This window comes from Sylvia atricapilla, chromosome 1 (assembly GCF_009819655.1).
Source record: "Sylvia atricapilla isolate bSylAtr1 chromosome 1, bSylAtr1.pri, whole genome shotgun sequence".
NCBI lineage: Eukaryota > Metazoa > Chordata > Aves > Passeriformes > Sylviidae > Sylvia > Sylvia atricapilla.
In genome coordinates, this window is record NC_089140.1 from 98,014,639 (window position 1) to 98,158,817 (window position 144,179).

Here is a 144,179-nt window from a genome sequence, read left to right on the forward strand (position 1 = left end):
TCTTTTTACATGGAAGTGCTGGACAGATGCAGATGTTGAAAGGATAAAGTATTTTATAATATTTTCTACTTCATACATACATTCACACACAACTACCATCAATTTCTAAAATGATTTTTGGGGTTAAAAAAAATATCAGAACTTTGATAGCTGGGAAGATTTCCATAGGTTCACATGAATTTTAAGAGCCCTCATAGTGGTCCCTTGGTGAGAAAGGTGTCAAAGGGTAAGTGAGAAGCAATGGGCCATGAGAAGCATAAGGCAGGAGTTTCCAAGAAACCCTTATTTGGCATTAGAGCAGTGGAGCAGCACCTGAGTACCCTGGGTTCTCTGAAGGTAGATGAATAAGGGGGAAAAAGGACCTGTGAGCTTTTAAACCCAGAGAAAAGGTGAAAATACTGGAGCCAGACTGCACAGAATAATACCATGATTACTCTCAAGCCATCATATCTATGTTCAGGGCAGAATTATCTATGATAAATCTTGGCTGCTCCTTAGTTTATCAGGATATTTAAAGTGGCTCTAAGTGCAGGACTCACATGCAATATGTTACATAAAATGAAAGACTCTGATAATTCCTCATATACAAAGTAATAAACAAGATGAGATTGAAAAAAGGAGTGAAAAGCTTATAAATGGCACAAGAATACAAATATTCAGGCTTCACTGTGCCTTTAAGCATAGCATGCTCCCTGCAGAAACAGTTCCCATTTAATGTTTCAGTTGGGAAGCAGCGTATTACAATTCCTATTTTTCTGTTTTCTTGTTTGTTAGTTTTCTTCAGTCTAGAATAAAAGTAAATCAGTCTGAATAAAAAAGAGATTTTCTCCATATTTACAGCAACAAAACCATGACAAGAGAGATAGATGTGTCTATTAAAGAGGTAAGTGAGGGAAATCATATCTTAGTTTTGCTAAGGCTGTGCTTGCTGTTCTTTTTCTAAATGCTTTGGAGTACAATGTTGTGTTTAAAAAAATAACTCATTCATCCAGCAAAATCAGGCAAATAATAATTTAGCTTCCAGGATAATATTTAAAATAGTAAAGTTTTCATGTCAACACCCAGATTCCCAACAGACTATAGGTTCAATGATCAGAAACTTTCCCTGTGATTACCTGACAGCTTCTTTGAGACACAGCAGACAAAAATAGGCTTGTGGGGTTTGTTTGTTTTGGGTTGTATTCTCTCCTTTTTTTTTTTTTCTTCAGTGAAGAAGACTAGGATTGCCACACAGAAAGCTGCAGCATCTGACATATAAACAACTGGAAAATTCTAGGTATCAAAAATTTTAAAAGCAACTGTTAACTACATTAGGAAACATCATGGTGTGGTTTACTTAGCTACAGATACTCCTCTTTTTGTCACCGTTTCAGTTTGCAACAGCCACTTGTTTATTATCAATCCAAATTAAGTCAGAGAAGTTTTTTGACTGTACAAAAATTGGTGTCTTATGAAGCAGTGTTAGGTCCACATAGGATTAATGGAAGCTGATGAATGCAATAAAGCTTAGAAATAATACAGACAGGTGAAAACCTATAATATTTTTACAGTTTTCATTTTTACAGTGTTTCATTCTACATTTTAATTGCAATACTGGCCACCAAAATCCATTCCTGTGCAGTGGGTTTGGAATGTTGTGAATGAGAATAAATTCTTAATGTCTATGATGATGATGATGTGATTGTAAGCATTTTATTTAAGTATTTCCTCCTATCCCTGCATAAACACCTATGTGCCTATTATTTATCTCATCTCATATAAATGATAATCACAGGGCTTCCCACTGCCCTTAGTAATAAACCTCTTGAGAGTGCCTGAAATAAATCAAATTTCAAATGAACCTGAAACCTTAACTAACCTGCCAAGACTTAAGACAAAGCACCTAGGTCGGAAGTGGAGGACATGGAACTTCACTGGGTTGCAGAACTTGGTATTACTTCTCAGTTGTGCCCTGGAAACACCTCAGGGCAAGACTAAAAGCACTGCTGGCTTGTTCTTTCATCCTTGTGCATGGAAAGAAAAAAAGAGGACAATCCAGATCTAGCTGCAAACCAGCACATGACAGATGACTGATGTACCTATGTCTCAGCAAATACACAGAGATACAGTGCAAGAATGATAAATAGCCTGTAGTTAAGCAGAAAAATCAGTTCTCCTTGACAACCTCCATTTCTGTGATTGCAGAATAGCTACTGAAGTCCAAGGCAATAACAAAATCAACTAATAAGAATGAATTTGTAACAAGTGTTTGACAGGGTCATAAAAGTGGAAACATAATTTAAGGAAAAAGGACTAATATCCTTGAACTTGAAAGCATTATTAGTATTGTCTTCTCACTGACTTTCAAACTTTCAAACTAACAGAAAGAGTAAAGCCCCGGTTTTGGACAGATAATTCTGCAGTGAAAGTGTCTGAGCAACTGTGCAGCCAACCAGTATGTCAGGACCCTGTCATCTCATCTATGAAGCTAATAATAAGCTTCAGAGTGTAAATGAGAAATGGCAAATTGCTCAAAAAACATATCAAAGTATAAACCCCTAAATTAGATGCTCCAACATGATTTTTGTGATACCATCCTACCATGATTTTTGTTATAATACTTAGTCTTATTATCTAAATCATTCATGTAAGCATGTATATTTGAGGAGTCATGGGATCCCACCACTGGGTGTTGATCTCTGTCCTCCACAACTGAAAGAGGTAAACACAATACCCCCGTGACCCTGTGGGCCAAAATGTAGATTTATAATTTCCCATCTGTAGAATTCCTCCAGAAACTCCCCATGTCAAAGTTAGAATGGAAATCGACAAATTATTCCACCTTCTTAAATTTGGATCCATGTGACTTCTAAATAGGGAACACAGAGATCCTGAGACAGTCTCCTTCTTACAGATCTCAGCTGTTTTTCTGCTAACGCAGCAGCCACAGCTTGCTTGGCCACCATGTTGAGAGATGAGTCAGTCTTCTCTAGGCATCAGAAAGTTTCCTCGTGCCCAACTCTTCTGAACGCTGGACTGAATGATGCAGATTGGGTAGTTTGTACCAGAGGAGCTATCATATAGTGACGCAAAATTCTGCAGATAGTTTTGAAGGAAGATATTGTTTCTACCAAAGTGTAGTGTGTATGGAATTGCTGTCAAGCATGAGAGAGTCTCCAGGGTCTGAGATCTCAATCCAGAATCTTAAATCAGAAATGCCTGACTCATTTTATTGACTAAAAAACATAAGACAATAATGATAACACCTTCTGACAATTAAGAAACTAGGCTCCCAATTTAGACACTCAAAAATATTTTAAACCCTGTGTTACTCACAGTTTAAAATATCATTCATGCAAAACTTGTATAGAGCATGTTTGCTGTCTGCCTAATATTTATTCAAAACCCTTTCCCACTGCAGCTGGGAATGCTGCTTCTAACCACTGAAGACAAGTGTAGAACACTGGGGATGTAGAACAATTGGCATTGTTAAAGGAAACAGGGACAGCTTTCATCCCAAACATACTACGCATCTCACAGATGCTGGTTATCTCCCAGAGCTGGTACTGATAAATGATGTACAACACGATTGAATGCTGAGACACAGTCAAGCAGAGAAAAGGGTATCTAGGAGGAATTCCTTCACAGAAAGAGGCAACCCATTAAATGAAGACAGCAGGTACAGAATTTATTTTCCTTTGCACATCTTTCTTCTGTCTTAACTTGGGACTTGTTTGTTTGTGAGCTCTGTTTCAAGACAGAATCTTTGTTATGACAGCAGCAAACCTATATCTCTTTGTGCATAGAATGGATTTATATAGGTGTAGATGTGATCAAGAGCACCTAAAGGAGGTCTTGAAAAGGTGGTTGGCTCTTCTGAGAAAGCAGTGTGCACATTTAAAGGGGGTTTGTGGTTCAATATACGTTACTCTTACTCCCTCATAATGGATAGCAGGTTCCTAGTTTTCCTCCTTTCAAATTTGTCATTTTTTTCCCAGTTTTAAAATGTTTGAGTTTTCCTAAAGAGCATGTTTAAAAGGTTGTACAGTTTTTTCTAGATTTCCTGGATTTGGCTGAAATAGAGTTAATTTTCTTCACGGTGGCTGGTATGGGTCTGTGTTTTGGATTTGTGTTGAACACGAGGTTGATAATATTGAGATTTTTTTTTGTTATTGCTGAGCAGAGATTGCACAGAGTGAGAGTCCTTTCTGCTTTTTGCACTGGTGAGGAAGTTGGAGGTGTGTGGTAGGCTGGGAGGAGACACAGGTGACCCCAGGGATCCCTGACCAAAGGGATATTCCAGATGATATGCCATCATGTTCAATAAAGTATGGGAATAATGAGGAAGGAGGTGAGGTTTGGAATGATGGAATTTGTTTTCCCAGGACACCATTACATGTGATGTGGCCCTGTTCTGCTGGAGATGATTAAACACCTGCCTGACTATGGGAGTCACTGAATTAATTCCTTGTTTTACTCTACTTGTGTGCTTGGCTTTTGCTTTCCCTATTAAATTGTCTTAATCTCAACCCACAAGTTTTCCAGCTTTCACCTCTCTGATTTTCTTCCTGATCCCACTGGTGGCGGGGAGTGGGTTGAGTAGCTGTGGGGCTTCATTCCAAGCTGGGGTTAAACCATGACACCAGCCTAACCTGTCTCATATATTAAGCTGTGTAAAGAACATTTGCAACTAATTGAAAACACGCATACACTTCACAGATGAATGCCTCCGTCATTATCTTTCAATTATGAATCTTAGCTCTGTCTTCAATATCTGATTTTGAAATCACCTTCCAATCCTGACCTATAAGCTCAGTAGCTTGTGAAAGATCTGGAAGATAAAGAACACTTTGAGTTTTGGCTCTGCATTATGTCAGATCCTATTTATGGGGAAATATAAAAATTATAGTCCATGGTGACTACGGTGTGGCACATATTTAATAGAATAGGCATAATTTTCTCAGAAACACTGGTATTTGAAAGCAGAAATCAAAGAATTTGTTTATATTATACCAGGCTCTGATCTACTTCCAGAAATAATAGGACAGTTTTTAAAAGAAATCGTAGACTTTTATCCACTCAGCTCTTAGGTTCAGAACCAAAGTGTGCTGAGTATTAAAGTGTGACTCACTGACACTGATTCAAAAGTCACTGAGGACATTTTAAACTCACCCCAGTGTAGGTGATTGTAGATCCACTTGAAGTGTTAGGGTCCAGCAATCATGAGAATATATAGATTTCAAAACCTTCAAAAATTGCTTGTTTTAATTTGGTGTTGATGCTACAATGTTTTCTTTAGGAATTGTTTCTCTTTAGGCAATTGCTGACATGGGGGAATATCCTAATAAAATTTTAATTAAACAAAAAGTCAAAAGCGATATGAATAAGTGAAGACATGTAAGTATTCACAAATGGCTTTCTCTTGCACAGGAAGGGAAAAAAGACTTTTGGTTTATTAAATATTAAAGAATTATGCTTTAACATTTTAAAGTTTGAGTTGCTTGTAAAATTTTTAGTTATTTGATTGAAATAACCTTCCATTTTGGAATTTATTCCATTTTAGAAAAAAACATAAAAAAATAAAAATTAATTTGTAATTTATGAGATAAAAAATGCTGGAGATCACCAAGTTATTTTCTTCTATGCTTCTTTTTGATTTTCATTGAATTCAGAAATCTTAAGGGCTGAAGAGACAATATATATATATATGTATATATAGGTGTACAGCTAGGAATAAAAAAGGTAATAAATTAAACAAAATTTTTCCCATTTATTCTGATGGATTTTATTTATCAGTTCTACTTCATAATACAAACACAAAATTTTACAAGTCGTGTCATGCCTCCCTTGATCATTATCACTATATTCCGTTCAAAACAAGATTAAATAAGTACAAACTGGTCAGAAAGTAATTTGGCTGGTCACTGGAAGAACAATATTAATCATCAGAAGATAATGTATTCTTTTAGCCCTATTCATTCTCTCAAAATTAGTTCTAGAGCTTAAAATTATTCCACGGCCAAAGTAGTCTGGATTTAAGCAACAAAATCAATTAACCTGAATAATCACAGATCCATCTGATCAGTGGAAGGCGTGATATAACAGCAGACTATGGTACTGAATGATTAATGAATTTTCTTTCAGTCCTGAGAAGCCATAAATAGGAGTATGATTCTTCTGTTCCATTTCTCTCAACAATTATAGACCTCTATGCAAAATGTTACAGTAGTTTTATAATAATTTTTGCTCCTCTAATGCATGCTAAGATCAAGAAGAGACTGAGGTATTTACCCATTCTTTCCCTTTACTATTAATAAGGCTGACTAAACAAAGGGACTGTGCGTTTTGGGTTTGGGTCATGACATGGTAGATGGCTGGGTCCAATTATCTCTCCTAACCTGGCCTGCAGCAAGAAGGGTCAAGTTTTAAAATGTAAAAGAAAGAGTAAAATATCCTCTTTTCCCCAGAAAAAGAGCATGGAGGAAGCTGGGAAGAGTAATCAGTATCCACGTCCAGTCTTTCTCTTCCTTAGAGTGGAATCACATTGTTATCCTTGCATTCCACAGAGCTAGAGGTTTGCAGAATTTTTAAAGTCTGGGATACATTTAACTATTTTCTTCAACAATGGTTGTACAAAGTCCACATTACCACAGTAATTGTTTATGACATTCTAAAGAAAATCAAATAAGTGAAAGTTTTATGTCAGGTATGAAGGAAGAAAACTTTGAATGGAGACAGCATGAGGTGGGAACTGTTGTTTGGATATTTTCCTACGGTCTGTGCCATGAAATTGCAAATCTAGCAGAATAATCAATGAAACTTATGTTTCACAGTCTAATAGTTGTCTTCCGTACTCTGAACCTGGAAACAAACTGAGTTTGAAAAAGTGCTTTCCTTCACACTCCCTGTCCAGCTGTGCTTAGTCTTCCATTGCATGACTTGACTTATTTGTTTATGAGACACATACTAGCCACAAATATTCATTTGTTGTGTCTCTTCAGGAATGTAAAGAAATACCCACATTCCCCTTCATCAATTTGTTAAAGAACAAGATGCCTTATTTGCCGGATTGTAAAGTTCATTTGCCTACAAACTTTAGCATATTACACTACACAAAAACTTTGTACAACTGCTTCTACAAGTGCTTTTATGAACTACTCACCCAGCAACAGGGCCCATAATTAATGGGAATTCCAGTCTTCTCTGAGAAAATAAACCTAAACATTAGCAGAAGAGTTCAATCTGATGGCAGTGCACATCAATTTGAATGTTTTGTCTATTTTCCTTACAATAGACTGATGTAAGTCACCAAAAGAAATAGAAACCATTGCCTTTTCAGTCTGTCAGGTCAATAATCCATGAATAAAGAAGCCTTCATGACAGAAATTAGAATAGATTGGTGATCTGTTACTTTCGTCTTCCGTGGACTTGAAAACTTAAGCCCATCATGTAGGTTTGTGTTGTGTTTACTCTTTTTCTGATTATAAATCCATTTTTTCAAGACTTTCTTATAAGCAAACCCAGAATTAATAAACTAGTGCAGCTCTAAAGGAGATATTGAAGTGTGCCAAATATACACAATAATTTAAATTTTTACCAACTTTATAGGTAAAGTTTTAGTTATTTCAGTGATTTATTACAAATCAGACCTTACACTTCCACAACATATTTATTTGAGTATAACTGAGGATAACTTAAGTGAGATGAGAGAAGAGGAAAACTGTCAGGTAAGATGAGAATATGTTTCATTAAGTTTGGCTGTGGCTGTTATTCTGCTGTGCAGTAACCTGTCCAGGACACTGGGTAGATCAGTTCCTGACAGTATAAGTCAGTTAAGTGAAGTCTGGTATTTCATTACTACAATTGGTTCCATTTACAAAAATTTCTGAGAACATCCATATCAGAGGAGGATAAAAAGGAGCCCAGAGAAATTCTTGGGGGTTTTGATTCAGACATTAATAAATACTCTCTTAAGTAAAGCTATGTTTAAAAAAGGGAAACACTCAAACAGAAAACCAAAGCAAAACAGACCTATTCATGTCTTTTCTTCAAATACACAAAAAACATTTCCAGTGCAATATTACTCTTCTTCCATTCTTCCACAAATTCTTCCCTGCTTCTGTGCTGCAACTGAGAAACAAAAAGCTGTTTAAACAAACAGACTATAGGCCTTGTGTGATGATATCTTTCCACATTTAAACAAAATAACAAATGCTGATTTACTTTTTAGACAATGACAAAAAACCTTAACTGACACAGTTTGAAGTATTCAACTCTGTTAACTTTCAGTCATCAATTGAAGATTACTGTAAAATCACATTTCTGTATTAGAAGTGGTTTCCTTCTTAGGAAAAAAAAAAAAAAAAAAAAAAAAAAAAAAAAAAACACCAAAAAAACAACAAAAAAAAAACCACTTTGCATATTCTCTTTCCTGGTATATAATTTATTTAGATTTTACTAGTTCATTCTGAGTTCACAAACCCATGGAAGGAATGTGGGACATCCAAACAAAAAAATAACTCTCAGAAGATTTTGTTGTAATAGAACAAAGCATCTTTTCCCAGGTAACTAGTAGGCCAAATTACTTGAAATATCTCCTTTATTGAAATACGTACAACATTTCTGTTGTGTTCTATGAAATAATGCTTAGGGAACATAGTTTTCATTTGTTTTTCTAAACACTGAGTCTATATATGTGTCTATGTAGAGAGTATGTGCTCATTATTTTTTAGTTTTATCAGCCCTCTCACACACAGAAACAGTGTTTAGACTTGAAATATTGTAGGGGAAAGAAAGGTACATCTAACTCTCCCAGCTTGTTTAATTATTTCAAATTTTAATTTTTGAGCTAACTGTTATCTAAGAACATCTCATTAGGCTGCAAGCAAAATAGATATAATCAAGATAGGATCTGAGGGTTTTTTTAAATAAAATTCATGAAGTTTGTCAGAAAACACAAAAGTAAAATCCTTAGGTTAAACAAAAGAAGTGAGAGGTCAAGGTTTGGAGTATCCAGGACAGATAGGGATATATGATGACATATACTCATGAACAAAGCAGACTCTGGCTGGGACATTTTTTAGATTCTGGATTTCAGAGGAACTCTTGGTTTGCATGGTTTCTGTTACATCGATGGACAATTTATCTCACCATTATTTAATTTGTCACATGCCAATTACCTACCAAATCCAAGGAAAAGAATACTTCTAAGGATACTTATATTTGATTGTTTCAGTAAGGAAAAGATGTTCTTTATATATTCAATGTCATCTCCTTTTAATTTGCAAATATGAAATGAATAATCGAAAGTGGTGACAGATGGAGTCCAAACACTCATGATAAATAAAGTTGTTTAAAATCCAGCTATAATTTCCTGTGAGTATAAACATTAACTTTTTTTTTCTCTTTGAGCTCAAGACTTTGAAAATGTTACTACTTTATAAAAAATTTGTAATACCAAGGGACCATACGATATTCAGCTGAGGGCAAAGAGTATTACAGAAGAAGAAAAGGTGAAGCAAAGGTTTGATACATGTAAGATTTATGGTCAACAAAGCTTTATGTGTGTGAAACACAATAATCTTTATGGCAAAAACATCAAGCTGCAGTAAAACAAGGTTGATGACTTGCCTTGGCTGTTGTGGGACATTTATTATCTCATTCCAATGAATGTTGTGGCAGACTCACTGCGATTTTAAATTTAATTACTCCTATGTCAAATGAAATTGAGTGAAAAAAGGGGCAGGAAATAATAAAAATATGTTTGAAGACCACAAATTAAATAGACAATTGTGAGGCTGGCATTAATCTTTATATTGTACAATGTATTTTAAGTTAATTTTATTTAAAAGATTTTATCATGCTTTGACTTTTTCAGAATGTTTCTGGGTGACTTTTCATACTAAAGATAAATATTATTTCATATGTGTGTATAAACATACTTATACAAAAAATAAAATGTGTTTCATTAATTTAGACTGTTGACCATAAGTAGAAGTTAATAAACTGCACAGACAACTGTAAATGGAAGATATGTCAGATCAAAGGTACAAATACAGTGCTTAAGACAGTATACAACTTCTAAAATTATGGATTAATTCCACAACATGAAAAATATTTTTCATATACCTTTTTTGGAGATCAAAATAATGCATCAGTCTATCCACCTTCTAGTATTAATTATTTGATTTTTATAACTGTATGAAAAAAGGAGTTTAAACATCAGAACCGAGATGTAAAAAAGTCAAAGTCAATGTAGTTCTACTTTAAATTTTATTTGGATTACCTATATTCACTATTTATTCCTCTCATTGGTGTTATCTTAATTCTTGGAGAAAATCCCAAACTGTGGTGGACTTAAAAATCAGATCTTCACTTAGTCCCTAAATGGTTCAAAAAATTCCAATTTGAAATTTCTATCTCCATGATAGATTCATACATTTTTGTGTAGTTGATAATGTGATGTCTCTAAGAATCTCTCTGTTGGCAGACACTGGTTACATAAAAATATCCTTATTTTCACTGATATGAAGAGACCACTGCATCACTGAGCCACAAACAAATGGTAAATGTTTTCATAAAATGTGATGCTGCTGATGTGTGTGTGCTTAGTATCCCGGGGAAAAAAAAAAAAAAAAAAAAGAAAAAAAAATATCTATCACACTCATGCTTTAAATATAATGGATCAAGTACTCTTGATTTCTCTCAAGGAATGTAAAATATAATTTTTATTGCAGACTATAGAACTTCAGTCTTTATCTACAGTTTAAAGGAAGACATGCAATACCTCAGGAACATAATCTTATGGAAAGATCATTATGTCTTCTGGCACATACAAATCTGTCTAAAATCAAAAGAACAGACAACCTGGAAGGTGGGATCACTGTTAACATTGATAGCTACTTTCAATTCTCACTCTTGCAGAAAGACTGTAATTAACATTTTGTCAATATAACTCCCTCAAAACAATCAAATATCACTTTACAGTTAACTTAGTACGATATTGAGAAAGAAGTGAAATAGTTGGAAAACTAGTGGGCACCATTTTCACATTACCTATCAAGATTATTGCTGTGATGTTGCCAAATTAATATGCAAGCAAGGACTGGATTGAAGTTTCAACCATTTGGTTTTGGAAAAGCTCCTGTGTGTGTCTGAGGAAATCTAGGAGCCTACATCCGTCTTTGAAGGTGACAATTTTGTGAGAGCATATGTTGCAACCAAGATGAGAGAGCAAGTCATGTCAATATTATTCATCTCTTTTCACTGGATACCTTGAACATTGGATAAAGAAGCTAAAACAGCAAATTGGCTACGTAGACCTCCGAAGAAAAACAAGTAATTGTTTCCCAGAAATCTCAGTGGTGTTTAAACTAGACTGCTACCAAGATACAGTTTAATTTTTGATGAATCTGTGTGACCCATATCACAGTATTTGATACAAATAACCTTGAGCTGCTGTGGTTATTCTGCCAGTACCATACTGATCATTTCATAGCTTGCATGATGCGAGCTTTTCTTAATGGTAAAAAGAAACAGAGCAACTATGACTGGTACTTGAAAATCGAGAATAGAAATATTTGCTTCATTGAAAACTTGCTGCAAAATCTGAATTAATACATAGTTCATAGTTTATGCAGAAAGTGAAACAAAATAACCATGTTGCAGTTTTCATGTAATGTAATTTTACTTATTTGCTCTGCATTTTTTCTTTATTTTTTAGAATGCAAAATCTTGTATTAAAGAGTATGGATGTGTACACCTATATCATGCAAATGAAAGAAACTAAACCGTTTCCAAGCTAATGTTCATAAGTTTCCCATAGCAAATTTCAGTTACATAAAAGGAAGATTTTGTTTACTAAGTTTTCTTTGACATTTGAGTTCAGTTACTGCCATGGCAGAAGACAAGTTGATTAGGTCATTTGCATCATCTAAATGGAATTCTGAGTAATGTCATCATTCAGTGGGTCATGAGAACAGAAAAGTGATTGTATCCCATCAAACCAGGCTTTATAATCAAGAGAATAATACTTGGAATGTATCATTAGTCTGTACAGATAACAAGTCTGATTGGCTGATATTCAGATAAGGAATATGGACTTTGAATTGCAAAAGGGGGCTTAATACTGGAAAAAAAAGAAAACATAAAGAACGAGAGAAGAAAAATGCCAGTGAAGTGTATCCATGTTTGCATCCAAACTTGTTCAAATCAGTTGGATTTGAAACCACCTTTAAATATGCTGAGATGCAGCCAATAAAAAATTACTTTCTGTAACAATATAATTTTATTTATATGCATGATTTATGCATGATGGAAACAGTACTTCTATATTGGATTGTATATTTATTATGTACAAATATTGAAGATAGCAGCACATTTCAACAGAAGAGTAGGTCTTACTATCTATTCAAACCAGCTTTAAACAAACTTATATAGAAGCATTTAACTTCAGCTGCCTGAAGCATTTGACATTCAATCAGCCCCAAATGGCTCAAGTTAGTCCAAACTGTAGAAAGCACTTTGTTAAAACACATACCACCACCTGAGAGGTGTTTAATCTGTTGTGTATTAAGTTAGCCTTTGTCAGCAGAACATTGCAGGGATTTAAACTTGTGTTAACAAATTACCTTCATTCAGAACACCAACTTGACCTGAATCTCCTGAGCTATAAAATTCAACATGATCAAAAAGGAGAAAGGAAAGTGACAGTCTAGGTTAGACTCTCTTGGAATTGTAATGTTTTCACTTACAGTACAACTGGCAAGAGTTTTAAGAAACTGGAGAATATCTTCTATTGAATGGAATATTAAAGAATCTGAGAATAATACTGTGTTTAACTTCTATACTATGAGGAATGTATATTCACAGGTGTCTGTATATCTTGCCTTAGGCCAGTGTCAAAGAAAAGAGAGTGTCCAATCCTGTAAGGTACTGAGTACTCTGGCTGTGATCCAGCAAAGCACTCAACTATGTGTTTAAATTTAAGTACATGGATCATGCCACTAACTTCAATGGGATTATGCTTAAAGATAAACTAACCTTAAATGCTTTGCTGGATCACAGCCACAGTGCTCAGTACGGGGTGAATACAAATCCACTTGAGAGGAGCGTTTCCTTCTCTGTTTCAAGTGAGAGCTCAAGCTCAAAAATACCTAAAAATGTTCTTTTCAGGAAAGGAAGTTCATATGATAACCAGACTGAATAGATTCAGAATGGTGGGATGATTAATAAATCTTGGGGTCCTTGTGTTCAAACATTAGGCAAAGCAACAAACAAAAACCAAGCTTTGACTTTCCCAGGCTCAGATATTCATTTTTTTCATGTAACATAATGACTGAACATGGAGTGGGATATGGATAAAGCAGCAGAAATCAAGTGAAAGAGCAGAGATAGAGGCAAACAATGTTCCCTTTTATCCTTTGCCAAATTTCTCTCCTGATTTAAGCTGTGGCCTCTCTTAATTCTGTAATTGAATAGAACAAGAAGACTCTAAGTTTAAGCATGTGTGAATACCCTCACAGAATACACGTCAATTTAATCAGACAATACAGTCTATATAATTAGAGGCAAGTGACATTCTTATGGGTCTGATGCTGTTCCAGATGAAAACTACACGAAAGTAAGCTTAGGAAACAAAGATATTTCAAAAATCAAAAGAAAACCTGTGCTTTTCAGCGTTAAAGACTACTAAATTTGTCATTTGGTACACATGTTTTGAGTTCCCCTTGGCTCCTGTCAGTGTAAAGAGGACCTGATTAAAGCACTGCAGCCTACTGAAAGAAGTCAGATGAGCCATACTTGTCTTTCAAAAAGTGATGCAAGTGAGAAGAGAGGAACCTATCAAGTGGTGGAAGTGTTTCCACCCCTCACCTGTTCTTGATGGCCAGCAAGAAAGGATTATCACCAATTTTTATTTTTTATTATCAGTCCATGTTGCCAATCTTTGGGCAAACCTGCAAGTTTGTTTTCAAACAGTAACTGTCACAAACAGTCAGAGGGTGAAAATGGACTGTGCAACACTATGTACCAGGGTGATGATAGGACTTGAACAAACATGTAACAATTGCAAAATCCTGTGCAGCCTGACTGATAAAATGACAACCAATCACACTTACTTCCTGTAAAAGAGAAAAAGAGAACACATTCCCTAAAATAGCATACAAAATCCCAGGACTGCCTCAGAAAACTTGGCCACATGTGGCTTTCTCAAAGGCTTGAATCTTATTTAAAAAAAAAATACACATACATACAATAGGGCTTCATATTTCAAGAGAAATAATTAAAGACAGCATTGTGCTTTCTAGCTAACAGCTCTTGCTGAAGCAATGGGCAGCTCTGGCAAAAGTCTGCCACAGTGCACCCTGAAGTACAATCAAATCAAACTGATAAAGAATTCTATCAGAGGTTAGTGAACATGAAACACTTTTGAACTACAAAGCGCCCAAGCAACTCAGCATGTGTATTTTTCCCCCTAGGTTTATCTTATTCCCACAATTCAACTTCTCACCTTTTCATCATATCCATCAATTTCTTCCTTGTTGAGAAACAATTATACCCTAGGAATCTCTTGAACTCATTTATACTCTATTCTTGAACCTTGAACTTTGTTCTATGGCTTTATTTTTTTTTTATAGAAGCCCTTCTCTAATTCTCTGTTTACTCCTAGATCCTTAATGCTACAAAATATGCTTCAGATTCAGAATTTGTCACCAACAGCTATTGCTTTCTTTCACAAACTGAAAAGCGTTTGATTTAACTCTTGAAATTTGAAGAATGTTCTCTCATTTTATGTTTTTTTAACAATATGCATAATGTTTTAGCGGAGGACATATTTTCTTAGCTAAATTCCTATAGAATACACAAGAGTTTACTAGTTGTATGCAGTATAAAAACTCATTTCCAAGTCTTTTGAAATGCTTTTGCAATTTTTTAAAAAAACTTAATTTGTTTGACTGAAAATTCTGCTTGGCTCCAATATGGGAAAGTATTTTATATGTAGATCATTGATCCTTATTTAACTAAAATCAAGAGATAGTTACCCTTTCAAAACTCAGTAACTCTTCCATAGCATCTGTACAATCACTACAATACCTATATCAGCTCTTTCCCTGAGAGGCAAGTGTCCATCAGCAAATGCACCATCAGAACTAGAATTCTTTTGGAACTTCATCAAAGAGACTGAGTTAAAGGCATTTGAGAATATTATTTTCTTCCAGGGTTAGACTTAATTCTTTACTAAGGCAATTGCAATGCCCTGCTGAGGCCCTATAGAGTTTAGGGTGATCCCAAGGTCAGTTCTTTATCCAAGCTCTGTTTTGTTTCCACACTGATGCTAATTCAGGTTTTCAACACTTAGGTGAACTCCTTCATAAAGTCACTCCTCATAACAACTGAGCTCTTGATTTTGAGCCCAGAATAGCACACTGGCAGACTAGCTCAAACTAAAGGTGCTTATTAGCTCTAGGAAGAAGTCTCCTGCTTTGAATAGGAATGAAGTTAAGATCTAAATGAAAGCTAAAGCTTGAGTTTACATTTTAGCAGGAAAAGAGGAACTCGGAGTTTTTTACTCTTTATGTTTTTAGATTCCCAAGGGAAATGAACAAAACAAATCTTACATAGAGAATGGAAGCATGTTTAAGCAGACAAAGTAGAATATTACTTTTATTTTATTAGTGTATGAATATGTTTGATACAAACTTCTCATTGTGTCAGTCTTGTTGGGTTAGGAATTTTTGCTGCAGTGTAATTCCTCTAACCCCAGCAGCACAAATAAAATAAAGCTCCATTTTCAAGAAAATCAGCAAATGCCATCCGTTCCAGGAGACAATGGAATTATTTATATTTAGCTTCTAGTTTGAATTAGTGACTAAGCCTAAACACTATTCAGACTCCCTTCTTTTGGAAGATAAGAGCCTTGAAAATTGGGAAATGGGAACTTACATGGTAATTATGATGTGTTACTTATGTGTTAAAAAAAAAATTACCACACATTTAAAACTGAAAGTGGGAGAAAACACATATGACATAAAATAAGATTTAATCCCTTCTTTGAATGTAGCTCAAGGAGACAACATAGCTGCTTCAAGGGGTTGTGGTATCTCTCTCTTCTTCGTGATCCAATAACTCCTCTGTCTTGTCCAGCTCCTTCTTTTCTACTTCATATTTGCATTCATCTCTGTGCAATAATCTCATTCTCTTATGTCCACTCTGATACATCTGGTCTTGAAGGCAAATGCACATAGGAGACTGTGAAAGCAACGGGTTGATAAAACTTTTCTACTTGATATAACATCATAACAATACAAAAGTCTTTTTTTTTTTTTTTTTTTTTTTTTTTTTTTTTTTTTTTTTTTTTTTTTTTTTTTCCTGAGAGGAGCTGTGTTTTGTGGTTTGTTGCTTGGGATTTTTTCAGCCAGATTTAGTTTATCAAATTGATTTACTGCACAGACAATGTTTTGGTGGTTCAGGGTTGGGAAGGGTTGTACAGTGAGAAATGTTGCAGCAGCAGAGGTAGAGGAGTGGAATGTTACTCTTTCCCATTTGAAGGTAGAAAGCTTTCAAGTAATCTCAGGTTTCTAGATAACTGCATCACTAGGATATGAAAGTTTGGAAGGGGTAACAGGTAAATTTGATGTAGTATTGTCACATAAAAACCTAACTTATGGTCAGATTTTATAAACCTACCTTAAAATTTAATTTTTTCATCAAATGTGTTAACAATATTTTAAGAATGATTTGACATTCATCAAAGAATCTGAACCTGATGACTTCTGAATCAGATGCCCAAAGTTAAATGGGATTAACACATGAATATTCATCGTAGCACAGCCCTGATCAACCAATGCAGAAACAGGGATCTTGAAGTTTCTCCCAGAGCCCATGTTTTATAGTCTGTGAAGAACCTGAAGAGATTATTTTTTACCTTCTAGAGCAAACAGCTGCAGAGGTAGGAGTCTCTTACAGAGAATATTATGACAGCCACCAACAGGTTTTTGCTGAGAGATGAACTCTTTTGCCACAAACAAAATGTGATGCAGCTGGCTGGCTGGCTGTACTCTGTGGTAGCACAGGATTTAACGGAGCTTTGCAGACACAGAAGTTAGATAATGTAGTACAAATGAGTCCTATCCTGAAACTGTGTCAGCTCTTACCGACACAGTTTCTCATATTATTCCCTACCCTCTCATAATTAAATAAAAAATTGTTAGCTTTTCTGAGCACTTATTTGCATTGAAAGACAAAGTTCAACATGCTGCCTGTGTTGACACATAGATCTTATTTCTCTTAGATTGAAACAAATTCTAATTTATTAATTGGTATGGATTTGCTGTCCTCCCTATTAGGTTCATTATAATGCTCTAGATTACAATGAATATAATTTTCTGTCTAGTGTCTTCATTTTGTTTTCACACTGTCCCTCTGCTTTTCATTAACATGAGCATGGACTAAGCTCATGACAGCTCCTTTGACTTCTATTCACTCTCCTCCTAATTGATTTTCATCTCTGCTTTGATTGTATAGTTCCACAAACATATTTCTCTCTTCTTTTGTCTGTAGTCAAAAGAGCTCCTCTTTTTGAGCTACCCTCAGCTTGTTGGTGTAATTGCTGGGTAGAGCTACTTGAGTTGCCTCTCAGTAAAGCCCTTTGAATTTTGTTTTGTGCACATTTGATTTTCCTTTGTTAGGAGGAAATAAAGGAAACATTGTGCATTATGTATCAGAGCATAGTTTTTACATTCTTACACCATCCTTGCACTTGCTATCTAAGGCCCAGTAACACTGGTATCAAGAATGTTACACTTTGCAATTTTATCTAAAAGGCAACTCATTCTCACTTATGTTTTGATACTGCCCAATCTGGGGAACAATTGTAATAGTTCTAGTTTGGAAATGACTGGTATTCAGAACACCTCTTAAGAAAAAAAATGCTTCTATGTCTGTGTAAGTAAAAGCTAAAATATTTATGGTTTGAAGGTACAAAGGAGTTGACCTCTAGCTTAATCTAAAACCTACTGAATCAATGAAAACACTTCCATGGCAGCAGCTAATTTTGTAGCAGGTCCCTTGTGCAGTATCTGTCCTCCACTATTGGCCTGTGCCTTGTTCTGTTACTCTCTCAGCAACGGAAAGGGAACAGCTTCTTACTTAACAGCTGATATAGCATGCATCCCTGCTAATCAGACTCAAAAAATAGTACTTCAGTAGAAGATGTAAATGCATTTTTAAAAGCAAGACTAAGATTACAGACCTTTGCAACTAATTTATCACTGTTCACAGTTTCCAGTCCATGGCAAAAGAGATAACAATAAATATTCACCAACGGAAAGTGGATTTGCATTTAGGGTATTTTAATAAATGTTTAAAAGAAAATCAGCATAGATCGCTTGGCTTTGGCAACCAATTTTATCTTCTATCTGTCTGTCTTTGATGGATGTTGTTCATGCTCTTTAGTTTACAGTAACAAGCAGGTTTTTAATTTTTCTATCTTCCTTCTCTCCAGTGGCAGGCTATGATGGATGATGTGACAAAAATATTCATCAGTAAATTCTAAACCCTGAATACAAATTAAATTAGTAATATATGTATTCTCCTTTGACATTGTTGTAACTGCATCTGCTACTCTCTTGTTTTTTCCCTTTTACTTGTATATCTCATCAATAATACTAAATTGGCTTCGGAATATCTTGTATTTTTTTTTAATGTGTGTACAATATTGTTCTATTATTCTTTTGGTCATTATTTGAGCTGAGGTATTTGGATTTTGAATTGAAGAATCAAGAGCTGAATTATAGACAGCTATCAAGGATTGGATTTCCAACCAAACATATTCTTCTCTCTAAACAGCATGGGTAAAAAGTTTCACTCAGTTTAAAAGCTGGCTGTCTGGCCAGAGAGTGATGGTGAACAGAGTTACATTCAGCTGGTGGCTGATCATCAGTGGGTTTTCCCTGGCCTCAGTGTTGAAGCTGGTCCAGTGTAACATCTTGTACCTATAATCTGGATGAAGGGACTGAGTGTGTCCTCAGTCAATTTGCAGATTACACCAAACTGGGTGGGAGTGCTGACCTCCCTGATGGAGCTGAGATGGAGCACAGGAAGGCTCTGCAAAGGGATTTGAGCAGACTGGGTTGATGTGCTAAGGCAAATCCCTATAGGCATTTAAAATATATGTAGAAGTGGCAGTTGGCAACATGGTTTAATGACGGCAGTGCTAAGGTTAATGTTTGAACTCAGTGGCCTTAAAGTCTTCTCTAAGCAAACAGATCTAGGATTCTGTGACTCTATTCTATTTTCTAAGTGTTTCATTTTACTCTCTTGAAGGGCACTGTTCACTTTAACAATTGCTTTCCTCAAGTTTAGGGGGTTTTAGTCCCTAAAGAACTGCTGCATCTAAGTGGTTGCTTGGAAACTTGCTGAGGTCCTCTATCCTCCATGTAGAGCAAAAACAATACCTCATAGACAAAAAGAACAATGGTACAAGAATGAAGGAAAAAAAATGATCTTCCTTTTTAAATTTTTTTTTCTTTTTTTATACACAATTTTTAGTTCAGAAAGGAATTTCATTTTAAATCTGTTTTGCATGAATCCTCTGTTATGTACAAATGAACACAAACAATTTGATGTTGATGTTTTCCTGAGAGAAGAACTATCTGTCCAGGAACCTAAAAACGGATACTTAGGGAATTCAGGAAGACTAAATAAATGTATAAAACTCAAAACATTATTTGCTAAAAATCAAGAGAGAGAAGAAAGCTGTATGAATTGAAAATGTTCCTTCTTATAGATACCATATTTTTATAATTTTAGCATTGCTATGATTCACTCTTTCTGAAAAGCTACTCTAAGGTCCATCTCAACAGAAGCTCAGCTTGACTCCAAATAAAATTTTTTTTATGGTGTGGAGTGCGTCTTCTGCAATCTCTTTTACAGTTCTCTGCAAAGGTAGGACTGACCAGGTTGAAAAGAGATGTCAAGGCATCTTTATCCTTCAATCAGTTCCCAGCCACAGGGTTAGACTATTTGGTCACCTAAATTTAACCTTTTTAGGTGATAGATTTTATCCCATAATTCTTGTATCTATCTCAAGGCTTTACAGTTTTACATAGTATTTCAGTATATGGGCATAGAAAACATCTGGTGGAGCTATAAAATTTATTTTAGGATGGTTCTTAGTCTAATGTTGAAGACTTGCAGAGGCAGAGCTCAACAACATTTTGATGAAAAGATTTCACTGTTTAGTTATTGTGAGTGTGAAAACTAAGACTGACTTCTAGCATGATCTTTCCTCCTCTGGCTGGTGGATTTTGTGATAAGCATGAATAAATTGAAACTTCTTTGAAAACAAACACACAGAAAAAATTTAGCTGCATTGTTTTTGCTTTGGATGGCTAGAAATGAGCTAGAAATATGTCCCTTCTGCTACATTTTCAGACATTGAATTCCATGCAATGCAAACATCTAAGACATAAAGCAGTCAACAACCAAACTTCAGATCACCCTCAGCTCCCCCTGCAAAGCAATAAAACCAATATGCCAGCACAGTTTATTAGATCAGATACAGACTGTGAAGTTCCATTCATTTATGCTTTTTCTGTTGTATCACTGAATGTTTCAGAACGTGTGGAAGTTCCTGTTGGCAAGGAGAAGCTGAAACAAATCTTTCTGGGACTAGAACAAAGAGATCACCATGCCTGTTCTCATCATGCAGCAGTGATGCCCTTGGGAGTCAGTGTGCTCTCAAAGGGATTATTACACTATCTGTCTCAGAGGGAATAAAACTTGTGTGAGACTAGAACTTGAGCAGTGAAAATTTGTAGGACACAGAATGGTAGAAACACATAATGGGGAAATGAGACAAAATCGGTCAAATCTGCAAATTCACAGAAAACGCTTTGGAAACAAAAGAAAATTATTGATTCTTTGCTTTTGGAAAATCATCCTTTTAAGGCAGGGAAGAGGTAGAATGATTATCTGGCTTAATTATAAGACCAAAGAGAAAAAAAGGGTAAAGAGGTGATTGAGAGCAGCTCTGAAGAGAAAGATTTTAGTGTGAAACTTTGATGTATTTGATGAAAATTCATCATGAGCTGGCAGAATGCCCCACAGCCCAGAAAGCCGATGGAATCCTGGGCTGCATCCAAAGAGCATGGCCAGCAGGTTGAAGGAGGTGATTCTTTCCCTCTACTCTGCACTTCTGAGACCCCACCTGGAGTGCTGTGACAAGTTCTGGTGTCCCCAACATAAGAAGCAGATGGAACTGCTGGAGAAAGCCAATAGGAGGGTCCCAAAGCTGATGAGAGAACTGGAACATGTCCCCTGCAATCATGGGTTGAGAAAGCTGGGGTTGTTCAACCTGGAGAAGAGAAGGTTCTGTGGAGACCTCACAGATACTTTTCAGTGTCTGAAAGAGACTACCAATAAAGATTGAAGGTGCTTTTTATCAGGAACTGTAGTGATAGGACAAGGAGTAATGGGTAAAAATTAAAAAAGGAAAATTTAGGTTAGATATTAGAAAGAAATCTTTCACTGTGAGGGTGTTTAGACTCTAGAACAGGGAAGCTGTGGATGACCCAACCCTGTCAGTGGTTCAAAACCAGGCTGGAGGGAAGGCCTGAAGCTGGTCTAGTGGGAGATGTTCCTGCCCACAGCAAGGGGTTAAGACTACATGATCTTTAAGGTTCATATCAACCCCTTAACATTGTGTGAATGTATGATTCTATGAAGTACAGAAGACATTTTATTTTAGAGAATCCACAAAATACCAGAGGATGTATAAGAGAATGTTCTCAAAAGTATCCCAGAACACTTCAAAGCAATGAGACCTTTAAGACGGCGAAGAGCATTTTGCTATTTATTGATTTTGTCTGGTTCTTTTAAGGAATTTACTTTCAGGAATGAGTGAAATGCTCATTACATGTAATACTCACACCTGTCACAAATTCTTAAAAACATTTATTGTAAATGAAGAATTTCATCTTCAGCCAGAGCTGCTGGAGGTGTCCAGGGAAGGTAAACCTTATTTCCAACCTAGTCATTCTGGACACTCAAGTGTCAAAGGATTATCAGAGAGCTAGGGGAAGCTCATATCCTATGAACCTCAGGCAGAGGCAGAGGATGTCCATAAACAGAACCAGAAAACTCATGACCTGTGGGATCCAAAGTCCACAAAACCTCTCGCAGCAATTCTGCAGTGTTCAAGGAAGGGTGCTCAATTATATCCATGACATATTTTGTTTTCTTTGTGTTGAGTTTGTACGATTCATACCTGAGAATTTAGTCTAACTTGAACAAAACTTACAAAAAATATGCATTCTAATTAAATTTCTATTCTGATTTTAAATGCAATTAAAATATATTAATTCTTCTTTTTTCACCATAGTATAATATGGTCAAACACCTAATATAACTCTCCTTTTTCACTTTCCTTGGAATCTTCTCCCCAATAAGATATACCACAAGTGTGATTGATTCTACAATTTTAGAAAGTGTTTCTCAGTCCAGAAAGCAAATTACAGAGTTTCTGCCTTCTACTTTATGTCTCCATCATGATGCTTCTTGATGGTGTGCAATGTGAGTGAAGGAAACTGGGACATCCTATCTGAAAGCACATTTAGATGTTCCAGTTTGAATGGAAATTAGACATCATTTCAAGTAATGCTCCGAAAAAGACCCCAAACATAAGAACATTTTGTTTCACAGGAAACTCCAAAGACTTAGCAACAACAATGACATAAATAGCAGCAGCTACCGGAAATACTGTGTTGTGTATTACAAATGTGTTTGAATTACTGTGCCAGTGCTCCATAAAAGGCCATATGAATATGCAAAAAACACTCTGGATAATTAAAACCAGAGGAAAACTAGTGGGATGCAAAGCAAACTGTAAACACCGATTCACCCATTTCTGCCCTTAAAGTTAAGAGCTTCTCATGGAGATAAAATTAAATAAATAATAAAAATTAGAAGAGAGAAAACCAAAAAGCATGCTAAAATGAAAACTTACAAAGGAAGAGTCAATGTGCTATTGAAGTGTACATTTATTATTTCTAAATGAAATATAGAGGAAAAAGAAGGGAAGTGTACAAAAATCTTCAGCTAAGCACCACTACAAACCTAAGGAGATAAAACATACCCACTTTTTAAGACTAATGTCAAGTCTGTGTTAGAAACACACTTAAGACATCTAATATTGGTTTCAGTCTTTGTCACCAAACCAGGTAGGAAACATCTAACTGTCAAACACTGGGACATAGTTCTTAGCTAAACACCTCTTTTTTATATAGACTTAAAGAAATTGGAAAGAAAATACTGTCTATGAAATATTATAAAAGTTATACCCTTCTGTGCTAAACCCAGAACTATTTTGGGAGGCTGAGGCTGTTCCTTAAAAGAAAAGCTGTCATACTTTTGAGTTATCCAGCACTCTTGGGATAAACAGATTTAAAATAAAAGCAAACTAAACCCACCCAAAGAACGGAAACAATCTCACAATAACTAAAAACTTTGATGAAAAGCTTAATTAGGTTTCCATTGGATCTGATAGCCAATCTCAAAAAGGTTTGCATTGCCCTCTTTTTAGGCATTTCAGATTTTCCCTTCACCCCTGACAGTATAAAAAATATATCACACACTACTTCCCCAGTTCTGACACATGAAATTAAAACAGAAAAATGAATTTGCAAGGGGCTGTGATGGAAAAGGATTCTTATTTTTCTTTAGATATGTGAACTTGCCGCATATAATGAGTGGGTCTCTGGATCCCAAAGATATCCATGATAAGCTCCCCCAGCCCAGGACTCCAACCAGGCAGTACACAGCTCCTAGATGTAGGAGCAGTGGAGAACACTTCTGAGACGCATAAAAGAGGCAATTTCTAGCATGTGTTCCATTAGAAGAATGAGTGCCTGAGTGCCTGAGTCCTTGGCTAGTGCTTTAACAGCTGGAAAATCCTACTTTTCATTTTCCTTTCCTTGAAGTGAAGCAAGACAGTCTCTTTCAGTAACAACTCCCAGTCATCAGAGAAGTGGGACTGTGGGACTCAGCATTGCATCCATGTACAGGTGCTGTCAGGTGAGAACTGAAGTTATAGGAGGGTTCTTCATGGCAATCTACAGCTGCAATCTACAGCTGCAATCTAAAGGCTAAATATCCCTTAAAAGTAGTATTTTGTACAGAGAAAATAATTTTGAAGAAGCAATCAATTTTTTATTCTAGAGTACAAATTCATGGTATGTTTTGTTTGAATTCCAATTTTTTATACTAAGGTTTCAGCAAAGTATTTAAAGACACTGAAAATCTGCCAGTTTCAGGCAAGAAAAAACTTTATATAAATATCAAATTTAGTCTAGATGGTTTGTGTTCTGGATGTCAATGAAGGGCACGAGGAGAGAAGGACAGAGTGGAAGAGAGTGGTTGCTTGAATGACTTTAAGCCTCTGGTGAGCTCAGGGCAGACCCTGCCTATGAAATCATTTTCTATTGTTAGCCTGTACAAAATGTGACTGTAAGCCCAGAGGAAAACTAGGCTGATTTTGTGCCAGACTGCTGTTATCAGGACAGTGTAAGACGGCTGCACTGCACATACAGAACAAAGATTACAGATTCACTTTTCTCTTCTCTCTCTGAGAGTCAGCTTAATGACCATTGTTGTGATTTTCTACAACAAATCAGTAAAAACCCTTGTGTCCTGGCATCTGTTTCTCACACATTAGAGAAGGGAAACCTTGACTCTCTGTGTACTGCGGGTGAAAGGAGAGTTATTTCTACCATTGGAAAGGTGACCTGCCCCAGAATATCTCAGCTGAGATTTGCTGCTCTGTCTTTATACAGGCCTTTACCTTTGCACCACAATTATCCTGGTTATCCACCATGCTGAATAAAAAAATTCTTTCTGCATGTAAAGGCATAAAGCTTGGGTTTTTTTGAAAGAATCAATGCACACAGAGTACATAATGAGGGAAAAAGAGAAAAAAAATTGGAAAACACTTTTAGCAGTATTTCTAGTAATAAGCAATGACATAATTATATACCTGAAAACATCTTATGATCCCATACCTCAGGAAGCTCTGTAGTTCAGTGTTCTAGTAAGCATGAGTAAGAGATTCATGTAGAACTTAATTTAAATACTTTTATTTTAATACATTATATGCATCTCTTCCAACCCCTGAATTTTGCATTATTATCTGAGAGTGATTCATCTGTTGAGTTGCATTTCTGCTTTACTGGTTGTAATAACTACTCTGGTTGGGAATCTTAGTTTTGGATGCTGATGGACAGGCCATTTCATTTAGATCCAGGTTATACTTTCTGCTCACTGTCTTCAGGTAAGGAGGTGCAAGGCTATAAAAATAGAAAGTACTTTTCACAGGTCATTTGATTCAGCTTTGGAGAATAGACCATCATTATATCTATCATGTCAGGGTCTCTTCCTCTGCTTTAACTAGACCAGCTTAACAGTAATTACAGAGCATTTAAAAGTCATCTGTTTAAAGGAGAATAACTGTGAGGAAGGCTAGAAGAACTTTATTAAGTCCCATTTTGGTAGGCATGTATTTTGAACAGTAAAGTGTGTTATCAATTTTGAATGTGAAACAAATACGTATCATGAAACTTAATTTCTCTAAGGAAGTTGTCACTGTCAAAACTTATGAAGTGATTTAGTGTCAAGGAGACTCTAGATAATTTTGCTTCTTTCCTTAGGGCTCACTGATATTAATTATTTGCAAGAATATGTATATTCCTATGAAACAATAAAGACAAGGAATTGACTCAGAAATAAATAGTTTCATTAAGTAAATGCCTCTAGGTAAAAATGTGCTCTGTGAAATGCACTTCTCACAAAGTCCTGCATACACTTGTGCTGCCACAGATCCTAAACTGTGTTTTCCTTAATACTTCCAAAGAGGTAAAGTTTAAACCAGTAGATAAGCAATACAGCATGTCTACTGTGCTAAGATGGTTTTTAGGTAGATTTAGCTGAGCATAGGACGTGCCATTTTCCTTGATGTGTCACTTGAGACTGAAACTTTTGATTGCTGTAAGCAAGTTATGCTACAGCTTATACTAAATCAGTGCAAACTTCTCAACTTAATGATGTTTTACTCAGCTCAAGTCCCTTTTAGTGGGACAATAGCCTTTTAAAATCCATTAGTTGCTTGCCAGATTCTGAAAAATGAATAGTCATAGACTCTTCTTGATAATTTGGGTGTCTCATCAGGGTAATCTCATGTGTTGGCAGGGACCAAACACAGATATATTGGCTTGTAAATTAATCTCAGTAACTTGGTAACATAGTACACATATTTTGCATAGGATGAATGGATAAACTGATCACATCTGGGTAAATTCAGGTTTTGTATTTCCAAGTGTATGGTCAGGTTATTCCAAGTTTTATGCCAGACTTATTCTGGCAGTGAATATTAAAAGTTACCTAATGGCAAAACTACTGGTTTATGTCTTTTGCTACGATTTTTGTGAGTAACAAAGTGCTGCACTTCTTGTTAACTAGGTCTCAAATATCAGTTCTGGTAGGTTGTGGGTTTTTGTTGTTGTTTTTAGTGGGGTTTTTGGTGGTGGGTTTTTTTGTTTTGGTTTCAGTTGGGTTTTTGTTTGTTTGTTTTCTTTAAATAGATTAACATATAATATAGTAGATTTTATAGTAAAATTCCACCAGAAAAGGCTTGAATTGTCTTTCTAGAAGTTCCATGTCCAGCTCTATTAGAAATAAACAAACGAAACAAAAGCTGGTTATGCAATTCATCTTGCAAGTTATGCAAAGTATAACCTTTTCCTGGAATTACAGAGTTTCTCAGGTTGGAAAGGACCCATAAGGAATTTTGAATCCAACTCTCTGCTCCTCAGAAGAATGACTACTTCTTATAGAGAAATAACCCTTATTTTATCCCATGCTAATTTCACATTTAGGGGTCCTACTGTGCACGAGACACTCTATAAACAAGACATATATCTACCCTCCTCTGATGGTAGATAACTATGAACCATCTCTTTGTAAAGGAGTCTTCATCTTAAAGGGGTGTTTGAAGTTTTCTGGATAATCAGTAATGAAAGATTTGTTGAGGGTTTTTTATATTTTCCTATCAAACTAGAGTATAGGGAAGCATTTACCAGTTTCCAAACAGTTTTTCAAAACTATTTTGATCTGTTGGTGACTGATGTTCTTCAGTATCAAGGGTTCTGTTTAGAAAACAGCATGTCTTCTTGAAGATGATGTAATGGGAAAACACTGGCAGATAAGAAGTAATACACAGCAGGGTGAAAACTTTTCACCATGGCCCCATGAACTACAACAATAACACATTATTTTCATGAGATCACAATTCTGGAAATTTGTATGTGAGGTATAAAAGGCAGGGAAAAAAGGTTTCCTATTATTGGTAGAGTTAGAAGATTTGCTCCATGATTAATTTTAGTGTCACTGGAACTCAACTTTTTGGTCCTTCAATCCTACTCAATCTGCACTGAGTGCAGTTCTTCCTAATAGCAAAGCATGAACAGATGGGTCCTCTCTACTTAGAGGATGTCTGTGATGTTCTAAAAGATGTCCTTTCAGTTGCTTATTTTTTGTATTGTATATCTATTCAGGAACCCTCTTTAAGTATAGTAGCTGGTCAAAAAATCTACAGTTTGAGAGAAACAGTACATCAAAGAGGAGGGGCTCTGAAGATGATCAGAGTGTTGGAATACCTCTTCCATGATGGTAGGTGAAAGAGTTGAGTTAGTTCAGCCTGGAGAAGGGAAGCCACCAGGCCAACCTGATTGTGGCCTTCCAGTACCTAAAGAAGTCTTAAGGAAAAAAACCAAAACAAGTAGTGAAGGCTTTTTACCAGAGTATGAAGTGATAGAACAAGGGACAGAATGGCTCTTAAATGGTAGAGGGTAGCTTTGGATTAGATATTAGGAAGAAGTTTTTCATTCCTGTGTTGTTAAGACATTGGAATAGGTTGCCCAGAGAAGTTGCACCATCCCTGGAACTGTTCAAGGCCAGCTGAATGAGGATTCTGGTCTGTTGGAAGCTGTCTCTGCTCATAGCAGGGTGTTGGAACAAGATTAACTTTAAGGTCCTTTCAAAACCAAACCATTCTGTGTGTCTATAGTCTGAGTCCCCAGGTCGCCTCAGCACCACACGTAAAAGGCATTATCTGCTGGCCATCAGCCCAATATCAAGACATCAGAGACATGTCAGAACTGGCTCTCAGCCTGAAGGTGAGATTGGGACCTGAAGTGAACGTTTTTAAGAATGCTGAGTTAACAGAGGACAGCATATAACTTTGATATTCAGATATTTCCTATTAGAGCAGGGACCTTGGTATAGCACATACAATTCTTTCAACCTCATACAAGATGTATTTTTTTCTCCTTGAATCACAGCAAGGTATGTTTTGTAAAAAAAAAAAAAAAAAAAGCTTATACCATCAGAATGAAAATTGAATTCTAACAGGGGAAAGGTTCTAACAATAAAAGCTGTGAAAGTCTCCTGAAAGTGAGATTCAGTCCAATCTGACACAATAAATTGTTTTACTGTTGAACAGAGTCCACTAACAAGTATAGATTACGTGTGTAAGACCCAGTTTTGCCTGCAGCTAATGTACCTAGAAGATGTATTAACTGTGCAAGTCTCCTATTTACAGGCACTAGAAAAAACTTGTTTCTATTTAGTATAGGGTAAAATGGAAAAGAATATGAGCACTAAAGCTTAAAGTCAGCCAAATATTCAAATATCTAACACCAATAACTGATTAAATGCTCTAAATAATAATCTAGGGAGTTACATCTGCATCTACAACAAAATATGCATTATTATTTACTGGAATATGGAATTTTAAAAAAACCCATTAGTCACTGATATTAAAATGCCAGACGGGAAGAGGAGGTGTGTTCTGTATTCTGCTGCATGCCTCCTAGGAACTATTAGTACTTCATGCTGTAACAGGCTGAAAATGAAGTGCAAACTCATCAGTGTAATTATTTCTTCTCTTCCTTTGTGGAGGCTGTGCTGAAGGGTGGACATCTTTAGCTTAATCTCTGATTACATTTGTTGCCATATGAATTTGTAAAACAAGTATAGCAATCTATTGCTATGCTGAGTTGTTGGGAGCCCCAGTTCCTGCTCTCAATTTCATAGTTCTGCTGTATGAAAAACAAAAAACCCACTTTTTCCTACTGGTGGTTTGAATTGTCTAATTTGTTCTGGTAATGGCTCCAGATGTCACAGTATAAAAGGAAGCCCGGCCCCCACAAAAAGATTGCCATTCTGACCTTCTATTGAATTCTAGAGCTCTTGCCCTTTTTGTCTCCTGAAAAACCCAGCACTCACAACACGCTGTACAGAGTGGAAAAAGCAGCTTGAGTCTTGTGAAAGAAGTTACAAGCAGAGCTGAGATGGCCGCTTGCACTTTCCCTGTCAGGGTGACATCTGTCACAGTTTTCTGAACTGCCTTTTTTCGGCGAAAATGAACCTTCACCTCAGCAGGGCTGATCCTCTCCCCCACCCCTGTACGTTTGCTGTTTCTTTTTTTTCAGAAATATTTGTCGTTTTCCTTCTGTTTCTGGGGTCCATCTTTTAGGAGAGATAAAAACTCCACCTTATGGAGTTTTTACTTCTTCAGCAAGATCCTGATACTATTTCTCATCTCATACAATAAAAATTAATTTTTGTCTTGGCGAAAAACAGTTATCGGAGTAATTCCAAATGAATACACGCAGACATCTGCTCACATTGATGACAGTCCACTTACAGTCCATCATTCCCACATCTTTGCCTTTAATTCATGTATTTGGTTAACTGATCTTTGCCATGTTCAAAAACAAATGTGTGAAATTCTATTCCGTGTTTACAGGAGGAAGTGACAATCTTAACAACACTGATTTTGAATGCATATGTGTTTGCACGTGGGTGTGCTTTGTGTGTGTCTATATATTTCTAAGGTCTTGTCGTTTACTTTATTTCCATAAATGTTTTTTAAATAAGCTTAAACATCTCTACCACCAAACTGGATACAGAGCACAGTATAGTTGCAGCTTTCATAGGCAGAGAAAGGGTCATTAAAGAAAATAAGAACATATTCAAAACCCTCCTCTGCTTCATGAGGGTGTAAGTACCTTGGCAAACCAAAAAAAGAGCATAGATTTGATCTGTGCTCCTAACTGCCTCAGATGTACTATTCAGCATCCTCCAGGGCAGAGACATGCTGCTTGGCAGAGGGCATAATCTCCCAGTGCTACATGAGGCTGTGTCTTTTTAATGAGGTAGAAAAAAAAGGAATAAACCAAAAGACAAGACCAAGTGACAGTTAAAGATACAGTGTGCAAATCTCCCATAAGAACATTTTAGAAGAAGACTGTAGCACTTGCTCATGCAAATTCATATTTTCTGAATTAGAGAAACCCAACGAGCAGTACAGTACTTCGTGATTTTGTTCAGGAAGCAGAATTATGTGGATACATATTTTGTTGAATATTAAGAATTCAGGTGGGAAACCTTTGTTACACTGAAAAAAATTGTTTTTGAGCCTCATGTTCAAGAAAGCAGAAAGCAAGGAGAGGAATTAGAGACTAATGTTAAAGCAGGCTAAAAATAGAAAATATTTTGAATATTAACATTGGAACCAGTCTTGGACATTAAAATATGTTAAGGATCTTCCTCATGATATTTCTCATAGAATACATACGGGAGAAGAAAACTGTCCTCTACAGAGAAGTAATGTGTCTATTTATCTTTATAATTTACATCTATCTTTATTCTTCATGTCTTTTATCATATCTTTGTCAATAACTTTTTATAATTTTATCCGCACAGTATGTTCATTGGGCTAGACCTCCTTTCGGGTGCTTTCAATTTACACACGAGAAAGCAATTAAATATTCAAACACTGAATTGTTCCTTGGTTTCTGTTCTTGTTTTAAAATGGAATTCATGCAAAAAATATGTTAATTATGAGGATTATTCTTCAAGTGTACAATGGAAAGATTAGACAATGTAGAAAATGGGACAAGTTTATTACTACTATATGTAGACAATGTTAGAATTCAAAAAGACTCAGTCTACTGACAACCAGAATAAGGTTTTGCATTTCATCTTGTATGATATGATCTTACTCAATTTGCAAAGTAAGTTTCCTTTTCTTTGCAGGAGTATTGTGGTGCATTGCTAAGCTATTCCTTTGTTTGACTTTTGTGTTACAGACATGTAAGTCTTGAATTCAATTGTTTTTTCATCAGAATAATTCTTATTTTTACATTCATAAAGCATAGAGGCTGTAATAAATGTGAAAGATTTATCAGAAAAAATCAAGGCCTCATTACTTTAAGAACAATAGGAAGAAAGAAAGAAAAGAAAGAAAGGAAGAAAGAAAGAAAAGGAAAAAATAGGGAAAGAAAGGAGAGAAAGGAGAGAAAGGAAGGAAAAGGGGAACGGAGAAAAAAACAAGGAAGGAAAGAGGAAAGAAAAGAGGAGGAAAAGAAAAGGAAAGAAAGAGAAGGAGAAAGAAGGAGAGGAAAGGAGGAAACACAAAGGAAAAGGAAGGAAGGAAGAGAGAGGAGGAAGGAAGGAAGGAAAAGGAAGAGGAAGGAGGAAGGAGGAAGAGGAAGAAGAAAGGAAGGGGAAGGAAGGAAGGCTAAGGAAGGAAAGGAAAAGAAAAAAATAAGAAAGAAAGAAAGAAAAGAAGAAAAAAAAGAAAAAAGAAAAGAAAAAAAGAAAAAGAGAAAGAAAGAAAGAAAAGAGAAAGAGGGAAGAAAGAAAAAGGAAAGAGAAAAAAGAAAAAAGAAGACAAAAAAGAAAGAAAGAAAGAAAAGAAAAAAGAGAAAAGAAAGAAAGAAAAAAAGAAAAAGAAAGAAGAAAGAAAGAGGAAAAGAAAAGAAAAAGAAAGAAAGAAAGAAAGAAAAGAAAGAAGAAAGAAAGAAAGAAAGAAAGAAAGAAGAAGAAAGAAGAAAAAGAAAAGAAAAGAAGGAAAGAAAGAAAGAAAAGAAAGGAAGAAAGAAAGAAAGAAAAGAAAGAAAAGGAAAGAAAGGAAAGAAGAAAAGAGAAAGAGAAAGAAAAAAAGAAAGAAAGAAAGAAAGAAGAAAAGAAAGAAAGAAAGAAGAAGAAGAAAGAAAGAAAAAGAAAGAAAAAGAAAGAAGAAAAGAAAGAAGAAAGAGAAAGAAGAAGAAAGAAGAAAGAAAGAAGAAAGAAAGAAAGAGAAAGAAAGAAGAAAGAAAGAAAGAAAGAAAGAAAGAAAAAAGAAAGAAAGAAAAGAAAGAAAGAAAGAAAGAAAGGAAAGAAAAGAAAGAAAGAAAGAAAGAAAGAAAAGAAAGAAAGAAAGAAGAAAAAGAAAGAAAAGAAAAGAAAGAAGGAAGAAGGAAAGAAAGAAAGATGACACGGGGCTGACCATCCTCCTTCAAGGATTCATGCTGTCTGGAGATTTCTATCCAACTGTTTTCTTTTTTTCTCCCTCCATTCTCTGTTATTTATCATCAGTCCACTCTTTTTTTGTTTTTTGCAGTAGTACCTGACTCCCACCAGCACTAGCAAGTTGAGGTCACTGAAGGCAAGTGCCTGTGTCCTGCTAGAATTGTTCATTGATCTGGAGTATGACACACATATGACAGAGCAAGGTCACTTGACTTCTTTCTCCCCATTTTCTTTTCTATTCAGGTAGCTATCACTTCAAGGTTCTTCCCCCAGCCTGTCATGTTGTTTCTTATTATTCTACCACATGAAGAAAAAGAGTACTTCAATCTTTATGAGATATTATTTCCTAAGTACTGCTCTGCTAACAGCTCAGAAACAGTCTTCACTAAAAACCATATCGCTGAGGTACACTGTTTTAAAAGTACAGTTTTTTTCTAGTAACAAATTTGACTATGGGGAAAAATCTGCAAAGGAAGAAGGAAGCCAACTCATTAGAAAACCTATTAAATCTTAATGAAAATATGTTGTAGAGGAGTCATATATCCACAGGGATGACATAAATAATAATTCAATGTGAAGTAAAAATTCACTCAAATACCTATGATAGTAACTTTTGTTGATGTAAAGCACTTTAGGATATTCCATAAGTGCCATTAGGCTATTTATCTTCGAGCAAAAAAAGCATTTGGGAGTAGTGAAAGGTCTTTCGTTTAAAATGGATAAACTTACTTGCATATTAAAAATCAGCCTCTGACATCACTACTCCACTCTCAAATACTTAGTGGTGCAAAAATAGATGTATTTTGTAAGTATGTGAAGCAAATTCCAACCTTTTTCTTTTGTTTGGTTGCCTTGGCATAGTTACATTTTTCTGTGTAGGAGTGAATGGCACTTGCTTTGACAGAATTCTAAAACTGTAATTTCTATTTGATGGCCAGTGTCTGAAGCTTCAGAAATGTTTTTAAATTAATCTTAATCCAGAACAAAATTAAATTCTCTGAAGGAAGAAAAATTATTGACTGTTCTATTTCACTGATTTTCAGAAACAAAGATTGGATGTAGAATAAAACTTGAGGTTTTGCTAGACTGTCTTCATTATCTAGAAAGAATTTAAAGTATTATGTTTTTGCAGATTTTATAATCAAGTCAGAATGGGAACAGAGTTTCATATGAGGTCCAGTCACTGTAGTCACTAGTACAAATCAAAATCACTGTCTTTATTATACCAGTTCTGGTTCCGGGTTATTTGATGTTGATGAGAGCTTACAATGACACAAGAAGAAGGGAAAAAAAATTCACAGTCTAAGGCCAATGACATAAGAAATTTAACAGATTTCAGAGAAGTATAGTGAAATAAATTTTGAAAGAAAAGGTCCTTCCACATTTTATTCAATGGGTTAAAAAAACTACTGAAGATTAAATATGTTTCACCCACGAAGTATCAATAAAACTCTATCTCTTGGATAATTGGCAGAGAATTTGGCTACGGGCAACTATCACATCATTTAGAACTGACTTTTGGGCAAAATGGTTATGGCAACCTTTTGATATTTAAAGACATGATGTTAAGATAACCTCATATCCTAGGCGCCTGGTATCATAGAAATAAAGCTGGCATGGTCCTTAAGGCATCATAGGTCTTTCCTTTATCAAAAGGTAGAAGCATCACTGACAGATGTTTCAATAGCTTGGCCTAAAAGCCAAATATTATCACATATCTCTCCTACGTCTAGAGCTCCAGCATCCTCAAATTTTTTGCTATCAGATTGTAAACTCTTGCATAAATCATCCCTAATTCAATCCCTACCAGTTTATAATCAGGAAATAACACTTACCTATTCTTGGTGCTAGATTTCTTCCCCTCATATCTATCCTCATGCTGTCTCATATAGAATGATGTTCATTATTTTTTTTTGTCCTGCCTATGAAATCACAGTGCAAGATCACAGATCATTTTATCCTATTCCTTCATATACTGTTTCTCTTTTCTCCTATGTTCTTAGCAGATTTCAGTATTAAAAAAAAAATCATATAGACTGTAATAGACTGCCCTTTCATGATTAGGCTCTTCTTCATTAAAAACCAAAATAAGTGTGTAGGCTTTTCAAAATGCTCTGCATGCTGAGATTTTTCTCAGTTTTGTGGACCTATAGCCTTATTCATAGCATGATCTTATTGCCTGGGTGGTTCAAAAGTATTCAGGTGTAATGGTCTATATGCATCTCTGTCAATTTGCTTGAAATGTTGCCCTCATTTTGATCTTTAAATTTCTTTAAAAAAACTTCCATTTTCCCTTCATTCAACAGTCTGATTCAAATATTTTCTCTTAATCACATTTTGCCACTCAGACAATCTATATCTTAATCATTGCATTGTCTATCCCTGGGATTGTGTAAATGGCTGAAATTAATATTGATGTTAGTTAGTCTGATGAAGCTCCCAAAACAAAGAGAAAAACTTATGCTTTATATGTGAAGTTATTAGTGTAATCAAAAGAAAATGATGCAACTAAACTGGCTATGATAAACTACATAAAAAGGTTCAGGTCTGTGTGTGTGTGCAGTTATAAGAAAGCAAATATACATACGTAACCTCATCTATCCTCTGAATAAGGATATCTATAGCCCACAGAAACAGGAGGTATGGATGGAGACCTCCATATGACCATGTTTTAATAGACATGAGTGCTTAATTTTTGGCAGTTCTGTCTCCAGATGATAATATATCCAAGCATATCATCACATACTTATAATTTGTCATGCTTGCCATGTCTCTCTAAATTCATAAACTTTCTCCAGAATCACTACAAAAACCAGCCCTCCGTCCCTCCCTCCCCCAGCATTCCTTGAGTTACTTGCCAAAGATACTATGACTTTAAGACACCAGCAATGCCCACTGCAAACTGAATGGCTTACAAGATGGCTAGAAATAATGTGAATATTTTGGCTCGATAAATTTTAGTGAAAAGATGAGTTTGTCAAGTCTGAAATTCTTTGAAGACAGATATCAATGTATATTGTCACTGGAAGTTACTGAAGGCCATGGCCCACCTTCTCCAAAACAGCTTCTTCTATCTTTTGCCAAGTTTCAGACTAAGGACCTTCTGGTTCAAAAATGGTACTCTGAAAGTTGGGTATATTTTGTCTGGTTTACTCCTATTGATAAATTATTCTTTTCTGCTTCCCATCTTTTAAATATCCTAAAGATGACCAATTAAAACAGTGTGTGAAAAAGAGATGAAAAAGAATAATGGGTGACACAGAGAACCTAGAAAATACGTGACAGCATTCTAGCAACCTTAGAGAGTGTTGTAGTAAATTACATATAAATTAATAATCAGAAAGTTCCATGTGTATGATAAGTATCAAGAAGAAAAAGAAAAGAAAGCCCCCTCCAGAACTGTAGTTATGGGAGACACCAGAGAAATCAAGTAAAAATACACAAAACTTCATTGGAGTCTAGGGTACTGCTAAGAGTGGTAGAACATGCTTGGCTAGATTGTCTTACAAGTAATTAAAATAACTGTAAGAGAAAAAGTCTTCATACAAGTAGATCAAAGAACAGAAATCATCTTAATATTTTGCATTATTCATGTTTGTCTAATAAAATAAAATAAAAAATAATTGCTGTTCATTGAGGAGCTAAATGATAGCTCACTAAACAAAGATGACATGATAACTATCACACATACCTTTTGTAAAGCAGAACTATACATTGGTTTTGAATGTCATATTTAAAGTCACCATGCCCAGCAGTAATATAAATAATCACAACCTCATCAGTTTTTCCTCTATGAGCATGAAACAAAACTGCTGAAGCCTGAAATGAATAATTTATCTCAAAAGATGGTAATAGCAGTAACATCAACAGTTACAGGAAAGGAAGGAAAAAACTTCTGTTGTCTTAATCATTTTATGGCAAAGCACACAGTGCTGTGCCCTGCCGCCTTGTTCCCGTCCTCCCTGGAAGGAAAAGTGACACAGCAGTGCCAGTGAAGGAGGCAAGGAGGTGCTCCTTGCCCGCCTCTCTCCGCCTTTCCCCGCTCCCCAGGGCTGCCCGCGGTGCCACTGCTCTGCCATCCATCCGTCTGCAGGCCAGCTCCTCTCAGGAGACAGGCGGGCCCTGCTTGGAGCGCAGACCAGAAGCCACTCCCTCACCCTGAGGATTCATACCTTGCTGATAAAAGCCTCTGCTCTACTTCAGAAGCCTGGTGTGAACACTTGGGGCTTGGAAGGACTTACCCTTTTTTTTTTTTTTTTTTTTTTTTTTTTTTAATCTGCAGTCCTGCTTTACCTCTGTGTTGGCAGTGTAAGAGAATTTCAATTATCCTCATCACAGTGATCACTCATGCAGCTTCAATAAGTAAAATAACTGGGTCTAAGCATGTTTCTTTTTCTGATGGATGTTGTGGTTAAGAGGACATGACAGTGAGCTGCAAGAATCATTATCTATTAATTTTGCTGGTTTATTTTAGTAAGCAATTTATAGCTTTTCCAGAATGTCTTTTACATTTTCCGCTCATTAATTGAGTCCCATTTATACTATTTCTTTTGCATTAAAAGATGTATTGCACTATTTAAAGTCTTAATTTAGCCCATATGTCAAAACTATATCTAAATGAGCCACTTAGAGCACTTTTGTATGAATTGCATTATGTATGTCTTTCCCTCTCCGTCTTTTTTATCCTTGCAGTTTCAGTTTCCTTATTAGATGGTAGGAAAGGAGCAAATAAAATATAAGTATAATAAGCAGCAACATTAAAACACAACTTGGGACTACCAAGTCAAGTTCAAGCTGTAGAAGATATTTTTAGTGCCTGAAAATCTCTAGCTTTTCATTTATCTGTTTTCCTTCTCTGTGTACTGAGGTTATTGCTGCCATCCTTAAAAAAAAGGAGGTGTATACTTTCTCAAGACAATCTCTTCTTTGTAAACCCATGATAGGAAGACAAAGCAGCAAAAAACAGAAGGAAGTATCAAGGTGGACCATTACCAGAATGCCTTTCTCAAAGCTCATCTACTCTTTCATCTTTTGACAGTCCTTTTACTCCAGGAAAAGAAGACCAAAACAAAATGAAAGCAACCCTCTCTATCCTACGATCTACCTGTATTACTGAGGCTAAAAGACATTCTGTGTTTAAAAAGGTTTGGCTTGTTTCTAGAAACTCTTCTGGAAGTTTTGCATCCATATTTGATTTCTGTCAAGTAATTTCTTCCTGTTTCATGTATTAGATGCCTAAGCTGTGAGCTAGATAGTTCACTGATTTATATTTTTGTATTTTTCCTTTAAGGTCTCCATTGAATGTCCCATGGATTCCAAAACAGTGTAACAGGGTACAAGAAATGCCATTCTTTTCAATAGTTGGAAGCAGGCAGTGACATCTCCCACTAGGAGTGGTACATTTGCACTGTTCAAATGTGCATGTAACTTAGGTGATGATATGGATGTTCACAGTAATGATGTTTGTCATCTGCTCCATTGCAGATGTGAGAAGTTCTTTTCCACTTATCACTGCATGAGGTGTCACTCTTACTGTTCTTTATGCTTCTTTCTTTATTCAGAGAGTTTGGTGAACTCTTTTTTCTATTTCATCTTTTAGATTACTTAAGGCATGCACTATATTTTTAAGATCTCAATTAGTACTAACCAAGACAGGTTTTTGCCCATAAAACTGTATTTTTAACAGAGGTTTACTCTCCTTCTATGCTATTTTGTGCTAGTGTGTTGCATATTATAAGATATAATATTGCCAGTGGTTATAATAATGATCTTTAACATCTGTTCTTTGCAAATACCAACTGTTTCCTAATTTAGTGCAACATTCAAAAATGATTACCAGCTTTCATCCTTCCAATTTAATGTCAAGTCATATTTCATTTCAGTGTATTTTACTATATATCTGATTATGTTTCCTTTGTTTTATAGTTGAGTTTTAGCTTATAATAGGTTGCTATATCTCTCACCTTGGACATATTTGATGATGTGAATAGCACTTTTCATTTTCTTGTTCCATTGGCTGCTTTCTTTCAAGCCTGATAAAAAGCCCCCAAAATAATCACAGCAATTTTATCAATTTCTCCATTTTATCATGAGCAAGAATTCGAATGTACTACAATCTGGAGATTTCTGTTTTGATATATAAGACTTAGCATGTGTTGTTTCTTTCCAGTAACTACTTGTCACATGGATCTGAGTATTTATGCTGTACCTTGTAAACCTTTGTGGTTTGGGCTAAACACCTTTAACGACATTCATATGGGAAATTGTTCCAACTCTTGTACTGCTAATGCAGCATCTCCAAAAACAAGAAATAGAACAATTCTGAACCCAAATCTTCAATATTATGGGTGAGATAGTAAATTTTTAGTTATTTATGTTTATATATCAGAACTTTATTTGGGTTATTTGCTCAGGTCTTAACTTGCTCTTTATTTTTTCAAGAAATGCACCCTAACTAGTCTTTCCACCTTGTCCAGAGCCCTTTTCCCACGTCATGGAGGCAATTATGATACGTATTTTCAATTTATGCACTCTGTGGACAGGCTGCAGTTATTTGGGCTGTTGTGAAGTATTATCATCTTTTCAAAAACCTGTTCTCTCCTCTAGATCTACTCTGGTCTGTTGGAAATTATTTTTTTTCACCTTTTTTGGCTTCAAGATAATGTTGGAGAAACCTGAAACTCAGGATTTGATCAGAATATTGATAAGGATAGTTCAGAGAAAGAAGAGAGACTCATGTTAGCCCGTAACGCTACCTCATTTTGATAACTCTGGATCAGTAAACATTATAAGCTGCTGAAAACTGGCTCCTATTCTAGCTAGACCTCAGTCTCATCCAACATGGTTATTCCAATGTTCCTGCAATTACTTATGTCCTGGTACTGCATCTATTCCAAGTTTCTGCTAAACATGTTTTAAGTAGCCTTGAAATTCATGGTCATAAATATTCTCAGAAGAATGCATGGTCTGAAAAAATATTTTTAAAGATAGTTGCAAATAGTATCCCTGATATGTTTATTATAGTATAGATAAAGAAGGATGGATATTGCATTAAGTGAATATGAAGAATATTCCTTGTAAATATTGATGCAATATGTTGGTGAAATTTCTGGTACACAATTGATTTAAGTGACCAGTATAATTACACACAGCCAAAATTCATTTTATGATTACAAAACATTGGGAATACATTTTTTTTCTCTCTAAGACAAGAAAGTAATTTGAATTAATCAAGAATTCCATACAAAGCAAGCAAAGATGCAGAAATTTTTACTTTTAAAAATATCTGCAAATATATGGTTTTAAATTTTACTTGTAGCTATGCTTCTGAATGACAATACACAGAAGCTGAAGTCTCAGAACATTTTCTACCTGTTCCTGATCTGCTACAGGTCACTGAACAGAATATCCAAATTCTTATGCAATCATAAGCTCTTAGACAATCTTCAGCTTTTCGGACTCACAGACACTGGTAAATTCAAAGATGATAATTTCTCTGTACTGGAATGATTCTCTGTACTGGATGTAGAGTGGTATGAACATGCAAAATTTTTTTTTTTTTTCTGATGAAAAAAAAATTCCTTTTCTGATGTTTTCCTGATTATACTTAAAACAAACGTATCAAATGCAGATGATGATTTTTTTTAATTTATGAATATCAGACATAACCTTTAAAAAGAGCACCAAAATCTCTGATTTTTAATTAAATATTTCAGGTATATGTTTTTGGATGAAGGAACTTTATTCTCTGTATGTACAGTACCTAATACAATGAAAATACTATTTTTTAGACTCTCCTAGACATTATAGTTCATAATATGAAAAACTAGTAATATTATTACCCTTCTGGGGTAACACTTCAGAATAAATTTATTTCATGAGCAGTACCCTTTTTTTTTTTTACAGAATTACATTTCTAGTAGTTTGAAAGTTTTATGAAATAAAATCAAATTATAAAGATGTAACATGAAAGAGTGAATTAGTTTATGACAAGGTATTTGCATTTGAGGCAAAAAGGGCAGAAAGTCAAATACAACTAAAAATGAAATGTCCTATCATTGACATCTAGAGAATGAATATTATTACATGTAATTATCCTGTGTTAATTTTATTAGCTACAAATCACATTTTGAACAACTCAACATTCCATTTCCATATATCTTATTTTAAGAATGATTGTAAAAGTATAAATAGAAAAAGTACTAAGCTATAATTTGTAAATACTATATTACGTCACATTAAGAAAGGAAAATGAGAAAGAGTTTTTATCTTGTTTGATGAATCTTAGGGTATTATTCTGTATATTTTGTTTATATTTGTTGAAGAGGAAATTTTTGGAAAAATCCTAATGGTATATAATACTTTATAAATCCATTGTATCTGGTTAATAAGATAAATCAATTGAGAAAAATTAATCTGTGATCTGTGATCAACTAACTTTCTCTAGAAATACCATTGTAAGACTAAAACCTGAATTTATTTATAGGATTGAAGAAGAAACATTTGAATGCTCATATTCCTAGAAATGTAGGTTCCAGAAAGTTTTATGATCCAGGAGACACTATCAATATACAGATCAGCAAATTGATGTGATAGGTTGTTTGCATACCAGTTTTTGCGTAATTAGCTAATTGTTTATAATAATAAAATTGAAGCTAATAATTAATTAAAATTAATTTCTTCATACTAATAGTAGAACATGCAGAATATATGCTTTGACCTAAGAAGAGTTTGCAAAGCTAAAGTTATGAATATCCTTTTAAATCTTTCTCTTGAATCTCTTAGCTGAAATGAGAAGGCAACACTGTTTTTTCATTTATTATCTGTGTTGTGTTTTTCTGTGTGTGGACTAAATAATTTTTGTTATGTTCAGAATGCTGAACAAAGACATATAAATAACTATTTCTAAGCGTTTGCCTTTTTTCTTGAAGACTCCAAAAGTTTTGTGTTGTAGGGCAAATATTACCTTGTCTGATGAACAAAGAATCTGAAATTCCAAAAACGCTGTAAATGCATACTTGTGCTACCAGTTTGGTGCATCTGATTTGTAAAATGGGTTGATTAAATTCCTTTGTAATTAATTGGTCCCGAATCATGTTATAAAGAAAGGGCAACAAATACATCATCTAAAAAATCAAGAATATATTATTCAAATTATGAAATCCCAAGAGTCAAATAAAATAATAACTAATATTATCACAATTACCATATTAATAAGTCATAGTTCAAAATATGGACAATTCAAATTACTATGCTAAAATTTCACAGTATGGTCACTTTATTTTTTCGATGAAGTGCTCATTCTTTCTAAGTACCCTGTTGTATGCTGAGGTCAGGAGCTTCAGTGAAAGTTGAAGGAAATTTTTCACTGAAGCATCAGCATCTGTAGCCCTTCCTGGGAAGTAGCTAACTTCTGGTATGGATAACATCTTCCCCCTCACTGCCTGAGGCCCTCTTTTCAATTTCTTTTTTTTTTTTTTTTTTTTTTTTTTTCATTCATAGTCTCTTGATCTTTCCTCACTGGTCTGCAGGACCAAGCCAGATCCAAATGCACTATATATATGCATGTTTTTACATGTTTACCCAGGTTACCAGGTTACATTCTTCTCATAAATGGCATGTCATCTCTGGTACCATCCCACGCCCATAACTTTAAGGCCTTTACTCTTATGCTGTGTCTCTCCTCCTCTGTGCAGCATTTCATTCCAGGGTCGTAGAGAGTTCATTCTGCACCAACACAGCTGCTGAGTATGGATATCAAGCAGCTACCAACGTGTGTATAGCTATACACAAAAATGCATGTCTATAAACAGTTACATAATTTTACAAAGCCAAAGAAAGAGATAACAAAAACAGATAATGATTAAACTGGTCATTTGATAACCTTTTATATTAAACAAACTTAAAAAAAAAAAAAAAGATTTGCAGACATGAACCCAGGCAACAGCATGGTAAATCCTAAAGCATGTGAAGCTGCCTCAACACAATCCTGTATCCTGTCACCAGCAATGACCTTGTTCTGCAGAGCTGGAAGGTTGATCTTACTTTTGTGAAAAGGTGGTCCTAATGACATAGTCCATTACAAGATATTTATGACATCACTGATTGACTGAGCATTCTAAAGTCAGGCACTAAGTCATTGGCAATGAAATCTGATAGATATGATAAACTGATTGTTTAGTTAGACATTTGGCCATAGTAGATTTTTCTTTTTTTATTTATTATAGAGCCATTTGCGAGGACTATGCAGAAATTATTCTCTGCAGGTCCAGGCTTGTAGCATCCTTTTAATATAGAATTTGCAATGGCACATTGCCATTTGGTTTTGTTCCTGTAACATCATTTAACTAAAAAGCTGTAAGTCTTGAAACAGCTGCTTTCTTCATACAGTCCTGGACTGATGGTGGCAAAGACCTGAAACATTGTTGAGATTTGAGAGTTTATTTTACTGGGAAACTATGATTCTATAGAAATAGTATAATGGAGATACCAATGGCTGAATGAAAAAATTGTGAAGTTCATATAATGTGGTGCAGAACTAGATAGTGATGGCTACACTCTTTATTAAATTTAGCCCTGATATATATATCTATATATCTATATCTTTTTCATACTAGTTTCAATGATCTTCTGTGCTCTGACTGGGTAGCTGGCATCCACTAGAAAATGCTCCACAGTACATAGGGCCCTGCATACCAGGAACATGTTTATCTTTCTAACATAGTAGCACTAAGAACTGAAATTAGGATGAGAGAGAAGATAAAGAGCTGTAAGCAGCACTGCTCTATTGTGTGTCATTTTATTGAAAAGCAGATTAGTTTATGAGGTTGCATACAACCACAGAAGATCAGGAGTGCAACCAAGCAGATAAACCCTGCTTTTAAGTACCTTTAATATACTGGTACCTGTGAAAGCAGCTACACATATATATATGTGCATGTATCTTAATTTCTAGATTACTAACTCAGTTTTCCTCTGTCATATGCATTTTCTCAGAGTTTTATGGTGCAAGCTTTCAGATTCCAAATCTACATTTGCATACAGGCATGGAATTTTGTTAAGGAGGAAGGAAGATTTCACCTTTACAACTTGCAAAATATTCACATATAGAAAACATGATACATAGAAAGCTTTTGTCAAAATGGTCAAATTTGAGACTGGACATAAAATACATGCTACTGCTGATCTTGAAATATTTGGAAATTTGAATTTCCATTTCAAAAGCATGTTATCTGGACAAGGTGAAAAATAGAAGAAGATATTAAAAGCTTTGCATGAAACAACAGAATTCAAGCACCCCATTTAATCCTTGCAAGATTTAGCTTCTTGATTCTCTAAACCTTCCTCAGGATCAGAGTCATCCAGTGACAATAATAGTTGCTTCTCCTATCAACGTCCTTCCCAGTGTGAAGCCCTGCAGCCTTGCCATTGACACGGGAGGTGGGCTGGCTCCTGCAGGCAGCAGCCTGACCGCTGCACAAGCTGCTCTCCATCCTGCTGAGGGTGAGCTGGCCAGCACCCAAGGCAGGGCTGACCTTGCTCCTGGGCTACTCACATCTTCATCTCGCTGGGACCTTGCTGTGTTTCTCATAGGTTGCTCTCCCTTTTCTCCTGGCTGCCAGAATAATTGGTCTTTCATCTGGCTAGTGTCCAAACCAATCCAGTCATTGTTTCTCAATCTGGTTTATTCTTGGAAAGATGAACTGATGTTTTAATTTAGAATAGTCAGTCTCTTCCTACCCTCTCTCCACAGCCTACTTACTTGATCTGCACATATGTAATTTTGGTTAGACTTCTGCAGAACTGTGGAGAGGAGCTGTGGCTGCCCCCCCTTGCACTTCCCCCCCTTTGTTTTTGGGGTTTTTTTTGTCTGATTCTTTAGTGTCCTCCAGTAGCAGAAAGTTTCCTAAATCCTATGAAATTGTGCCTCACAAGATTGTTTCAGCATCATTACACAGCTTTCCTGCTTCTTCTCTGCTGTTTTGGAAAACAACCCCCCCTTCCAAAAAATAGAACAGCTTAAAAATCACTATTTTATATTTGTACTATATTTAATCATCCTTTTGATATGACACTATCAACTGCATACATATATCCATTCCTCCCTCTCCACAGGGTAAAGATATTTGCACCACAAATACATAGAAATAATTCCATATTAACAATTTCCATCTTTAGCACCAAAGAGTAAAACACATGAAGAGGTAAAGTTTTTAAAAGGAAGAGGCTTTGTAAATATTTTCAGTTCAGAGCCGTGAAATATCTCATTAAACCTGCTGATTTTTCTCCTCAGATTTTGTCACACAAGGTCTTGTTTGTTGCTTGACTCTGACTCTTCGAGGTCAATGCATTTCCATGCTGTTACCCATGGAGGATTCACGTCAGCTGGTCTAATTGGCAGACTGTACACAGTGGCCAATGAAGCAAGATACATTTGCATTTGCCTGTCCTGCTTATAGATCAAATAGGAGCATTTGCAAACAGCAGTTACTCAGTGCTATCTTTCAGGTCTTTGATATTTAAAGATCACAGAATCATAGGGAAGAATCCCAGAATGATTTCAGTTGGAAGGGATCTGTAAGGTCACCCAGTTCCAACTCACTGACTTGAGAAGGGACACCTTCCACTAAACCAGGCTCCAATCCAACTGCTCTTAACTATTTCCATGGATGGGGCATGTACAGCTTCTCTGGGCAACCTGTTCCAGTGTCTAAACACCTCCACAGTAAACAATTTAATCTGATGGTCATGTAAATCCATCCTCTTTCACTTTGAGGCTATTACCCATCCTTGAAGTTGTTGCTCCTCCTGCTGCCATTGCTACCCCAAGAGAAAGATCCTGGGATTGGCTGCTGTCTTAGGTTTGCAGTGGAGACTCCCCCTTCCACATCTCCATTTGGGTGGAGGCATTGGCCCACCACGCGGGGCAGATGGTGCAGACCCATTCACAGGTTCCTCTCAGTAAAAATGAAAGAAAACAAGTTAGTGTAATTGTCATTATAATCACAGTTTAGGTTAAACTGTTGTGTCCAGAATGCAACTGTAAACTGTATTAAATTCTCTTCTGTTAAGTGTCTACCTCTGAATCTCAATGTAAAATTAAAAAAAGAAAACATTTTTCTCTCTGAATTAGAAATGCAGATAAAAAGAAGAGAATTCTTAGGGAAAATAACAAACAAGTAAACCACAAACCAAACAAAATGGGAGGTGGTATTGGTGTTGAACAAAGCAAGGTTTTTCTTTCATTTTTGTTGTCTGAAAAACTTTTTCTCAGGGTGTAATAAAAAAGCCCACTTTTCTCATTCTAAAAAAAACCCAGAGAACTCAAAAAAATTGCTCTACAGCTTTCCTCTATTACCTAGATATCAAAACAGGTAGAGGTTTAGGGTGGCACACTGAGCATAGATTGAGGGTACCTTGTCCAATCTAATCTTTTTAGCACCCATTAACAAAAATAAAATAAAATTTGGCATTCTGTTTTCATCTTCCTCATGGCAAAAGTGATGAAAATTAGATCTTTAGCCAGCAACTCATCTCAAGGATTTTAACTTTATACAATTTTCTTCCAAGCTATCATTTAAGCTTAGCTGGTGGGAAATGGCATGAAGTGTTGACATTATGGAATTCTTCAGATGAGAATCCTTCATTATATTTTGTTCTATTCGATTTAATTCATTTTTTGGAATTGGAATGTCATGAGGATTAGCTAAAACAAAACAAACAAACCAAAACACATTGACATTTCTAAAATTGGAATATTTAATTTAGTGTTTCTGAACTAATCTAACACGGTACTTTTCTGCCACTGAAATTTGTGCATAAGTGTCTGCTCCATAAATGTCCCAGCCTGTAGTCCCTAGTCCAGGTCTTGTACTAATTTCTTCATTTATTTTCAAATTGGGACATTATAATGCAGTAGGATACTGGGCTGATCAGACACAGTTATATTTTTTCTTCATAAACATACATTTTTATTTCTAGTATTACTTTTTTCATGCTATTTTTTATATATATGTAAATGGGTATGCTAAGATATATTGTTACTTAAATAGAAGTAAATCTCTGACATTTGTAGGTGACTGAAAAGTGTATGAGGGTACAACAAATGGAAAAAAAATATTTGTCATGTTATCCTTCACCATATTTTGCTGTTCACAGCTGAATTCTGACTTGCACTACATATGATATATATCTCATGACAGGCACTGTCTTCTCTGCTGGAGATGGGAGAATATGAATGAGTTACTTACAGACACCAGCCCAGTTCAGGTTTTTAAGATCTGATCCTCAGCATGAGACCTCAGGCTAAAGACAGAGATGACATTCCCTATTTAATTCAATTAGTATCTAAACACTGCTTAATAGTAAGACAATAAGAGAACTCCATTCCTTCAGGGGATCATCTCAAGGATTACCTTCTCTGAATTCATTCTGATTTGGTTCTGTCTTGTGATGGGAATAAAAAAGAGAGAAGAAAACAACAATCAGGTGTCTGCATATTATTTTCCAAACACAGTGCAATCTTTCATAACAGTATTCACTGAGAAAAAAAAAAGGAAAGGGTGAAGGAAAGTTAAAGGAAACATCTTTGGAAAGGTCTGATTACTGTGAGATATTCAGATTCTTTTAATGAATGGTTATGCACCATTTCCACAGACTTTTCACACAGGCCACTAAGTACACACGTAAGTAATTATATTTTGTTGCAATTCATTAAACTTTTTCCCTCTGGAAAAAAAAAGTCATTACACAGAAAGAAAAAAAATGGACAAGATTATAATTAAATACTATTAAAAAAGATGCAAAATTATTTTTAAACAGATTCCAGATAATTCAATGAAAAGACTCTTATTACTATTGTAGATTAATCAATGCATTTTTGTATTTACAGTGACTCATGTGTAACTTCTATCTTCTCTTCCAGAAGCTGTGACTTGTAAGAGATTTTAGTGGGGATGGAATTCTTGTTGCAAAATTATTAAAGATGAAATGAAGGGGGGAAAAAGATGCATTAAAAAAATAAATTCTTTCATTCAGCATTGTATATTATTTTGTATAGAGACAAGAGACTGCTCAGGAGTGAAAGAAACATTATTGCATTTCAGCCTATGAAGCCCTCCAGGCTTCACTTCCCTGTTTTCTCTTGGTTCCACTTGGCTCTTCTTGAAGCTATACCTCCCTTAAGTGGTTATAAGTAAAAGTAGCTTTAGGAAAAGCTACATCTCAGAATCCCCATTAAAAAGTCCATCTAGAAATGGAAAAGATCCCAACAGTAACAAAACAAAACAAAAAGCACAAATCTGACAGTTTAAGCATTGAATCTCCAGAGATACAGATATAATGAACAGCTCCACTGCAATGAAATTGTGAACAATGAAACTCCTTCTATTTTCACAGCACTTCCACTTTCCAGAAGTGTTTTTACCTACCTGGAGAATTCTGTTTAGCTTGATGAAAATTCCAAATGCAAATTCCAAACACAAGAACCATGATTTGGATAGAGGTAATACATGGGAGAGTCATCCCCTTTGAAATCCTGGATTCTGTCCTTCTCCCCTTCACTGAAGTGAAGGTGTCCCTGAAGGTGTCCCTGAGTGTCCCTCTCCCACTTCTCCCTTGCTTTCCTCCACTGTGTAAATCCAACTTACTCTGGTATCAGATCACTGAGTAAACCCAAGAGAGTAAAATCTTATGAGATCAGTTCAATTAGGTAAATGTCAAAGAGTGCATCTCCCTGAATGAAAATGAACCATTCAAAAAGTTTACAGTATTCTTTGTTTTTTTTAAAAAAAAACCCCAAACAATTCTCTTGGTTTTTTTCTAGCTTTAGTTTCTGTTCGGATTCTGGAAAATGGAATATATTTTCTTTAAAAAAAAAGAAAAAAAAAAGCAAGGTAATTCACTCTACTGAATTCTTAAGACTGTGTCTCAAAGTCATTATAGCATGTACAGATATATCAAGAAAATATGATTGACCACTATATTTCAGGTTACATTTAAAATAATTTAATAAATATCATAATTGTCTGATCAGCAACTAAGTTTTAAATTATATAGCCATTGTAATTCCAAATTTATTATGCTTTTACCTCTAAGCAAACACCTAGTTCAAGCTCTAGGTTTTGGATGGATAAAATCCTACTTTAAATTCCAATAAAGACAGTGAAATAAAAACTCCAGACAGGTTAACTGTATTTTTTAGTTCCCATTGTCTATACAACAATTCACTTATTTATTTATTTATTTAGGTAATAAAATTCACATTACTCCTCCAAACCTCCTGAAAGGTTTTGTTCAGGTGATGAGTAGAGTTATTCTGCTGAATTCTCCCATATAGCTGAGGTCCCTCTCTACAGGGAATATGGATTGCAAGATCAGGAGAGAGTTAACAGGATAAAAGACTTCCTTCATAGGTGGCAGTCTAACTTATTTCATCTCTATGTTATATTGAAAAGCCTGCTGGTCATTAACAGGTGCCTACACAAAGAGGAGCAGAGGACTGTTTATCACATGAGACTGTTTATCACATGAGAACAATGTACTGGGAACAAGTATGTGTTGTCTTCTGAGTTGAGAAATTTTTCTCATAATTGTGGGCATTACTCTACATTTGACTTCTTTTTTAAGGTTCAGCCTATAAAACTAGCTTCAGTTTTTCTTTATAGCTGCATAATACCTTCACCTTGTCAAAAACCTGGCCATTGCTCTGGCCAGTTCCCTTCATAAGTTCTTCAACAAGCATTTTCAAGAAACTTCTATTTTGTTTGCTTCCTAGTGTTCATATATGCTTGCTTCATGTGGCACATCTTAGTTTACATCCTGTGACAAATCCAGAATTCTCAGCAAATGAGAATATTTGCTTGCCACCTGTCAACAATAGGTTTGGCCCTTTCTTACATCTCTGTCTAGTTAACTCTGCCTTGGTGAATGAAATGTCACCATTTCTTTATTAGTAGAAAGTCACTGAGAAGTATAGATCATAAAAAGATGAGGGTTTTTCCTGGTGGTAAGTGATAGCATATCTCTGAATCCCAACTACACTTTCAGTTTCCACAGGGCTCAGGAGAGAGTCTGTCTTCTCTTCACTTTTTTCTGGTTTGCTCTACCTCATTCAGTACAGAGCTGAAGTCAGACCATGAATAAACAGTAAGAACTAACCATTCTCACTTAATAGGAGCCTCACCAAACATTTCCACTTCTTAAAACAAGTAACAAGAAATGAAGCATGATAAAATGGTAGAAGATATGAAAATATGATCATAGTTCATTTTAATTCCCTAACTCAAATCTAATGTCAAGATTTAGATAAATCAAGTTTGCCTAACACAGGCAAAAATGCTTGAGGTAAGAGCAGCAGAATTAAATCTGTCAGCTCGTTTTTAATATATAATTTCATAAATAATTAAATAACATGTATTAGGAACAGAGTATTTTCAAAGAACCTTAAGCTTTAACATTATGATGTTTGCTTTGATTTGAAAAAATGCTATTTGATCTATCTACTTCTTAAGCTAAAACTGCATACAAGTTGATAAACTGTACTCATTTCCAGCCTGATACAGAAATTATGTTATCTATACTAAAGTCGTTAGGATGAGATAATGCTCAAGAAGTTGTCAGGAGATTGTCCTCATGAATCACAAGTGATTCTGAATAAGCTTACAAAAATCCAGCTGCTCAGATAATTTACACCATACTTTCCTATAGAGAACAAGTCTTTCTGACTCTGTCAGGATGGACATGATGGGTGGACAGTTTTTCTGTGTTAATTCAAGTCCATCCAATTCAAGTTTTAAAGTCTTTAGAGGGGTTTGTGTTTATTTGGTAGGAGTTGACCTTGACATCTAATGCAAATACAGTAATCAGCGGTTTGGTGTTAGCCAAGAGACCAGATTTCATTCACATTTACATCAATCAGAACTTTTTCCTTTGCAGACCATGGTGTCAAATCATGTTGTTTTACAGCATTGCCCACGTAAAGAGTCACATTTCCTTATTTGCCATATCTTGTGTTCTGCCCAGGAAATTCCTGAATATCTGGCTAAGATCTGCATAGCTGGCTGAAATTTATTAAAAAAAAAAGGTACAATATATGTGACAGAAGTACAGACAAGAAGTTTTCCATTTCCACATAGAAACAGTTGTTAAATTTTCTGAGGCTGTATGATAAGAAGAGATAGGGAGCAAGAACTTTTCTTGAGATGAGTGCCTTGGAGCTTTTTTCAGTTTTATTTTTATCATTAACAGGACACATTAGGTCTGAAAAAAGTCATGTTGGGGTTTGTTTTCCATTTAGGACTTCTTAGCAATCTTTTGGCCAGGAGCTATAGCTGATGTAGCACTAGGCTTTAAATTATCTCACCATAGATATCTTCCATAATAATTACTAAAGAGTTACTGCAATACACAGTTCTTGCTTTTTCACCAATTTTTTTTTTTTTTAAGGCACAATGAATGTTTGAATTATTGCTCAAAATTTCCTAAATTATTTAAGATGAAAGTTGATGTCTATAAAAAATTATAATCTGTTGCATAATTATTCCAAAATATTTTTAGGGGTGTTTTGTGTTGTTCTTTTTAAATTGTATATTTTTATTGTATTTTCATTTGATTATAACCCCAAGACTAACTAGTAGATAAAATTCAATTTGCACAGAGAATTATAGGAAAAGAAAGATATTTATTTAATGTCTCTAAAATATGTAAGGAGATAAGCCAATATCTTGAGTATGTGTTTTTTTCTCACCATGAAGATTTTATGATTCTTGAAACTAAGTTATTTGGTGGGAAAAAAATGGCCAGAAGGCAAAAAAACAGACTATAAAAACTCTCTTCTTTGACTAACTTCTGTGACCACTCTAAATTGACCACTTTTTTTCCCTGACTAATCTCTAAACAGAGGCCATATCCCTTTCACTTGCAAAATGCTCTCACACAAAACAAATTACCTTCCCACCATCCTGGTTACTTGCCAGGAGTACTTTATTTTTCCACTAGGAAGAAGAAAATCAGCTTGTATTTTGCTTGCTAGAGCCTTCTGCATTTTAATTCTGGACTCTGAATGAACATCAGAGAGGCTTTATGATGTTTCACACAAAAGTGCCTGTGTTCATAGTTTTACTCAGGGTACCCAAAATAGCATTCAGTAAGCAGTGTCATACTGTGAGTTTCCAAAAGTAAAAGCAGAACTGACTTATACTGGCAGGAAGCTGCAACTCCTAGAGTTTTCTGAGGATCTGTGAAGTAAAACAGAACTGCTTACTTCTCTGCATCCCAAGTTTCATGCAACTTTTGCAATATCCATTCCTTTATGCCTAGAAGGCCCTGAAGTTACAAGTTACACAGGTAAGAGTTGTTTTTTTTTTTTTTTAGTTTATGACATTATAAAATCAAACTTAAAACATTTATCAGGGTACATGCACCGCAAAAGACAGAAAAGGCAGAGACAAACCCAGAAGCCACTCAAAACTTCTAGAAAGAGAATCTGCTTTGTTGTTTCATCAGAGTCCACCGTCTAACTTCTATTCTGTGATGTTCCAAGTTTTTAAGTCGGATTTAGCGAAAGAAATACTCACTATGCTTGTTTTGTGTTCAACTTGCACATTAAAGTTTTCATGCTATCAATCCATTTTTTACAAGACCCCCAGCTCTGACAGAATGCTTGTGATTGCTTCAGCTGTACTTATGCAAGTGATTGTCAAGAATGTGTGCTTCCAATTTCACATCAAGGGTGAAAATTTTCTTGTTTTAAAGGAACAGTAGGGAATATCCCTGTCTTCAGTCTACTTACTCTTCACTCTACTGTAACAGAAATATCTTTTTTTTTTCCTATTTTCATTCATATTTCTGTTCCCACTTCTCTTTATAATCCCCCAGCTAGTAACTGCATGCAAAATCTTTCAGACCACAGAAAATGTGTGCCTCTACTCTTGTCAGATTTCGAGTGTAAAACAGTGATTTCTTAAGAGATGAGTTTTTCAAAGAACAGTACATTACATACACTGAGAAAATATTTGCATTGCATGTTTCTTTTGTAAAACTTCTATTAGGAAGTATAGCTACAATTTATTTTTAAAGCTCAGACTCTTCAAATAAACTGTAGCCAAAAATATCCAGTAGAACATAGCCCAGAGATATTTCGTAGTCGATGATTGTTATTAAAATACTGAGTGTCTGTCAGCTTGTTCATTTCTGCATTATTTTGCTATGAAACTGGTGGGAATTACACAGTTTTTGGACTATAACATTATTTTTTAATAGACTGTTACTTAGAATCAGTTGTGGTTGCAAAAGCACTCTGGATAAACTACTTTTATTTTATGGATAAATTTGCACTAAGGTGCAAAAATTGATCTGTGGACTCAGTTTTAGGAGTTATAGAGATACATTTCAACATTCAGCATTTTTGTTGTTGGAAGTGTTTAACCAAGCACTTACATAAAATGAATATAAGGCTGTGACTGGAGTTCAGACTTTCTGCGTTTTTACGGAATAAAAAATGCATCAGTGGAAGAGCTAGACAACAGAAATCTATTCTCGGAATTATTTCTAGGTAGTGGAGAGAGAATGAAAGAGAGCCTTGCTCACAAAATCCTCTTAGAAAAGTAGTTTAAAATTAAAGAACAAAGCCAAAAATCTACTTTGGAAACTCTGCATATTTAGAAGTAAAATGTTACTACTTTTACCTAATGTAAGGTAATTTCTGACACATTTACACACTTTCAAAACTGAAAAATGTACAGTATCTTAAAAATTATGTCTCTATACTGCTTTCATGTGTCAGAATGTTTTACAATTACTGATATGAAGTAATTTTCAGATAATATCAGCACAATTTTATATTGATATAAGAAAACAATATATTATATGTCATACAGACATTTTAATTATGTCTGTGGTTTAAGCTACTTGTTGCTTTTTATAATTACTCTGGTTTATTTGCTTTGATATTTTATAATTCTTTAGCATGAATTTTCCACTGAGTAGTCTTTGCATCATGTTTCCTAAATATATACTTGGAATCTTCTTGTTTAGCTTAATCAGAAAGATTTGCCCATTTCTTAAATGAGTTTAATTTTTAAGGTAATTGTGGCAACAGATCTAACAACCCAATAGATAATACTGAATTAAAATATTACATCCTTGTTAGGTGAAAACCATTATTTTCCTTTTACTTTGTAAGTCACAGAAAGTTTTGATTTCTACCACAGGCAGTAGAGATAGGTTCTAGGATATTTCCTTAAATTTGTTTCTGTTTCAATTGTGTTCTAACCCCTTTGAGGCTGAAGGGAATGAGGTGTAACAATGTTTTTTCTTATCCATCCTTCCAATTTCCGTTATCCAGCAACATATTTGTTTTTGAAAATGGATGAATCAAAGGGCCAGAGAGTGTCTATGGTTGTCTCAGCCATCCTGGTTATCCTGGATCCATTGCAGACTATGCTAAGGAGACAAGTACAGAGTAGTTAATGTGGACTACACCTCCAGTACAGAGGAAATTAATGTGGATCAAGAGCACATGGGGCAGACCAGGAGTCATAATTCTGCTTTGGGTACACACGTCAAGGTCTTTTCTCCACATGTGCATTGCCTGTAGTACAAAAGAAATTGCAGTTGCTGCTGCTAACAAGATGTAGCTGTTAACAATATTTGCAAAGGAACATTTCTCCCAGGCTTTCTATTAGGGACACAAACATAGTGAAGACCTTGCAAATGGAAGGTGGTATTAAATTAGGATCTTTCAGTCTCAGGCCATTGACCTAACTGTTAAAGCAAACTCCTTTTAAGACAACACAACTAAGGAAAATGGGATATTTAATTACCATAAAAGTAGAAAAAGAAAAAAAATAAAGTAAAACCTCTGTAAAAAACTTTGTATCTGCAAATGCAGTACTAGAATTCAAAATACAATACCTGAAGATTGCTGAGACTATCTTGAGGGAGAACTCAAACACATGTATTCTGATACAATGTTAAATTTGTGGTGGGAAAACTTTTTTGCATTTGCACTGTATATTTTTTTTTATAACTAGTGAATGACAGTTGTTGCAACCTTAAAATTGTTAACTAAACATGAGAGGAAGCAGAAGATTTCATCCATTATTTCACTTTTTACATGTAATTTTGACACCTTGGATGCCAAAATAAGTCCTTGCAGAGTAAGTTATAAAATATAAGTGACAAAAGAATAATTGTATGACTGAATACCATCTTAAAGTGTTTAATGTTATTAAAGTCTAACCAGCTCTGCAAAATTTTTAAGTGTTTTTCAGATCTTTTAGACAGTGTTAAATAAAACAGAAAATTAAAGTTCTTGAAGTTTTATTTTGCTTAAAAAAATCTGTTTAAGACAGGGTTTGCAAGCATTTGAGCAATAATAGACATAACTATTATATTAAAAAATATTTCAAATGCTTTGTGCTCATTGTCATGCAGCATAAAGAAGGTTTGAGGCTTTTCATTGTTAGCATTTGCATAGTGTAGTCAGAATGATAAGTTTTCTTTAACTACCAAGATTACAAAAATTAAAAATAATTTAAAGAGGTAATGCTTGTCAAATTGTAAAGACACTGTGGTTACACACTTCTTTCCTTAGATAAGGTAGACAACATTTTTGGAATGTGAATAGGATGTGTAGAGTTTGTGGGGAGAATCAGCCTCCTGTGATTCATAAGTTTAGGCGGGAAAATGCAATCTGTCAAAATTGCTTAGAAAAAAACAAGAAGGAAGAGGATAAAAAAGCTTTGTAAAGAAAGCTGTATTTATTTAACATCTCTTTAACAAGTTTAAATTGTTAAATGAGAGCTATACATGCCAAGCAAAATTTATCAGGAGATGGAACAAAGATCTGATCTTGCTTTGCAAAAAGATTGTGGTTCACTGGATACTGTCACAAGCTTACACTCTAGGGTTTGTGCCCACTCTGTGGGTGAGACTAAACACGGGATCCAAAAACAAAACGGATATGACTTCTTGTTAAAGGAGTCACATTCTTCTGGGGTTTCTGAAGGATTTGAAACACTCAAATTTTCAAGAAATCTGCCAACAAACTTCATAGACAAAACCATAACACAGCAGCTTGTGAGATTTATATAATGCAAAATATTCTAAATATTTTCTGCATATTTTTCGACATTTGCTAATGTCTAAATAGTAGCCATACAACACACATGCTATTTCACAAATTCATGCTCTGAATTACATATTGGCATCAGCCCATACATGCAAACTGGTAGGGAAGCCCCCTAGTGCACTGTTGCACTTTTGAGGAAATGGAATCAAACAAAAGTTAGGAGCAGTTCTAACCTTGCTTGCTGTTTTGCCCTTTTATCCATGACCTTTGATACTATATGAAATGAGATTTTTTTTTTCTCAAAATGGAATGAATTCCTTCTCTCTTTCATATTTTGGATGAAAAACACCAACCAAGTTCATTGTCCAAGGGTCCATGAGCTATAACAATTTGTCAAACTCAAGATGTCCTTTCCAGGCACTTCAGCATCCCATGGATCCTGCAGAAAAATTCAGGAATTGAAAAAAAAAAAGGAGGGCATGTGCCAACACAATGCAAACTGTAAACCTTCTATCTTTGCTAACAAATTGGAAAACAGTGCTCCTTTCAAAGACTGCCACATGCAAATTTGAACACCTGATTTCTCACTCTCCCCAGGAGATGCAGATTGTTGTTGGAAAACATTAAGGGCATTGCTGGTGCTGTTTTTCTGTATAACTGTGATGTATATTGACTAGGCCAAAATTTAACAGTAACAGTGATTCCCAGCAGCAGAAGAGCTAGAATGATTTATGCTACTTTATATCTCATGAGATACTCCTGGAAAATAAAAAGATGTTTCCAGACAAATTAAGATGACAACTAGTCTTACAGAACGAAAATGTGGTAAGTGTATTGGTTTTCCCCTAACATCAAACTTAACATATAAATTGAATTGGTTTCAAATGCCAGGTCATTAGATAGCTGGCATACATGGCTATTTTCATAAAAGACTGACCCAGAAAATGTATAAATAGCATTTGGAAATGTCATGGAGAGATAAACTGTGATGATTGCTCGGCTTTTCATATGCACTCTTTTAGAGGTGTGCAAATGTTACGAAATTAGACCCATTTTCTGGTGCCTCACGTGTAATTTTCTTCTGCTCAATTTTTTATCTCAGCTATTTTGTTAAGCGATCATATTACAGAAAACTTTTTTTTCCACTTAAAGATAACAGGAAAACAGAGCCTAGATTCATAAGGCAAATTTGACAGTGTGTAGAATAAATGGGGTCAGTTATCTGAACATCTTAACCAGAGCTATACGAAATTTTATGCTGACACTTCCCGTCTGTCCTGCAGGCTGTGGCAGTGGTAGTGGCGCTGCCCTCTAGGAAGACGCTCAGGCAGGTCAACAGAGCAGTCTCCAGCACATGGTGCACTGCATTGGATGCGTTTCTCTTTGAGTCCTCCCACACATACAGAGTTTCTCCCCTCATGTATTGTGGGGTCACTCCCCCACAGCTCTCTCTGAGCAACCCCCGTCCCATTAACTGCTGGTCCCACGGGTGGATATCCAACAGGGATCCCCCATTCAAACACTCAGTACTCTGCACCATGACTGTGCCTGTGACTGGGTATTCCAGAGCTTTTCTCTGCTGCTGGTGGCTCCTGCAGAGCAGCACCACAAACTGCTCGCAATGGGAGCCCAAGCCACCCTCTGGTGACAATCCAAGACTGGATCATGAAGCATCCTCATTTGATGGGCAGAGCTAGTTAGTTCCACCACCACCACCTGAAGGACTCAGACATGTAGCTGAGTGCTCTTAGAAACCCAAAAAACCCCAAGCTTCTATTACATCAAATCCTTAAAGACTAAACCTAATAACTAATTAACCTGACCTCCAAATAATTAAATATTAAAAATTACATTATTTTCAGTAGATAATATTGTTTATTTCCCCTGAATTGAAATTATTCTCCGAGGAGAGAAGAAAATTTAAAGCGATAACTTACTCTGAAATGCAGTGTCTACAAGCAGGGTATTGTTGCACGCATGAAGCATTCAAAGAAACTCTAAAATATAAATTTATATTCACATTTGCCATTTATAGTACATAAACTTCAAAAGTAAATAATTCAGAGATATAAATAACTGTGAAGTTGTCATAAATCATGGATTTTTGCTTTTTCTTCCATTGGGTTTTTGTAGTGTAATTTGCATGTTTATTCCTTTTTTTTTTTCTGTTAGATAGCCTCTTCAGAATAATAGCTGATTTCCAAGTGGAGAAATACTGTTTAAGTCTGAGCTACTACAATCTGATTCAGTCCATTTTATTTCAAATGAAAACTAAAGCAAAAAACTGTTGCATCATAAAAATGATAGAGTGTATTCTTGAGTATTACTAATCATAAATGTCAAAGAGAGTAAAGAACACGCTATTTCAGTAGGATATCTGAAGATAAACTCTCTTGGAACAATTTCAGTGGCCTTTCACTGGCAACAACTTTAAATTTCTAGGAATTCATAATTGTTGCCTGTATGTTTTCTTTTTTCTTGTCTGGCTATTTTGGAGTTATATTCAGTATACACAAATCCGGGAGATGAGGTGATCCTAAGGGCTGATATAACAGAACATATTGGAGAATGAATTAATGCCAGTGAAAGATTTACCTCTAAAGCATGAAAAATGAGATAATTTTAATGTATGTGTGACAAAACCATACATATAACGAGGTAATAAAACTTCATTTTGTTTTGATGTTTTCTCATATCCAAAAGAGATGTTTGTTTGGGTTTTTTTCTTTCTACATGACATCTCATATCTTAGTATGATATCATAATAGTATGACATGATTATATTGATCATAAATATTAGTAATCATGTGGAGAAAAAGGATTTCGGCAATCAGCTTCATTAAGCAAGGAATGAAATATGTGAGAGAAAGTCTTCTGAAGTTTTTTTGTTTATATTTTTATAAAATATAAAAAAGAAAAAAAGAAGAAATGCCAATTCCTTTGGATAACATTATTCCTTTTGTTCAATCTAAAAAAAAATTGTCTAAAAAGAGGGGCATATATTATATTTCAAAGTAGTTTGTACCAAGAAGATAAGTAGCATATTTTTTAATGAATTTTAAACATTATTTTAAACTAGGTAATGTATGAAGCATCTTTGTTCTGGTCTAATTTCCTTTACTGGAATCCTCTTTTGCTACCTGAAATGAAAACATTCCTAGTAGAGCAACATGTGACCTGCCTGTAGATGTCTTTAAGTAACTTATTACCTTAGGTTAATTGCCTAGATTCTCTCTGGACAGAAAGATGATGTTTTAGACTCCATATCCTGCTTACCTTCCTTACAGTGCTGTAAAGCATAGATAGTTTTCTCTTTCCACTGACTATTTAGGGAGGATGCATAGGACATTGCACTCTTTAACTTAAAGTATTTAAATGAACAAATGCCATCTCAAGAAAATCTGGGAGCCTCAGTCTCTGTGTTATAAAAAGCAAAAGTGTTATCTATTCCATAAAGAGTAAACACTTGCATGAAAAACATTAGATACACGTTTAGGTTATTACCAGGCCCATAATGTCTATAAGTTCACAATAAACAGTGCAATACTTCACCTTATCGTCATTATTTTTCAATAAAATAATTTTATTCAATATTATGATCCATTCTTCCAGTGTTAAACTTCATTTTATACCTCATTGAGCAGCTGTATTTTGCAGACAATGATTCTAGGAGAAGAAATAATTTATACAAATAATGCTAATAAAGGTAAAGTAATAAAATAACAAAAGGGTAACAAGGATAGCTAAAAAGAGGGAAAAATAGCAACATCAAACATTTTGGACAGTGTAGCTTTGGCCAAGGCTCTGCTAGATCTTGTTAAAATGACAGTGGGTACTGAGGAGAAGCATGGGATGTTTTTTTACTTAGCAGAAACTGTAAATAAGTTTGATTTAACTGAGGCTGAGAGGCTGCAAATTGATTTCTTGATTCATTTAGGACACAGTCAGGGGCAGCATATAGAAAACCCTGAAGAGAAGAGGACAGCATTATTGTTTCCTTCCTTAATAGGTGTAAAAGGTTGGAACTCTGTCAAGTGGCAGCGAGTTCATCTGTGTAAAAGACGCTGCAAGGTATTTGCCCATCAGACACATCGATTGCTTGTTGCGAGGCTGAACCGTGGGTGACAGGCTCAGCAGCCGCCGGTGGCTAGCTGCCTCCGGGAGCTGGGGGAGGAGACAACCCGGGATAACTTGGATGCTCAGCCAGCATCCCACCTGCTGCCAGTCCCACAGCCCAGCTCAGGCACTCAGTCACAGCTGCGCTCTGGACACAGCACAGGGCGGGGGTTATCAGCCACAGCCTGCTCAGTCTTGCCCAGCACTGCTTCATGAGCTTAAGAGTTAGGTAAAAAATTAGTTTGAAATTACTTAATGAAAATTCAGCTAAAAAAAAAAATCGTATGTCCTCATATATCTCTCTCAAGAGAAGAAATTAATTTGAAGAAAACAAGTTTTGAAAAATGGAGATGCTAAACTACATGGTTTTGACATAGAAAACACATTTTTTTTAATGCCAAGATATTTATTAAAAAATGGTCATAAAATGCCATTAAAACGATTTTCCCTATCAAAAAATATTAATTCACTTATCTGGCACTGAAAACACAAAGCCTTAAAGACTTTAAGAGGGCATACCTTAACAGCAATTTTTTAGGTATTCAGGTCTACCCCATTAGGCAGCAAGTTATTGATACATAATAATAGTTAACCAATATTTACAATTTTAAAAAATTACATATATATATACAAAAGATAAGCAAGTTGATAGCATTTTCATTAAATCACATGCAAGCTCCTCAGTTTACAAACATAAATTGGAGTTGGTTTTGGTCATTTAATGGCTACAACCTGTATGTACAGAAATAGTCCACCAGTGATGCTATTGGCGTGTTAAAAAAACCTCCCTTCTAGTCTTGGAAGCTATTTTCAACTTTGAACTTCTGAACTATTTCTAAAATTTAGAATGATTCTGTAGAGATGTTTATATGTTCATGTTTTGTTTCCCAAGAGACATAATGTACTCTAACTCTCCCATTTCTACATCCGTGATAAAGAAAACAGGTTGCAATTACAGCAGGGGAATTTTTTGGCATGGTTTTAGATTAGTTTTTCATTTTCTGATAGAAGTAAACATAACTATAGAATTCAATTTATTCCATTGAGTTCAATCTAGTCAAAGACCTCTTTCTATAAAGAAAGAGAAAATCAGGAAGGATCTTGGCTATCAGATGGATAAAGGACTTAAACTACAAGTACTTTCTATTTTGTGATGCTTGCATTTTACTTAGGAAAGTGTAATAAAATAATAAAAAAGTTACCTTGAAATAATTTTCTTTCACTTCTTTTGGTCCTTCTGCTTCCTCAGCAGAAATAAATCCTATAGTTTTGGTGATATTGTACAGGCATTCTGAAGGGGAATGATCATTTGGATTTATATGTAATGATGCTGAAAGTAGTTTTTAGACCTTGTATTAAAATACTCAACAAACTCAACGCTGTACAAGAAAAAGTCCTGTGACAAGAGATTAACCTTAGGCTTCAAAAGAAGCCATGGTTACAAAGGAATTGAAGCCATAAAATATGCTGTAAGCATGACAGTCACTCTCCTACCTTATAAGACATTTTCTTCCTTCAAACCTTCTCTTCAGTTGTACAGCAAATAACTTGGAAAAAAAAAACCCAGCTTTTTAGTCTGTTTGTTTGGGATATTTTTCTTATGGTTTGTTCAACTCACAGCATACAGTTTCTCCATTCAAAGAACAAGAGGAGCTGACCAGGGGCAGCAAAACTATCTGGTGTAAGAAGAGAGGGAAAAGGCAGACTACTGAAAACAGCTGCTAAACTATAAGGTAAAAAATGCAAACTATTCTTTAAGAAGATTGCAGAAGAGCAACATAGTCCTCTGACGGGATAAAAAGGGAACTCTTAAAATTCATTTACTATTAAACATGATTCCCCCCCTGAATTTTCAATATAGAAGAATGTTCTACTGAGAGCCAGTGGAAGTGCTCTTCAAGGTGAAGTGCTTTCATTACAGATGAATTATGTGCCCTGCATATTGAATCTGTTGCTGTTTCCACAAAGATTATAAATCCAAACAGACTGTACTGCAAGAATCTTGATAATAGATCATATTTTACTTTAAGATTGCTTTTTCACAAAGCCTACTTTGTGTCTACTTGATCCTGGCTGCAAATAGTTCATCATCCAGTTTGATATCAGTATCTGAAAAAATATCAAGTGGTGTGATCCACACATAAAAATGCACACTCTCTTTTTCTCTTTATATGAACTGGATTTTTATGTGATTTTTTTACCTTCCTCATTCTCTTTAACAAAGAAAGATAATCCATTGAAAAATTTCAGATAATTTGACTAACTTCAAAATTTACAACTTTGAATCAGCTCAATCATTTTCTTGAGGTAAAATATTTTGATCAAGCATATTTCAATTTTAAGCTGTAGTACTTCCATATTTACTTCCATATTTAAATATTGCTGTTTGCATTCTGTAAAGCTCATTGGATATCCACTCAAGGAAATGGCAAGATGTCCCAAACGACGAGTTCAGATTGTCTAAAATCCTTAATCTATTCCCTGTTCTAGCTGGCATGTTACCTCTTTTCTCTGTGTGAATGCTTCATACATCTGTCTCTTTTAGTTTTACCTAATCCTTCTTTACACTGTTTCAGCAATGGGTAGAATCGACAAACTAGATTTATTCATTACTCTACAGAGTAGAGCTTATTTTAATGTTCTACTAAGAGAACTTGAAACTGTTGTATTTATTTGTTTGGAAAATGACACTTTCTATCCAGCAGGGATTTTTTGTTTTGTTTTCACATTGCTATGCTGGCTCTCTTAGCATGGATAATGGCCCTGGCCCTTTCCCAAAGAGGGGGATTTCTGTGCTGTGTTTAAGATTCCACAGCACCATGCCAATACCCTGTCCCTGTTTCTGCTCCTTTGATACTGCACAGCGAAGGTGAAATAGTACAATAACATAATCAGCATTAGCAATGTATATTTGGAGTCATATTTCAGTTAGGGGCAAGGAGGTCACAAAAGTAATTTGAAGGGAAATGAGAGTGAAAATGTACAGAATTTACTTTCCTGGCTGACAGGAATTGGCAATAACAGCAAGAACTCAGGACTAAAATATTGTTATTGCCCTTTTGTTTACATGTTTCTCTGCAGCAAAACCATGAGGCCAGAGAGTAATCCCAGTTTATCCCTACTTGAATTTTTTGGCCAGTTTTCTAGATACTTTAACCTGATTTTTGCTTAAACAAAGCCCTAGTGAAATTATGAAGCACTACTAAATGAAATTTCAACCCAAATGAAGTAAGCACATATCTGTATTTTGCAAATACCCTTCATTCATCACACTGGCATATATGATGGCCTTAGTGAAAGTAGTGAATTAGACATTAAGTTCCTGAGCAGTCTTCTAATTCTGAGTGTCCAGAGGACAGATAATTTGGTTAAAATTAATTCTTACAGTGGAAAGCTAACTAGGCTGTGACATATAAAACACAAAATTAATATACTCCATAGCAGAATTTGAGAGAAAAAAAATACCAAAAATACATGACCAAGAGAAAGCCCAAGCCCATACATACATACATACATACATACATATATATATATATATATATATATATATATATATATAAAGTTCAAAATTAGAGAATGTTTTCTAATAAAAAAGTATGTTTTCTATAAGAGACCCTTTAAAAATCAAGTGTGCTGAATAGCAGTGGAGGTTAGAATAGGGAGATGAGAGTAAACTTATCCTTAATTCAATTGCCTATGGTATCTCACAAATCATGAGAACTTCCTGAACAAAGAAAAAAATTACCAAAAATCACAAAAAGCCCTTCTGTTATCTTATGGAGCAACAAAGAAATTTATGATAGTGGCATATCTAGATGGTCCCTGTTTTCTTTGATTACAGGTACCAATCTTTTTTTTATCTGTCTAAATAGTTTTTCATGTCCTGCTGATGTTCATGCCATTTATCTACAGTTGACAAGTCATGAGTGGAAGCTATAAAATGAACCAAAACACGGGAAAGATAAGAGATAGTTAAAATGGCACAAAACATAAATACAAGGATAAAGTCTGATTGCATGATGAGCCCCATTCTAAAAGAAATACAGATGTCAGTCTGCTCTTCAAATTAAATGTGCATGGGAAAATTTCAGGCTCAATATCTTATTGAAATCTGGAATACAAATTGAAATACAAGAAAATAATAAATAAAGCAATATGAAATACAATAGAGCTGTAGTGGAAATTCCCTCATGAGCTGTTCTTTTTGCACTTGCGGGATTAAAATAAATAACTGATATACTCAGGAGCCTCATGAAAAAGACCTACACAATTCATTAATTGAGGGAATTAAATAACTAAATTTTGTAGAATTTGTTTTCTAAGACACTTGAAGTTATTGGTAGATTTGATGATTAATGTGCCCCTGTACATTTACTAGTGAATGTTCCCAAAGAATGTTTATTGTATTTATATTTACCAATGCTACTTAGGCAAGTTGCAATGCGCCAGGCCTGGTTTATGATTTCAATCTATCCAGTTGCTAAATGTGGCATAAAGCAGAAAGTGTGGGGAAGGAGGAAAAAATTAAACAAATTGAAAGAGAAAACAGCTATTGTTCTGCTAGTGGGTGATCTCAAATCAATACTAAGTAAAAAAAAAATCAGTTTGTGATCAAGCAGCTGAGAAGCAGGAAATTGTTCGGAGTAAGCAAATATACAGCTGATTATGCCACACTGTTAATCCAAAATTATTTAGTGCCCCTCTGCAAACCTTGCACCCCATGACAAAATTGTGGTTCATAGCACATTTTTCAAAAGACTTCTTCAGTTTTGCTGTTCCATATCTTGTAACCTCGGCACTGTTACTGCAAATTATATTTGTGAATAGGGAACAACAACAATTAATGCCAGTCCTATTGTTTTCATTGGATCGCAAAATTCCAAATATGCCATCTTTTCTTTCTCTTAAATCCACATGGCCTTTATGGATCTTAACAGCTCAGTTTGAGGGATTTTTTTTCCAAAATCAATTCTTAATAAGTGAACAGCATAACTCATAGCCTCTCTTCACATGGAAATAACTACTATTACCATACCCTGGTTTCCCTTACTTTTCATTCACTTTGGCTCTTTGATTGGTTTTCTATCCCACACACAAATACTTTTGAGACAGTATAGGGTAATCAAAGCCCATTTTTCATTAACTAAGGAGTTGACACTTATTTTTTGAAATATATATAATCCATTGACTTTATAGACCTAAATAATTTAAGCCCATTACTGTCTGCAGGGTATGAGTTCTGTCTTACATAAACTAGGGAATTAAGTCTTTGTCTATTGAGTTACTATGGCAACTTCATGGACTTCCCAGTTTCTGTTGGCTTGCAATGAATTAAAGTCAGAAACTCAGACCGACTCCTGAAAGAAGGGGAATTATGTGGGTGAAGTTGCTTTAAAAAAGTAAAAATTTATGACAGTATATCTTTTGTAAGAACATATTTTACAGGTCAAATTATGATTAAGTGAATCATGATATCTCTGAAAGCTCATGCATACACACACATACATTTATATGTATTGAAGTTATCCAACTGGCTCCACAGGAACCAAATAAAGTTCCATAGCCTGATGAAGGAAAGGAAAACTCTACAAAGGAAGAATGTTGATGTCCATGTCCAGGGCCAAGAAGCAGCTTGAAAAGTATCCACTCATTAATGAACTCTGAAGCATTAGTTCTTCAGTACTAATTTCCATGCACCACTGTGAAGGGACTCACTTTAAAAAAAGTACCCAAAGCCTTGCACTTCACTTTTAATAAATATATGTGTGCATCCATGAAGAGTCCTCCCATCTTCTGTCTTGAGATTTTATTAAAGAATTACTTCCCAGTGGAAATTCTCCCATGTGTCTCACAAATCTAGTAATTAAAGCAGTGAGAGATAGAAATTACAATCCATGCTTTTTCTTCCTGCTCTTCTCCATGAGTTGCTGTTTGAATTTACAAGGACATATAAAAATTACCAATAAGAATTGGTAATTGTTATGGCAGAAATAATCCTGGTCATATTTTGCCAACTTAGAACCATAAGTCTCTAATTTTTATAGGCAAGTTTCCAAGGTGATACATTGGTTATTATACTGTCTCTCCTACTTAAGAAAACCAATACAGATAATGGCATTAAATTAGTTGTATAGAGTCAATTGTACCTGTAATATATTTTTAAATTTTATTTAGTTTAGTATTGGTGGGTTTTCCTTTTTTTGTTGTCGTTTTTGTTTGGTTGGTTTGTGTTGGGGTTTTTGTTTGTTTGTTTCGTTTGTTTGGGGGTTTTATTTGTTTTGGGGTGTTTTTTTGTTTGTTTGTTTGTTTGTTTGTTTGTTTGTTTTTTGGTTTGGTTTGGGTTTTTTTGTTGTTTTTTTGGGGGGGGGGGATTTTTTAATGTTTATATTGTTACCTTTTTTAAAAAAAAACACCCTACATTGTTACTTTGTTTCTTTATCCAGAACTTTTTCTCAGGAAATAAATATTTCACATTTACTCATTCTTATCCTGGAGCGGTTAGCCTCCTTAAACATGTATAATTTTTGAACAAAATGGCTTTTTGCAACTTAATTCAACTCCCAAGCCTTCTGCCTCCTGAGTGTCAATACAGTTTTTCATGGCTCTTTGAAATATCCTCAGATTACTTCTGCCTTCCACAAACTCTGCTACTTTCTTGACTGCACAACTTTAGTTGTGCAGTTGAAGTCTTGGGTCACTTCATTATGAAAGTTTGATGACAATAATTCCCATGCTTTTCTTAATCCTTTCACTTGCCTCTTTTGTTCTGGAGACACTACTTTGACCATGCAGTGCACCTCACTGATGTCATGGCACCAGCACCAGCCTCTGTTGGTTTAAATATTCTTTTGAAACAACTGAGAGTACTTCATACTTAACAGAGTGCTCTGATGATTTCTCCCAGACACATGTTTCTTCCATTGAATTCCAACAACTGATAAATATTTCAGATGGAAGAACACAAAATCATCCTGTAAGTAATATTTCTGAAAAACTTCAATTGACCTGTACTGGACATATTTAGAGATTTTAGCTTGGTATGGTTTTTAAAGCTGAGGAGAAAACTAAAACATGCCAAGGACTTTTCTGCTCTTTCCAAAGCCCTGATCATCAGGAGTGTGTACCAACCAGGAGGGAAGTTGTCTTCTGGATGTCTCCAGTGGACTGAAAATACCCCAGCTCAGCACACTTGGTATCCCCTTCTGTTGCAGGTCTTGCTCCATGTATAGCTCCTTTCTTTCCTAATCACCGTGTGAAAATAGTCTTGGATTTTAAACATCTGACTCTTCCAGTGTATCGCTTCTTGTCACTTACCATTCCCTGTGATTCCTACCTTACTATCTCCTCCATTTGCTTCTTGGCTTAAGAAGCTTCTTAAATTGAAAGAAAAAGTAGGTGATGGAATGTAAAAATGTTGAGTCTGATTATGTATTTCAATACTCTGATAATATATAAAGTCCTGATGATACCTGCTCAGTTGGAAATATAAAAACTAAGGCTACAAAGTACATAAGAGCTCTTTAAACTGGCAAAATTACCCTCTGAATGAGACGCAGGGACTTTGGCTCAACAATATAATTTTTTACAATAGGCTTCTATGAAGTAAAATATCAAAAGAAATCTGCACGGAAAGGTCTGCTTGAGAGGTAACATTGACCAGAGAAGCAACTGAGGGTCACACAGGTAACGAGGGGAAAATGACACACAAAACGTATTATAAAGAGGGAAAAAGATGCAATAAATTGTTATTGCAGATGACCTACAACAGTGGGGAAAGAACTGATGGGTGAATAGGTAATTCATTAAACTGAGGTGCAAACAGGAAACGTTTTTAAATGAAGAAAGGGAAAAAAGTGGGGGGGAACATTCAGTGCCCCAGCTTCTCAGTGAGAAAGGAGTCTTCAGTGTAGGCTAGAAAGAGGAAGAATCATATTTTACTAAGGTAAAAAAAATGGTTAAAAAAGGAAAGAATTTAATTTTAAAAAATTAAAAATCTGAACAAAAAATATGGAAAATTAAAGCTGATTTTTTTTCCAGCTTCAAAGAGATCTGGGTGTCTGGCTTTCTTCTATCTAGAGCACTAGTCCAGAACCTAAGTAATCTTGACGACTAACAATAACAATTAACTGAATTAACCCCATCTGAATTTTAGGGATTACTCTGAAATCTTCTGCCATATTGATTTTTTAATCAAATTTTCCATAGCTATCACACAGTTTTATTTTTTTCTTTCCCCCTCCAAAACAAGGTAAAACTTGAAGAATGATCAGAATGTAAGAACCTATGATAAAAGTGTATTGAAAATGCAGCATGTGTGGGTATTCAAGGTACCAAGGCAACAACTAATAGCAGGAATTTTTCAAAGGTTCTTTCCTACATATACACCTTACAGAACTCATCCAACAACAGAGTGAAACATGAATAATGACTTTTTAAAAGGCAAATGTTGACACATATCCCAGTGATGTTCATGACTTCCTTCTTAGTGGATTTTTAGTAAAAAAGAATTAATAACTAGTAATACTATCCAAAGATATCCTATTTTCATTAATTTTAAGGACTATGTTGAATGAAGTTTAAGTAGCAAGTAGCAAGTTAAAAAGAGAAATTCTATGGTGAGCAGGCAAGTAATGGACACAAATTATGCTCTGAGATATCACAAGGCAACTTGACTATGGAGAGTGAAATCCCAGATAGTATGCAACTTAGATTTTATTTTTGCTTAACCTGATACTATATCTTGATGTTATGTCAGAATATAAGGATGTCAGAAAGATCTAAATTCACATATATCCATTATTCCATTAAAAAAAAAAAAAAAAAAAAAGGTGCAGTTTGAAAATCTGATGGGCTTTGTTGGCCCTATCTGGGAAATTTTATTCTACACCTCAAAACATGACAGAAAAGAGAAGGAATCCTTTTTGAAAAATTTTAATACAAAATTTATTGTACAACACCCTTTGTGTTGCCTGGATGACCTAGTGCTCTGCTCCTACACTGTTCTGAAGAGATCAATACCTGAAAATTCTTACAATGTTTAATTGAATCAAATAAGGACTTAATTGATTATTTTTTTTTTTTTTTTAGTATATGAGATGTTAGAAAAGGATATCAGTTTTTAATGTAATTCATAGAATGAGTGAAGAAAAGATACATTCTTGGTAGTAAAGCAGAGCAGTGAAATATTGAAATCAGACATAAGGGAGAGACAAATCTCTGATCATTGAGACCTAAGAAAAACAGAAACAGAGTTTATTCCATTGCAGGAGATAAGGGAAGAGTCAACTGAGTAGTAGATTAAGAGAATAAAAAGGTAAGGAAATATATAATATTTTTAGAAATTTTGTCAGGTATTTTCCATCTCTATTTCTCACTATTCTGAAAAATATGCATAATCTTTAATGTGTTGTGTCTTTCAAAAACCAGGCAAACTCTACCCTTTCCATGTGATACAGACTCTCTGAGGCAGGTGTATTCTTTCAGCATTTTTCCAACTGATTTCCACAGTGGTGGTGCCCAGATTTTTTCCATCCACCAATTTAATTATACCTTTAAATTGTATAACTGGATTACATATCAGAGCAGATTTTCTAGCTTATAATGAAAACTCTACATACTGTTAAAAGTAGTTGCTCCTTGCTCTATTTACAAAATGTGTTTTATTAATAAACAGAGAACAAGGTAATTTAATGATTTTTTTTAAATGGCATTTTTTCCTCTGCTTAGTGTGGCTTGTGAGGTTTGTTTGCTTGTTTGTTTTGGGTTTGTGGGGTTTTTATTAGTTTGTTTTTTGGTTGGTGCTGTTTTTGTTGTTGTTGTTTAATATAAATATATGGTTTCCTTAATTACTTATAAGGAACTGCTTCCTTCAATATTTACTTATTTTACAAATGCATCCTCGTAAGTTTCCTCAAATATAAGCATTAAAATCTGATTTCATTCTGGTTTTCCACTGACATACACTGGATGATTTCATGTCAAGGTGTTTCTGATTTGTCTCAGTTTATGTGGAAAATTAACTCTAAAACCAAACCCAGAAGTTTAACATAAGTCAAATTCTAGCAAAGAGCATCCTCTTAAATTAAATATCAAAGCTTCTTTTTATCTCATGTTTGGAGGAATTAAATATCTTTCAAAACCATGGAAAAGGTGAGTTCACTGCACTATTAGCTTTAATGTATGCAAAGAATAATTATGAATTAAAGAGATTAAAAGAACTTAAATCCTAAAGAGAGTTTTGGAGCATTTCATGAAGTGCCATCCTGAAAATAATTTGGCAAACAGATTCAAGTGTGAATCACAGAATGTGGTCCTTTACATCATTATGCTGACAAGTGGTTCTTCAGTACTGAGTGGCATCCTGCAGAGCCAAAAATGTTCCAGTAGGATTTGCCCAGTGAATCAAACATCTTGTAATTGGATTTGCTACTTTCCTACAATAAAAAGCAAATGCCAGAAGGCAAGAATTTGTTTTTACTGTGTACATGTGTTAGTCTTTTTAATCAGCAAAATATTTATGCTAAAATACATGGGTTTAGTCGTAATTTTCTATAGTGCAAACTATCTTAGAAATAAATAATAGTCCCAGTTAAGGAAAGCTACAATTAAAACTAAATGCTTGCTTATTTTTAGTGTAGACAGTGAAGTGTACCACAGCTACTGGTACTGAATCTTATACAACTGAGTCTTTTGACATCTCAGCTTCTGTTTACCAAATCAATTTTTTATATCAGAATAAAATTGCCAAAGCTATTGAATGAATGCAGAGAACGAACAAAATTTTTCATAAAGTTAAGTTCTCAGGTAAGCTTTTCAATTTTTTCTTTAGTTAGGAACCATCTGGATTGAAGGAGTGTTTAGCTGTATGGCAGAAAGCCTGTGAAAAACAACAAAATATAATACTTAATTTACCAGTGTTTAAACAAGAGACAGATATTCCTCCTGCTTAATTTTTCTTCCCTACAAAGAAAGTGAGGTAAGAATAGCTCTATGTCTTGTCTATGAAACTATTAATCAAATACCTTCATGCCTCAGTTCATAACATATGGAAAAGCTATGCTTCCAGAAGAACATAAGATGCCACATCAACCAGAGAGCAATCTCAAAGGTTTAATTGCCTCAGGAGAAATCCACCTCATCTCCTTGTGTGTGTGAGTGTGATGCTCTTGTTAATACCTGCCAATCCCTTTGGAAGAAGTCAGTAGACTCCAAATGAAACACTTAATTGCTTTATTACTTTCTGATGTTACAGTTTTAATTTTAATATTATCTTAAAAACAGTAACACAAACACTCATAGAGGAAGTATACAGAAACATTGGCTTGCCTCTGGCTCAATCCCTCTGCAGTGTTTACATTAATCAGCACTTCCAAAGGTCACCTTTGTAGAGTAAAAGCTTTCTGAGAGAGTCCTGCCCAACACAAGTTTATCCTCACAAACACGCACACACTATTTTGTTGGTGGGAATGTTGTGGGAGACTTTCTTTCTACCTAGAGATTTTTAGGTGGACTGGGTCATCTTTTCCAGGTTCTTTCTAAAGGATCTCAAAAATAATTGCAATGACAAGACTTGGGTCTTCTGCCTTGGGCAGGACTGAAATGTTTGAGGCTGTGCTTTCAGCTCTGTGTTATTAACATGTGATAGCTCTGTGATTGTTAACATGAGTAAAACAATGATTTTGTGTTTTCATAATCATGTGTTTCAAAGATTCATGAGAATCTTTGTTCCCAGGATCACAGCAGTGAGTGGAACAAGCCCCTAAGCCACACATAAGAATGCTGCACCACACACAAAAATATTGAGCTGGCCTCAGCTACTTATATCTTCAGCAAATTTACAGGTCAGCAATCAATTAATTAGATCTAAAAATACTGTTGGATCAGAGTTGAAAAAGGCAAGAGACTGGTTACATCATCATGTATGCTCATGGCCATCAGGAAATAGGTACTGTGAAGTCAGTTTTATATGCCAAAGTTCATACAGAATAAAACACCATTAGTCACTAGCTTTAATTAATTAAAGAGTTGTTTCTCAATATAGGTTTACTCAATGTCTATTAGTGATTAATATAGTGGATTTTCCACTAAGGAAATGAGAGCTATCAATGGTACTGCAGAATGAGGTTGTAGAACATACAGAATGTCACCACATCCTCTATATTATCTCCTTTGACTTGTGAGTTTAACAAGCAACAGCTCTACCTCTCATTTTTTACTCACTGCAGGAAATCTCATCCTCCACCTTGGCCCCCCTTCCCCTCATTTTAAACAAATCGGCTAAGGTTCAACTCAGCTAGTGTTGTCACAGGTTTTTAATGAAAGATATAGGATTTCAAGAAATTAATATCACAATCTGATACTTCAAAAATGTTTTGAATATTTAGTAAGGTCAGAAATCTAGGTACTACTTATCATGCTTTGAAGACTCAGGGTTTTGTCATCCAAAATGGTGTTTGGGCTTTTTGTACAGTGCAACAGAAACTGTAGTGAAATACGGGGGCTAATACACCATGTTAATATATATAAAACACTAAGAATGAGATGATTCCTAGTGAGTCTGCTCTACACTGATTAAAATACACAGCCTTAAAGGCACTAATCAACTAAAAGATTTGTTTCTCTAAGCTATTTTGTCCATGTATATCTGTGACATAATTACACTGCTAATTTTATATAATAGTTTGAAGGCCTTCCTTAATGGCACAATGGTATATTTTCAAAATTAAGAAAATAATGTGCCAATTAGAATGAAATGGAATTTAAATACATTCATAACATCCAAGTAATTGGTCTCTCTGTAAGTGAAGTTCTGGGTGACTGGTGGAGACACATGCAGCCATACTGTGTTAATATGCACTACCAGTCAACATAATTTGGTCAAATGTCACATCAAGATATGCATTAAAGAAAACACCTCTCAAGGTTAAGCAGTAGCTTTTAAAGTAGCTAGTAGTCCATTAGACTACAAAGACAATATTCGATATACCTCTAATTAATAATTGACTGAAAAGAATATTACATTTAGAAGTTAGTTCTGATAAGAACACTATAATTGAATTCAGAATAGTTGTTAGATGTAGCAGTCCAAATTTATTTTAAAAAGAAAAATATGTGAAAGACCAGAAAGTCAAAATAGACTAAATTAAAATATTTAGATTCAATAAAAATAATAGGCAAACTAGACAACCATAAAGAAAAAAAAAATCAGGCAGATAAATATAAACTGAGAGGCTTGTGGAAAAGGTGCCTTGAGCTACAGCTGGATTGGTGTCAGTCACAAAAATCAATTAATCAGTAAATCACACAGTGTATATGTATGGTAAATGGTAACTGTGATTGCACTTAGTAAAAAATTAAGTTCAAATTTCTAAATAGATTCTTGTAAATTTTAGTGTTTTCTCTTCACTGCTGCTTTATTATAAGTTTAGTTAAACATTAGTGTCACAATAGTGACTTCCAGCGTAATTGGAGTTAGATATGCCTATTCATTCCTTAGGAGTCTAGTATGCCTTCTTTTTGTGTCTCCAAATAAAAGAGTCAAAATAAAAGAAGAATAGAGAACTTACTTTAAAAAAATCTTGTTACTGATTACAAAAGACCAAATCACAGATGAAATACATGAAAATGATAATGCAGAGCTTTAACACACCAAAGCCATAAAAATTATTATCCTACTCTATCCGAAATTCAATAGCAAGACGTAGCAAGAATAGAATTAAGCTCACTACTTTGCATACATTTTATCATTATTCTGCAAAGACTATAAACTGAAAAAGCAAACAAACAAAAAACCATATGCATTAATAAAAATAATTGCTACATATACATAATAATATATATATATAGAGAGATACTAATATTATCTATTACTAATTCTCTGAGACTGGCAGAAGCAATATAGTCTAGGTGTCTACAATATTGTGCATGACCTAAACTAGTCAATGAAAATGAGTCCATATCTAGTGTTTTCTGGAAAGAAGATAGAATAATAGCACCTACAATGCACCAGCATCCTCAGTATTCAACCACATTAAATGCAATTGCAACACAGTAGTAGACACAGAAAAAATGGACAAGTCTCCAGTGGAGAAATACGAAGGTTTGTATTCCTTTAAGCTTTTTATGACATGGTAATCTGCAGGGGTTAGTTACCCATACCCTTTCTTCTTTATCCTATTAAGTGAAAATGAAAGATAGCAACATACAAGGAAGACAAATTTCACTATAATCATAACAACACCGATGCATAAAACAGAACATGCAACTGAAACAACACCATGTTAAGTCTGTTCTCAAGATAAGAAATGTGTCAGAAGCTGCATAATAATTAATTAGATTGGCTTACATTAATTATTCCTCTTGTTTGCTTGATGTTATTAAATCAAGCAAAGAAAACACCAAATTCTTCAAAAGAAATGTCTTTCAGTCTGCTTTTTTTTTGCCTTTTTTTTTTCTGAGTGCCTTCAAGTACAGACAGATTTGTTTTCCTCATGAGTCACTGTTTAAAAATTGTGCTGTAAATAGGATCAGCCATGAATAGGTGTGGTCCTAATGGTCTATAAGTTAGGAGTATCTACCTCAACCATTTGTTATCATATTTCAGTCTTTTTCTACCTCCTAGCTAAAAGGCTTTACTTAGGTTACAAAATTAAACTGGTTGTTCCTTATTCTTCAACTAACAAAACTGGAACAGAATTTTTCATCACCTGTACTCTTAATCTGCTGTTTGGAATTTTTTTTTTATGCTTTAGAAAGCTGTTGCTTGTCTCCAGCTTTAGTCTTTTATTTTCTCCACTAACAAATACATAACTTCACTGTACCCCAGAAGCAGAATTTTTTAGACCCCTGCTTTTTTCTACTGTTTTTCTTGCAATGCTAGGTAGTAGCACATATTATTTCATAATGTAATTGCATAATCATAATTGAAAATAAAATAAAAAAACCAAAAAGAACTCAGAACCAAACCTGACTACTAGCACATCTGAAATAAAATCTAGTTTGAAACGGAGATAGGATGTCACTTGGTGAAGATTCCAAAACAAACTTGAGAAAGGACTCATGAGCTTTGTTCCAAGAAGGTAAATCTGTTTCTAGTCTACAGAAAACTCATGGTTTGCATGGGCTATGAGAGGAAGATGCTGTTCTCTAAGCTTTACAAGCTCTAATCCACTGCAATGGATATTCTTGTTACTATGGTCTAAGTATCAGTCTTTATTATTGCAACTGACTATATGTGAGAAAAATTAGAGACATACTTCCAAAGGGACAGGAGCAGAACAATGGCTCCCATTTCTTCTTCCCCTTGGGAAATTTTTAGTGATAGATCATTTGCTCACGTCTGAAAACATATTTGTCTTATTTGTCTTTTTTTTCAATGAGAAAAGTATTCTATCAAAATTATCTATTTGTGCATATTACTACAGCTCTCAAAAGCTCAGTGCTTTTACTAATCCTCCCTTCTTTTGCATACTGTAATTATAACACAGAGTACAAGGTCATTTCATTTACAAAGACCATAGCAAATGAGTGTAAAACTAGAGACAACTGACGGATAGGGAAAGACAGGAAAGTACAAGAGAATAATGAGGCAATACTAGACACAGTGATAGGCAGTAGTCTCAGGACAGAATCATCTTAAACAGTATCAATCCTTTTATATGTCTTTTTCTTTTAACTAGGTAATACTGAAGTTTAGATTTTTAAAGAAAATACTAGAAAACAAGGAGGGAATAAGAAACTAATTTCTGGATATTTTATGAGACTCTCTTCTGAGGCTGAGCTGCAATCAGTGGAAGAGAAAGAAGGTGATTGTTTCACAAGGGAAAAATTGGATTATCAAAAAATGGCAACATGTGCTGGCCAGGGGCTGGAGGCGGTGACTCAATGCCAAATGAGTAGGAAGATGTTGGAAGCAAATAGGCTCTGAAAGGTCCTGAAAGTAAAGGCAAATTAAGAATGTTTGATATAGCAAAGGAGAGAAAAAACACACATACATATAGATCTCAATTCTATTAAATAGCTAAGTTTTTTTAACGGAATTTGCCTACCATCTGTATTTTCAAGTTAAAATCTTTTATACACTAACAGTGTGTCGAGTATACCAGCATCTAAAAGTAGTTACTTGCTCCATTTTGTCTGAGATGGGAAGCTTAATTTTATATAACACAGGGTATTCAGATAAATTAGTAAAAGGGAGACACCAAAATGCTCCAAAATATTGATTGCACGTTTAACGCTGTACATATGTAACTGCTGAACACATTGAAGAAGGTGGCCAACAGCAGACCAGCGTAGCCATATTCTGCATCCTCACTGTGTTGTTGTCTATAGACAGTGTCCTCAGATGAGTTTGACAATGACTGTTTGTTTGACATTCACTCTGCATGAAATACTTTACCACAAGCCCGAGATATTTGTCGAATAATGCTGGAACAAGCAACCAAAACAGCGACAAAAGCCTCGCCAGAAGTATTTGCTATGGCCGAGACTGAATACCTCTCTTCATGTATAAACAGTGATTGAAATACATTTTTCTATGGTTCCTCAGAAAGGTCTCCTTGACTGTTCAGTTTTTGTTGTTTGAGTAGTCTGTCCTTTGGCATGTGCTGCAATAAAATGAATGTTCCTTTTCAAGGTTACTTTGTGTGCAGATTACTGCTCAGCGTTAAGTATACCTGTAGCACGAAGACTCTCCAAGGTCTTTAGGCCTTCTAAACCTCACTCAAACCTTATTTCAGAGCCAAGTTGAGCTTTGTTAGACTTTTCTTCTATGTCACAAATATTATTCTTACAGCTTTATGAAAACAAGCAGTTTTCTACAAGAAACAGAAACTAAAGGGTACCCAAGACATATTCCTTCTATTCAAATCTTGTCTTGCACTGTTACAGCTTTACAGTCGAAAAACGTGAAGAAATTGAAATGCACACTTTAATCTCTGTGGTTCTATTTGACTTTCCAATTAGAACTCCTCTCTCTCTTTGCATCTCTGCAGATTACATTTTAACAAACTGTTGTCCAACATCATATTAAGTTGCTGGAAGGAAATGAATAGTTTTCTGTATTATCTGTCTGTCTTTTTAAGCAATTCTTGCATTTCCCTTTGGATAAGGATGGGTATTTAAAAAATTAATACTTAAATAATGAACTTAAAATGCATAGATTCATATTTTATCCTGGACAAATAAAAGACTTACGGATTTTTCAGGTCTAAGATAAATGCATCATATATATTTTTTTAGTGTTTTTCAAACTGACTAGCACGTTACAAATTCATAAACCAGAGTTCTCCTTCATAGGAAATGTTATTCCTCAATGCTAAAGCCGTGAAAAGAATGGCTAATGCCATCGCCAAATGGGTTTTAAGGCTTGAAATATTTATAGTAGGGTTTTTGTTTTTTGGGTTTTTTGTTTCTTTTTTTGTTTTGTTTTGTTTTGTTTTGTTTTTTGTTTTTTGCTTTTTGTTTTTTTTTTTTTTTAGTTTTCCTTTATGTCCCACAGCAGATGGCTATTCTTAACTGATCATAGAATTATATTTAAAATTTCCTTCATTTAAATTATATTTAAAATTTCCTTTCCAACAAGCACTATTCCAGGGCCATTCCCTGGGATCCTATCACCGGTCAGGACAGAGCAGAGATCAGTGCCTGCCTCTCCTCTTCCCCTCACAAGGAAGTTGTAACTACAATGAAGTCTCCCCTCAGTCTCCTCTTCTCCTGGCTGAACAGATTAGGTGACCTCAGTGTTTCCTCATACAGCTTCTCCTCAAGGCCCATCAGCATCCTCATGGCCCTTTTTCAGATGCTCTCAAATACCTTAATGCCTTAATCCAAAACTGCACACAATATTCAAGGTGAGGCCACCCCAGAGCAGAGCAGGACAATCCCCTCCCTTGCCTGGCTGGAGATGCTGTGCCTGATGCCTCCTAGAACAGAGGTGCCCCTCCTGGCTGCCAGGGCACTGCTGGCTCAAGTTCAACCTGCCATCAGCCAGGAGCCCCAGGTCCCTTTCCGTCGCACTGCTTTCCTGCATATCATTCCTCTGTCTGTATGTACATCCGGAGTTGCCTAATCCTAGGGGCAGAATCAGGCACTTTCCCTAGTTGAACTTCATACAATTGATGATTGCCTAGCCCTGTAATTTTTTGAGTTTTCTCTGCAAGGTCTCCCTGCCTTTAAAGACTTCTCCCAGTTTTGTATACTCTGTATACTTGCTTAATATTCCTCCCAGTGCTGCATGAAAGTCATGATAATGTTGAAGAATACAGGGCTGAGAATGGAGCCCTGTGGAATAGCACTAGTGACAGGTTCCCAGTTTGATCTCATTGTTTGTCCCATTCACTGTAACTTTGTGCTCAATGTGTGAGCAAATTGCTCAGCCAACACATGATGTGTTTATCCAGCTGTGTGCTGAAAACTTTGTCTTGAAGGATTCTGTGAGTAAAAGTCTTGAAAGTTTTGCTGAAATCTGAAAAGATTACATCAACAGGCTTCCACTGATCAACTAGGTGAGATACCATGTCATAAAAGGAAATCAGATTTGATAAGCAACATTTTCTTCTCATAAAGCCATGCTGGTTGTGTTGTCTTCCAGTTGTTTTTCAATACCCTCCCAGAATAACTTTCTCTATGACTTGATGAGGCACTGAAGTGGGACTGATAATCCTGTAGTCTCTGGGATTCTTGTTTGTGACCTTCTTGAAAAATGGGACAGCATTCATCAGCTTCCACACAGCTGTGACCTCTCTGGATTCCCAAGACCACTCAAAAATCATAGAGAGATGTTTTGCAACGACATCAGCAGCTCTTTGTGGGTTCTTAGATTGTCGCCATCAAGCCCTATATATTTGTAGGGATCCAGTTGGAGCACCAGATCCTCCACAATTTCAGAATCAACTGGAAACCGATAATTGTTTCAGCCATGGTCCTCCAGCTAAGGGCCATGGGAACCCCTTGGTGCATCATCCATGCCAAAGGCACAGGCAAAGAATCCATTAAACATCTCTGCCTTGTCCAGGTTGCTGTTCAGCTTGGCAGGAAAAAGTTGTAAATTTTTGCTGCTTCTTCATCGTATCCTATCACCTTCATCATTTTTCAGGCATTTTGCTGAGCTGGGAAAGTGGATAGGAAGGGGTTAAAAAAATATGTACACCACTCTGTTTCAGCTGTCAGTCATCAGGGCTACTAAGGCTAGATGTTCACCCTTCAGGCAGTTTTGTGACTGCAGCTCAAAATGATCCCTGTCTAAGCAGAAACATACAATTATTCCAATCAAATTATTCCTAGGCTACACAATACAATTACCTAGCCTAATTTGAAAGATGAATTAATTGAAGGATTATTTTTCTTTTTTTTTTTTTTTTTTCTGCATAAAAGTCCCTGTGTAGGATAATCATAAAGAAAAGTTAAACACTTGACTTCCATATTTGAGACTCTGAAAGGATGTCTATTTTAATAAGAAACAGACTTTGTTTCAGCTCTTTATTTTCAGGGAGAGGAGGAGAATTTAGCACTGCAAATCAGCCCTTACATTAGCACCGAATCAATGTATAAAAGTAGAAATACAAAAGGGATGCTTTGTCAAAGTTTTCTTCCTCTTTGTTTTTTTTTTTTCCTCTTTTACAGCTTAAGATTGATTGAGAGGACGGTTCAGCATGAACTCCTCTGTATTGCTGCGTCTCATGGTGATGATGGTTCAGCTTTGGCCTTGCTCTCCCAGCAGGCAGAACTCCAGAGCTCAAGATGCAGTTCAGTCTTTCACAGCGGCTCGAAGAGTGAAACGTGGCTGGCTGTGGGAGCCTCTTTTTGCAACTGAGGAGCAGATTTCACCACATCCTGTGTATATTGGACAGGTATGATAAGTGATGATTCAAGGACAGCACAAGGTTAGATTTAACATGATGATTAGCAACCTCCACCCTGACTTGGAAGACCAAATATCTCCAGCTGTGGGGAAATAGCAACTAATGTAGAAAGTGGAGGTCAGGAAGCTGTAATAAGGCTGTACTACATCTCTCCTTTCCTGTGGCCTTACTCAAGGCCAGAGAAGTCTGAGAGCTGTAGGCTGTGGCAGTACAAAGCACCTTCCTTCACTGAGGATGCCTGTCAAGGAAACTACACATGCATTCTGTTACTAAAGCTAGTTCCATACACAGCAGATGAAGGTATAAAGATAGAAAGTTCCTTTCTTCTGAATGGAAGTTAAGGACTCATCAACATCTGGCAATTTGCTTGTGCTATTTTTGGCACCGCATCAAAGCAGCCATACTGAGTGTGGTGTAGTTTACAAACAGTATTTAGCATGATTTTCTATTACACTAAGTAGCAGCTGATTTACCCCTCATTAATTTTTAATGAAGCTGATTAATACTAAATCCTTTTACCACTGAGAAACTGCAGGAACCTGCATGGTTCATTAGATTAACGTAGGTTTAGCACGAGGAGCAATTATTTTTCACCCTCCTTTAAAAATGTGCTTTAAGATAATTGTTTTAACAAGGGTTTATCTTCCCCCTTCTCTCTCTGCTTAACATTATTATTACTATATTTATTATTATTATTATTTATTTTTGTATGCTAGAAGTAATTTTAATCTTGAGATCTCATTTTCTTTTCTTTAAGGCCCTTTTTAGATGAATGAACCAAAATAAGTTTAACTGCTAATTAACTAGCACTAAAATTTAATTGGGCCCAAAGGGTGAAGTGCTCAAAATTCACTAATTACTTTTTCACAGCCCTTTCAAAGTAATTACTATGGAAGTGTGATGTCTCACTTCTGAAAGAACAACTGAAGATATACTATTTTTTAAAAAAATATTATTATTAATTTTCCATTACCTTGAAAACAGTTTCCTGCAAAGAAACTTTGTGTTGTGTATTTCCATAATCTCACCTTTTTATTTCTCACAGGTAAACTGGGGATTTATATTGCAGTGAAACCATTGTCTAATAAGATATATTTACTTGTGTTTTTTTATTGAGTAGAATATGCGCTGCTTTCAGCAAATGAAGTGGTAGTCTATGATCAACACATGAATTTTTAGTAATTAAGGCCCTGAAGAAAACTGCATCAACGAAAATACAAAGGTAGACAGTCTCTATTTTTAAACCACTATTCCATATCAAAATCTTTTTACAGTCAGAACTAAATTTTCAAATTTCATTTAACATAGACTCATGACTCCTTTTCCATTATCAAGATTAAGAAAAAATAAATGTGTGCATCAGCACTGCAATGGCAGATACACAAGGATGAGTACAAAAATACTTGTTCTCAGTTCTCATTAATAATGGTAAGACCATTTATTTTGTTCCCAGCCTAAAAGAACAAGTAAACTGAGAACCTTTGCTATTCTTTTTCAGCAAATGTCATCTGTAAGGGACCTCTCATTTAGCATGTTCAAGGTCATGAAATCTTTTGTGGATAAATGATTCTGAGTGAAATTGCTAAACGCAGGTTATGTCTTAGCAGCCAGTCAAAGGCATGCTCCCAGACCCTAAGGGTTTGTACACTCTGTGGTCACAGCTGAGCCCCATGTTAGTTTTAAAATTACATATAGATCACTTCTCCCATATCCTGGGTTATGTGAAAAGGAAACCAAGATTTATAGATAACAAAGAAGCTGTGTTGCCCCTTAGTGAGATGCCAAATTTGGATGGTGCTAAAATGAGTTTGACCAGACCACTTACAAAGGATGTAACATGACCCATGTTTAGCACACAACTACCTATGTTGAAAATATTTAAGTTGTTCATATTTTAAATGGTTCTAAATTCCCTTAGACTTGAAAACTCTGTCTTTTGTACTGGCAAAGATAATTAACTCTGAATAATATTATAGGCCTTAAATACCTTTACAGTACTCAGAGTAGGAACTCGAAACAGTTCCTCATATCTCAGAGCAGTGTCTCTGTCACATTCTGAATAAATTATCCATCTGATGCATGCAGACAATTATGCATTATGAATATCTTAAAAGGCATAGGCATTCTTCCAAAGAAAAGTTAAAACTATTTTTGCAACTTTAGAAATTATTACAAAATATTTGAGCAGATCCAATATGGAAATGCTACTTCCCTGTTCTATGGCCTCACAAATTACAGTTACCTTTAGGGTCAATAATAGTAAGCAAAACAGTGAGATAATTAAAGTCAATTATTAGGCATATTATTTGCATTTTAAACATGCTGCTTCATAAGAGAAGCAAGTAGAATTTTTTTTTGTTTTGTTTTAACTTTGGATTTTTCAATTTGTATCCAGGCTCTTAGATAGTTTGATGTTTTTTGTTCTAAAACAATAATAAGTGGAGAAAAATATAGAGAATTAATGACATAATGAAAAATTTTGTTCCCATCAAATTCAATTGTGCATACCTCTGCATGTTTGGAAATTAGGTTATTGCTCTTAAAATATTACATATCACTAATGTTAAGATAAGTATTTTGTTGTCATGAACAAATGCAGCTGGACAAAAATTGTCTCCAAGGCTCAGCCTTGCCAAAGGAATCATCACCATAAAGTTCATATTACCAGTACAACAGGATGCAGATCATCCTGGAAGGAAATGGAAAATGTCTATCAATTTATTTTGGAATAAACAATACAGTGTTTTACCAGAAAATGTCTTTTCACCTCTTTAATATTTTAACAGGAAGAGAACATCATTGTTGCACACATTTACACTTAGCATTGCTGAGTAAAAAAAATAAAATGCTTAAAAAGTACATGTGTCATAGGCAATGATCAAAAAATTAGATAATGTTTAATGACCTTTGAATTGTTTTCAGCAGAATTGTAGGGGAGCTGATAAAAAAATGAACTGAAGTAGGTACTTAGATACATCTCCCTTCACTCCAAAGTAGCTGAAGCATCTCTTTTCAGGTATATCATGCATATAAGTCTGTTATATCAATACTTTAAATTAAATATTTTAAATATTTTAAAATTAAAATGGTTGGTTGAAAATGTGACAGTACCTCCTTTCATATATTAGTGTCCAAGGTGGTTTGTTAGTGACAGGGTCTACTGTAGAATTAAAACAAAGCATAAGATGGATATTTCAAGACTTCCCAAACTGTGACTGATTTTTCTCCTTTGTACTTTCAGCTGAAATCAGATTTAGACAAGCAGGATGGCACCTTACAATACATTTTGAATGGGGAGGGAGCTGGAAGCTTTTTTGTCATGGATGAGTATAACGGCAAAATTTATGTAATGCAAAAACTGGATCGAGAAAAGAAACCTTTCTACACTCTAAGAGCACAAGCAATCAACAGGAGCACTCAGCTTCCTGTTGAACCTGAATCAGAATTTATCATCAAAGTTCGAGATGTCAATGACAATGAGCCTCAGTTCTTGGATGGGCCTTATGTGGCCACTGTTCCAGAGATGTCACCTGAAGGTATCATATTCTCTGATTCAAATTCTTTATTTCCTGATTTTTTCTAGAGAGCTGTGTTGAAGTAAAATTTATTAGCATATTTTACAGACTGCATCTCCATAAGAAGGAAGTAAATTGTTTTGCAGGTTTGAAAATTTGCAAAGGTATGTTCTTAACTTTAGGGTTGCAAATGCCTCTACTTAACATTCTTGTTTTTAAATACTTATACATTTATATATTTATTTAAATTTTAAATATTTATATATATTTAAATATTTAGGTACGTACATCTATCCAAGTCCTTTTACAGATTCTGGATACATGCTTGGATTGACTACAGACATTTGTCTTTCTTGTCAGTGATTCAGCCTTGAAATTTGCACTTCTTTAAGAGTATAACTTTCCCAGGGGAAGTAGGTAGAGCACTGCAGCAAGTTGTGAAGAAGATGTGATGGCCACCCTCACTCTCTGCATGCTGCCTATCTAGTTATGCTGCCAAGCCTCTTCTCCTTGTTTGGATTAGACAGTGCTCAGTGAAGGACTGCCTTCCGATTTCCTAGACATTTAAATTGTAATTTTCCTGTCAAGAGGAACAACTTAGTCCCTTAAACTCTTCTTTCCCACTTTCTCATGATCAGACAGATTTGTACTAGGATTTGTCATGTATCTGGAAACAATACAGCAAATGCAAAGTCAACATCTGGCAAATATAGGTGCATATATATATATATATATTATTTTACACATATATAAGCATTTGTAATATTGTACATATATATTTAAAGCCTTCAAAACCCCAAAGTGTGAATACAGATGATGTAAACAGGCATGTTGTAGATAATATCTCCAAATAACTATCTTCAAAATCGAAGGGAAACTAGATTCTTCAGATCTTACAGAAAAGATCCCAGTAATCTTTTAAATTTATATGTCTCCTTCTTTTGCTTATTTCTGTTGCAACCGATATTGAAAAGAAATTCAAATATTGTGCTTCTTTAAATGGTATGAATCAATGAGGCCATTAATGTAATAGCATCAGTAATGTTATTAAGCATTATCTGCTAAACTTTTAAAGCAGAATCAGTGAATATTTTACAGCAAGCCATAAACTTGATCTTCTTCTACCAACCAGAATAGCAGTTGAAAGAAAAGAATATTCATGTCTGATATTTAATTGAAAATGGGGTTAGTATCCTGATATCTGCCAGGACACAGCAGCTCACTATCACTACCAGCAGTAGCTACAAAAGACATGCATTCTATCAATTTACTTGCTAGTGATACTTGCTACCTGCTTATACCACCTTCCACCAGGGAAATCACTTCTACTGCTTCTTCACTGCCATTTTCTTCTGTGCAGACAGACTTAATTCTGCACCTGACCTCTTGGTCAAATAACTTCTTCTAACATAATCAGTTGCCTGTTCTAAGGGTTTTTCCTGCTTTTGTGTCTTGCTCACTCACTCAACTTTGGAGACAAAATAAGTATCTTGTCAAAGACCTTTGCATTTTTTTTTAATGTGCTCACAGTAAAAATGAGTTCATTGTCTAGAACTATCTGGGATTTCAAAAATTTAGGACTTTGATAATTCTTTTTTTTTTTTTTTTTTTTTCTTCTGTGGTAAAACATTGTTTATAAGCATCTTAGTCACTTATAAAAATGTTTTTTTAGATGGATGATTATTTAGCATGTCTTCATTTATGCTCACAAAGTATTCTAGCCATTCGCATAAGCATATGAATTTCTTTTTTATCTTTCTGTCCTTATTACAGCTGTATGGAAAAAAAAAAGAAAAACAAAGAAAAATAGTCAGGTAGTGTGGTACTTAAGACCAAAAAACAACAGCAGTAATCTTTTCCCATATACCTCTGTTTCTCACCTGAAACCACCAAAAAGCGGTTGACAATGAAATTTCACTCTATATTGCTTTGGGTTGGCTCTAAAGAGATACACTAAAAATGAGAGGCTCAGCTGTCTTTGTCCACTCTCCTGTGTCATCTATTATATACCTTGATTCCTAAAACATGGTATCACTTCAGCATAAGAATAATTAAGCTGCAGAAAATGTAACCTACTTTGTGATATTCCTGTAGTATTAAAAATAAAAAATATAGAAATACATGAGATTAAAAAAAAAATTAAAAATCAGAAGTAAAACCATGTCCTGTTTGTCAGAATGGGTAAAAAATGAACTAAGATTCCTCTTTGCCTTCTCTCTCAGACATGGACTTCCTGAAACAGTAAACTGATTGATTTATGATCGTCCAGTGTATGATGCATGAATCCAGGTCATCCAGTATCTTGAATATTTTCTGCATTACTGCTTCTACACTTTACCTCTCTAGCACTAGTACCATAGCTATTCCTGAGATCATTCTTTCATCTGCTTCTTCCATGGAGACACCACTGAAATGCTAATGTGTATGCATGGAATATACAATGCAAGTGGAGTGTATAGCTTGATAGTGGTCAGCTCCAGCACATGAAACAACTGAGCCACACACTATGAGTACTTCTTGGGGCTCACTTACCCTGCTTCTCAAAAGGTAGAGACTGCACTACTGAGGTGAAACCTGTTTCAGTGATCATTCTAAAACAACCTTACAAGGAAATTTATAAGTCCATAGAAGAGAGAAAGGGTAACCCACTAAAATTTGCAGTATCGATAGCGTAGTGATTGATCATATTACTGATTTTCTCCCAATAAACTAAAACATACTCTTGCATAAAATGGGGTGAAGAACAGAGTTGATTTAAATTTTACAGTGCAACAAAGAGGTTTGCTCTTTGCTCTGTTTCAGTGCTCTCTAGCTTTGGTTCAGCTCACTGGTGCTGGCTCTCCTAATAATTTTCTCACAGAAAACATTCTTAGGAAGGGTGGTCAAGACTTGGGAAAGCAGGTCACTACTAGTGCTCATTTTGTCTGGAACTAAAAAGGCAAGTAGAGAATAATTCAGAGCTGGTCACTTGTCTTAGAAAACCATAGCAAAACCAGAAAATAGACTGTGCCTGAAGTTAGTTACAAGTATCAATATATATACAAATGTGCCAACAAATTAGACTACATTTTAATTCCTTATTAGTTCTCTTTTATCTTCAGTACTAAATTTTATTAGGGTTTTATATGCAAGTGTCACAGTAAATGAAAAGCATGTCAGCAAATGGACTCTCTTCTGAGAACACAGGACTCTACCCTCAGGCGTTTGGTACAATTTTGCTCTGTCTTCCTTATAGCTGTTAAACTTGTACAAATGCTGATCTGATGGAGTGGTTAAGAGTCAGATGCAATAATCTATCAGTACTTAATGTCTTTATAGATCTCAACTTCTAGTTAGAAAAATGAATAGCTATTTGCCATATGAGGGCCCCATAGTATACCTAATGGGCTGCAGCATATAAATGGCACTCTGCTATATTTTGCCCAAAAAGGGTAAAACTAAGGCTTCAGAGACACAAAGTATCAGTTTGACTTAAATAAACCAAATCAAAAAGTTCAATTGTCAGTTATATCATGTGACATTTGCAATGTCAGGACTAGGGCTTTGGGGTTTCTTAGTATTGGGGGATGTGTGCAGTTATATGTTAATGGATTGTTTTAAAATAAATTATTTGTATCTGTTCAATTATTCTTCTTGCAATCATGTAGTCACAAATAATGACTTCTGAGAGTTTTTGAGTACAAAATATTAACATTTAAATTTCTGTCACCCAGATACAAATGCTAAGTAAACATGTTTTGATTCTGCAAATGGTTTGAGTTGGGTTTTGGGACTCCTCTATGGGTTTGGGGGTTTTTTTTGTTGGGGTTTTGTTTCAATTTGGTGGATTGTTTTTTCTGATTGTTAAATGTATAAAGAAATACAGGTTTCATGAAAGTGAAAAATTAAAAACTGAGTAAGTACTCTAAAGCTAGCATAACATTTTTCTTCTTGCTACATAGTCTATACTTAATGTAGAGGTTCATGTAGTTATCACAAAATCTTTGTTCTAAAAAATTGTGAGATATGATAGCCTGCTCTTTACATGGTCTCCTGTCACCCCAATTTAGAAATAAATTGTCTTCCTCCTTGGAGTGCAGGATATCTGTTATTTCTTCCTTCCAAGTCAGCTCCCTCTTTACTAGATTCATATTTCCATTAATTACATCCACCAGCTGCATCTCACTGACTCCAACTGGACAAAGTCCTTACTTCTCTGTTCTGAAATACTCTAAAAGAATTAACAGACAAGAAGAAAAGTGGTTTTGGGAACCAGAGAAGAAGGAAATGCAGGTTTAGATTCAGTATTTCTTTATAATGCAGAAAATGCAGAAAATAGATCTACTTTTAAATGTGAGGTGCACAAAAGCTGTGATGATAACTTTGAAGTCCTATATATGTTGGATTATATTCCTGATTTGCTAAATATATTGCTATAAATAAATCCATTCCTAAACATAGTTGTGGACACTTGAGTTTGTTTAGTAGAAATGGCATTCATGACAGACTAAAACTGCTGGATCATCCGTTGTTCTTGATCCCTTCCTAACTGGCAATTTTTTTTTTTTTCAAAGCAACTGTTCTAGCTGTTCTGGTGTTCTGTGTTCTAGTCATGCTAAATTTTCTTAGAGGATGAATTTTCTGTGATTGTCAGGGCAGTTTTCATAGATCACAAGTCATATGAAGTTAAGAGTTGTGTAGCTGAAGTTTCCATTTGCTCTTCAGTCTTATTAAGGAATTCAGTTATTTCTGAGGCATATATGTGACCTGATTAAATATGAATATGTAATTTTATCTTTAAAATTTCTCCGGAGTGATAGGATATATGTATCTCTATATTTACACATCTATACACACATCTAAAACTTCTATATTTATGCATCTATACACATATATATCATACATTTGATATTGCAGGTAGGTTTTGGAGGACACATAGGTCCAAAATTTAGTCGGAATTAATAACAGTTTGTTTTACTCTCTGCCTGTGAGAAGATACCATGCCTTGTGGAATCACCTAAAGTGCTGCTCAATAAATTGCGAGAAAATGTAAAAAAAAAAAAAAAAAATTTAGGTTATCTTGATATGAGAAAGCTTTTTTTTTTTTTCATTTCTATTTAGCAGTAAAACTATTTAACTGCTAGAAAACCAAGCAATGAATATATTTGTTTTACTTGGGGAAAATATCACATTTGTTTTTGTCATTACAAAAAAGGTGCTTCTGGTCTAATTCCTTGAACTCCACCCTTTCTTCTTTTTCTTTTCTCCTCCAGCCTAACTATACTGTTGTATTGATAAGCAGGTGCAACTGTGTGAACATATGCCAGAAATTTTTAGACAGTAGCTTGATTTCCTGCTGTTCCTCACAAGAACTGATACTTGTATTCTATTGCATAATCTAGGTGAGGAAACAAAGACAAAACTAAGAATTACCTTAAAAATTATGTTACTGTGGATTGTTTTTTTAAAGGACAGTCACTAGAGATGGTGTCATGAGGTTACTGTCAATATTCTGTCTAGGATATGAATGGCTGCCCATCAAACAAGAATCTGCAGTTTGATTTCATTGTGTTTTTTTCACTGGTATTTCTACCACAAGTCATTAAAGACTCAAGAATAAAAGTTTTATCAGAGCCGTTTTATACTTCTTGACTGCTCTGCTTGTTAAAAATTAATTTATTTATCACCAGTGGGCCTACTGGTGATAAAGTGACTGTGTTTTGTTATTCCTATGGGAAAATTTAATAAAATACTTAGAAAAATATACAAGAGGAGGAGAAAGAATATGCTTTACTCCATTGACATATTAGAAAATAGGCATGTAGTGTTTTAAGCAATATAAATATAGTGATGAAAAATCATATACTATTTATTTTACTTTAATTGAAATTTTGAATGCAACAAGAGCAGCTGCTGAAGAAATATTTTTCCTTTTTAATGATAAACTTTAGTAGGTACCATTTGCTCCTGTAAATTTTTAGGACTCTTTATTAGTATAACTGGTATGTTAAAAGGTTTTTAAAGAGCTTATATTTTGTAATTATGAGACAACTTATACAAGAAGAAAACAAACATAATCTTATTTTATTTTTCCTTGAGGTACTTCGGTTACACAGGTAACAGCTACAGATGCTGATGATCCTTCTTATGGGAATAGTGCTCGTCTGCTTTACAGTCTCATTCAGGGACAGCCTTATTTCTCTGTGGAGCCAAAGACAGGTACTACAAGTGAATTTTTAACTTTAAAACATTCATAAACTCATGAAATGGATGTAAGCAAAATTGTCTTTCTTGATTTCAACACAGAGATTGACTGATTCCACCCTATACTCTTACATCTCTGCATAGAAACTTATCTTGTTAGTGTAAAGAGTTAGACTCTGAATATGCAATGAATAAATTAATCTGGGAACACTTCTCAATTAACAGCTCTATGGCACATCATGTGATATTTCTATTTGTTTGTTGGAGAAACAACCGATATGTGACATCCCTCCAAAACCCAATTTCCGAGTAAGATAGATGGATATATATGGTAGATGAAATATATGGAATATTCTGCTCCCCAGAACTCTAAATTTACAGAATGAATTTGACATACAGCGTACTTGCTGCCATGAGGACTAATACCCAGTATTAGGACAGTTATGCTACTCACAGTCTAGAATGAAAATTCATAACTGGGTCTAGTGATACATGTTACATGTATTTTATACTATATACACACGTCAGATGTTGAGAAAATAAAAGAGACTCATATGCTATTATATTATACTTCTTATTTTTAGGCGTCATTAGAATGGCTTCTGAAATGGATAGAGAAACAAAAGATCAGTATTTGGTCATCATTCAAGCCAAAGATATGGTTGGGCAACCAGGAGCATTTTCTGCAACAGCCACTGTTACCATCAACCTCTCCGACATCAATGACAATCCACCTAAATTTCAACAGCGTGAGTAGAGGTTAATTACCGTAATGGAAGTCTTGAGGAAATTTAGATCCACTGTAGCTCTGTTAGGTTTCTTTTGAGAACAGCACTGTGCTTTGACTTTAGCATGAAAAAGTAAAAGAGTGGAAAAAAAGAAAAGTCCTCAAAAAAGCTCAAAGACCAAGAGGAGAACAAAATCCATCATCGTAAAAATCTCAAGCCTGCTGGTTTTACTTGCCTCTAGACTTTGTTAAACTACTCTCCCTATAATTTGCACTACCTCAGCCTAAAATCTGGAAAATGGGATATTTAGCATAATTTTCACTTACCTTCTCTCTTCTTTTCCTCTTTTCATTTCTTCTGACACATACTATAAAGTTTTTGTCCGATGATGTGAACCTCTTGTTCCAGGCTGTTTCTAGTGGATGTGGGAGCTACTCATTGGACTAGCTGGAAAAGAATTGTGCTGTTGGGAACTGCTGCCCTCCACTGTTTTTTCACCGTGTACAATCATAGAACCATAGAATAGACCTATTGTGTTGGAATAGACCTTTGAATGTCATCTAGTCCAGCCTTCCTTCTATGCTCAGGGCATGGATGCTCAGAGACACATTCAGACAGACCTAGAATTTTTTCAGGGATGGAACATTCACCATGTCTCTGGGCAACCAGTGTTCTATCACCCTCATAGTAAAAAACATTTTTCTTATATCTAAACTAAACCTTCTCTCCTTCCATTGAAAACCATTAATTTTTTTTAAAAAAATATTTTATTTATTTAATTTTTTAAAATTAATTTGCTCTATACACTGCTGAAGTAGGGCTGAGAGGGAAGGGCTCCCAATGGGAAAATTTGTCCTGCCTTGAACCCAAGACCTATACAATGCCAGATTATGTCCATTGCTCTGGTAGAAGTTGGGGGTTTTCCCAGCTCTCTGACAGCTTCAAGCTGCAGCACTTATTCACCATGGCACATCACTAAACTTTGCCAGTATCTGTCTCTTTAGGGCTCTACTACATGCGTGTCTCTGAAGAGGCTCCCGTGGGTGCCACCGTTGGCACAGTCTTTGCAGAAGACAGTGACATTGGGGACAACGCAGCCATGGACTATTTCATTGAAGCAGATAGCTCAGATGTTTTTCACATCATTACAAACAATGAGACTCAAGAAGGAATTGTCTTACTAAAAAAGGTGAGATCCCAGAAACTTTAAAAATATCTCTAAATATTTGAAAGAAAATCCTCAACCAGGCTGGATGTGTTAAAGAGGCTTATTGCTCTGGATTCTTTTTTTTTTTTTTTTTTTTCTTTAGTCCTTGTGATTTGATTGGAATATTATGAGGGATAAAAAGAAAAATGCTTTTCTTTCTGTTTACATTTTTGACTCGTTCCTATTACTACTGAATATAATAGTGACAGTCAGAGCATCTTAATGTTATCCCTAAATGTGCAACACAGTGTATCCCATTGTGGGAAAATGTTTTATCTCTTCTGTGCATCATCTGTAAAATCTTTATCAATAAATTGCAAGCAATATCACCTCACTTCCAACACCTGCTGTTAACTGAAACCAGAATTTATTGCCGTATTAGATAGAGGATTTTTCTGTGGCTTTGAAAAGATACTAAGTACAATCAAAAAAGACCAGTTTATGAATTAAGAAAATTATAATTTTTGAGACTGTGCAATTTATTTTGGAATCACTCAAGCAGATTTCTTGACCATCTCAGGGATCATCTGAAATGAGGATAGAGTTCAATAGACTAATGAAATCTAGGACCTTGAAGAATTGTATACTATAAGTGTGAGAGTTTTTGGTTTTGTTTTGATATTTTTTTTATATATATATATATATATTTCAGATGATGAAGACTATCTAAAATTGTAATGAAAATATGTGTTATTAGAGGTGGCATTCTATGGAAATTCTTTTTTACAGTGTTGCTTGACTGCAGCATTAAAGGCAGCATGAAATGTGAAAGCAAACAAGCACATTTTAATTTGAAATTTGAAACCTTTGAATTAACTTTTAAAAGTAACCCTTTTTTTTAACATTCTTAAAATAACACCACTTTGTCTTTAATCTCACACCATTTATTGAACTGCATTTAATTTAAATATAAGAAAATAAATATTCCAAGTCTCTCTTTCTTAACAGAGAGTGGATTATGAAAGCAGAAGGAGATACAGTATTCAAGTAAAAGCTGTAAACAGATACATTGATGAGCGTTTTTTGAAAGAAGGACTGTTTGAAGACACAACCCTTGTCAAAATCAATGTGGAAGATGCTGATGAACCTCCAGTTTTCACCTTGGAGAACTACATGATGGAGATTGTTGAAGGAGCTATGACTGGTGCACTGGTGGGAGTCGTAACTGCTAGAGACCCAGATGAAGCTGACAGTCCAGTCAGGTCTCTGTCTTAAAATGTGAACAGGCCTCAAATGCAAATGCAAAAGTTGATATTTCCAAAGCCTATTTCTGTCCCTTTCCATAGCTCACAATTGTGTTTTTTTCTGTGATAGCCAGGGTTATTGCAGATGTCACTGTTTGACCCACATCAGCAGGTAAGGACCGTATAGGCACTTAGTCCGTCAGCCACTGGGATGCAAAAGAGGATTGAAAGGGTAAGGTTGTGAGAACTCATGGGTTTAGATAAAGACAGTTGTTTATTCTTATTACTATTGATATATCAAAATAATAATAATGATCATCATCATCAAAGAAAATAAGAGATGGGAAAAATGTAAATGTACAACAAATCCCCAAGAAAAATAAATTATGCAAAAAGACCCAAAACAATTGCTTACCACAAGCCAGCTGACACCCAGCCACTCAACCCAGCAACAGCAGATTCTGCTTTTTTATAGTATCAATGATAAATAGTTTTGCTGTCTCTTAAGGGAGAAAACAGCTAATTAATCTTTAACATGCTATTTATAATTAAAATAGCTTCTTGAATTGGCTGATACCACTGTGTACTATGCAATTGAGACAAACCAGGATACAGCGACAAATGATTGAGACACAAAATAATTTATGGTGTGTAGATTTCTTATAGCAGATATACATATATATTATACTATGGCTTCAGAGCTTTGGACAGTGATTTGTTATGATTTTCCATTTATTTACTGTTATTTATTAGGCTAGTAGTAGGTTAAATTAAATAAGAAAAAAACAATCATGTGTTTACATTACTTGTAAATTACATGTACATGAGCCCCCCTCTAAAAGGGCTCATTTAGTGGTTTCTTTAGATGACTGCAACATCTCCTGTGGAACAATTGAACATTAACACACATCTATAACTTCTTAGTTAGAAATGTTTTGGAGGAAATGGCTCCAAATTGCACATGTCTGCATAGTCCCAAAACTGTGATACAGGTATTGCATCAGAGTGTTCCTTTAGAGTAGAGTATGTAAGTTTTAATATAAAGATGTGTTTTTTGGGCTAAGTGCCATGAAAATGAATATAATTTTGAAACCCTTCCTATCATAAATGATAGCAGTTACTTATAAAAAACAACTTGTGTTGCTTTGCAAATGCCAGGTTTCACACAAACAAATTTAAAAAAATGTGCAACAAAACCTCAATATCTTAGTAATAGAAATTAAAAAATAACAGACACCTCATATAGTTTTTCTGAGAAATGTTTATCAAGAATCAGACTACTAAATAATGCCCAAACAAAACACAATAAATATCTTAGAAAAATTATGAATACCTTAACTAGAGGTGTATAAGTATCCAAATTTGGTTCACATTTTTAGAACTTTCACTTCCAGTATTGTGCCAATTCTTTGATTTATCTTCTTACTGATTTTTAAAAGAGACAAAGTGTAGCTATGACTAACAAGTTAGAGAGCCATTTAACTGCTGATATGTTGTATGAGCTGGAGTCCTAAGCTTTGTCAAGCAGAATTAAAGGCACGATAAAAAGGAATAGTTGCTTGTGGGTTTTCCAAATTGGAGTGGAAAATTCAACTCTTTCAACTATTCAAAGAGGTTTTATTTTCATTAAAAAGACTTTATTAACAACAGCATCATATGGTCCTCTGCTTTGTAGGCCATTAAAAACAACAGTAAATATCTTTTCCGTTTGAACCAATATATTTGGTTGCTATTTCAGTTCATCTCTGTGGTGCAACAAGTGGTTAGACTTCAACAGCTTGGGTGGCATGTGTACATGTACATGTCCATAGCACCCGGGGCCTTTTCAACAAAGACTCAGGAGCACAGAGTCTTCCCTGCAATCATCTCCTGCATAAGGATTTTTTACTCTGTAGTAGTGTCACCTCATTGCAGATAGTTGTCTCTTTGTAATGCCCATTCCTTTGGCATCAGAGCATGTCAGCAATGATAAAATAGATTTGCCATTATACCTCCACTTAGATGTTGATGTTATTCATTTCACAAATAGCAATTTTGCTGTTTCTTTTCAATGAAGTCATTCACCTGCTGTGAGAATGACTTAGAAATAAGAATGAATAATGCATTTCAGATTCAGTTCACATTAATATAGATCTGAGACGCATTTAGTTTTGTAAAAGGAAGAGCTTTGATCTTGGTGACAGTGAATTTTAAATGTTTATACATGTACATTTTTTATGACTTCCGAGTTGTTGCAGCACACATTTATATGTGTATATGCACAGCTCTGTTGTCTCAGCTGACAATAGCTTGCCTCTGATGGAACATTTCAGTACTAGGGAATGTCTTTCCTTTTTTTGGTGCAGGTACTCTATTGTCCACGGCATGCATTTAAAGAGATTGTTCAGCCTCAATGAACACAATGGAGCAATCATTACCACTGAACCTCTGGACCGAGAGATAGCTTCTTGGCACAACTTCACTGTTACAGCCACAGAAACAAGTGAGTAAGAAATTTAAGGAACGCTGGGGTTTTTATACTGTGAACAGTAATTATCCTCTGTATGTGCCCTCTTTTAAGTGGAGGATACATTCTTTTTTCTGATTATATTACTGTTGCTTGCTACACTAAGGAGCATTATTAAAATGATTAGTTAAATAGAAGTGGAATGTATTTGAGCTCCAAGGTCTTGTGCTTTTTCATAAAAGATGACCTTAAGAAAAAAGAAATTGTAATAGGATTGAGAGTGTAATGCTTTCAAGTTACACTGAAGCATAAGAATTGCTCCTGCAGTGCAAGATCTTGTGTTAAATTAGACCCTGGTTAATTTCACACCAGATTTTTGACTAGTGTGAAATTAGCCAGGGTCTAATTTAACACCAGTCAGAAACCTGTGGCTCAAATTAATTGTTAATGTTAAGGCTTAAATCATCTAGATGTCTATTCAGTGACAATTAAAGCCTTGAAGCATGCTTTATATAGATTTCACCTGACAATTTTGTTTGAAAGTCAAATGCAAATTACCCTATTTATGTTTTTGGTGATTTGGTTGCCCTAAGTTTGGAACAACACTAGAAATTTAACAGCTCCTGATTTATAAGGCTGTTTAACAAGATTACTGGGATATTATAAAAGCTAATCCCATTCATCCTCAGGAAGGAGGAAAGCCATATGAAACTGGAGTCAAATCAATAAATCAGACAGATTTTGCCAAATACTCTTAGCACCTGTTCTTTACTCCTGAATCTCAGTTAAATTCCATTTATTGCTATAACCACTTTAAACATACATTCTTAAACTACACTATTTCCAAAAGGGAACCGTCCCTTCAGAATGCTGCTGGAAGTCTACTATAGGATAGCCAGTATCAATTTTCATTGAAATTTTAAACTTGTATTTAGGAATTGATGGTACTATCTTTCTTTTCAGCTTCTCTGTGAGTTTTTAAGCATGAATTTCATTCTCATGTTGTTGGGCAGATGACAGGTGTTGGCAAATTTGATCTCTGGCATGTCTTGAACAGCACTTTGGAAGATAACTTTGTCCTAGATTTCTTTGTTTAGTTAAACAATAAAACAGGAGAGAACCAAAGGTTAAAAATGAATAACTGTCTCCTACAGCAAAAGAAAGCCAAACTTTCACAGTAATAAAAGTTATTGTAGAGAAACGGAGACCTCATTATGTTCAAATGCTTATTCTTTATTTCTTAAATGATGATAAGGTCACTGTCTATAATGATACATTCAAAACAACCAAAGTCAGGTCACCTTGGTCTGGGCATACCTGAAAGAATTTGTATCAGGAACTGGCAGTATATTATTCTTTGAAATATAGTCAAAACATGTACCGTGTGCATGAGACATTTGGTGGATGACATTGTGGCTTCACTGAAGCCAAATCAAAATGGCATTAGAGTTCATCCAAATAAAATGTTCATTGTACCTTAGTCATATATTGAAAATACACTGCAACAGTAATCTCCCTAGGAGCCTGTTGATGCCCTGACATTCATACACTGCGCAAGACTTTTGAATCCATTGCAACAATCACAGGGATCAGAGTAAGAGAGGATTGACTCTTATTTTGGACCTGTGGTATGGATCACCCTATCTTCATGCTATTGAGGGAGTATATTTTAAAAGTATCCAGAAGTAGGTCTAATTTGTTGGAACTTAAATGCCAGCAGGGAGAACTTGCAAGCTGTTGACTGTCATTCCATTTTATGCTTAAAGCTGAAGAAAAATTAAGTTTCCTTTCACAGTTTTTACTTGGTTGTAAGAAACTTTCATCAAATGCAAGGCTGAAGCACAAAGAACAACATCCTAATCCTATCTGAGAGCAAAAAATCATTATTATCCAAGTGGCGGACAGTCAATATTGGTTTTTCCTAAGCTCAATAGTGGCGTCAGTTCTGTTCAATATGTTTTATCAATGATCTGGATGATTGGATCAAGTGCACTCTGTCAGTTTACCTATGGCACCAAGCTGAGCTCTGGGAGGTTGTTCTGTTGAAACATATAAAAGCTCTGCAGAGAGATGTAGGCAGGCTGGATTGATGGGCCAAGGCCAATTGTGTAAGACTCAACAAGGCCAAGTTCCAGGTCCTGCACTTCAGTCAGAATAACCATGTGTAACATTACAGGCCAGGGGCAATGACTGGAAAGCTGCCTGGCAGAAAAAGACCTGGGGATCTGGTCAACAGAGGCTGAACATGAGCCAGTTGTGCCCATGTGGCCAAGAAGGCCAATGGTATCCGGGCCTGGATCAGAACTAGTGTAGTCAGCAGGATCAGGGCAGAGATTTTTTTTCCCCTATCTTCAGCACTGCTAAGGCTGCACCTTGAGTCCTGTGTTCACTTTTGTGCCATTCACTTCCAGAAGGTGCTGGGGCATATCCAGGTAAGGACATCAGAGAGGGTGAAGGCTTTGGAACACGAGTCTATGCAGAGCAGCTCAAGGAGTTGGGGTTGTTTAGACTGGAGAAAAGGAGGCTGAGGGGGAACCTTCTCTACAAGTACCTGAAAGAAAGTTCCTGGGAAGTGGGGGTCAATTTTTTTATGCTATGTAACAAGTAAGAGGATGAGAGGAAAGGGCCTCAAGTTGCACCAGGTGAAGTTAAATTAGATACTGGGAAATTATTTTTCCTGGAATAGGGTTGTCTGGCACTGGAATAAGTTTCCCAGAGAAGTAAATGAGTTGCCTTTCTTTGAAGCGTTTAAAAAAAATTGTGGATGTGATACCTGGGGTCTAGTGGTTTAGTGGTGAACATGACAGTTAGGTAAACATTTGGACTTGATTAACAGAGAAGTCTTTCCAAACTCAGTTATCTATGATTCTGTTATCAGTTTCATTTGATACAGTCAGTCACAACAAAATTAACCCACAACAGCCAAGAGTCATTTTACCATTGAGTCTTGCAGGTGTTTTTTAATGGGGGTCTCCAGACCTGAACTTCTTTGATTATTTCAGTATGGGTAATTATTTCAGTATGGATAATAATAATTTAATATTTAACTGTCACCCTGCCTTGATCACATATATATTTTCATTGATAAAATTTTAACTTTTTTGAGTAGTCCTTTCTTAAAAAACCCTATTTATTTCTTTTATGAAGTAAAGAAATTTGCCTTATCATAAATGATAGTCATGCTATAAAAATATAAAGATAACATTTATTGTTAGTAGTAGTGTTAGTATTATTGTTATCATTACAAGTTTTTGTTCATTTACTTATGTCAATGTAAGATTTCTTTAATCCCCTGCAAATACTGACTGCTGTTCTGTGTCTCGAGATGCTCACTGCTTTTCTTTTCAAGTTACTAATATGGGTCCCTAGAAATTAAAGTGTCATTTTTCACACTGCTCCAGCCTGTCATACTTGACATTCTGTTCTCTTAGTCTTTGTTTTTTAAGTCCTGAAGTTTCTTGTAAAGCTTGTTACAAATTCGATGCTAATTGGGAGATATTTAGATAATGTATTCAGATAATACCATTATCTGAATTCACATTCTGACAATAATTTTCCTGTGTGAGGGATAAAAGTACCTACCTTCACTGTCTACCAAAGTACCTACCATCCACAAATGTTGCCTACGTTCTCTTCAAAATGCAACAAATGCAGTACCTCTGCTTCACCAAAACCATCATTAAATATTCACAAGACACTGATTTCAAGAGTGGCTTTATAATAAGTTGCTCCCTCTCAAAACAAAACAGCTGTGATTTCAGAAAAATTAAAATTTTTCGTATTATTAAAAACTTACATACACACAGAAATGAGAGAAATGCTCTTTCTTGTTATTTAACTGTATACTAAGGGAAAAAAAATCCCACCAAGGCGGCCATGACACTACAACCCGAATATATTAAAGAACTAGAAACATGGCAATTACAAAATCCCCTCCCCCCAAAAAAGAAACAAACCAAACACCCAACTTTCTAATGAAAGAATATAGATGTGATTCCAGCTATGTGCTATCTAAAGGTTTTGTGCAAGCAAAGTGTAGGCTTTAAAGCCAATATAGTACTCACGAATCTTACAAACAAGCAAGGTAAGAATAGGAAAGACTAGCTGGGTCCGTCCTGTGCCTCGTTTCATACAACTGAACCCACCAAAGGTATTCCCTGCTTTCTATTAAAGATTACAAAGATTTCATTCAAAAGACAATGTAGTCAAATCTCTGCCCTACACATCCAATTCTGACTTCAGTAAAAGAATTAAAGTAACTCTTACACTCTTGGTATTACCTCTAAATGGGATGTTTACTACTTTTTATGTTTATCTAACAGAAGCTGAGCACAATTTTGTTGCCTATTGTATTATTATGGATGTTTGATTCTACAAGAGAAGAAACAGATAAAGTCTTTGAATCTAGCCATGAACCTAGCACTGCTAAGTCCACCACTATAGATATCTTCAAGAATGGTGACTCAGCCACTTCCCTGGGCATGCTATTCCAATGCTAGACAACCTTTTTCCAAGAACATTTTCCTAATATCCAATCTAAACTTCCACTGGCTTGTCTTGAGGCCATTTGTCCCTTAGTTGGGAAAACAACTGCAACCAGCTCCCTCCAACCTCCTTTCAGGTAGTTGTAGACAGTGATAAGGTCTCACCTGACCCACCTCTTCTCCAGGCTAAACAACCCCAGCTCCCTCAGCCGATTCTGGTCCACCTGGGCAAAAGTTGGCTCATATTCAACTGCTGTTGACCAGCAGACCCAGATATTTTTTTTCCTCTGGGTAGCTTTCCAGCCACTCTTCCTGAAGCCAGTAACTCTGCTTTGGGTTGTTGTGACCTAAGTACAGAACCTGGCATGTGCCCTTTTTGGAACTCACACAACTGGCCTTAACCCATAAATCCATCCTGTCCAGATCCCTCTGCATAGCCTTCCTTCCCTCCAACAGATCAACACTCCTGCCCAGCTTGGTGTCATATGCAAAATGACTGAGGATATACTCAGTTCCCTCATGCAATTCATTGATAAAGATACTAAACAGAACTGGTCCAAATATTATATGGTCCCAGGTGGATCCCTGGGAACACCACTTGTTCTGGGCCCCCAGCTCAACTTTACTCCAGTCACCACTGCTCTCTGAGCTTGGATATCCAGCCAGTTTTACCCCACAGGACAGTGCACCTGTCCAAGCCATGAGCTGCCAATTTCTCCAGCTGTACCTGCTGTATTCATTGCCTTTTTTTTTTCAGATAACATGCTTACAAACATTTTCATTTCATAAAAAATTAGGTTTTTTCAGCCTAGTCTACATGCAACTTTTGTACCACGGTATATCATTGCTTTCTCTTGTCTGAGGTAGTTTTAGCAGTAGAACTTCGTGTGAAGGCAGTAAATGCAGGAGAAATGCCTTATATTATGAATTTTCCTTTGCATACAGGAATAAGCTGTACTGACATATCTATATATCTTTTATAACTAAAGCCACAGCAATAGTGTACTTGGGTAACAGGAACAATACATCTTCTGTGAGCACTAAGCCTATGAATTAAACCTGTAGTGTAGATAATTTTTGGAACAAAAGTATTTGTACCAAAACTAAACACTCAGTCTATGAAGCCTGTCAGCAGTAATGCCTTAGATATATCTGAGCGAAATCACACTTCTGCGTTTACAGATCAGTGGATAGAAGAGCTCTGTTTTTCCAAATTGATTCTGAGCTTTCTGCCTTGGCTAGGGTAGATTTTCAATATCCACTGTGATTTATCCATGTCTAGAAGTGGCAGAAATATTTTTAAAATAAATATTTTTGAATTTTTTCCCAAAGCTTCAAAGTCTGGAAACATTTAAGAAGAGGAGGAGTAACAGAATTTGTTAATGGAATGAGTATGACCAATCATTGCAGTAACCATGATATTAAGGGATGTAAGACGGTGCAGCCAGCTCTTCCATTTCCCCTAGCAAGACTCTCTTGCTCAGCCACCAGAGCCCTGCCTAGGGCCTGGGGATCCAAGCCCATGCCCAGGTATGCTGCTGACCTGTTTGCAGGCTCAGCCAATAGCACTGCTGAGCACGTGTTTTAGAGACCCACAATGTGAGGTCAGTCCCTTGGATTGACACAGACAAGGCTTTGCCTTCAGCAGCACCTATGTACAGGACTCCCATCAACGACAAGCACAGGCAACCTACTCTCCTCTGCTTCTGGGAAGGCACGAGATCTCTGATGCAGACATATACACACACATGCACAACACTCTCCAGATTCACAAGCACACACTCATGTAAGAGCCTGAATGAGATACAGGACTCCAGGTGGCTCTTTAAAGGTGCTGTTTATTTCATAGATTGAAGTCACAGCAGTCCTGAGTCATGGGTAACAGAGCCAAGCCTATAGTCATCAGCATCAGCTTATAGGCAAAATCTGAAGCACTTTAACTCTGCTTAAAATTTATTTTATAGCTTTCTTTACTAAGCATCTTAATACATAAAAACCAACCAGCATCATACACAATACCTTTACAATTACCTCTAGCCTATCATAACTACCATCATTACTCTATTATGTTACAGTTTCAGCTTAAAGTTGTTTTTCAATTTTCTTGCAGTGGAAAATTCTTAGACCTTTTTCTACTTGGTAAAAACATAGGTTTTGTTTGCCTATAGTATCTTGCTTTTCTTGAGATTTCTTTCTGCTTGCTGAAAACATCTTTCATGGTCAACATATTTTTTGCTCTAGCATAAAACCTGTTTCCAACTAATCTTGTCTTCTTAGTTGTCCAGTAACAACTGGCTCAGCAATCCTTAATTTAGACATCTTTTACTCTTCTATATCAAAACTTGCTTCTATCGCTATTCCTCTTTCAGGTTCCACATTCAGAGCTTCTGAAAGCTTCACATGCTTCTGCTGAGCATTCATATCTGTAAAACTTTCTTGTAAACTTTCATCTTTTCCAACACACACACACACTCATGGATCCCTTCTTCTTCTGTTTGTCCAACACTCCTTCCTGTATCTCAAGTCCTCTTATCAATTTCATGGGTCCCCAACTCAGCAGCTAGTGCACACTTGATGCCTGCTGGCAAACCCACACACTGATCCCTCATGTACCCCACATTTGCACGTCCCCCCTAAGCATAGACCTCTCCTACACCCAAAGACCCCTAATCACTGTGGAGTCCAGTTTAAAATTTGTCAGTAAAAACATACACAAACCCCATGCATGACAAGTCTGAGGAGGATACAGACAACCGTCCTCTATGCTCCTGAGTCAGCAGCTGGCATTACAGAGTCCTATCCCACTCCAGTATCTGCAAACAATTTTCATTCACACATATGCAGGTAACACCAGTAGCTGCCACTTAGTCTTTGCAGCACACATACATATGCAGTGAGAGAGAGTGAGATTATGCAGAGATATGCTAAGAAAACATTATTAAGAAGATGTAAGCTAGTGAGACAGACTGATGATCAGGTGCAAGGCTCAGCCAGACAAATGCACTGACTGGCCCTGTTTTGCACACAACCATCCCCTTCCATACCCTTTTGTAGCTTAGCTCTCTTTGTTAGTCTCTGCATGTATCCCATGGGTCCGTACACCCCTACTGAGTCCCCATTTCCCCAGATCTGGGGTCTCTCTAATTTAAAGTTTTGCCAGTTACAAAGTCCTAGTTGATCTAGCTGGAACTGCTGTCCTGTGGTTTTTAGATGGCCCACCAATTATCATTAAGTTTGTTTCTTGTCATAGTCTCTGTGTTTGTTTTGTCAGGTCTGTGCCTTGGTATGTTTTGTGTGTTTTCCCCTTTTTCTACATTGGTTTATCAATTGTCAAGGTCACTGATCTGATGGAAAAAATATTCTCACACTTCCAGGTGCCCACATCAATTAGTATATCTGACCAGGTTAGGTTTTCATCACCCCCTCTATCACTTGTCCCTCAAGTTTTTGTTCCAGTATATTCATGTTTATGGCTTCCTCTTACCCGTGGAAGAGTTGTCACTCTCCTACCACCATAACCTTAGATACATCTAGTACAGTAAATTTTTCCTCAACAACAAAGCATTACTTAATTTTTCCTGATTTGGTTTTATTTTTACATTTAAATCAGTTTCTGACTGGGTAAAGGAAAGCATGAACAAATCCAAAATTTTACATGAAATATCTTCTTTCTAGGTATACTATTAAAATGGTACTATATTATTATGTCATTATAAAAATACATCTATAGATCTTTGTGATTATTTTCTTCCCTGCAGGATATAGGTAAAATTTTCTAATGTTTACATTACTTTAAAATATGTAGTAGATTATTTTTAACTTTTTTATTTCTGTCTTTTTTTTAATCATTAGGAAATCCTGAAAAAATTTCAGAAGCAAATGTGTATATCCAAGTTCTCGATGTTAATGATAATGCACCAGAATTCCCTAAAAGTTACGAAACATTTGTTTGTGAAAATGCAGTTTCGGGACAGGTGAGTATGTAAAAGCTAGCTGACATTTTTCTCATTACAATGAAGTTTTGGTCTGATATTTAGCATTGATTCTTTCATTTCTGTGAGTACAGACTGTGTTTTTTCTATTTCCAAAATTATTTCTGTTGATATATGCATAGTATGAAATTTAAATTTTATTACAGTGAAGCATATTTTTCCCCTTTAAAAATAAAACCTGTGTGTCTTGTTTGTTTTTAAAAACAAGCAATAAAGTACAGGCAGAAACTTCTGAAAAAAATTCAGGCACTAATTTGTTTCATGTTAAGATCACAGATGAAAAACCTATACCCGGTAACTTCAGCAATAGCATAAGAACCAGGCTTAGATCAACTTCAAGCCAGATTAATTGTGTCCTTCAATTTATTGTGAACTGAATTCAAATCCTGACTAGTTCTGTGCAAGTCTGAAAATGTTTAAGACACAGCCCTTACACCACCTTTTCTAGCTGGCAGCTTAAGCTATTGTTGTATTAAACATCCTTCCCAGGAGGTTATTTTCCATTTCCTACTTGATATCCACATGAATGGGTATCATCAGTCAGCTGCCCCAGTTCCCAGGTACACTGCTGTCTTTCCATTTTCCTCCTGTTAAAAATAAACTCCAGGATGTTCAAAGTCAGTTTGGGAATTTTTTGTTTGTTTTGGTTTAGGTCTTTTTTAAAGAAAGTGATACAAAATAAAAAACAACATCCAAAAAACCCAACCAAACACAAAAAAGCTACATAGAGACAACTCTGTTTGCTTTCCCACCACCCTAAAGCATTATTTGGACATTAAAAAAGACCTTTGGGATATCTGTGGTGGTTAGGTTCAAATATTCTGTTAGGTTGATTTCTGTATCAAAGAGCCTCTTTTTTATGTCATTTTGGTTTACTTTGACCTCGATTAGTCTGCAGTTAAATAAATCTTTTCCTGTTGCTCAGGTGATCTCTTTATAGCCTTTTGCATCCATTTATATGCTTCTCTATCAGCAACTACCTTGTCTGTTCTGCATTTGGAAATCTTCCTGCTTGCAAAGGCTACATCCTGTTTAGGAGGTATTTGGAGCAAGTAATTTCTATTGGTCTTTGGGTATCTCATTGACAGATAAAAGTGCAGGCATTAAATCAACTGCAACTTATTCTCCTTGGTTTCAAGACACCATTAATTAAATATGGGCACTTATAACATGGATATTTGTTATCCATGTTTTAGTCTTGCTTACAAGATAAAAACCCAGGTGATTTATTTCTAGAGGATTCTAATATTCCATAGTTGCCTACTGATACATGACATCTGTATGCTAACCTAGCAATGGCTACTTTTCAATATCAATTACACATATATATATGAAGTATTTTGAGAACCACTGGATAAGATGGTCCTGTAAAGAATAGCAGTTGCTAACAATAGCAATTGCTAACAATAGCAATTGCTAACAATAATAATACTTTCTTTATGCATGGTACACTGAATAACTCTTTGACATTGCAATACATGAATGAAGGATGAACATGATATTTTTCTCAATATATAGAAAGGTATAATGTGATTTTATGTTGGTTTTGTGTTGGTTTTTTTTGGTTTTTTTTCATAGTTCTAAGTTTTTGAGAAGCATCTTTAGTTTAGCCTGTGGAGACTGTGACAGTAATGGCAAATAATTTTCTCATTAACAAATTTTCTTAGGAAGAACAACAGGAAACTGCCACTGAAGTGCATAATTATCACAGTCAGAGTTTATGATATTTTATTCAGTGTTTATGATTTAAACAGAATTGTTAGATGATGTCTCTTCTTTGATGTTATTAATTTTTTTAAAAAAAAAATTCATTTACAGAAAAATCTCTTTTTTTTTCTCAGCAAGAAACCAAAAGATTCAAATATGATTTTATAGGTGGCGTGGTTTTCCACTGAATAAGAAAACTTACATTCAGGAGAATCAGTTTAAGCAATTAAAGTACTTAATCAGGACATAGCATACCTTTTTATCTTAACTATATTTCTGCAGTCAATTTCAAACAGCTATGGAATGTGCTTACATATTGAGATCAAAGATTGTATAGCTACATTATCACACTTCAGTTTCTAAAGCAGGTATGTCTACCCTTTTAGGTGGAATCATTGTGCTGAGAGATGCTTTTGGAGATATTCTACACTTCTGCAATTCACTTCTTTTCCTGATCTGAGCTATGTCTAATTTCATGGGATAGTCCAAAATATATTTGCATGAGTTTACAGTGTTTAGGGGAAAAGGAAGGAAATAAACTGCAGAGGAAAAGATACCACTAAAAAATGAATTGTCTTATTCAATCTAGACTTTATCTTGGTGTCAGCCCAGTTTAATATAAAAGTAATTTAGAGTGAGATCACAATTAAGTTGTTTTTTTTTTTTTCTATACATAGCCTAAGAGTATGCTGATTTGTGATACAGAATATAAAACACCTCATGAGTAAAACTAATTGTTGTCCTAATTATCCAGACTTAGACACAGTTAATAATAGCTTCAGTCTAGATGAGAGGGCTTGCTTTGAAGTTTTGCATTTTCTGAAAGATTATGAAAATTCTTGGTCTGCTTTTATTGACTGAGTTCTGACCTTCAAACCCCTGCATGGTGTTTCTGTGAGAGTTACAGCTATGTTTAGCTTAGCCTCCAAAAGTAATTCAAACAAAAGGGTTAGATTCTAGTCTGTGGGACTATAATCCAAATTTGACAATAAAAATGGATATAAAGAAGATAGATAGGTGGTTTTGGCATCATGCTGAATGCATTCATCATGTTTATTACACATTTTGAATGGAATTTTCACTATCCATTTAATGTTATAGTTTAGTACTATCCTATAATCCAGAAGTCAGCTGTATACTACACCACAACTCAAGTTTTCTTTAAAACATTGAAAAGAACACTTACACTGGACCACCACCATTAAATAAATTGCTTTCCAAATGAATTGAACATGAAAGTTGTTAAACAGCCTTCTATCCCACTACAGATATAGTTATCATCAGATAAAATAGAGCAATATTAATAGGACATTCAAACCTGTGATTTCCTTTTGATTGGACCTTTTGACTTTATAATTACATGTAAACACAGTAAATGATGACCACAATATTCTATTAATTTTTTATATTTACCATTTATGGGTGTGTACAGTAAGTATAAACCTTTGAACTTCAAAGGAAATATTCTTTACAAATAGTCAAAACACCAAGATGACCAAATGCACATCAAAGGTTAACACTAGAGATATCTCATCAAGAGTGGATGCCAAAAAACCTTAATTCTCAAAATATTATTAAATTAAATTAAGCAAATTAATTCATCTGGAAGATACAGCTTGAAAGTTTGATGTAAACTGTATCAAAATGCTTACATTATATCTGTAACCAAGCTGAACATACAGAATGTATCTATGCATGGTAATTTCAGCCCTTTTGTGGATATTGATTTTCTTCCTATTAGAGAAGAAGCTGTTTTCAGCTGAAGACAAGCTATACTTAACATACCTATATTCTGAACTAATGCTGATATCTCTAATGCATATTTATTCTGATAATTCTGAGTTCCTCTAGTTTGGGGATCACTTATGTAGTGACTTTAATACTGCAGCTTTCTTAGCAATTTTTTATTAGATTGAGAGAAGCGATTGAGTATTCAGGAACTTTGAGTCAGAGGTAAGAAAAAAAGCAAATTTATTTACTCAGTACTTGGTACATAATAAAATAATAAGCAGTTACAGTGAAAGTGAAAAGTACTCATTCGCTGGTACTTCTCTACATAATGAAATGTTGACAGAAGAAAAGAGAGCAAATCTTTAAACAAATTCTATGAGCATATGATTAATGTTAAAAATGAGTAGTTTGCTAAAAGAGACCCCTTCTAACAAATCATGATGCAAAATTATTTTTCCTAGCAGAGAAATGAAAGTGAGAGCTAAGACAGTGTTTATTATTTCATATTGTGTGTTTTCTCCAACATTTATTAAAAGCATCTGAGCAGTAATGATAAGAAAATAAAAAGTAAAAAAAAAAAAACAACAATGAATACATATTTTGGAGTGTAAAAACATGATGAAGCTGTGAAAGAAACGTATAATGGAACAGACTCTTACACTGTAGATCCATACCTGTAGATGCACTGAGTGTAACGTGATGTTTTGAAACAATGGGCACAGTGGCACATGGAAAATTCTTTTCTGTTTCATGTGGGACATGATTCTGCAACATTATCTCTTAGCAGAATGGCACAGGTGGGAGAACTTTACTAGCATACGTGAGCAAACACAAAAAAGCACCTCAGTGTCATGGCATGAGCTTTGTAATTGTTAATCCTTTCCAGATAAGCACACAATTTTATTTATAGCTGAGCAGAAGCTTTAGAGTAGACCCAGATAAATTAGTTCAATACTGTGTCAATTTGCTATTCAAAGCAGAAGCAGTCAACAGGAGAACCTGGGTCTTGAGGAAAAAGGTCTACAGCCAGTGGAACATCCAGTGCTGACTATGATAATTAAGACTTTAATATTTTACTTGCTCTAAACTCTGATGATCAGCAAATATTATGAGACTGATAAAATCTTACTGTGTATAAAACTTCTGCCAATTTGAACAAAACCAGTTCTTTACTCCCAAAAGAAATGAGCGGCTAGGTCTCTTACATCCTGTAATCCACAGCAGAACTCCTATTGAAGGATGTTTTGTGGAAAACAAAGAAGCTGAAGTGGAAAGAGAGAGGTGACAAATACGTTTCTATTTCCCTCCATCTCTCTAATGGGATTAGTAAGACTAACACTCAAAGGACTCAAAATCCTACACTCAGAGTTCTCTAGCAATAAAATTAAGAGTTGCTATTCAAATGGACAATTTATGCCTTAAGTTTAACTTGGTTCAAAGCCTGTAGAAGCAGACAGGGCTGTACAGAGAAATTTTGATCTGCCTTCTGGACCTCTCCATAATTCCAATTCAGTAAGACTGTTTAGAGTTGGGGAAATAAATTCCCAATGAAGCATTATCAAGATTACCTGGCAATCAACTACTCCATAATCCACAATTTTTATTTACAAGATAAACAGAGCATAGATACCATTTCCACAACCTGGGCTGGCATGTGTATAAGGAATTTCTTCCTTTTTCAGTTTGCAAGGATGGGAATTTTTGTTCAGATAGATTACTCACATCTGACTTACCAGGCCAAATATCTTCTTATTGTTGCCATCTACACTTATCACAAGTGCTAACAGTGAAATTATGTCTGGTGTCCAGATTCCAAACCTTCACCTCCATATAGGCCTGAAATTAACATCTTTCTGTTTCCAATCTATGCTCCCTCAAGAATCTCTCTCCTTTGTACATCAGGACATCACTGAAAAGTTATTCTTCAAAAAACAAATAAAAAGATTTCAAAAGTCCTCACATTTCCACAGAGTGAAAAAACAGATTTTAAATAAATTCACATGTGAAGAGGGAACACCATTAAGGATACAAAGCTTTTGGTGTGTAAGCCACATTTTGCATTCTGCTGTGATGATTTAATCAAACTTGGCTTGTTTAAAAAGGAAAAGAATGTGTGATGAAGTTCTAGATCTTTGACTGAAAAAAGATTTAACCAGAAAAGAGTTTTCATAGGCACAGATGGAAAGCAGCACTAGTCACTTCCATTGACTTACTGCTTCAGTTTAAAAGCACTGCTTGTATCATTCAAGTGATCTGTGGTTTGAGTGAAGTTGAGGGTTCAAATTCTTATTTATAAATCTCTATGAGGCATGAGATAAAATAGAGTCCAAGTTCAATTCAACCCTTTCTTTTCTAAAAATTTGAAAATTGGTGGGTTTCCAGCAGTTTCCTTTCCTCCTGATCAGCAAGGATGTTCGCTAATATATGCTGATAAATAAACACTTACTGATAAATATAAGAAATATTGACTTTTTAAAGAAGAAATATTGCTAATTATGTTAACTGTGTGGTTGTTTATTTACAGAGATGAAAAATATTGTTTTGAATGCTGTTATTTTTTATCTTGCAATGACTGTCTGGTTTGACATATTTCTAAATGAAGGCTACTTTGTTTTCTTAAGAAAAAGCAGCCAAAAAAATTCCATAATCAATCTGTTATAATATCCAGAATCAACATTCCAACACATGAACTTGTCAACTTATGTCACTTCTGGAGCTACATTGTACCAGTTAAATGATGTCAGTGTGTTTGTGAACTCAAAGGGAATGAGTTTTGTGTAAAAGGATTTCTTCAAATGTAGAATAATATACTGTTCACCTTGGATTAAAAAAAAAAAAAAAAAAAAAAAAACCCCGAAACTTTGTAAATGTTTATGTTTTTCATTTATGGAGACTTCATTTGCTTCTGTTCCTTTGATCTGGAAAACCTCTTACATTTTCTTAAGATTTTAATGCCTGCTTGTCTCAAATGGATGAAAACTTAAAGCAGAGTACTTGCAGAATATGTGTCAACAAACCTATTTGGGTATTTGATGAATATTTGCATATTATGCACTCAATACAAATTCATGGATCACATCTTCAACGTCAATAGTTTAACGTATCCATTATATCCTTTTTATTGTTTTAAAGGACCAGGAAATTCTTTTACCCTTAAATAACTCTGTTCCCTTATTTTTCCAGCAAATTCAAAGCATCAGTGCTGTGGATCAAGATGACTCAGCAGAAGGTCACCGTTTTTCATTCTCATTGGCTCAGGAGGATGCAAACAGCTCACATTTTACTGTCAAAGACAATCAAGGTAGTGTCAGTCATGCAGCTATTTAAGATCTTCCTAATGGAAAATGCATCCTTCCAGCAGGTTCTTAATTTCTTAAAACTTTCCATTTAAGTAGAAATTTTCATTATAAGAATTGGACATGTCCTGAGGTCCATTTCAAAACAGTAATTCAATAATATCAAAGAGTTTATTTTCCTTTTCAAGTGAATAATATAAATAGCAAAAGGCAGTTTTGTTTCAAGGAAAGAAAAAATAGCTGAGATGAAAAATACACCGGTATTCCTTAAAAATAATTTTCTTAAAGTTGAATATAATGGTCAATTCCAACTTTCTTGTTAAAATTATTTACCTGAGAAATAGGATTATCAGAAAGAGAAAATTGATATAAATATAGGACTGCTATTTCATTAATTCAACAAGACCAACATTATAAAGACAGATAACTAGGAATGCAATCTTATTTCATAAGATATAATATAAAGCAAAACCATAATGAGATGAAAATGTAGGTGCAATATCCCATGGAATTTCAAGGAGGTGACCATTTAGAGTCATTCTACAGAAACTACAAAGAAAATCTTCAGACTAAGCTAAAGTACACATCTTTCTTATTGACCATACTAATTATTTGAATGTTCTGGCTAAGGGAACAAATCAATGGAAATCAGTTTTGGAAAGTTCCAAATACGTTAAATGGAAAACTGCTTCTCAATTATCTTCATAGTAAGTCAATGTATCAATAAGAATATCAATTCCCATCTTCATTAGCCTCTCACTTCGTTCCAGGAAGAGAAGTCATTACATTAAGGTCAAATTGTGCACAAGCCCATGTGCCTTTCTCACCTTTCCTCTTTCTGCCCAAAAACCCAAGCAGATCATCACACAAAGTAACACATTCGGTTCCTTTTGATGGCTACTAATGGGGAAAACAAAACTTTTTGAAATATGATGCAATCAGATTTAGGTCTGTCCATTTTTGCCATATTCAACAGTAATAGCTGGTGGAGTAATGATAGCCCTAAGGAAGATGAAAAGAGACTGTAGATCTGTAGTATTTTATCTCAGAGTTACTCTCTGAACTATGATAGAAATATAGAACATCTTATATGTGAGGGAGTTAACTTTAGTGGATTGTTTGTATAGATGTATTTCACAGATAATGATAGAAACTTTTTTTCCCTCTACTTCTACTTATGCACACATGCAGTCTTTTGTTCTGCCGTGAGAAAAAATTCTGACATGGATATATTTCTAGATTCTTTTTTCTTCTTTTCATTCACATGAATGTAGACAGGACTATTTTGTTTTACAGCAAGCTAAGTTACTTATTTGAATTGACTGACATGCAGCAGGACCTGAATTTATGCTATTTATTGTATTTTTTACGGAAAAGATTTCTAAACTCCAATAGTTAAATACAAAGCATAGTGAAAGCATCTGAAACTTTTTGCTATTTTAGGTGGTAGAAGTCCAGCTAGCTTGAGATTTTGTGCCAGAAAAGAAATAAAAGACTATTTTAGTGGATTTTTTTCCTTGCTTTCTCTTCTTTCCCTTGCCACCTGTTTTCACTATGTGCTGCTAGCCATGCTTTTTAACCTTTTTGAATGGCAAACTGTCTATATTTTATCTGTGAACTTCTGGCTTGGTAGCAGCTGGATGCATGGAACAATTTTAAGAACCAATTAATTAGTCTGAGCAGGTGTCAAGTACTGAAAAGTATGTCAATTTCTTTAGCTTGAACATTAAAACCGGAGTTCTTCAGTCAAATTTTATTATTTCCCCCTGGAGTACATACATCAAAAATAAATGCAATTTATTCATAATTGACAAAATATGCAGCAAACGTCAGTGCCTGCTTTACTTTTTTTAACTTACTTAATATGTAGCTTTGCAGAATACCATTGGTTTTGAATAGGTCAGATTCCAATCAATATTTTTGTTGTGGCTACAAAATATATAATATTTTGTATTTAAATAATATATATAATATTTTGTATATTATAATTTGCATATCATCATAATAATTTATCTTCTAGATAACACAGCTGGAATTTTCACAGGAAAAAGTGGCTTCAGGAGGGAAGAACAGTTTTTTTTCTACTTGCCAATCTTAATTCAGGATAACGGAACCCCACCACTGACGAGCACAAATACTCTGACTGTCACTGTCTGCGACTGTGACACTGAAGTCAACACCTTCTACTGCAGATATGGAGCTTTCATGTATTCCTTGGGTCTCAGCACAGAGGCTTTAGTTGCTGCTTTGGCTTGCATATTAATATTCCTAGGTAAGTACAAGGAAGAAAAAGGGCTTTGTTACTTAACCAATCACTCTGTAAAAGGAAGCAAAGATGGATCCTTGAATTGAAGACTGTAAGTACTGTGCCATTGGTAAAAATTGAAATAAGGCAAATTTTTCATTTCTTTCCTGTTTTCTTAACTATAATTTCTCCCTTCCTCTCCCCAGTTTTCAGTTAAATTTCAATTCTAGCACAATTACCTAAAATCTGGGCATAGTTGAGCCGTGGTCCTCTTTATTCTCCTGACATTTCAATAGCAAAGATTTCAGAGCCCAAAGTCTGTATTGATCACAGGTAAAGCTGAAGACAACATTACACAAGAAAACCTTCTAGTATAGGAATATATTAAAAGAATATTTTAGTTCTGCCTACCCTATTCAATCTACCTTAGGAATGGCAAATGTAGAAATGAGATCAATTATGAATAATAAAAGGAAAAGACAATCTGACATCAGAAAGCTCCAGACACAGGGAGTTTCTCTGCCAATTAAAGTTACATCTCTAGACAGCAATTTGTCCAAATGTTAGACATCTCCTTTTTCTTCTCAGGAGACTCCTCCAATAAATTTAGGAATTTGTGGATGTGAAAACTGGGATTGGGAGTGGTTCAAATGCACAGGAGTTTTTTCTAGTACCTCTGTAAAGGGTCGTGCACAGCTGGCAAACAGCTCCCAAAATCAAACCAACAACTCATGGCTGGCCATTCAAGACACCAGTCATTTCCTGACTCTATAGCAAAGCCCAGGGATGCACTAGTTCCCCTACATCCATGTCCTGGTTTCCAATCAAGGACATAGGAACATACAATGAATTTGTTTTTCTAGGCTTGCCTGCACTTCCAGAGTTGTCTTGTTTAAATCTGAGCTTAGATATCTGCTTTATGTCTTTCGGTCAGTTTAAGCTTACAGGTCAGTGTGCATTTCAAGTTTTGTTTGATGGTTGCAGGGTATCTGAATAGGTTCACTTGGTGTTATTGACCTCAGGAACTGAGGATGAGACAAACTCTATCACTGCATTATCCAGGCCATCAGAGGAATTATTCATCAATGATATCTTGGGTCCTTGCAGAAAAGTTTTCTCTCCAGGTTGAATAAACCCATGGCGTCTAGTAAGCCTATTCATATCACAAAAGTCAAAGCATTGATATAGATAAATATATTAGTCCAAAAGAAGAAAAAGTCTAATCTACTACACTGTTTACAAACATAAATATTTAAAATTCCTTAATTTAAAAAATTTACTTTAATAATAATTTTAAATTAAATAATAAAATATTCTCTATATAATAATTTTGCCATTTATCTCTGAAAACTATTTTTCAAGTAGGAAGTATACTATAAGAAGGGTTCACCAGACAAAGTGTTTGGAAAGTTAAAACCACCTGTTTTGTGAATATGTAGTAGAAATTCATGGTTCTAGTGCTTTCAAGTCCTGTTGGTATCTCCCAAACATATAGAATAGTTTATTGTAAATAAGTAGAAAAAAGAACTACTTCATGTTTCTCATATTCTTAAGTCAGGTGAATTCTGTAATTCTTGGTAGTTGTATCATATCCTGAGTAAAAAAACTACATAAGAAGAACTGGAGCAAGATATAGTTTAAACTGAAAGAATTGATCTCTCTGAAAGTCATAGAGTAATTCATAGGGATGTTCAGTTAAAGTGAAATCATGTGGGATTAAAAAAAGAATGCTTTAAAAGAAAAATTAAGAAACATTTCACATATGAAAGAAATAAGATTGTCTGATTCATATAGGCCTTCAGAGTAAAATGACACAGAACTTAGTGAGTCTTAAAATTTGCAAACCAGCACAAGAGAAATAGTTGAACCATTCTGCATAGTCTGTGGAACTGAATGATTCATCCAGGTAAGGAGGATATCTTGCTCATTGTCACATTTTTCATTTGATCTTGATGGGGCTTTTATCAGACAGACTGCTAAGAGAGACTGATTAAGAATTTAAATTCTGAATGTGAAATGGATATATTATGTGATAAAAAAAAAGCACTTTCAAAAAGCATAACCTGTGTTTCCATCAGTTTCAAATTTGCATCTACCAAAAGAACTGGTCCATTTAATTCATCTTTTTTACAATTCCCTTTGTAGCCATTTTCCCAACACGCCCATTGCTCATCTCAAAACCATAAAATCCATAAAAATTACAGCTCTATAAATTTGTTAAGATTGCTTCACTTTGCAACAGCATCAATACTAAGATAAGAAGTGATTTTTTTAATCTTTCCAAGCACATTCAAAATCTCTAGTTCTGTTTAATTTTTCTCTTGTCTCTTCTCTTTCCTTTTTGCTTTGTCAGTGTTCTTCTTGGCAATTGTAACCATAAGGCAGCAGCAGAAGAAGAAGCCTCCCTTTTCAGAGAAGATGGAAGAATTCAGAGAGAACATTGTCAGTTATGATGATGAAGGAGGTGGTGAGCAGGACACAGAAGCCTTTGATATTTCAGCACTGAGGACACGCACTGTCATGCAAACGCACAGACCTCGGAAGAAGGCAACCTCCGAAATCCAGAGCCTCTACAGACAGTCCCTGCAGGTTGGCCCAGACAGTGCAATCTTCAGGCAATTCATTTCAGAAAAGCTCGAAGAAGCAAATGCAGATCCCAGCGTTCCTCCCTATGACTCACTTCAGACCTATGCCTTTGAGGGGACTGGCTCCTTGGCGGGATCCCTCAGCTCCTTGGGTTCAAACACTTCAGACGCAGATCAGAGCTATGACTACCTTGCAGACTGGGGACCTCACTTTAAACAGCTTGCAGGCATGTACTCTTCCCATAGAACTGTGGGGGATTAGGTACTCTTTGAATTGTTTCCTTGTTTTCCTAAGTCTCAGCAACCAAATGCAGCTGTGGATTTTTAAAAAGGAGATCATCCTGCATTAAAACATGAGAAATAAGAGCCTGAGGGTTTTAGCATAGTATGTTTTGGATGTGGAAACCTCTTGAAAGGATAAAATACACCAGAGGTGTTACCACGTGAAGGGATGGAGGTTATAGTTTGAAAACCTTGCGGTAATCTAAGTGCTTAAATGCAAACTTTGCTGCTTTGGAAATCTAGATCCTCTTCTGGATACTGAAAATCTGGATCTTACTTGTGCAAAAGGAGGAGTAGAAGCCATAAATGGATGTTGTAAACATTCTGTCATCCATAAGCTTTAAACAGTTTCCAAAGCTGACAGAATTTTGCTGTTGCTGTTGAATACATACATTAACCAAAGTTAAACACGCATATTTGCATAATGCTTCATTATATAAATATTGTGTGAAAAAGTAGACCCTAGATATTCTAATGCCATTGTCAGAAGTGCTCACAAAATCATCTATTTATTGTTCTTATAATGATAAAACTAAAACAAATGTCTTTTCCTATCAGTATAAAAATAAAAACTCATTATTATATCAGTAAGTATTTGCTACCATTTTAGATTTTAGTGAAGCTATTGGAAAATGTGTAAACCAATACTTAATTTGGCAAATAAGATAGGAAAAAGAATCAATATTTTACTTAAATACTGCAATCGACCACATTATATATTACTGCACTTAGAACAAAATGCTGTCCAAATACAGGCATTTTTCCTTTTATTAAGAGTTTAAAGGATGACTGATTTATCAGCATAGATTTATTTTTTTATTATGGAATATAAAATTAGCTGCAGTAGTCAGTTTTATTATAACAATATTAAGAATCTTTAAAATGCTAAACTGATGGTTATAAAACTTTATGTATGACATCAGATAAGAAGATAATAAAATGCTTTAAATGTTAATCCACTTTGAAAATGATCCTGAATCATTCTGCAAGACTCAAGTAAGATTTCAAAATTAATTTCGCACTGTATTTTTTCAACCATTCCATAACAAATATAAAGCTATCTCAGAATATTTCTTTACTTCTACCACTACCCGTCAGCAATTTTGGAACTGAGTTCATGAAAGGTTTTCAAAATGGTCTGTCTGGAAAAAACAACCTGCCTGCATTTTATTCACCTCTCTTTCATTGAGTACTCAATTTAAAGAAATATCCTGCAATCAACTGATTCAATCGCCTGAAGACTGGCATCACGATAAATCAAATTATGCAACATATTTCCTTCTGTTTTCCTTTTTTTTTTGTTTTCTTCTTTTTCTAAGTAAGATTTAGGTAAATGCAACTGAATTTCAGAGTCAGGAAAGCTTATGCAAGGAAGAAACAAACAAATTCTGCAATGTTTACTATGGTTGCTCATCACTGAAGAAAACCAAGGTATGTAGGCTAAGTGGAAAAGTGCCAGTACAGAGTCTAAATCCCTGGTACCTAAAAATAAAATATGGAGGTGTTTGAAAATCAGGAGACATTTCCAGTGTGAGGTCTGGTAAGGACAGAAATATTATTCACTATATTCATAGCTGGAAAATTATGGGTAGGGGGGTAAGGGAGCAGGGTGGCCATCTGACCAGGGGCAGATGAGGCAACACCTGATTCATAAGTAAAAAAAAAAAAAAAAAAAAATTCTTGTCAGTCTCATGGTAGGATGCCAGTATGAATGAGAACCTATAAGTGAGCTCTAAAAGATGCACTAGCAAAAAGATTGTGTTAATGACTCTAACCTTTTACTCCAATCGCTTTCAAACAGATGTGGCAAAATTACTTTTATTTGAGAAAATATTTTATGAATTAATAATTTCATCCATGGAGAGGACTAGAAAAAGAGAGCACAACTACAGAGCACTGGTTGTTGACAATAGTGAAAACTGTTTAGGATTAGGTCTATAGATTTATGTGGGTTATACCCTAAACAAATCCTAATTCCACAGATGGTCCCAGTGGCTTTAGGAGAATTCTTTGTGCTTTCAGGTTGTATTTAGTACAAAAAGGATAACAGTGTCTGATCCTTTCTCAATCCAGAGATTTTGTCCATTTATGTTGGAAAATAGCTTTGAACACCAAGCCATTGTGTTTATAATATTCTCTCTTTACTGTGAGATATTTTAACAATAAATATTCTTTATAAGTAGTGCATACCACTAACACAGTTTTTGTAACCCATGTAGACCATTTGCAGTAATTTCTATGTGAGAAAGAATAATGGCCTGCAATGGATCTTAATTGATCTTTAGCTGAAAAAGGGGCCTTAGATCATGTTTACATAACAGAGAAAGGGCATGTTTTGCTCTGAAACAAGAAGTTATTCCTAGCTGTTACTGGACCACACCTTATTAGGTTCCTGGCATTCAATCTAAGCCAGCCTTGTCAATTTATTTCCACATGGGAGAAAAAAACCCACTGAAATTACCTAGTAACTTAAAACTTCCTTTAAATTTTCTGAAAAATGTGTAGAAAAAGGTTTCTTAGAATTGTCCTCTTATTTGAGGGAAGCAAACATTCTAAGAAAAAAAAATTATCACATAAGAGATCACAGTCATGAGTAACATGAAATTAATAAAGGATAAGTTATAAGGTGAAGTTTCTGCTGATGAAATCTATTAAATTGTGGCATGGTTTTCCCAATAGAATTCTCCATTATCTTTATCTTTCAAAATTTGATGACTAGCTAGAATTGACTATGTTATTGGCTGAGCTGAAGAATGCAAATATGGTGACAGATGATAAATAAATATCCAGCTGTTCATGACCTGCCCAAGGGAATATAAGGAAGACTTATTCACTGGTGAAAGGAGGTTTGATCACACACACAGCTTTTCTATATGAACACTTTGAAGAGATATTCCTACAGATGTCTTTTTCTGTAACTTGGTGAAGAGAGGATTTTAAAAATAAATAGTGTAATACCAGTATAATTGGCAAAAGATTGGCTTTCTTTTTCAGTCTCACATTTATAGATTCAGAGTGTTGTGGGGGGTTTTTATTATTATTATATAAAAGCCAAGGAAATTAAGACCATGTACATACCAATGTTTAGCATTCAGATGTCTAAAGTTTAAAAATTATACAAATAACTTGATAGCATATTGCAGCTTCAGACTCATTGCTGTGACTGGAAAAATATATTTTTGTTTATCAATTCAGCCAAAATAAAAGTTTCAGTTTCATTTTGACTTTATACATTCCCAATGCACTTTTTTATTAGCATAACACTGAGGAGAAATTTTGCATGTTACTGAGGGTAGTCTTAGTCTTCAATTCACGTAATCTTCCTACCACATTTTTTTCTCACAGGTATTGTAATTACACTCCTAGCTTTGCTTTCAAAATCTGCATTGGAAATCTGGTTGTTTTAACACTCATTCTTAATTATAAGGGGTCACCCAGTCAGATGAGGGTAAAATTTGTCTGAAAAGAGAGTGCACATTTTATGCTTGAAAGTCAGACCTAATATATGCTTGTAAGGAGCAGAAGTTGAAGGAGTTTATGTGATTTTACACTCTGGAAAAGAAGGCATTTCACCTTTGATCTAGATAATTAACAAAGAAAATAGAATTTATATTTAAAAAAACCAGTAGCTATTAGTAAATTCTGCAATATTTTTCTACCAGAAAACTGGAAATCCTATGCCTTATAAGGAAAAATAGAGAGAATTAATGTTTATTAAAAAAAAAAAAAGTTGACACATTTGAAAATAATAATTTGGTTGCTTTCATACTTGTTTAGGAAAAGAGAGATTCTTCATACATGATTTTATATCAGCCTTGTGCCTCACACATGGAGTTCAAGGAACAGTAACATTTAACTCCAATATGCACAGAAAGAAAAAACATGCATACAAAGAGATTGCTTACATCAGTAGACACTTACCCACAGCAAACAGATAATAACATTAGTCAGAATTATGCATAGAACTCAACAAGATGTAAGCTGCAGATGCTACCTCTGCCAGCAAAGATAGTCAGATATATGGCACTAAGAGCAAAAAACTAATAAATATAATTAGAAAACATCAGTGCTTAAAAAACCTCTCAAAGAGCAGAAGCTGGATTAAGATATCCAAGGCACTTATTTCCCTATACATTTTAATTATTATTTAGATAATAATTTAATAATATTAAAGTTTACAGTTTAAGTAATACTCCATATATGGGAGTTCAAATAGGTTCATATAGGGGGTTCAAATAGGTTTGTAGAGAGACAATAAAGTCTGCATGCATGGATCTGACCAAACGGATATTACAGAAGTCATTAGATAAAAGCTTAAAAGAATGCAAACTTATCCATAGGAATATATATATATATATATATATATTCAGTCCCTGTCATTAGAAATTCATCTGAAAAGAATTTAAAAAGGACATCTTTGACAAAGTTTTTAGTAGCTTGGGAGATGGAAAAGGAATTTTTAATGCACTGGTTCAGTAAATTGGACTTTAGAATGTCAGAAATATCCTGTGTTATTAGTAGTGAAGAAACTTGAGAGATAAGTAAAAATTGGATGACCCTGAAGAAAGAAAAATAGAAAATTGTTAAAATGTAGTGACAAAAATAAAGATCATCCAATCTAGAAATAGTGCTCAAAAATAAAAATCTCCTATTTTACTGGGCACTTTTCCAGTAGGCAATTAAATGGGACAAGGATAATCTAGCTGCTAAAATAACTATGAAATGTCAACAACACTCATTCCAGAAAAGGAAAAAATTAACTATGAACAAAACCTGTACAATAAAAAATGTAATATAAAATGTTGACTATGAACCTAATTGATGTTAGACTACCCAATTTTTTAATTACTTGACAGCTGTTAATTACTGTTTGTCAGACTCTAACCAGCCACACTACTAATGTATCTGAAATTCCCACATTCATTTAAACAGTATGCCAAAAAGTTCCAATATTATTATAAAAGCATCTCCATAGGATAAAAATCTACTTTCTATTTTATTATTTACTGCATATAAACAAACACTTTGGCAAACAAGATAAGATGTCCAAAAGATATAAAAGAAGTGATAAAAGAAGTTAACCTTAAACGTCTCCTTCTAGACTGTTCAACAGTTTTATTTGATATGCTCACGTTTCCTTGGTATCTGATGAACCCCATTTCATTGGTTGCAAAAGATAATTTACTTATGTCTCTTATGACTTCAAAGTACTATTACAGTTATTTTATGATTATTTTATTAGAATTCTCAAAGATTAGTGTCTAAAGTAATGCATCTTCTAGGTTCTTTCTGTAGCTTTTTATCACAAAAGTCTTACTCTGATTTCCCACCTTTGAATATAAAAACATCCTAGACAGCTTCTATAACCTCTTGCATCCACTGTGGTACATCTCACTCAACCTCAGCCACCTGAAAACTGGAGTAAGCTATTCAACTTCCTTCCCATACTATGTTGCCACTGCCTCAGACATCATGGAATTTCAAGGAAGGCTGTACACTCCAGGACTTCAAAATGAGAGAGGCATCTTTGCTTATGGGAAAGGTTTAGACATGGTAGACGTTCCATAGCAAAGAACTCTTCCTGATACTTGTCCTTCATCTCACTGTGGACACTAACTCACTGATAATCACTCCCAAAGCTTCATCTACTTTACCCAGTCTGGTAGGGGTATAAGGACTCATCTTAGTCCTTCTACCTTATGTACATTTGGATTTGTTTTTTAAAAACTCAATATTTTTTATTTGGCGATAACTCCTGTCAGTCTTGAATGATTATTATTGCTTTATATTTTCCTACTAACAGCTAAAGGTTTCCAAGTCAGCTCCATGTGGAGATAGTTATTTTGATACCAATAACTTCAGGAAATTCAGAAAAAGGTGCATGAAATCAAGGCCAAAAGAGGTCAAATGATTCTTGTAGTTAGCTCCTGAGCTGGAAACAACTCATAGATCCTGGAATATCATGCATCATTTTTCTTTGTCTCAGTGACCATGAAGAGTCAAGGTGGTGAGAACCCTGCTTATGTGTAAATCACCCTCTCTTTTATATACTTTTGTTAATAATAGTGTTGTTACTGTTCATTTCTCATCCCATTAATATTTTTTTTCAGTAATTTTTTCTCTCAACCCATAGTCTCTGCTTCTGTCCGTCTCTCACCAGAAGGGGGTACAGGGAAGGGGGAGCAGCTTATTTGGAGTTTAATTCCCAGCTGATTTTAAACCACTAAATATCATATAAAAAACCCCTCTATATCCACCTGAGTTGGTCAGTTCTGGTTTTGTAGACCACTGGGAAAAATATTTTTGAAATGAGAACAAAATATTTGCTTGAGGATGTTTTATGTTTCCTAGCATTCATTACATTGTTAATCTTTCCTCTCTGGTCTATATGTCTGATTGTATTTTATATGTTTTTTCTACATAGATTGAATACTTCTTTATTCTAAAGCTCATTTTAACACAGGTTGCAATATTGCATCCATTCAGTGATCATAAGCTAAGCACTAATAAGCTGTTGGCACCTTGTAGCATCCTGTTCCAATGGCAGCATCCTGAGAGAAAATTTCAAGGCCCCTTCTCATTTTATGATGTTATTATATTCTGGATTTTAAGATCATAAGTTCATTCTACAGCAAATAACTCAAACAAATACAAAAATACAAATACAGATATATAGAGTTACACCATATGATTACATAAAGCTAAATAAAGCTGAAACAAATCAGATAATAGTTATCTGACAGTTACATAATTCTTTATTATCGCTTAAACAAGCCATAACATATGTTCTTGCAGGCCAAAAAAAAAAAAATCCAGAGAACAGCTGGCTTGTGTTATCTTAATACCAAGCCACTCACAAACAGTAACGTCTCCACAGTTGCTATCTACACATCTGCAATCACTGGAATGCTTTCAAAGGGAAAACATATTGAGAAACTAAGAATTAGTGTCTTAAAATTTCAAGTAGTTCTGGAAGAAAAATTGCCCTGAAACAAGGTTAGGATATCCTTTACCTTTCTGTTGGTCTGCATTGCTAGAGAAAAAGTAAGCAATATTAGAGTAATATAATTTGTGTGTATTTGTCAGAAATGTATTTTCATCCTTGCTATTTCTTGAGAGTATATTTGTAATATGAAATTCCTAATTCTTCACCACATGCTTTGATTCATGCATCCCTTTCCAGAAGAAAATTTGTTGGTTTTCTGCTGTCTAACTGCTCCCATGTGATAGATGGCTTGGAGTCATTAAAAAAGCCAACCAACCAACAAACTACAAGTAGTCTTCAAGATTTGTTGCAACAGGATTGAAATATTTATTTCCCATTATTATTGGAGAGTAATAGAGGCAATGAGAACCTAATGATTCTAGTAGATTTCTAAAAATTATCAACAAACTGATTGCTTGTATAAAAACCTACAAAACTTTGGAACAGCAAAAATTCAGTGAAGAATATACTTAGCTCATACTTTCCTGTTTGCTTTTTTCTGGTGTCCAAGGAAAGAACTTTGTAATGCAAGTCATTGCAGGAAGAGCCAAATGCACCAGATATCTTTTGCAGCAGAGCTCTCTGGAGTCTTCCTTGCTTAGGGATAAAGTAAATGTTTTCAGGCTATTAGTATAGTTGATATATTGTGTTGATATTAAATATATAATATTAAATATGAATATATTAAGTATAAATGGAAACTATTTTTGTGCACTGATAACTAAATCAGATTTGTACCATCTTTCTAATTTTCCTTTGTAATATTCAGCACATAAATTAGTTGTTCCTGACATTCCTTGCAAAATATACACTGCATTTATATATTAGTTTTCTCTAAAGATCATGCAGAACAATTTTAGCTTTCCAAGTTTCTCTTCCTTATTGATTTACTGGCTTGTAGAATTCTGACAAGTGTGCACTTTTTGCTCTGAGCATTATCTTGATCTTTCTTTAATGCATGCCTTACAAAAAAAAAAAAAAAAAAAAAAAAAAAAAAAAAAAAAAAAAAAAGCAGGAGGGAACCAAAACTTCAACAAGCAGGTGGAAGCGTCATTGTGGAATGCAGTTTGAAAGACAATCAGAAATGAAACCTACTGGGTGTTACATTACAACTTAGGGTGTAATAAAATAAGAATTTCAACCTTTTTTTTATCTTTGTAGGATGCGAAATACCCTTAGAGACACCTAACAACATTCCTGCTATTGCGGAGGTCTGGGACATTAGAAATGCTTTCCATTTTATTGTTCTCTTATACTGTTACTGATATTTCACTGTAGATTCTAAGTTCATAATAGTGTGGTTGGAAGCATTTTTGTAATCCTTACTAGGGAGCTGAAAATGGGAAAAATTTTCAAATATATAATCAGGATTTTAAAACACAAATTATCTGATCTCACATTCCTTTGTATTAATAATACATTAGTATTATTACCACTGCCATGTATTAAATAATAATCTGACCTCTGAAATCCAGCAGTTTAACAGTCTAAGAATGAGTATTTCTTGTTTATTAGTCATGTTTCGGGAAAAAATAATGATGTTTTTATGTCAATTTGCACCAAAAATAAACAAACAAAAATTCACCCAAAAAACCAACAAACAAGCAAAGAGAAGTTTCATTGGTTTTTGTAGTGGTCTTCAACCACCACAAAATCTGTTGGGTTTTCTTCTTACTAAGGAGCTGCAAACAGTATTATGCATATGTAGGCAAAGGAAGCATACCAACTGCTTTCTCAGATAAATAATATCATCCCAATCCCAACAATTTATGTTTATTTTTTTTTAAATCTTAAAAAAGGCAATTTCTTTTTTTTTTTTTTCCTGACTTCCTAGAAATTTAATATTCCCTGACATTTTTCAGAAGTTGCCATATCCCCAAAAAAGTTAGATTCAATCTAGGCATACCCAAAGCACTTCTATAATTTCTACCCATTTACTACTACCTCTCATAGCAGTTGAAAGGAAGCTCTGCAACCTGTACCTTAGAGAAGACTGTGGGAGGACAAAAAAGAAAACAAAGATCATGCATCTCAAAACCAACATAAGAAAATTAAATCATAACTCATATTCAATACCAAAGCATAAAAACAAAGCAGAAAAAACTCAGAACTTGAAAAGGTAAACTTTAGAGATGAATCTGAGACAGAAATATCAATTTTCTTTCCTCTGTTATTGTTATAAAATGCCACTACACCTTGAACCATCCCTTGAGTTTTCAAAAGCTGATATGTGCAACAGTGTAAAGAGTGAAAAACATAATTTTCTGACAGAACAACTATTTTCTTCAATGCTATTTACACTTCAAGTTTTTTTAGGTTAATCTTTGAGCACATTCCAGGCAGCAGTCCAGCTCAATCTGACATTATAGCTTTCAAAAACTTCCTTCATTTCATCTTGGATGCCTTTTTTGATTATGCATTCTTCCTCATCAAAACAGCTAATTATGAAAACTCAATTATCCAATTTACAACACATGTTTTAAATTCCTACCACCTGAAACTGATATTCTGAATCTCTAGTGCACATTTAACCCCGTCTTATGTAAAACAGACAGAAAATAAACAAGCATCTACTGATTTTCTTGGAAGGTATTTTCCTTTTTACTGAGAGATGCTTCTTGGCTGGAACAATCAATCACCCATACACTGAGAATTTATATTCAAAAAGTCCTTAAAATAGTGTCATTTTGGGGATACTTATAGTGGGGTTTTTTAAGTGTGGAGCCATTTACTGGGGGTTACATTTCATGCAGATTTGCTTAGATTAATGCATGGGGAAAAGATCACTAAACACTTGCACTGCTGGAAATTCTGTGTGTCTGTAGAAGCACATTGGCTCATCAGGGCTATACTCATATGCTTCAACAATGCACAGTTTAATAAAATGTTATACTACAGAAAGAATTCTGAAAGTGTTTGCCCAACAGTTTTATATAAGGGTTATTCTGAATTTCTGGAGTATCCTAAACACTTCACTGGGAACCTTACTCTTTGTCCATTGGGTTTCTGCACCTTACTGCAAAACATTGGAGTAAAGCACTAGGACTAAGATCTTGAGTTTTGAGCTACCACTCTAACACATCTTTGTTGTTGCAGTACAGTATTTGTGGTGTTAAAAGCTTCCATCAACTGAACTTTTCTTGAAAAGTTATTGAAACAATCTTAATAAAATATAGCTAGGTCTGCCAGCTTTATTTATTTATTTATTTATTTATTTTTCTTAGGGTTGCAGAAAATAGTTTTTTCATCTATTTAAGCAATGAATTTTTATTGCTTTACAGAAGACCCGAAGATCCAGTGCTTATTGAGAATTACTGCACAAGCAGCTTCCACTAAGTAGATGATTATATACATCCTTTCATGCTCCTATATTAACTTAAATGCTGATTATTGTGGTTCTTTTTCATTTTCTTTCTTTTTATTTATTTATTTATTTTAAGTTAAGATGTTTCATATGGGCTCAAGTCTTAGCCTGTAAAGCAAAGATGTGATGCTGTAGGGCCTATTTTATATACTGTGGAGCTTATTGGTGGGAAAATCCTGATATCCAGGATTAGCTTCATACTGTGATTAACTTTTCAGTGGCAACAGAATGGGATTTTTAATTCTAGGTTTTAATAAGTTTATGCCATTTGTCAGTTGAACACTTTGGTTAGAAATACACTATTCTCACATAAAATATTTTTATTCTACATCCTCTTTTTCAGCATCTAGTAAACCAATTCTGCAAATAGTTCTAATTCTTTCTTAAAGGATTCATTTCAGAATATATTCACACAAGGCTTTCAAATGTTAATATTTCATTTATTTTCCTTTCCAAGTGTTTTTTCTATAAAATAACACATAACTTAATGCAACATCCACTGGTAAGCAAATTAGGCTTATTTGTGGCTTACCTATATGGGTTCAGCTGTAGGAGGAGAGGACAAAAATGATAAATATTTTTATTGCTATTCCATATATGAAATACTAAAGTATTTGATATTTTTCTCAAGATAAGCATGAATGCATTGTAGAGCTCTTTAGACATATATAATTCAAGGTCATTCCATGCAGCTGATATTCCATGCAGTGATATTTCATCTCAGAAACAACCATAAATTAAATTTGCTTATAGGTATACAAACTAACATCCTTTTTTTGTTTCTTTGTTTTTCTTATCTAGGCCATTGTATATACAACATCTTTCTGCCTCATGAACTTTTTTACTTGCAATTTCTAAAAGTGTAGCCATAGTAAATCTACCTATAACAATAAATTGTCAGTCTGGATATTGATCCCCATCCTTCAACAGCTAGAAATTATTTACTTTCCTGCATACATAGACAGTAAGTATCTGTGCAAGGGACTAAGAATGCTTGATGAGTTCACTAAAAATGCTGTAAAAAGTGGTACCCAATGCAGCATATGGAGTATGTTCTACTTTACAAGATGATACTGGGGAGGTGGCAAAAGAAGTGTGGCACAAATAGGATCTGAAATGGTGGTTTTCTGCTCCTGTAACTCTGCTTCATGTGTCTGCATGTGTGAACAAAGAGAGTATTATGTGAATATTCCCACCATCCCCTGAGCTTTCCAGATGCCAGCCAGCTGTAGATAAAAAAATCATATTACCCTTCAAGCACATAAATAAATACTTATTAGAAAGAAATTGTGCTAATTTGTTCTAAAAGCACCTCCACTATACAGCTCTGAAATCATATCAGGCTTACGTGGGGCTGCCTTGACATACCTACACCTGCCTGGCAGCACTTCTCTGCAGAGAGATGTTCTAATATTAGCCTCACCCTGACTGATTCTATGAGGATTATTTTACTGTTGTAAATTCAAAAGAGCAGCTTCTTAAAGTAACATTCGTTAGTATTTTGTGAGTTAACTATTTCAACAGCATCCAATAACATTGCAAATTGCAGAAGTGGACCTTCTATTATAAATCACTTGTTTCTTCAAGTGGGCTCTGTTTTCTAATTAATTGATCATATAAGACTTATAGAAACTTGGGGCTAAAAATCGCTGGAAATTATGGGAGAGTATTTGAGCACTTTAAACCAGACATGAAAGGTTAAATTCTGCCTTTGAGCAGTACTCATGTCAGGCATACTACAGGTTGAAAGCACTCACTTTATGAAATAAGCTTCAGCTATTTTTACTCTGCACAGAGAATGGAAAGCCAGATAATTTACTGCAGCTGAGCAGATGTTTGTTTTGTTTTGACATTATTATTGTTATAAAAAATGAAAAATAAGCCATACCAGCCAATGGAGGAGTGTTATTGCTATAAATAACGAGCCTTGAAATACTGCACAAATTGAGGAATTGGACCAAGAGAGAGAATTATATGAAAAGATCTCTAAGAAAAGGAATAAAGCAAGAATTCTTATAAAAGAATAGTGAAAGGAAATAGTAAAAGTTGTTATGATCTGAGCTTCCTTTGTTTCTCCACCACACTAGGTCTCAGGAGGCCAGGAAAGGGAGCTGTACATGAAACAACAAGCATCCCCTTAAAGAAGCCAGAGCTTAGGCACAGCAAGAAGCATTCATCTCATCCTCCTAACTGGTAATGAGGCCAAAGTGCTTCACTCTAAGCAGCATGGTCAGCTGATGGTAAGTTAGACTGTATGATCAATCTAAAACACCCAAACCTAGTGCTCAAAAAGTTAAACTGAAAGCCAGAAAGTACATGGTTCCAGAATAAACTGCCCTAAAGCATGACAAGTTTTGTCTGAGCAAGGGGCATGAAAAATTCCCATATATTCCAAATTGCCACAAAAGACAATTCGGGTAGAAGCTCCCATGCTGTTGGTGTCTTCCCCTTAGCTAGTTTTATAAAACTTGCACGAAGGTTCTATTGACCATCAGGTTCTTGGCTGGTAGGCCAGGGTAGATAGCTGGCACCATGTAAAAATGACAGATTCTGGTTGTTCAGTATGTGACACCAGTTATCACAGCTGATGGTATTTGCTCATTCAGTTTTGTTGATATGACCCTTCTTTTATTCTTTTCATTACTCTTCCTGGTGGAGGATTCTGGAGTAAGGTATTTTAAAATTGTTGTATCAACTCCATATATGTGCACATATTCGACATATATGTCTTCCTGATGAATGTTTGAGGCAATGTCATGACATTGATTTTAGTTTGTCAAGTATCCTGGGACTCCAGCATGAGCCCAGAGAAAAATAAGGCTGCCTTAGTCTGTAATAATGGTTGCTTTGATGTCCTTCTCTTCCATACATTCTTATCTTTCAAGCATTCTTTTTGGCATTAACTTCCTCCTTAGTTGTTGTCTTATCATTTCAATTGATATTGCTTTAAAACATATTTTTGTTCTGTTATATATTAACATTCATCTCTAGGAATCAGCTGTCAAAGTCGTGAAACTTGTTTTTTTCTTTCAGTAATAGCTTCTCAGACTTGAAGAATTTGTAGCATTTGGTTTTACATCTAACTCATAACTTTTTGTTACAGCAAACTTCTCGTTAGGGATAGAAAAATGAGCCACTCTAGTTCATCAACATGAAAAGGGTCTCAGTTAATTCTTTCTCACCCGACTCCAACTACTCACTGACTACAGCAAGCTCCCACTGTAGGCTTCCCTTGCAGACTCTGACTGCAGGTGTTTCCTGCTAGACTTTGACTTCAGGTATTTCTTTGCAGAGTCTGGCTACAGGCTTTTCCTGCTAGACTCTGATTGCAGGCTGCAGCTGCAGACCCAGACTGACTTCTCAGCAGATTCTTCACAGCAGCAATTCTCTCTCCTGTTTGATCCGTCCCTCAATCCTTCTGAATCATTCCTTCTGTTCCTCCTTCCTCAGGATCCTCCCCCGACCAGCCAACCCACCATTTTATCACACTCATCCTTATAAATATATCTGTGACCTTCTTCTATAACTTTTCACTCTACTATTTCTTTGAATGTTTTTTTTTTTTTTTTTTCAGCAAGATTGTTATTATGTAGATGATTCCTTAGGAGAGTCGCATAAGTTATCATTGACCTGCATTGCCATAGCTATTGTTGGCAGGGGCTTCTAGGTTCATCATCTAGCTTCTCCACAGACAAAGGTCTGCTTTGTGAAGTAGAACATGAATGTTTTCAGCATCTCCCCCAGATCATTAATATGATCTTGAAGAGAGCTGGACCCAGGACAGATCACTGGGATACACTGCCTGATACTGGCCTCTAACTGGACTTTATTTATGCCACTGATCACAATGCTTTGGGCTCAGGTGCTCAGCAGTTTTGAATCCACCTCCATGCTTATCCAAGCCATACTTCAGCAACTTGTCTTTGAAGGTCTTGCAAGAGACAGAGCCAAAAGCCTTCCACAGGACAAGGTATCCACTGTCCACTGCTCTCCCCTCATCTACCCACTAAATCATTTAATTATAGAAGACTCTTAGAGTATAGAAGCATGGCTTCTCCTTTATGAATCCCTGCTGACCACTTTTAGCTAACTTATTGTCTCTCATGTGTCTGGAAATGGTTTCCAGATTTAATTATTGTAGGATTTTACCTTTTGTTTATGACCTACATTCTACTGTATTTGAGTGCCAGTCTCAGAGCAAAATCCCAATGAAACCAATGTTCAAACCTCTGAAATATTAGTGACTTCGAGACAATCTTGATTGATTCTTCTACCTGTAAAATAGACTAAGTAATATTTTTACTGCTTTGTATGAAACAGAATTTTTAAACTGGCTCCTGAATTCAAAGTGTTCTGTAAAATCCAGGCGGTTTTGCCTATTTTTCTGATATATCTAGGCAAGAGGAATTTTTTCCTCAATCATTCATCAATTAATTTATTGTACAATTTGACTCAAGAATAGGTTAAAATAATGCAAAATACATTAAAAATGGTACATTTAAAATACAATTTTCTGTAGCTTCTAAACTGGTGAAGTGACATATTCCAAGTTTAGCAGAATCAAAGAAAATTATCTGGTATTTCAAAGACAGAAAATTATTAGCTTGAACTTGTCAGTCATTGAAATGTCTTTCCAGTCATTTATAAAGACATTGATTTTATAGGCTAGCTTCCAAATTCAGGTTGGCAGTAATTTTTTAGCATCAAATTATAAACATGAGAACCAAGGAATACCACTAAACTACAGAGAACTTGGGAAGTTTCCAGAAATTTATTTACAAATTTCAGACAATTAATTTGATTGAAGGCTTGTCAGTGTTCACTTCTCATATAAAATAGTGGCTTCTATTAAAATTATCTATTTTGAAGTGCTCCAATTTTTGTCTATCAACAATCAGAAATAATGAGGGCAGAGAGGTTTGTTGGATTTTTTCTGGGAGTGAGTAGGTGGTGGGTGTTACTTATTGGCTTGTTGTTTGTTGGATTTTTTTCTCCTCGTTTATAATATAATACTTGTAAGCAGTAGTAGCTATTACTCCAAAGATATCTTGATTGCCATCACTAAAATTATCCTGTAACAGATAATACATTAACTATTTGAGGAATAAACTGTCGAAAATAACTAGATAAACTTTATCTTCTTAATTTCAGAATTAATTAATTGATACCTACCATGTTAAACCTGAGTAAACAGTGCTTTTTTTTTTTTTTTTTTTTTTTTTTTTTTTATGTGTTGCGTTTACAGAGCTGTGGGTTTTAATCTGTTTTTGGCATTATTTTCAATAGTCTGCTCACAATTAAAATGCAGTAAAGTGTCTTCTCTGCAGAACCAGTTTTATGATACATGTGCAGAGATATATTTTAGTTTTATAAATGTACTTTTAAATGCTTTATAGCTCTTGAAAAGACAGTCATTTCTGAGTCCCTTTTTGCACTTAGGAGTGAAGAAATTGTGATACAAATGATCATATCTGTTTCAAAGACTTCAAAGGTTAACAATGCTAAAAAAAAATCCAGAAACGTTGGTTATCTACATGGAAGGACTTCAGGGAGGTGAGACAAACTGTTGGTTATATCTTATGAGTCTTTTGGTGACATTTCCTCTTAGGAGGAGTCTTTTCCTTTCTTAAGGACTAGATTTTACTTTTAGGAAAAATGAAATGGTGTAAAGCATTGACAAGGAAAGAGTTAGTGAATGTGGAAAATAGGCTTTCTTCCTTCATTTTTTATACATAATAATGCAAAATTGGAGACCAGGAGAAGAACGAGCCTCTTTTTCCATGAAAGTAGGATGCATTGCAAAAACCCTGGAAAATTTAAAATTCAACATGCCCGCCACATAAGTGAACTTGGACTTTCCAAATTGACAGAAAAATAAATTATGTAAATTTAATACCCTTTTTTTTCTTAGTTCAAGTTTCAATCCACAATTTAAAAATAATGCACTGCGAGCTGAGCAAAGTGATCTCGTCTCTCTGACAAAGGTTGCTTTGTGGGTCAGATTACTCATCAACAGTACCAAGGTTTTTTTTCTGGTATTTAAGAAACAACTTCTGTTTGTAAAGATGCCTCACATTCTTTATGTTGTTTTTTAAATGATGTGGGTTTTATATAATAGGTTTGGTTTTATGCAAAATTATCATTGCATGTTCTCCAAAATGTGCATGGAGATTTTCCCTAAGTCTGTCTCTTAAGGATTATTTCTGTCCAGCCAGAATGGATAAACTTGGCTTCAAACATAGTTTTGAAGATAACATAGATCCAGCCTTCAGAAAAAAGAATATTTATCTGTATGGGAATATTTCAAACATCTGTAGAAGGAGGAGACCATAGGTGAAATAATATGTCATAGTTGCACAGTATTTTCTGCTTTTCCATTATATTTAATTTTTCTTGTTGTTCTATTTTCAAAATGAAGTTAGGCATGTGTCAATTATTTAAACTATTTTTTTTTCACTAGGAGCTCCTATCTTGCTTCCTTTACAGCAATTCAACTATGATTGTATTCCAAAAAAGCAGCCTGTTCCACTGGAAAAAAAGCAAGCAAACAAGGACTCAGAAACCAAACAAGCAAGGAAGTAAATGCTGAATTTATTTCAAATTTCAGAATACTTATATTCTTGTTCTAGGGGATGAATGTTTCCTTACTGGCAGGTGTCATAATAATAAGCAGACAGAACTATTGATTCTTCAATGCAGAAAGCCAAATCTTTATTGCATAGCTCATACTTTCATAGGATTATTAGAAGTCACTGTGTTAGATCTAAATTACTGACAACACACTGACACAGTTCATTGGTCAAGATATGGCATTTTGTATGTCCATCACATTCTCTATTTATGGGTTGATTGCATATTTTCTTTGTGGATTCTCATGGGATAGGCTTTTATTTTTCACAGGTACAACCTGTTTTTCTCCCAGAAATAGATTGTTATGTAAACTGATTTTCATTCTTAGATTCTTTCTCATGGGAATTAACAGGCTAGCTGTTAATTCAGCTGAAAAAAGCATGATTTTAAAAAGACTTTCTTTTATAAAGTTTTGCCTGTGTGCAACAGGTAGGAACACTTAAATCTAGATTAAAATTGTTTTTGAGTAAAAGGCTAGAAGTTTAGTATTATTAATGGCATTGTACCTCTCTGTTCTACTGAAGAGACCAAATCCCCAGACCCTTGGAATCTGGAATTTTAAATAGTTGGGAGGGGAAAGGAAAATATTACAAGGAAAACTAATTTAATGTTGTTCAATATTTGGTTAAAGCCCATGGAAGGCCCTGTAGCTGAAGTATTGCTTGTAATGTTACGTGTCCCTTCTAGACTGTATTTTTTTAATACTTTCTTTTGTACCACAGTATGAAGACACATAAAGATTTTATCTTTTATTTAAAATTGATGAGGGATATATTACTTTACTGAGGTAGAACATCAGAAGAAAAATCTTTTCCCTTACAAAAGGAAACAGGTGTGTAAGCAAATTTGGGTTTTGTTTCTGGATCTTCCTGGTTTGTAAAGCGAACTTCAAAAAATAATTTAAAGTGCTCGTGCTGAAGTTCCTGCAGTTTTATTCTATACTTAAATATGCAAAGTAAGCTCTTAGGTGCATCGCACACCTTGATTAAAATCTCTATTGAAAAAGCAATATTTCAAGACAATATGTAATTTTTTAATGAATCAAAGGCTTGACTGTACATGTTCCATTCAGTTCAGATGTTCTGAGGCAATTTCTTGTAGTTAAAAGGTATTAACTTTATTAAAAGGTATTAACAAATGTAGTTAAAAGGTATTAACAAATATATTCTAAAATCTTAGAATATATTTGACAGTTTGAATATAATGGCTTTCCAGCTAAACCTGAAATAAACGCAACCGTCCCCACAAATATTTGGTCTTGAAATATGCCAATTACTTTGTATATCACATGGGAAATACATCAGAGTTTCATAGGTCTGACAAAAGGAAACCCTAACATATGAGAGATCCCCAATCCTGGTTGTAACTAATGTAACTAACATCCTATGAAAATTTATAAATTAACCAGACTTTCTCTAAAGTTATAAAATGTCTTTTCATACAGTATCTGCAGGTACCTTTCTCCTATGGTGCAAGGTGCTTGGGAATCCTCTGAAGTCTCCAGCAAATGTCTGAGATGCTTGGACTATATTTCCTGTTTCATATGTGAAATGTAGGAACCACCTCAGTATTTCACCCCTCTCATCTGCCTTCTTCACCAGCCTTCCCAAAACCAGTGTTGTTACCAAAGTCTCAAAAAATTCTCTGTGAATTTCACAGGACCCATAGCGTTCACCATAATTATGTCAATCGAACAAATAAATTATTTATTTCTGCCAAATGAAACACTTCTAAGAAAAGGAAAGCTCTAAACTAAGTATTTTGACTGGGTTTTTTAAAGTACCCTAGGAATTAGGGTCTATCTTCTAACATTTTAGAGAAACCTATTTCATCCTTAATGATTGAAATACAAGACAATGTATTTATTCGATTCAGTAATTAACTTTTAGCTTCATCACTATGAAATCTGGGGCAACTGATTTTAAGAAAGACACACTCTAAGCTATGTGATTAAGGTAGGCAATATGTAATGTCGGGAAAACAAAACAAGCACACACAGCAAAGCAATGTGAATAGAGGCAATAAGAATATAATAAGAAAATTGCAAGATGAATTATAGTCCACAATATTTTATTCCTGAAACATCGTAGCAAAGGTACATAGATAGCAAAGAAGTTGTCCAAAATATGTTTTATTTATGTGAGAATGGAATTAACAGCAAAGAAATGTAAACATGATAGATAATCATCCCTTCAGCTGATAGGGAGTCATGAGATATGGATGGAATCTGATTTAATAACTTCAAAACTTTACATTGCAGATGAAGCCTAACACAAGAGATTCAGCAACCTCTTATTATTCAAAAAACTCATATTCATTTACTTTATCCTGAGTTTCCGTTTTAGCAAAGTCAATTACTTTCAATTATTTGTTTCTAGTCTTTCTGAAATGACTGTCATAGCCCCTAATTACCACAAAGTTCAGAAAAAAGATACTCATTAACAAGCTGCATTGGTATCAGAAATGTCTGCACCATATTGGAAAAAAAAAAAAAAACTTAAAAAAAACCAAACCCAGATCCAGCAGAGTCATAATTCAACAGAGAATTCATTTGGAAAATAGTAACAGTAATAACAAGAAGATTTTGACTGTATTTTGTGCCTGCACTGAACTTTTTTTTTTTTCACACAAATGTACATGGTATGTACTTGTGTGCACTGAATGACCTCAACGTTATGAAATCCAGTCATGCAACTTCTCATCCTCATTCACAGCAGTTTTGGTTTTTATATCAACCAGTTTCATGTCAAATAGCTTAAAATTGTTGTTTTCTCATCTGCTGGAAAAAGATTATAGGTTTTTATTCTAACATATAAAGGGAAGAAAGTGCTGCAAAACAATCTGCTAAATACTATAATCATCTTGGCTTATCACTATTCTTATTAATGTAGATGCTCTGCTATTTATTATACTTTCTTTTTTTGAGCTGACATTTCAAAAAGCATTGCTGTTTATTGCTCACATAAAACTGATCTTCTAATTTCCTTTCCATGTTTATTTATTTTATTTTTTGTCTCCAATACTAAGCCATGTTGAGACATTTGATTCTTTCCAGCTCTTTTGCCTATTTCTTTATATCCAGAATGAAACAGAGCAGGGTTTACAAAATAATTTGAATTTCAGGAGATGCCTAAATATTTTTTCTTGGTTATGTTGTTTTACACATTTTCTGATTAGGCAATTATTGAGGAATTTTCTTCCTTAGGATTTTCTTTTGGTTTGCAAGGGGAAAATTTAGGATCACTCTGAGGCTACACCTGAGAAAAGTCTTAGTCTTCAACACATATTTAATTCAGCCATTTACTTCTTTAAAAGCTTATCTTACAAAGATAAATCCTTAATAGTCACTGATGAAAAGCATACAATGGAAAAAAAATTACAAAACCAGCTGAACAGCCCTCCTCTACATTCTTTGGACACAGTTTTATATCCTTTTTAAAGACTGTCTTTATACTACCTCTGCTGCAGCATGTGAGAAAATGGATAGCAAAGAGGGTTTGGGTATTAGGAATTCAGAGCAGATGACTGACCTTTGTAACCCATGGTATTTCATCCATTTATTATATATCTTTCATTTGTTTGTGAAGAAAATAATTTTATTAAGGGAAGAAAGGCCCCAGAATAATATTCGAGTTTATCTTTACTCAAGAGCAATGCATCCCAAAAAAGAGGAATTTAGGCAAAAAAATGCTGGCAAACCTGTGTGGATGAACAAAAAGCTCCTGGGAAAATTCAAGCACACAAAAAGGAAGCCTACAGAGGGTGGAAGCAAGGACAATAACCTGGGAGGAATGCAGGGAAATTATCTGAACAGCCAGGGATCAGATTAGGAAGGCTAAAGCCTGGGCAGAATAAAATTTGGACAGGGACATCATGGACAACAAGAAAATTTTCTGTAGGTAAAACTGATGATAAAAGAAAGACTAAGAATAATGTAGGCTGTCTCTGAATGGAAATGGAAGATCTGGCTACCCTGATGTGTGATGAAAGCTGAGGCAGTCAATGACTTATTTGCTACAGTCTTCACCAGCAATTGCTCCAGCCACACAGCCCAAGTTACAGAAGGCAAGGCAGGAACTAGGAAAATGAATAACCACTGTCCACTGTAGGTGAAGACCAGGTCTGAGATAATTTAAAAATCCTGAAAGTACACACGTCCTTGGGAATTGATGAGATGTATCCATGGTACCCGATGGAATGTATCCACAGATCCTGAAGGCACCAATGTATAAAGTGGCTAAGTAACTAGCCATCATATTGGAGAAGTCAAGACAATGCAGTGAAGTACCTACTGACAGGAAGAAGAGAAACATAACCCTCATCTTCAAAAAGAGAAATCAGGAGGATTTGAGAAACCACATACTGGTCAGTCTCACTTCGGTGCCTGGCAAGATCATGAGGCAGATCATCCTGGAAACTACAAAAAATGAGAATGTGGTTGATGATAGCTGACATGGCTTCCCCAAGGCAAAATTCCTGGGAAATGCCTGTCAATTTTGGACATCTTCTGCAATGGGATTATGGTGTTTGTGTATGAGGAAGGAGTGACTAATGTCATCTACCTGGAATTGTGCAGAGAATTTGACACGACCCTGCACATCATCTTTGTTTCTAAACTGGAGAGACATGATTTTGATGGATGAACTACTCAGTGGATAAGGAGTTGGCTAGATGGTCACACACAAAATTTGCATTAAACAGCTCTATGTGCAAGTGGGGACCAGTAATGAATGATTCCCCGGGGGTCAGTATTGATACTCGTGCCATTTAACATCTTTGCCAGTGACATAGACAGTGGAATAGAGTGCACCCTCAGTATGTTTGCTGACAGCATGATCTGTGTAGGAGAGGATGCCCTGCAAAGGAGGGACCCTGACAACCTTGAGAGATGGGCATGTGCAAACTTCCTGAGGGTCAACAAAGCCAAGTTTAAGGTCCTGCACCTGGCTTGGAGCACTCCCAAGTACAAATGCAGGCTATAGAAACAATGGATCAAGAAGAGCCCTGGGGAGAAGGATTTAGGGGTCTTGGTTTACAAGAAGCCCAACCTCAGCTGACAACATGTGCTTGCATACCAGAAAGCTGTAACAGCAACCTGGCTGCATCAAAAGCAGTGTGGGCAGCAGGAAGAGGGAGGTGATTCTGCCTCTCAACCCTGCACTGGTGAAACCCCATCTAGAGTACTGCATCCAGCTCTGGGACCTGCCAGAGTGATGAGGAACTCTACCTGTTGGTGTGGGTCCAGACAAGAGCCATGAAGATGATCAGAGGGCTGGAGTACTTTTCCTATGAAGACAGGCTGAGAGAGTTGAGATTGTTCAGCCTGGAGAAAAAAAAATCTGAGGAGATTTTACAGCAGTCTTCCAGTACCTCATCACCTAAAAAAGTGATGGAAAGGAATGTTCTACAAGGTCATGTAGGGATAGGACAACAGGTAATAGCCTCAAAATGAAAGAAAGTTGGTTTAGACTACATATTAGGAGGAAATTCTCTATTGTGAGGGCGATGAGACACTGGAAGAGATTTTCCAGGAAAACTGTGGATGTCTCCTCCTTAGAAGTCTTCAAGGCCTGGTTAGACCAGGCTTCAAGCAACCTGGTCTAGTGGAAGGTGTCCCTGGCCATAGCTGAGTGGCTGGAACTAAATAATACTTAAGGTCTCTTCCAATCCAAACAATTCTATGATGATTCTGTGATTTCATTATTCAGAACACACAAGGACACATGCTTCATTGTGCTAAATATTTTTTTAAGGTGAATCCTACAGGGATTAAAAAAAATTATTAAAAGTTAATAAAGAGTGGGAAATATGTGGCAGACAATTAAAATAAAATGCACTCAAAAATTATATTCTTTCTATGGCAGTTTTTGGGCTTTTCAGATCATTAGAAGAAAATATTGTCCAAATAAGTCTACAGAATTTTCGTTAGAAAATCAGAGTTGTCTGCAGTGCTAAGAAATATCTAAGTGAAGAACAACTGCCTTTGAAGAGACAAAAGCAGGATAGTGAGGTCAGAATACCTTTAAATGAAAAGAGTGTGTATATTTTTTGTTAATGAATCTTTACTTGCCACAGAATCATTCAGGCTTTCTGCATGCAGGTTAGACTACCTACAGCACAGTCTTCCTCTGAGGCTATAGGCAATTATGCTTGTACTGTTAGCATTAAATAAACATTTCAAATGTCATACTTGCTTTCTGGCTTTCCACTAAAAATATTTCATGGCAAAGCAGTGGTGTTTAACTTGACCACTACCAGTAAACCAAAAGCATCCAAGATTGGCCAAGAATAATGCCGTGCAATTTGTAGGTTCATTTTATAACGGTTTTCCTGTAGAAAATTGAAACTACAGTTATTTTATTTGTTCACTTCAAATAAAACCTAAATATTTCAGGTCCCTCTTAAAAGTGAATACAAATGAAAAGCACTATTTTCATATTCACCAATTAACCAATCTACCCTAAGTGGCTGATAGCAATTACTTCTGAAATTAGAAAAAGATGTTACTAAACTAGTGAACCTCATTATCCTTATTTTTATGAAGTGTAAAAAAATCATATAATCTTAGAGAAACATTGAAAAAACATATTTACTTGCAGTTGCATTAGAATAATTTCAGTGTTGTGCATAACACATTATACTTCTATGTAAGTCTGTAAAATATGGGAATGCCACTGGTGTTATTTTGCATGTGCTATATTTCCACAAGTAACCAAACTGTGCACCATATTGTCTAAATAAGGATGTGTAAGCAGATGCTTCTGAGTTGTTATTTTATGAATGAGATGTTTTAATCTCCATTAGAGATAACATGTTGATTCATCTCCATTTATTGTGTAAATACAGGGTGGAACATTATGTGTACAAAGGAAAAGCTTCACTTACTAATCAAAGAGATCTAAAAAGACTGCTGCTATCTGCAGTATTACTAACAGTTCAATGTGTGCCCTGTGCTGAAGTCATCATGCTTGTGTTTCAAATGCTCATTATTCATCCTTCTCTTAGCAGAGTAGAAGAGACTCTGGAAACAAATGCATTTTACAAAATTTGTTTTATTTTAACAATGTAAGTTTATAAGTAATTTCTCAGGTATTTTTGTAAAAACATTCTCCTATACAAGAAGTGAATAAGAAAATGTGCTTTGTGGGGTTTTTTTTGTTTGTTTTTTTGGGTTTTTGTTTTGTTTTGGGGTTTTTTAATTATTTTTATTTTTCTTAAATAACATCACTCACACCGTCCTGGTTAACTCTCTTATTTTGCACATCAGGAAAGAAATTCCTACAGATCTGAGGAATTTTTCAGCTTATTAAACTCCTTTGATATGGAGGTTTGAAGACTGTGTGCAGTTTAAGATGTGGGAGATCCTCCTCTAGATGCAAATGCCGGCCGAATTTTCCTGGCTTCATGTGAAGATGGTTTGCCAGCCCAGTCTCACAGCCAGATTGTCAAGCTGTGCCACCAACAGAACAACACTGGCTCGAAGAGCAGAACCCCACAAACACAGCCCTGTAGCTCCTCAGATAGAGGAGTCTCCTCTCAAAGTTTCACCATCACCTTTACCTCATTCTTATTCTACTCCAAGGAATCTCCAGCATCGCTTAATGGAACTACCTAATTTCAGTCTGAGGACTCTTTTTCTATCTGGTTGGTATTTATCTATCTTTGCCTTGATTTTTATCACACTTTTCTAGAGGCTATTTGAAGTGCCAGAATAGCAAATTCAGCAAAGCTCTGTCTCCAGCTGGGCTGAAGGCCTCTTCCATTAATCCATGGCTCTTTGAACAGCTCTCTGTGAAAGGAAGTAATAGCTCCTGCTGCAATTTGGGTAGAGCCAGACTCAGCAGGCGTGAGCAGATCCACTTGTAAGAACAAACCCCTTCTTGAGCCTGAGATACAAAAGTCAAGCTTGCCTGGAAGCAGAGACACAGACACCTCAGGAAATGCCATGCAAAAGACTCAAATGCTTTTCAAAATTAGGTTTGTGACAGACATTGCAACACTTGAATGGGGACTGTGTACAAACAGGCCAACAGTGACACTGCGGGTGCCTAATGGGCCCATAATCCTTGTTGAAGGATTCCACTAAAGAGAACACATTTAAAATTCCCCATAAATTTTATTTTAACATATTAAAAAATTAAAAATTCTAATTTGATTGTACTTAGCATATTTGTGCTGACCAATATGTTTTACACAACAAATGAATTTTTCTATTTTTAGCTTGAAAAAATTCTCACATTATAAATTAAGCAAAAAATAAATATATTTTCCTAAAATGTCATTTCATGCAACTGAACTGAGTTGGTCTCTCAACAGGTAAAGCACTGGAGCAAGAGAAGCTGACAAGCATTATACATAATTTTGTTTGACAGATGTTAGCGTTCCTCTATGTATGTACAAGTGTGTGCATATGTTACCTTATTCGGAAAAAGCAGGAAAACAATTACTTTTTCAATAAGTTTGAATTAGTCTTATTTCCTCTGTTTCAATTTGGCTCTTTTTAAGTAAATAGTTAACACAATAAGGACAACTTTTTCCAGACTATTTACTTTAGAAAAACTTACACCTGTTTTTCTCTTGTCATTGTTCTAGTTAGTGCTATGACACTTAAGAATGAAATTATAACTATCCACATAACTATCCACACTTTTTCTAACATCATGCCTTAGCACATACAGGCTTTTAGATGATGGTTAAGCAATTGTTTTCCATTCATCAACATATAACCATCTAGTACAATGAAAACCACAAAGATGACTGGTTGGTTGCTAGAAAAAATCCAGCAAAACACACCTAAAAATTTTATCAGCTTCACACTAGGTAGAACGACTTAAATAGCTTTAATATTTCTGTGCTAGTTTGAAAGCCTGTGTACTTCAAGCTCTGAGAATATGGTGGGGGTTTTGTCCTCCTCTGAATAAAGGAAGCTACCAATAGCTCAAAACACTCCACTAAGTGTTTATCTGCCCCTTAAGCTTTTTGGCTCTCTCAGTGTCAGGAACAGAGGCACAGTCCCACCCTGCAGCTGTCTGATCCAGAGAACTGCCAGCTCTTACCCTCCTCCCTCTGTTGCCGTTTCGCACAAGGCATCAGAGAAATTCACCGAGGTCATTCTCATAATGCTTTGTACTTGATGGGATGCAATATTTGCCTGTTGTTTTAAAGTTTCTGTTTGCAGGCAGCTCAAAGCAGTGGGGGACAGTAAAAGCAGAATATATTTTCCAAGACTCTTCTGGCTCTTTTCTATTTACACAGTTTCTATCACACTTATCACAATGGCAGATAAGCACTTTCCAGTGTTAAAGATGACAATTACACTGATGGCGTTTCTAAACCTATTGAAGCCTGCCACCAGTTGGCACAGCTTCCTCTCAGCTGCTAGATGCAGTCTATGAGATTGCCAATAATTTCAGAGGCTGACAGACCAGCAGTGTTTCAGCCCAGGGATTACCCAAATGAATACCCCTTTGGCTAGTGTCTCAGCCTGTCAATTATAAGATTTCATCTCAGAACGCCTCTACATGCCAATTTTAATTGCTGTCACAAAGCTGGTGCATGTAGCTGCAGATGCATAATGCTGTGAAGTTTACAGGACAGCAGACAACAGTTTGATAGAATAGGTGAAATGTGGAAAAATTACAGCAGTATACAGTTACATTGAGTTTCTATGTAATTATTTGAATATAAACAAAATAGACATAGTAGGACTTCATTCTTTTTTTCCATCACACTTGTCTTTCAAAACAGACTTCTTTTAAAAACAGTAGCAATTATTTGTAGCTCGTTAGTCCTTCAAGTATGTTAAACAAATCTGTCTTTAGGGAGTGTGATCTTTCTCATGAAGAAAACAAAGAGAACTTTTTCTTCTCTGTTTACCTCATGCATCCATCATCCCTTTACCTCAATAATAGTATTTCAGTGCCATTTCAAAATTACATTCTGAAAAGAAACCTGCTTATCGAAATGCTGATTTCCAAATGCTATCCTTGGGAGATTCTGAAATGTCTACTTTATGGAGTTGAGAAGTTCATCTTGCCATGTAAATTTATGTATGAGAGCTTTCAAAAATCTCTCTCCAAAAAGTTAATGATCCAGGCAATGATAAGTTAACCTTCTTCACTCAGCAGGATATGGAAACACAAGGAAAGCAGGGGTTTTAGTGCCAATGAGCTATTGTCTTAGCTGGTATAAATTTGCATGCTTTATGAAATCCACACTGACCTTTCAGCATCTGATGATCTTCAGCAACAAGTTAAAATTAAATTATCCCATTCCAGCCTATTTAAACTATAAAATTGACACTAAGAACATAAACAAGGTCTCATATGTGGTTAAGTGTATAAATTAAGCACACTGGATGATCCAGCTTCATGGGGCATTTTTAGGATATCTCAAAACTCAATCTTCTTGAGCCTTGATTTATTAGGAACCTCTCCTATTCACTAGGATCATTCAAATCTTATTGAAAGTGACCATGAAATTACATCAGTTAGCTCTCTCATCCTTCGTGGGAGTATCCTGCCAGGCCCATGGATATACAGGCGTCAGGTCTGCTTAGGTATCTACTTGATAACCTGAGCTACCTTGGTTTTTAACTTTATTTAGAGTTTACTTCTGTTTACAGATATTTGTCCATGGCAGATTACCCTTTGAGTAAAGAGACTGGCCTTTTTTCCTTTAGTTTCAAGGCAATTGATCTTTCCCAGAAATTGCATCAGAAGCAAAGGCTGTCTACTTGGGACTATGGATTGGGTAGACTACAAGACATGTGAATGACATCTGCTGCTATGGTGAAGAAAATTCCAACTGCATTTTAAGGTTTCAGAATACATCTAAAGCCTAAGCCATGACAAGAAAGCAGAAAGTGTGTTTTGGCTGTATTTTAATGTATTTGATGCAGCTGCAGTCTAATTTTTGCAATAAAATATATTATAAATTAAATTATATTTATTATATTTGTCACGGATAGCAGCCAAAATTAAATCAAAAGTTTTGTTACCAGCTTACATGAAATTTGAGTTGCATCTTTTGTATTTTTTCATTCATATTTCCATATTTTTTGATTCGAGAAAGACAACACAAATGAGTTCACGTATCCAGAGAAAAATCTTATTTTTCAATATTGGTCTAGGCAGATTTATGACCTATGCTAACCCTGAAATGGGGAAGTTCAACCTTCTTAGCACTTAACATATGCCTACATTGTTGGTAATACTATGGTTTTCAAATATGTCCTAGATATGTCACTCTCAAACATAACGCCATGAACTCCCATTTGTTAATCTGAATTAATGAGCAGATGATGTCTAGCTAAAGCCGGAAAAAACAATAACCTTATATCATTAGGGATGATTCATGTACAGATACACAGAGTATTTTTTCATCATTAAATCCTTTATCACAAAAAATTGTCTATGTTTTTCATTTTTACATAAACACCCTTAAAGATTTTTAGGGGAGTGAGGACAGCATTTAGAATAAATAGAGAAACTGTAGCTATATTATTTTTCTGGGCTTTTTAAAAAATCTTTTAGTATAATTGTTGGCATCAGAAACAACAAGTATTGTGACTTTTTTGTAGTTGTTTTTTTTTTTTTTTTTTTACAGCAGCAGAAAGAATTTGAATATTTGGTGTTGAATAATTTAAAATATTAATTTATGCATTACTAATCTATTTTAACATTTTTAAAAAATCACATGAGATTTACTGAGGATAAATAAAAAACATATATGATATTATATCATCCTCATCCATACTGTTCCATGTCTGAAATTCTATGTTTCCTTGTTTTTGTATTAATGGAGCATTTTTAGTTATTCTTATCTTTTAATTATGGACAGTTTTAGCAAATTAATATTTCTTGGAACAGTAAGGATGTTTTCTCAAAAGAAGGAGCACAGAAAAGTACCTAGAGACATATTTGCTTAAATTATAGTGCAATTAATTTTCTTCATCTGTAAAATAAAAATTGATTGAATTATTTAATGACATAGCCATTGTAAAACAGTAAAGAAGCACAAATAATTATTTTTCTTAAGATAAATATATAACACTATTTTTGAAACATTTTCTGTCAGTATAGTGCTTTTCTTCAATATACAATGGCTATATGTATTATTATTAAAATTACATAGCTACTTTCCATGCCTTTTGCTACAGACTCTGTAATTATGATGTGAACAC

At 35.1% G+C, this 144,179-nt stretch overlaps 1 protein-coding gene and 1 long non-coding RNA gene across 5 annotated transcripts; one reads left to right on the forward strand and one right to left on the reverse strand.

The window, feature by feature from the left end:
- The first annotated feature begins 3,531 nt into the window (after nucleotides 1–3,531).
- On the forward strand, nucleotides 3,532–115,116 carry CDH19 (cadherin 19). 4 transcript variants are annotated; one of them, XM_066328501.1, is made up of 12 exons: nucleotides 3,532–3,658; nucleotides 79,193–79,419; nucleotides 82,673–82,967; nucleotides 89,025–89,144; nucleotides 89,714–89,878; nucleotides 90,862–91,046; nucleotides 92,013–92,266; nucleotides 94,594–94,730; nucleotides 103,031–103,152; nucleotides 109,792–109,909; nucleotides 111,949–112,176; nucleotides 114,503–115,116. In XM_066328501.1, the coding sequence occupies exons 2-12, from the start codon at nucleotides 79,222–79,224 to the stop codon at nucleotides 114,994–114,996; spliced, it is 2,316 nt and encodes a 771-aa protein (XP_066184598.1). In that variant the 5' UTR covers nucleotides 3,532–3,658; nucleotides 79,193–79,221; the 3' UTR covers nucleotides 114,997–115,116. The 4 variants fall into 4 exon arrangements, with proteins under 4 accessions (XP_066184598.1, XP_066184577.1, XP_066184587.1 ...); XM_066328480.1 differs by having other exon boundaries at nucleotides 3,533–3,658; nucleotides 111,925–112,176; XM_066328509.1 differs by lacking the exon at nucleotides 3,532–3,658 and adding an exon at nucleotides 80,552–80,653 and having other exon boundaries at nucleotides 79,341–79,419; nucleotides 111,925–112,176.
- On the reverse strand, nucleotides 59,958–60,324 carry LOC136369229 (uncharacterized). The gene is made up of 2 exons (XR_010744983.1): nucleotides 60,176–60,324; nucleotides 59,958–60,120 (listed from the first exon to the last, which is right to left on the reverse strand). It is a non-coding gene; the product is annotated as an uncharacterized lncRNA (long non-coding RNA).
- Nucleotides 115,117–144,179: the final 29,063 nt, after the last annotated feature.

What these genes read in the sequence shown, in the direction of transcription:
- CDH19 (XM_066328480.1), top strand. Translation starts at nt 79,222, where the DNA reads ATGAACTCCTCTGTATTGCTGCGTCTCATGGTGATGATGGTTCAGCTT. An exon ending in ATCCTGTGTATATTGGACAG is followed by an intron (nt 79,420 to 82,672) that starts GTATGATAAGTG and finishes TTGTACTTTCAG; the next exon opens with CTGAAATCAGATTTAGACAA. An exon ending in TCCAGAGATGTCACCTGAAG is followed by an intron (nt 82,968 to 89,024) that starts GTATCATATTCT and finishes TTTTTCCTTGAG; the next exon opens with GTACTTCGGTTACACAGGTA.